The sequence below is a fragment of the Osmerus mordax genome, chromosome 18 (genome assembly GCF_038355195.1).
Source record: "Osmerus mordax isolate fOsmMor3 chromosome 18, fOsmMor3.pri, whole genome shotgun sequence".
Taxonomy (NCBI): domain Eukaryota; kingdom Metazoa; phylum Chordata; class Actinopteri; order Osmeriformes; family Osmeridae; genus Osmerus; species Osmerus mordax.
In genome coordinates this window covers 2,616,075-2,739,759 of record NC_090067.1, presented here as the reverse complement: position 1 = coordinate 2,739,759, position 123,685 = coordinate 2,616,075, and the positions used below count along the sequence as shown (strand labels likewise).

The 123,685-nt window shown below is 49.1% G+C and overlaps 13 protein-coding genes across 20 annotated transcripts; 7 read left to right on the top strand and 6 right to left on the bottom strand.

The window, feature by feature from the left end:
• Positions 1–2,317: 2,317 nt before the first annotated feature.
• Positions 2,318–9,220, bottom strand: vps45 (vacuolar protein sorting 45 homolog). The gene is given in 16 exon segments (XM_067255711.1): positions 2,318–3,205; positions 4,182–4,285; positions 4,287–4,314; positions 4,467–4,588; positions 4,928–5,035; positions 5,296–5,454; positions 5,727–5,894; positions 6,211–6,324; positions 6,900–7,034; positions 7,281–7,391; positions 7,575–7,712; positions 7,858–7,926; positions 8,246–8,325; positions 8,466–8,526; positions 8,659–8,793; positions 8,954–9,220. Coding segments are annotated over 16 exon segments (1,713 nt in total). The 5' UTR covers positions 9,047–9,220; the 3' UTR covers positions 2,318–3,117.
• A 455-nt stretch (positions 9,221–9,675) lies between these two features.
• zgc:153441 (retinol-DH_like_SDR_c domain-containing protein) lies at positions 9,676–13,720 on the bottom strand. Its single transcript, XM_067255373.1, has 7 exons — positions 13,614–13,720; positions 12,179–12,313; positions 11,670–11,861; positions 10,992–11,153; positions 10,639–10,758; positions 10,138–10,342; positions 9,676–9,983 (listed from the first exon to the last, which is right to left on the bottom strand). The coding sequence occupies exons 1-7, from the start codon at positions 13,678–13,680 to the stop codon at positions 9,878–9,880; spliced, it is 987 nt and encodes a 328-aa protein (XP_067111474.1). The 5' UTR covers positions 13,681–13,720; the 3' UTR covers positions 9,676–9,877.
• A 2,466-nt stretch (positions 13,721–16,186) lies between these two features.
• Positions 16,187–28,153, top strand: pogza (pogo transposable element derived with ZNF domain a). Of its 2 annotated transcripts, none has more exons than XM_067255732.1 (18): positions 16,187–16,331; positions 16,988–17,120; positions 17,302–17,570; positions 17,710–17,791; positions 17,964–18,176; positions 19,821–19,970; positions 20,433–20,518; positions 21,218–21,723; positions 21,991–22,145; positions 22,530–22,630; positions 22,768–22,914; positions 23,187–23,321; positions 23,591–23,769; positions 23,896–24,036; positions 24,253–24,312; positions 24,479–24,585; positions 25,099–25,141; positions 25,648–28,153. In XM_067255732.1, exons 1-18 carry the CDS (start codon positions 16,275–16,277, stop codon positions 27,401–27,403), a joined length of 4,320 nt encoding a protein of 1,439 aa, XP_067111833.1. In that variant the 5' UTR covers positions 16,187–16,274; the 3' UTR covers positions 27,404–28,153. The 2 variants fall into 2 exon arrangements, with proteins under 2 accessions (XP_067111833.1, XP_067111832.1); XM_067255731.1 differs by having other exon boundaries at positions 25,597–28,153.
• A 290-nt stretch (positions 28,154–28,443) lies between these two features.
• Positions 28,444–31,389, bottom strand: psmb4 (proteasome 20S subunit beta 4). The gene is made up of 7 exons (XM_067255733.1): positions 31,256–31,389; positions 30,451–30,657; positions 30,033–30,179; positions 29,705–29,786; positions 29,270–29,386; positions 28,920–29,008; positions 28,444–28,614 (listed from the first exon to the last, which is right to left on the bottom strand). Exons 1-7 carry the CDS (start codon positions 31,369–31,371, stop codon positions 28,602–28,604), a joined length of 771 nt encoding a protein of 256 aa, XP_067111834.1. The 5' UTR covers positions 31,372–31,389; the 3' UTR covers positions 28,444–28,601.
• Positions 31,390–31,912: 523 nt separating this feature from the next.
• rfx5 (regulatory factor X, 5) lies at positions 31,913–41,234 on the top strand. Of its 2 annotated transcripts, none has more exons than XM_067256023.1 (10): positions 31,913–31,935; positions 33,973–34,123; positions 34,449–34,482; positions 34,640–34,722; positions 34,805–34,954; positions 35,336–35,452; positions 35,695–35,773; positions 36,866–37,064; positions 38,732–38,826; positions 39,175–41,234. In XM_067256023.1, exons 2-10 carry the CDS (start codon positions 34,014–34,016, stop codon positions 40,141–40,143), a joined length of 1,836 nt encoding a protein of 611 aa, XP_067112124.1. In that variant the 5' UTR covers positions 31,913–31,935; positions 33,973–34,013; the 3' UTR covers positions 40,144–41,234. The 2 variants fall into 2 exon arrangements, with proteins under 2 accessions (XP_067112124.1, XP_067112125.1); XM_067256024.1 differs by lacking the exon at positions 31,913–31,935 and adding an exon at positions 33,684–33,746.
• Positions 41,235–44,462: 3,228 nt separating this feature from the next.
• On the top strand, positions 44,463–63,154 carry LOC136962054 (phosphatidylinositol 4-kinase beta-like). 3 transcript variants are annotated; one of them, XM_067255666.1, is made up of 12 exons: positions 44,463–44,590; positions 51,113–51,604; positions 51,659–52,723; positions 56,390–56,617; positions 57,168–57,523; positions 57,782–57,886; positions 58,025–58,148; positions 58,344–58,457; positions 58,743–58,894; positions 59,643–59,775; positions 60,241–60,361; positions 60,606–63,154. In XM_067255666.1, the coding sequence occupies exons 2-12, from the start codon at positions 51,125–51,127 to the stop codon at positions 60,785–60,787; spliced, it is 3,060 nt and encodes a 1,019-aa protein (XP_067111767.1). In that variant the 5' UTR covers positions 44,463–44,590; positions 51,113–51,124; the 3' UTR covers positions 60,788–63,154. The 3 variants fall into 3 exon arrangements, with proteins under 3 accessions (XP_067111767.1, XP_067111768.1, XP_067111766.1); XM_067255667.1 differs by having other exon boundaries at positions 51,113–52,246; positions 52,313–52,723; XM_067255665.1 differs by having other exon boundaries at positions 51,113–52,723.
• Positions 63,155–63,601: 447 nt separating this feature from the next.
• On the bottom strand, positions 63,602–69,206 carry mindy1 (MINDY lysine 48 deubiquitinase 1). Its single transcript, XM_067256067.1, has 9 exons — positions 67,967–69,206; positions 67,349–67,406; positions 66,978–67,042; positions 66,381–66,539; positions 66,132–66,234; positions 65,865–66,007; positions 65,593–65,787; positions 65,184–65,342; positions 63,602–65,068 (listed from the first exon to the last, which is right to left on the bottom strand). The coding sequence occupies exons 1-9, from the start codon at positions 68,735–68,737 to the stop codon at positions 64,994–64,996; spliced, it is 1,728 nt and encodes a 575-aa protein (XP_067112168.1). The 5' UTR covers positions 68,738–69,206; the 3' UTR covers positions 63,602–64,993.
• A 1,257-nt stretch (positions 69,207–70,463) lies between these two features.
• On the top strand, positions 70,464–80,921 carry LOC136962167 (exopolyphosphatase PRUNE1-like). The gene is made up of 8 exons (XM_067255843.1): positions 70,464–70,726; positions 75,339–75,446; positions 76,746–76,951; positions 77,249–77,433; positions 77,694–77,852; positions 78,246–78,340; positions 78,547–78,708; positions 78,938–80,921. Exons 1-8 carry the CDS (start codon positions 70,688–70,690, stop codon positions 79,394–79,396), a joined length of 1,413 nt encoding a protein of 470 aa, XP_067111944.1. The 5' UTR covers positions 70,464–70,687; the 3' UTR covers positions 79,397–80,921.
• A 1,315-nt stretch (positions 80,922–82,236) lies between these two features.
• On the top strand, positions 82,237–87,398 carry LOC136962612 (protein prune homolog 2-like). The gene is made up of 10 exons (XM_067256433.1): positions 82,237–82,390; positions 82,733–82,821; positions 83,004–83,083; positions 83,400–83,636; positions 83,890–84,102; positions 84,340–84,442; positions 85,416–85,547; positions 86,053–86,139; positions 86,370–86,468; positions 86,712–87,398. Exons 2-10 carry the CDS (start codon positions 82,778–82,780, stop codon positions 86,734–86,736), a joined length of 1,020 nt encoding a protein of 339 aa, XP_067112534.1. The 5' UTR covers positions 82,237–82,390; positions 82,733–82,777; the 3' UTR covers positions 86,737–87,398.
• A 1,479-nt stretch (positions 87,399–88,877) lies between these two features.
• LOC136962676 (CDC42 small effector protein 1-like) lies at positions 88,878–98,279 on the bottom strand. The gene is made up of 5 exons (XM_067256543.1): positions 98,164–98,279; positions 94,459–94,721; positions 92,271–92,375; positions 91,227–91,298; positions 88,878–90,730 (listed from the first exon to the last, which is right to left on the bottom strand). Exons 2-4 carry the CDS (start codon positions 94,600–94,602, stop codon positions 91,230–91,232), a joined length of 318 nt encoding a protein of 105 aa, XP_067112644.1. The 5' UTR covers positions 94,603–94,721; positions 98,164–98,279; the 3' UTR covers positions 88,878–90,730; positions 91,227–91,229.
• Positions 98,280–98,837: 558 nt separating this feature from the next.
• mllt11 (MLLT11 transcription factor 7 cofactor) lies at positions 98,838–102,815 on the top strand. The gene is made up of 2 exons (XM_067256485.1): positions 98,838–98,978; positions 101,317–102,815. The coding sequence occupies exon 2, from the start codon at positions 101,325–101,327 to the stop codon at positions 101,601–101,603; it is 279 nt and encodes a 92-aa protein (XP_067112586.1). The 5' UTR covers positions 98,838–98,978; positions 101,317–101,324; the 3' UTR covers positions 101,604–102,815.
• Positions 102,816–103,250: 435 nt separating this feature from the next.
• On the top strand, positions 103,251–110,547 carry gabpb2a (GA binding protein transcription factor subunit beta 2a). 4 transcript variants are annotated; one of them, XM_067256444.1, is made up of 8 exons: positions 104,944–105,022; positions 105,816–105,923; positions 106,862–107,029; positions 107,451–107,645; positions 107,736–107,865; positions 107,980–108,150; positions 108,488–108,606; positions 108,830–110,547. In XM_067256444.1, exons 1-8 carry the CDS (start codon positions 105,005–105,007, stop codon positions 109,193–109,195), a joined length of 1,275 nt encoding a protein of 424 aa, XP_067112545.1. In that variant the 5' UTR covers positions 104,944–105,004; the 3' UTR covers positions 109,196–110,547. The 4 variants fall into 4 exon arrangements, with proteins under 4 accessions (XP_067112543.1, XP_067112544.1, XP_067112545.1 ...); XM_067256442.1 differs by lacking the exon at positions 104,944–105,022 and adding an exon at positions 103,251–103,376 and having other exon boundaries at positions 107,736–108,150; XM_067256443.1 differs by lacking the exon at positions 104,944–105,022 and adding an exon at positions 103,653–103,746 and having other exon boundaries at positions 107,736–108,150.
• Positions 110,548–119,562: 9,015 nt separating this feature from the next.
• LOC136962615 (cortexin-3) lies at positions 119,563–119,835 on the bottom strand. Its single transcript, XM_067256437.1, has one exon. The coding sequence runs from the start codon at positions 119,833–119,835 to the stop codon at positions 119,563–119,565; it is 273 nt and encodes a 90-aa protein (XP_067112538.1).
• Between the last annotated feature and the right edge of the window lie 3,850 nt (positions 119,836–123,685).

Genomic DNA, 123,685 nt, shown 5'->3' with positions numbered 1-123,685 from the left:
GCCTACCGCTGGCTCCAGCCCGCAAAAGACGACTAGACTGGTGCCAAACGCGTTCGCTCGAAACCGAGCATAGACTGGTGCCAAACGCGTTCGCTCGAAACCGAGCATCAGGTTCGAATTGCCTTTCGAGATGTAGGCTGCTTTTAGAATAAACAAAACACACGATAAGCGAGATGCAAAAGTAACATTGATACCTTACCCGTTTGGCCAAAGTGCTCTTCTTCATTTTGCCTAAATCACTTTTGTAGATTATCGATTGTTGAGTTCCTTCAGTTGCAATTATATTTTCCGAAAGGGATAGACAGTTTTTGTGTAGCATGAACAGATTTCTTTTCCCGGTGCGTTTAATGGAGTAATTGTAACCACCTATCTGTATCGGTGAAATATTTATTAATTCAGCTGACACGCTCTATGTTTCCGCTTGTCCGTTAAGCCGTGGCATCCTCTCTCCTCCTCGCTTGAACTGAAAGCTCACGGTGGCGCGCGGAGAGGGTATTCCCGTTACGGGTGCTCGAGAGCTCCATCTACACGGCAGAAGCGGTGTGACCTCGAGATCCGAAGCGCTCAGATGACTGCTAAGACAGGGTCATCTAGGTCACTAAACTGAGAATAATAACGCACAAATCTTTCTGAAGGCGAAACAATCCACGTATCATTTACTATGATTATTTCCAACATGTATGACTATATCACCATGACCTATGGGGTAGCCTAGTTATTCAGCAGTGAGTAGGCAAAGTTTTTTAGCTTGATTAACCAGCAAAGGAACAATCCGCTGATGTCGGTCTAGTGTGCGGTTTTTGCTGTGTTTGATTGTGTGTTTGTTTTGTGCTGTTGTCTGGTCTAGTGTTGTGCTTTAGGCTGGTAGATCATGTTGTTGAGTATTTTGGGGGGCAAGAGGAGATGAGTCACCATGTTTGATGTGAGCTCCAGAGAAGACATGACTGTGGTCCAGGACCTCATCAAAGATTTAAACCTATGATCTCTACCTCTCCTCCTCTCCTTCCCTTTCCTCCATTCTCCTCTCCTCCTCTGCTATTCTCCCCTCTCCTCTCCCTACCTCCTCCTCCTCTCCTTACCTCTCATTCTCTCCATACCTCTCCTCCTCTCCCTACCTCCCCTTTCCTCTCTTCTCCACCCACCCCCTCCACCATTACAGAAACAAACTCAACTAGCGCCGGTCTGCTCTGCTCTGCTCTCATCACGCTCACCTTGGTCAGACAGTCACAAATTGGCCCAATTATCCTTCCTCTCCATGCCTCTCCATCCAGGGTTCACCTGGAGGTCAAGGGGCTTACAGCCTCTGGTCCCAAGGCCCCTCATGTTGCTCTGAGTGAAAACAGATCAAGACCTCTGGGGCCAGGGCCAAGGTAGGGCCAGGGCTGGACTAGAGAAGCATCTGGCCCAGGAGCAGAACCAGGAGCAGAGAAACGTCAGGCGTTGTGTAAGAGCTAAGCATCAACTATGCATCCAAGCTTCCTCCTCTTTGAGACAAGGTTCTGGCAACGCTGTCCTGTGTTAGTGTGTGTGTGACGGAGAGGGAGTGGGTAGGATTAAGTCTGCTGCTCTGACGTGGACAGTGGGGGAGGGGAGGGAGGGGGGCCAGCATATTTGTGGGCTTTCTGGCTGGCACCGCATGAAAGGGCGAAGGAGGTCCTGGCACTGGTACCAACCATGTCAAACATCAGCTGCCACAGCTTTGATGTATGTGTGTGTGTGTGGGGGGGGGCATCTACAGGAGACCATGTTGGGCCCTGACATTGTCAAACGCTGAGCCGTTTTGTGATACTGTTAATATCCCCAACGTATAGATCAACCATAATCTGCTAACCCAGAACGAGAGAGGTAGAGATGGATGCAGAGGTAGACAGATAGAGATGGAGAGATCGAGGTCGAATGGTTAAGGTGGAGAGGTCGAGAGGTGAGTAGAGATGGAGAGGAAGAGTAGGGGTATAGAGATAGAGGGGGAGATGGAAAAGTGGAGAGATAGAGAAGTAGAGGTGGAGAGATACGAAGGGAGAGGGGGAATTCGAGAGGTGGAGGTTGAGGTGGAGAGAGGGAGAGACAGGGGAACAATGCACCTTTCTGAAGGACGCTCGGACGAGCAGAGCGATGGCTTAGCATAATAAAACTGGTGGGATAGTAAGAGGATTAAGTTATCATTATTGATCTAAAAGAGCGGAGGGGAGGGAGGGAAGGAGGGATGGGGTGGATGGATAGAGGGGGGGGGGAGGGGGTACTGTGTAGAATGGGTAATATAATTACCGCATGAATGAATGACAGAAATGAATTCAATAAAGACAAGCCAACACGGCACTTAACATTTGCGGATGCTTTCTATCCCATTTAATATTCACAGTTGCAGGTGTTTTAAGTCAGTAGGTGTTGGAGAGACAATAACAAGGCAAGAACTGTACAGAAAAAAAAGATACATTATCCACACCAACATTGCTAAACTTTACAGCTCTGCTTACCCAGGCTGGAGGAATTCAATTACATCGCAATTAAAACAGAATGATCAACTCCCATAGTTAAAGTTGAGCACATTTATTTGAATGATGTTCTGTTAGATTGATATAAATACACTTGATAAGCTTCACAGTGTTCTTTCTGTATGACATTTGAATTGAAGCTAACTTCTTTAACTCAGTTAATTGACAGTGAACTGACGTCAACCAGGCTTCTAAGGAACAGGACTTATCCTTCCGGTCCAGAGAAGAACCCTAACAAGACAAACACACAAAGCACACAACACACACACACACACACACAGGCGGCAATGTCAACCTCTTAAAAACACAATCTGAGTAACCTTGTTGTTACCCTGGTCTCTTATGGGGGGGGGGGTAATTAGGTCACATGTTGTTTACGAGGGATGCAGGTCATGAGGGACCTGATTCCAACATGTTTCTGGGGTGGGGGGTTTGCAGTAGATGGAGACTGAAACAGAGAACTGGAATGTGTTGGGTACTGAAACAAATAATAATACGTGTATATGTGTATCGGAGTGTGAGGGTGTGTATTGGGTGTGTGTCTACGTGTGTGAGTGTGTTCACAAATGTGTGGGTGTATACGTGTGTGTGTGAGTGTATGTTAGCGTGTGTGTGTGTTGAAGGTTCAGCGTCTGCTGGGATGGCGCCCTGCCCCCTGCGCCCTCTCGCTGCCATGCCCCGCCCCCGCCGCTGATGTCACTTCCTCTAAAAAACTGTGGAAGAGAGAGGAGGGAGAAAACCATATTTATGTTAGCGGTGCATGTATGTATGCATGCATGCATGTATGTATGTGTGTGTGTGTTTGTGTGTGTGTGTATGTATGTAATACAGAGTGTAGTTCCAAAGGTACAAAAGACACAATGGGCATTGAACCTACAACCCTGAAGGGGAGTGAGGGCACCAAGGGTGGAGAGACTAGGGCTAGTGTTTGGACCAGGGCTGGGACTGCAACTTGAACACTAACAAGTCACCTGAAGAACAAGCTCCCATGTCGATGTGTTGTAGCCAGCAGACCCAACCACCAGCCCCATGAACACACAGCCCTTATCTATGTTCCATGACCAGCAGGGCGGCCCTGACGCCCTGATTATCTACCCCAAGATAACCCGGGTCCCCTCCTAACTCCCCGGGCCCCTCCTTGCTGGGCCCCTCCTGCCCCCCCACTCCCCCTCGTATTCACAGCCGTGCTCAGCGGTGTTACGTCAGGATGAGGGGTGGGGTGACACGCTGCACCACTGCGAGGCTGCCTGGAGGTGCAGTTCTGGGGATCCTGACGCTAAGTGCCTGGCAGCTGAGATGCGGTTACTCTGCACTGGGAAATCACATGATCTGCGAGAATTATTGCATACGGTAGTACTGTATAAATAGCAGATGCAGGTGGAGATGTGGATTTAGATGCTGAGGGTCGGTGAATAGAGAGGGAAACGGCGAGAGACAGAGAGGGAGGGAAAGAGATGGTGATGGGAGTAGGGCTAGACTGGGACTGGACTAGGTTTGGCTGGGACAGGTTGGACCGGCAGTAGGGGCTAGGGCTCACAATAGAGTGTGTGTCTACCATCAGGGAGCACTTAAACTGTCACAACAACAAGCTGCTGACTCTGATGTCACGGGTGAGGGGGGGGGGGAGGAGGTCATGACTACTATTACATAACTCACCCCCCCCCCCCCCCCCCCCTCCCCAGTACTGACCTCTTGGTGTTGTGTATGGTGGTGCCCCCCAGCACCACTCGGACCCCGGGCATGGTGCGGTTCAGGTTGTACACGGTCAGAGCCTCCTCGTACGTGGCTCCCCCCGATGACGAACACCAGGATGTCCTGGGGCCTGTGGGGGTGCGGGAGGACAGGGTCAGGTGTGTGTGTTTGTGTGTGTGTGTATACAGTGCATCCTGAAAGTATTCACAGCTCTTCACTTTTTCCACATGCTGGTATGTTACAGCTGTATTCCAAAATGGATTCAATATTTTTGGGTGTCACCTGTCCCGGAGGGAGCTGGGGCCCAGGTAGGGGAACTGACTGTCCTTCAGACGTCCTTTAATCAGCTGGTCCAGAGTGTCATGGAGGAGGGGCTGGTGCTGAGTGTACACGTTTTCTACTCCCTGGAGGGGGAAGAGAGAGAGCGAGGGAGAGAGAGACAGAGAGAGAGAGAGAGAGAGAGAGAGAGAGAGAGAGAGAGAGAGAGAGAGAGAGAGAGAGAGAGAGAGAGACAGAGAGGGACAGAAACAGAGAGAGAGAGGAACAGAGAGAGAGAGGAACAGAGAGACACAGACAGAGAGAGAGAGAGAGAGAGAGAGAGAGAGAGAGAGAGAGAGAGAGAGAGAGAGAGAGAGAGACAGAGTGACAGAGAGAGACAGAGAGAGAAACAGTGGTTTGGTCAGGACGTGGGAAGTCTCAGTGGACTCTTCGCGTTGCCATGGTGACATGAGGAAGTCATGTACCTTGAGCCCTTTGAAGAACTGTTTGGTGATGGCCACGGCGTCCGTGGGAGTGATGAGGTCACTTCCTCTGACCCGCTTCCCGCCATACTCCACCATGGACTGCACCATCTGACACACACACAGGTCACAGTTCATTGGTCACAGGTCACGACCCCAGAGGTTGTGACTTTGAAATGTATTTATTTTACATGTAAGGTACAATAATACACTAATACACAGACAATACAGAACGGTAATATACTGTACTGTACTATATAATACCATTCTCTACTGTGCCATGCTATGCTGTACTGTACTGTCTCGTGCTATATTATAATGTATTATACTATCCTAAACTGTAGTATACTAACCCCTCCCGCCCGGCCTACCCTGCGGTGTCTCTCCGACACACCCTTCCTGTTGAGCTCGTCCAGTAGCCCCGGCAGGACGCTGCTGCTGTGCTTCTCGTAGCGCAGCGCGTACAGCATCACCAAGCGCACCGCATCCAGCTCGCTGACTCGGGGGTTCTGCAGCAGCCGACGCACGTTCTGAGGACAGGAAGGAACAAGGGGAACCCAACGGCCCGTTAAGGATGTAGAAAGGGTTCTACAAAATACATCTTGGTGGTTCTGAAGTTGTCACGTATTAGAACAGAGAACGGACAGTTTATGATGGGTGTGTTTCCTGTAAAGGCAGAAGCACTGAGGGTTGTCCTGTTGCTTGCTGGGAGGGCTCTGGCAGGATTGGGGTCAGGGTTAGGGTTGGGCAGGGTCAGGGCTACAGTCTGGGTCGAGTTCAGGGGTCAGGGGTCGGGACTGACCTGCTGGGCGCTGGAGTGGTCGTTCTGGGTGGCCAGCTCCTGCTCCACCTCAGACACCTCCATCAGGTGTCTCTCACTGACCAGACGGGACAGCTCCCCCACCACGGTCACATGCTTGGACACCGTGCCCGACATCTTCTTAAACTGGGGGTAGTTGTCCACAAACGCCTGCACACACACACACACACACATCTATAAACAGCTGCCTTCAAACCGTGTGGGCCGTATTACAAGAAAGCTTGAGACTTGAAAGAGGAGATCTTCTTCAACTGGGGGAGTAGTTGTCCACAAAAGTCTATGTATGCACACACACACACACACACTCATAAACGTCGACAAGAAATCTTGAAACTTTTAAAGAAGACAGAGAAAGCTGGTTAAAAAGAGCAGGGAACATACAGAGTAACTGATACCAATGGGTCAACACGGGGGAGTCATGAACACGAACAGGCGGTGGTGGGAACGTCTTGTACAGGTGGGGTACCTTCATGTCAGAGATGGACTCCAGCCTCTGCTGGTCTTTAGGCTTCTTCTTCTGGAAGTCCTCCATCAGGTTCTTAATGTTGGTGCCGATCTCCCCAAAGTTCAGGTACAGGTTCTGACGAGGGAACGGAACGGGGGGGGGGGGGAGGGCGGGGGGGAGGTCACAAAGGAAAACAGGATCGGTTTATTCGGGGGACAGGGGAGGGTGAGGTGAGCTCATTCAGTTCCAGATAAGCAGCTTAAGCCACTGTTCGTAACCCCACACATCTGGACGGGTCATTACAGCTTCCCTCCACGCTGCACAGAGCCTGGAATCAAGACCGCGACCGCCACCAGACAGATGTCTATTTCTGTGCACGCCTGTGCGCATGTTGTACAATCACGCGCGCTCAACACTGTGTTCCCTACGATCATTCAATGACGCTGGCTTTACCCAGGAGCAGCTCTAAGTCATTTCCCTCTGGGTCCACACCCATGTCCTCAAACCCAGTGACCTGGTGACCCCTACGAACCAGCATCAAACTGGCTCCAACCCAGTGACCCCATGACCCACACAAGACTGCCTCCGACATGCTGGAACTGGAAGCTGGAAGAACCCTCACCCACTCCAGCCCCTTCCGAAACCAACCAGAGTCAACACGCTGTCAATAAAGTTGATTCGAATATCGCAACCCAGGCGTTGGGACTCACGTTGGCGTAGAACTCGTCGTTCTCAGCGGAGAGCACCACCTCCTTCAGGTCCTTGCTGATGCCGGGGACACGCGACAGGTCGATGCGGTTGTTGTTCAGGCCCAGGAGCTCGTGGACCATGGCCTGGTACGTCCACTAGAGGGAGACACAAACACACCAGTCCATTGTGGGATTCAAACTGTTCAGGAGAATGCCCGAACATCATGTTGTTGCGGCGTGGGTGCCAAGAAATAACACAATGTTAGAGTTGTAAGAGTTTGCTGCCCGTTATTGGTTCAGCAGAGGGGTGATAACCTGTCTATCTCACCTGGTTCAGCAGGGGGGTGATAACCTGTCTATCTCACCTGGTTCAGCAGGGGGGTGATAACCTGTCTATCTCACCTGGTTCAGCAGGGGGGTGATGGCGTCATCGTTGCGGTCCAGGATGAGCAGGAGGGGAGGGACCTCCGTCTTCCGGAAGTCAAACAGCTCGTATTCCTTAGTGATGATTTGCTGGGGAGAGGAAGAGGAGAGGAGGATGAGTAGGGAAGGTGATGGGAGGAAGAGGGCATGAGGAGATGAGCGGGCAGAGGAAGGGAGGACAGGAAGAGGGGATGAGTGTGAAGAAGTGTGTGATCTGTATGCATATTAACATCTGTGTGTGTGTGTGTGTGTGTGTGTGCGTGCTCCCCTCACCTTGACGCTCTCCCCCAGTCTCTTTGCCATGTCGGAGGACAGCTGGTAGCGGATCATGGGACACTTCTTCAGAGCCAGCAGCACTGAGGTCAGACCCTGGGTGGTCCGGGCCAGGAGAGAGGGCTCCCAGCTGCGGCCCTGCACCCCACACACACACACACAGGTACAAAAACAGAAGTAAAAAACAAAAATAAGATAATAATATCGGCAACATTCCATATGAAGTCTGGTTCTAACGGGCACCAGTGGTGGTCCTGGAAAGGCCAGGTACGTGCTCTCTTACCCTGGCCACACCACTCAGGTTGAGGGAGAACAGGTGAGGGTTCACTGCTATGAAGTCCCCATAGAACTCCTGCATTGACCCCCAAACATTGGGGGAGGGGGAGGAAATCACACGTCACCTCACAGACACTCTTCACTTCAACTTCTGAACATATCTACTAACTCATGACAACATGCTATCTCTCACATTAGTGGAACACATTGCTATTAAGTTTTCTGGGACTCAGTTTGTGTGTGTTTGGAGCATAGAGACACCTAAACGTATCTCCTTAACACCGTTCTCAGTTCCACTCTCAGTATCCATCTATGACCCTCTACCCACATCCCTCCATCCTCTCGGTCAGTCAGACTGTTATCTGTGGGTTCGATGTCAGAGTCTGCAGCCTCACCTGCACCTCCGCCACCACTTCCTGTTCGTCAGCCTCGGCCAGGGCCTTGATCTCACTCTTACTGATCACGTTGCTGAAGTCTGCAGGCGTGGAGGGAGGGCAGACAGGAGCAGCAGATAACCGAGAGACAGACCAAAGCAATGGATAAGTAGGAGCCAGGTCCACAATCTAGCCGTTGATATTAACTTTGCAGATAATATGAACTATAATGTGTCCTTACAGATGAAGTAGACGCTGTACTTGGGCCTGCGAAGCTCCTGGATCAGATTCTCTACATTCTCCTGTAGGAAAGAAGAGAAATGGTGCTCCAGCAATAAACATTTGTCTAAGAAACTTTGAAAGGGAGAAGGAGAGAAAGACAGATGGCGGTAAGAGAGAGATGATGGGAGACAGAGTGAAATAAAATACTGTACCTTTGTTGGCCGGAGGAAACAAATAGCCTTCAGGTGCTTCATGTTATCTCGGTTTTGAGAATCGATCCTTTCAAACAGGTAGACCTCCTTCTGTAGGATCTCTGACTGCGTGTACACCACACTGACGATACTGGTCTGAAACACATGTAGACATTATCGTAGGTCAAAGTAGAGCAGAATAGAATGTTTCTACAACGTCATCATTTATTAACACAGAAAGCTAGAGGGCTAGCTCGCTAGCTACATCATGCTAAATTTGCTTCTCTCATCTGTAAGCTAGCTTTCTTGAACCTACCGTCTCTTTATCCATCAGCAACACTTTCATCCCCGGCCCGCTGTTCTCTATCATCTTCGAGATGTACTGCTTCACTGCAAGAGTCACGTTCATCTTGGCGGCGATGTAATCAAACAACTATCTAAAGCGAATTGAATAACCAAAGACTCGATTGAAAACAATGTCTTAATGTCAGGGGTCTTGATGCCCCTTGGCGCAACGGTTCCAAAGCGTTTAATTCGTTTTCATGTCTGAATGTCTCTGTTGTTGACAAAACGTAAAGTGAGAATCAGCTGAAAGCCACGCAATGAACTCATTTCCGGGTGCTCCTCCGATCGAATAAAAGCTGACCTCCAGTCAGTAGATATGATCACACAGCTCACAATGTACGTTGAGTCGCTGGACATTGCTCGCATTTCCCTGATTCAGGATCAGCAAAGGACATCCGTCTGCACAACATCCCACAATGCACAGCCATCGACGGCACTAAGAAGACGCCATTTTGGTAAGGGCAAATTTCAGACAAAAGCACTCAACAACTTCACAAGTATCACATTTATTACACATCCACATACATCGTTAAATTATGTTCAAATCCAGAACAACACGTTGTAAGGTTATACAATAATACTTTAATCTCAAAGAATTCCAATGTACATGTACCTGTACTTGTTACAAATGGCAAATAAACTTGAAACTTGAACTGGATCTTTGTTATAAATTATAACAACCTGTGTCATAGGAAGAACAACCATTAAGTATCAGAAACTCCTCTCAATAATTCAAAACAATTACCATATAGGAAGAATAGTTCTCTAAGAAAATAAAGAATATTGTCTAAAATATGGCATTGTGAGATGAGCTGAGGAGTGTCTGATTGGTGTGTGTCTGATTGTGTGTGTGTGTGTGTTTGGGTGCTTGCATGTGGGTATTTATGTGTGTGTGTCAGACATCCTCCAGATAGCCCACCATCTTGGCGCTGACGTCCCACAGCCTCAGAGCAGTGAGGTCATCCCTCCCTTCAGGAGCTGGCTCTTTCACCCTGCAGTCACTGAAACAGAGACACACAAGTTTACTCTCTCTCTCTCTCTCTCTCTCTCTCTCTCTCTCTCTCTCTCTCTCTCTCTCTCTCTCTCTCTCTCTCTCTCTCTCTCTCTCTCTCTCTCTGTCTCTCACACACACACGCACACACATCCACAAGTCACCTGAAGTAGAAACCGGTCTTGTTCTCCAGGCCCTGCGTGACGGCACAGTAGATAGAGGTCTGGGCCCCCTGCCAGGGGGTCTTCATCAGCAGGAGGGCCGGGGCGGAGAGCAGGGCGCTCAGCAGGGGGAACCGGGTCTGGACATAGCGCCCTAGCTCCGTACGGATTACCCCTGGGTGGAGGGCGAAGGACGTCACTCCCCTGCCTGACGGGTAGAGAGGGAGGGAGGGAGGGAGGGGGAGAGAGAGAGAGAGAGAGAGAGAGAGAGAGAGAGAGAGAGAGAGAGATAGAGAGAGAGAGGAGGGAGGGATGTGAAGGAGAAATGAAGGGATGGAGGGATGAGGGGGAATGAATGTAAGTAGTCACTGTAATCATTTTGGCCAAAATATTAACATTGAAAACATACAGGTCAAAGAAACATGAAGCTATAACCAGATGCACACCGGCGGAGCATGGCTAGGAGGAAGAGGAGGACTAGGATGTGAAACGGTGACCCCTGACCTTGGTTTCTCCGTGCCAGCTCTCTTGAGAAGAGCAGGTTGGCTAGCTTGCTCTGTCTGTAGCTAATCAGAGAGTCGTACGGTGTCTTCTCAAAGTTGATGTCGTTCAAGTGAATCTTCCCTGTCAGTGGTTAGGGGAGGCAAAAGACAAAAAACAGATTGTCACTCAGGAACGTCACACACACTTTATTTTTCCCAATACCAATTTGGTTTCACAAGACTCTCTACACATAATTTAAGACTATTGCTTACAGCAGCAGTTCTGGATCTGTACGCAATTGACTGTACGTCATTGTTGAGTGTCAGTCAACACTATCTAATTGGATTGACCAATGGCTGATGAAAGCTAGTTACCTCCTTGATGCGCAATGCTGGATACGTTGACAACACGGCTGGGGGCGGAGCTTCTCAGCATATCCAGGAGCAGATTGGTCAGGAGGAAATGGCCCAGGTGATTGACAGCAAACTGGGTCTCGCAGCCATCCTCTGTCAAGCTTTTGGGACACATCATCACACCTGAGGAGACAGGAAACAAGAACTCTGGACGTTCTCACTGCGGCTCCATGCCTCAGCATCTCACCCCTGTGCATCTGTCTGATACAAAGATTGGGCTACTATTTAACCAATTTACCATGTTCATATTTCCCAAGGTCTAGGAGGTCTGAAACAACTTCACAAAGACACATACTCTATCAGTATGTGTCTTCAGAACGTGATTAGTAAAGACAGAGACACTCAAAACTGTGGGAGTCAGATGGCTGAGCGGTGAGGGAGTCGGGCTAGTAATCTGAAGGTTGCCAGTTCAATTCCCAGCCGTGCCAAATGACGTTGTGTCCTTGGGCAAGGCACTTCACCCTACTTGCTTCGGGGGGAATGTCCCTGTACTAACTGTAAGTCGCTCTGGATAAGAGCGTCTGCTAAATGTAAATGTAAAACATAAACAACTCGTCTTTACTACACAGAAATAACACTGTCTCTTTAATAACACTGGGGTGTTATTAAAGAGACAGCCCCAGTTTGTCTCTTTCCTACCAGCGTTATTAATGAGAATGTCCAGCCGCGTCTCTGTGGCGATGAACTCCCTGGCGAACCCCCGCACGGAGAGCAGGGAGGACAGGTCAAGATGGCGGACCACCACGTTGGTGTTTCCTGTCGACTGGCGGATCTCCACGGCCGCCATCTCTGCCCTGGTCAGGTCCCGGCACGCCAAGATGACCCGTGCACCTGAGGTCACGTGTCACAGCGCAGGTTAGCGCAAAGCAGCGTAGAGACAACATATCAAAACACCATGCGAGGTAAACATGACGCAACGCAACGTAAAACAACACCAAATAAGCATAAACCTGATCCCTGAAATACACGGTAATTGTGAATCCTTGCATCCAACCCTTTTTTCTCTCTTTCTCTCTTCTTTAAATCCTCCTATTCCTCTTCAACCCAAACCCTCAAACCAGCTCCACAAGCCTTCATCCCAGATCCCCCCACAGCCACCCTCATGTCCCATCTCTTCACACAGGTGCTCCTGTGACACCTAGCCGTACCTCTGCTTGCCATGTCTCTGGCCGTCTCCTTGCCGATGCCGGTGTTGGCGCCCGTGATGACCACGGTCCTGCCATGCAGCTTGACGCGACTGCGACAGACTCCGCCAGCAATCCACCTGCGCAGCAGCACCAAGCCTGGAGGGTAAACAACAACAACAACATTTAGACAGAGTAACACTTCCTCTTTGGGGTGACCTCTGACCGGTCACTTCCTGTTACAGAGGATGGGTCAGACTGTCTGCCAGCAGATTAGACAATGACACTGATCTAGCTCAAGCCTGATGCTTTGCTCTAAGGGTTCTCTGGGCATGAATACTTCCTGACACTTATTTACCTCGTCTTTGTTTTTGTAAACCAGGTTTACATGGCAAATGCAAACATTAAAAAAGAGAATGGAGAGAGAGAGAGGGAGAGAGAGAGAGGGAGGGAGAAAGAGAGAATATTTAAAAGAAGAGGGAGACTGCGAGACAGCAAATAGACAATGAAAGAGTAGAGAGTAGAGCACTAGTAGGCTGTAGAGTAGTAGATGAGTAGAGTAGAGTAGAGTACAGTAGAGTAGAGTAGTAATAAAAAAATAGTAGGGCTCAGGTCAAGTCAGCGTGTTTTAAACCAAGGCTGTTGGTCTGACACAATCCATGTCTTTGCAGACTGACTGCATCCATATGGGTGGAAGTTCACGAACAACCATCTAACCTGATTATCTCCACTAATCTCAACAAAATGTGAGATTTTAAATCCTGGATTAAGATTTTTCAAGTCTGTCAAATAGCCCCTAATACTCCCCCTTGGTATAGTTGATCGACCCAAAGTGAAAAATATATAAACATTTGCGCAGTTGATTCAGACTCTGACAATCCTAGAATCAAACATCACCACATGAGAGTACACAACAAAGAGAACACGAAACACCCAGAGAAGCATGAAAACACCCTGAAAACACTTGGTCTCAAGCAAGAGGATGAAGTACCTACATTTCTGGTTTTGAATCTACGTGAATAAATCTTACCATAAAACTTTAAACGGACCAAGGCTTCTTCTTTATGCATTTTAATAGAACCACTTGGGGACATCTGCAAATTCCAAGCTAAATTAACGTCAAATTTTATAATCATGAACAAACTACAGGGTGTGTTTTCCCCTCCTGACTTTGGCTCCCTACTGGCTCTGTCTCCTCCATCGCTTCTTCTTCTCACAAGGACAGCTCTCCTTAACTTTGTTCAAGTGTGCACCTGTAACTTTCCCCAGCTTAACTTTCTCTGACTCATTACCCACATACTGTGCCTACTGTCTCTGTTCTACTGCATCCACCCGCATTATTTACAGTCATTTGCACACTTTTTTATCATTGAACTTCCTTGAATAAATTTGTTTCTAACTGTCAATTCAATACAGCAAAGCACTACAATGTCCACATTCCCCTTCTTCGAGGACTCACTGATGGTGGTGACGGTTGTCACGGCGCCATACTTGACGATGGGATTGGTCTTCAGCTCCTGCCACATCCTGTCTGTTGGGGGCAAGGTATGTCCTGGGGGGGAGACACCTAACCACCAGACCAGACAACCTCAGATAATCAGGCTGTCTCCTCTGTGGCTACTCCCTCCAACTGTAGCTCTGCTATGTTAACATGGGTGGGAGAGCAGCACCGAGCCTAAGAATAGGACTTAGGATCTTAGCAAAAGGGGAGGTTTAAAGTCTTAAGGAGATTAAACCCGCCTTGCGCTTGCCTGACCAATCAATGGTGCCTTATTAGGCTACAACACCCTGGTTACAACTGAGGGGTCCAGAGTAGAGTAGAGTAGAGTAGTGTACAGGAGAGAGCAGTGCAATGAAGCATGAGAGGTAAAATATAGACAGAATGTTGCTTTTCACTTAGGGCTGCCAATGCTAAAGATTAGTGCCAAATTCCTCTTGTCCACTGGTAAAGATGTGCACCAATTACAGTTATGCTTCTGATGAATCTGCTGTATGGATTGAATCATTTTCATATCCTGATATAACATTTTGGTGTGCGGTTATTGCTTGCTTGTATGGATACAGTCGGGTTTTGGGAAATGTATGGTAAACTTGAATGAGCTCTCTGCTTGCTACTTCCTTCCACCCCACGTCACGTGTCTGTTACAATAAATTACCATTAAAGGCGGTATAATACCGTCTTTACGAACCTGCAGACGTGGAGTCGCTTTAATATCTTTCTCTTCTTGTTACTTTATTTATCACACAGGTATAGACTTTGGGAACGTCCATGGAGACTGCTTGCCATATAGGCTTAGTTTAATCATCACAACACTGGGTATAAAAATTCATTGTTGATGTGATGACTGGAGAACAAGTATAACTTCTTGAAACATATGGATATAGCAGCAAAAAATGTTCAGGCATTCGGGGAGGGAGTGTTGTGTTTAACATGATGGAGAGTGATCAACAAGCAAAAAAAAGATTTGAGACATGCTAACATTAGCTAGCTAACTAGCAACTTTCAGGGGACGCCCCGAACCAAACAGGAACTGCTTGGTTAGCTTGCACGCTAAGATTGTGGCAAAGCATGGTTTCTGTTCCGTGAGAATACAGAATCTAAAATTAATAAATCATTTGGTAAAATGTTTTACATAGGACATGTAGTTAACTGGCTAGCATTCTAGCAACTTGCTGCAGCAGTTTTTCTCCCATTCAATGAATAAGTTCACACTTGGGATTGTGGGCAAGGAGTTGATAGTGATTGGTTTGCTGGTAGCCAGCTAGATAACTGCTTGTTCAACTTCAGACTAGCTAGCCTGACGATCGTCTGTTTCATCCCAACAAAAACATTGTGAAGAGAACGAGGTATTTTTTCAAGGTTTGTTTTCCAGTCACCTTTCTATTTTGCATTGCTGATTAACCTTAGACTTCTTCATTCACATCTAGCTAGTTAGCTAGCTAGTTTTTGCATCGATTTATGCAAATTAGCGGAGGTAGTTCGGTGACATTGCGCGTCAGTGTTAGATCTCACTTTTTGATAGCTTGATAGCTCGTGTGTCTCGGAGGCAAGCACTGGTAATATTAGAAATGTCTTTGATCCCATTATGTGTGTCAGAAGTATCATCCAGGGCCCTAGGCTAGCTATAAAGAAAACCAGTCAAGTGATGTGTCAGATTAATGCACGCACAGTTTTAGCTTGTATTCTTGCAGTTTTCTGTCTGAGTGCAACAACGTTACTTGTACCATCTTACTCATTCAGCAGACGCTCTTATCCAAAAGAACTGACACATCATGGATAGAAAGTACAGCAGGAAATTAGACGTGCATAGTTCTAACATTTGGGAGTCAGGTGGCTGAGCGGTGAGGGAGTCTAGTAGGACTAGGAGTCTAGGGGGACTAGTAATCCGAAGGTTGCCAGTTCGATTCCCGGTCATGCCAACTGACGTTGTGTCCTTGGGCAAGGCACTTCACCCTACTTGCCTCAGGAGAATGTCCCTGTACTTACTGTAAGTCGCTCTGGATAAGAGCGTCTGCTAAATGTAAATGTAACAGTATTTTCTTGATTTGTCAAGGAAATGTCTGTTATGTAGCGCAAAAGCCACCAGGTTCCTAATGAGGTAGACTAGTAACTAACTAGCACAGCCAAGCCTACTGTTATCCGGCTCATGTTTTTCACTTTCTAGATTTGTATATCCCTTTTTATGGGTGAGCAGAGGCTTGGAAACAGACTATAGCTCGAGCTTTTGTTGCTAGGACTGTCCATCATCAGAAAAAGTGATTCGCTACTTTAAGTTTGTATCGTGCACGACTCTCACTAGACATGTGGTCTATGACCGAGAATGCTTGATGGATAGTAACGTGAAATAAGTGTTTTCGAGGCGTTATTTAAGAAATATAAATTACTGCTAGCTTCGCCTGTCAGGATAAAGATGGTTACTCCGCCCAGATTTAGAGATCGCGACCAACCAGAACGTGAGGATAGAGTGGAAGTGACGCTGGTATTTTCTTTTGCCCTGAGAGAGCGAGGCAAGCTAGAAAAGTGGAAAACGGTTGTGTTGCAGGCAACGTTAGCCAGCTAGCTTGTTGCCTCTCACAAATCACTGTTTATCAAAACATTGCAAACAACATTAACAAATGAATGCACATTCATTCGCATGTCTTTTATATCAATAACCTCAGCAAACGCGTAAGCAAGGTAAGCGAGTTCTTGATTTGTTTCCGCTGACATTGTTAGACTGAATTCTGCCAGTTGTGAAACTCACTGAGGTTCCTGGCTAGCTGGGCTAGCAAGTTAGCATTGTTAGCTAGCGAGCTAAATGCTAATCGCATGGTGTGCTGCGAGAATGGAGGCGGGCTCCGGCTCCAGGAAGCATGCATGCACAAGCCACAGTTAACAGCGTCAATTCTGTCCAGGATATTGTGGACTCTGGCAGCATTTTTTGCAGGAAAAGAGTTAGCCATGTAAGATTGAAAAATGATATTTACAGTTTTGCATTAACATTATATCCACCCGGAAAATCTATTACTTTACATTAACAAAGCTAACTCAGCCACCCACTGTATACACTCTCGCTCCTCCTACTCCCACACAGACGCACACAAATGGATTCAAAACAAACTAAAAAAGTCATATTTAACAGTTATTACGAATACAAAATAACACTTTGGAGGTTTACAACACACTTAATAACGTATACATTCAGATTTCAGATTTTCAGAAGTCAGCGGTGTAAGTGAGCCCCATTTGACTAGCAGCAGCAGTGATGATTGCTGTAACCCTGATGATGTCATCAAATTTACACTGTTCTCCACACTAACTTTATGTCTCCTGTCCCCTGTGACATTGACCAGTGGGCGCAGAGCAAGATGGCCGACTCCGAACTACACATGGAGTGTGAAGAGGGGGACCTGGCGCCATGGCAACACGCCACAGATGAGGAAGGGGAGGAGGTGGGGAAGAAGATGGGAGGAAGTGAAAGGCCAGGTGAGGGAGGGATTGATTGCTTTTGTTGATGTCTGATTGTTGTTGTGTGTCAACTGTCAGGGAACTGTTTTTTTTTAATTATTCTTTAGGGTAGTTTACAAATGCCAAGTTTTCTACAGGGTTAATTGGATGTGCAGTCTATGAATTAAATATCATGTCTTAACACACTGTAACCCCCCAGGCCAAGCCCTAAACCAGGAAGAGCAAACCATTATCCTGACCCTGGTCCCAGTCTCTCCATCAGCCCAGCCCCTGGTCCAGGCCTCGACCCACAGCTCACCAGGGTCCATGCTGACATCCAGACCCTCCCCGTTCCTGACCCAGACCTCCTTGACTCCCCTGGTCCTGACCCCTGTCTCCTCATCCACCCAGCTGACCCAACTGACCAATGTCCCCCTAATCAATAGCAACACCCCTCCCTCTGGCCAGCCAATCATCCTCAGCACCCAGGTAACTGTTGTCCCCGCATTGCCTCCAGCATGGCCTCTTCCTGCTGCTGTTGCATGCAGGCTCCCTACTGGGAATGGTGCGAGCATCATTGTCACACTAGGATTAACCTGCTTGTAAATGTGCGTGTGTGTCTTTACAGTCGCTCCAGGCAGCGTCCACGGGCCAGAACAACCAACTGGGAATGATCCTGAACGGCCAACCAATAACATTTCTTCCTGGTGGTAAGTTAGACACAACACTGCGATCCCATTGGCTCACACCTACTCTGTGGTGTTTGAACACCGTAAAATATCCTTCCTCCATTCCTATGAGAAATGCATGTCCTGTTTCCAAGTACTGGCGACAGTTTGAGCCCGTTTGAAGATTGCTCCTCCGCCACTTCCTCTCCTCCAGGGCAGGGGGCAAAGATGCTAGGCCAGCCCAGCAGCATTGTGAGGTCGGTGGGCAGCATCGGGGCCATGAAGGGGCTCAGCGCGGTTCAGATCCCCATCACCCTCACGTACCAGAGCTCCTCGGGGTACCAGACCCTCAGCAGGGTGGCATCGGGAGGCATCAGCCTGCCCTCCACCACCCCGGCCCTCCACAGCACCACCCCCATCATCACTGGTAACGCCTCTCTCTTACACCATCTAGAGGGAGACCAGAGAGGGGAAGGGGGAAAGAGAGGCTGAAGAGAGATGATGAAAGAGGGAGGGCAGGGATGCCATCTTGTCACCTTTCTGACAAAAATGGCCATTTTGAATCTAAAATAGGTCATTTGTGCAATTAGTATAGATCCAATGACTTTTCGAAATGAAGTTTGTGGGGATCTGGGTTTGCGAGGACAGAGTCAAAGTAACTGAAATGAGAACCTTCTGAGTTGTCAACAACACAAACAGCTTTCCAACCTTAACTGGCTCATACTAGTGCCCATTGATGGCGTTCTGCACTATCGCTTAGTGAAGCTCATAGCTGTTATATTGTTTTGATTTGGCAAACGCTAGCTATCACAATTTGGGGCTGTTTGTTTTTATACTAACATGACCATTTTCCTGAAAGCTTACAACATAATTTGAGTTTGTTAGCCAAAATACCAACTTAACGTTAACCATAACACTTGATGGTTCCTTTTTTTTGGCTAAGATAGACTTGTCATAACTACAACGTAATTAAACAATTTTATTTGGATTTGTTTTGGAACTTTTAAACTAATTCATGAGACAACTCTGTTAACGTTTAGCTTAAATGGACCTACTTTTACCTGTGATGTAGTTAAATGGAATGCCTTTTACAGTTGCCTAACTTGCCAATCTCACTGAAAACGGCAGAAGCTGAAATAAATTGACCTTGGGACAGTTGTTCTTTTAGTTGTAGTGATTGTGAAATACATTTCTAAATGTCATTTCTAAGCTCTGTCCTTTAAGTGATCAAACGGCAGTTGCAACAGCTGTAAAGAGCAAAAAACTATTATGGTTCATTAATGTTCACTAGCTCAATAGCTACACACACACGCACGCGCACACACACACACACACACATTCTGTTTATATAGCAATTTCATAATGACAAACTTGTGTGAGTAAATGAGAAAATACAATGAATAATGTAGAACTGTTACTAAGGTATGGGAATTGATTGTTCATGATAAGGTTCCATGTTAGAATGAGATCATTAGGGTAGAGCAAGGGAGTGCTGGTGAAGGCCAGCACATTAATAATGTGACACAACAGTAGTGTGCCTTGCTGGTAGTAAGCATACTCATTAACCTGGTTTCTTTAGATTATTCTCCAAGGAATACTAATAAAACTGTTATTCAAGCTTATTATTAAGTATATTGGCACTATTGCGATTATTATCAACATCAAAACAGCAAAAAAACATATAACTGACTAAATAACATATTCTGGGTCTTATTGCCCAGCCATAACCTGAACTGATGTCCCCCTGGCATTACTGTTGTTTAATCAATTATAGGTTGAGTTTTGTGAGTTTTCTTACCGTAGTCCTGAATATGAAATAGTTCAAATCCACATTTTAAAGCTTCAAAGAAAATATTCTTCCCAGGCATTCTCCCGGGCTTCCATCCATCCTATTTTAAAATATACTTCTGGGGGGGTTTGCATCCCTGGAGGGAGGGGTGTGTGTGTGTGTGGGGGGGGGGGGGATAGAGATCTGAAAAGAGCTCATTCAGTTCAAGTTCAATTCGTTTTTTTTGTTTCGTTGACACAAACGTCCCCCCCCCCTCTCCTGTGACTGCCCGTGTGCGAGCAGAGGTCGTCTCGGTCGGCGCCTCAGATCCAGCCGCTGCCAAGACGTCCTCCAGGCCAGCCCACAGCCCAGCACAGCTCCCACTGCAGGCCTCCTCCTCCAGGTCCCCCCAGGCCAGCACCAGACCCATCACCTCCCCCCGGCCCCTGAAAAGTCTGTACCCCCAGCAGCAGACACCCGGACATGCTGCATGTGTAGCTGGTGGAGATCGGTTAAACCCACCTGCGCCCACGTCTGTTACACATGCATGCTTGGGAAAGTGGGTTTTATATAGATGTGTGGGTGTGTGTGCCTGCGATTGTATGTGTTATTATGTAAGGGGTGAATGAATACACGTATTCGTATTGAACCACTTAATATGATTGACTTTTTGGCTGTATCAAAAACGTACCAAATCGTGACTCCACTGTATCTTACAAAACCGAACCATTCAGAACCGTCAGCCTTAGTTGTGTGAGTGAGAACCATCTGTTATCTGTACCCATAAGTGTGGTCAATTTAGAGACGCACAGGAATTCCTAATGAATATAATGAGTGGATTTGATTGAAGCATGTAAAACGTATCCGTGTGTGAGTGTGCATGCTCATGCTGTCACCATGGTTACCCCCTCCCAGGACTCATGGGGCCTGCCAAGCCCAAGCTGTGTCAGCACTGCGGCGTCCACTACAAGATCGTCAACGCGCTCAGGGGCTTCCTGTGTGTAAGTACTCGCAGCATAGTCTGGCCCACCCCAGCATAGGATAGCATAGCAAATTATAATAGCATGCCACGGCATAGCATAACTTTACATCAGGCTGGGATGAAACTGTTTACCGGTTTCACCATAATCCATGGTAAAAGCCCCAACGGTTAGTATTACCGTTTCAGTTTTGGATGATCATGCAAAGCGTGTTTGAAAAACTCTTGTTGAGTGCTATCCAGCATCAACCGAAATGAGCAGCAGTCACGCTCAGCATGCAACCTGGGTTTGATCCTGGTGGATCTTCAGTCTTCTCTTTTTATAGCTTTTGCTGGCAGCAGTGGCTCTTGTTTGCCCTGTCACCTCTCGCTAGCCACCTCGACTAGGCTAACAGCCGGCTAGCTGTGCGTGGTAGAGAGATGGATCATGGATGAGAAATCAACACGTACAAATGTGTGAACGAGGCTTAAAAGTTTTTGGGGGGTGTTACAGGAGTGCTGAGGGGTTTCAGAGTGTGGATCGGTACTGTCCAGCACAGGGTCCCAATCCCGCCAGAATACCGGCAACCATGATCATTTTGATTACCGTAATCCTGAAATGTACATACCATTTCATCTCTACCATCAAACGTATCCATGCGAAAGCAAGCAGAGATTTCTTTGCCAACTATTTATTCAACCCCCTCTGTATGTGTGTCTCTCTCTCATCATCTCTCTCCAGAGGTGCAGTGATGAGATCGCCCGGAGCCTCAAAAAACTCAATTCGCCCAAATCTTACAAGCCGGCCAAGTGTAAAAAATCTTCCTCCAAACGGCCCCGCACCTCCTCCAGGGACTCGTCCTCCTCCGACGCCTCCAGCACCTCCAGACCAAAGAAGAAGAAGAAGAAGAGCGGCCAGAGGGAGCCCGGCTCCAAACAGAAGAGGGTCCTCGTCCAGACGCTCCTCCTGCCCCTGGGGGGGCCGCCCAAGAAGAGGGGCAGGGGGAGGCCGAGGAAGGGGGAGAGCCTGGGATCCAAGGGGAAGGGGGAGGAGGGTGCCGTGCGGCCGGTGTACGCCCAGGCCGGCACGCCCATCCTGGAGGCGGGGGCTCTGGGAAAGCTCATCATCCTGGTGGAAGACTTCTACTACGGGACGGACCGGACCTGTCGGCTCACCGAGCAGCCGGAGAGGCAGCCCGGCTGGTTCAAGTGTATCCACTGTGACAAGAACTTCCTCAACAATATCAAGTGGGTGTGGTCTGTTCCTCACGGACAGTTCGATCTGTCATATATCATTTTCATGCAGCTGCTAGCTGTTTGTAAAATATTTGACGAACACAAAAATTCATACTTTTGGAACAATTCCACAATATTAAGTATAATTATTATCTCTTTCCATTCTCCTCCTCCACCTCTATCTCTCCTCTTCTCACTCGTCTCCCTTTTCACCTCTTCTCTCTCTTTTTTCTCCTTATCTTCCCCCCCTCCCCGCTCTCCTCCTCCCCTCTCTCCCAGGTTGATGAACCACATGAGGAGACATGTAGAGCTGAGTCAGCAGAACGATGATGTCGCCGCCAACACTTCCTGTCAGCACTGCTTCCGTCACTTCCCCACCCCGTACCGGCTCCAGGGACACCTGGAGTCTGTCCATGGACATTACCAGAGCACCAGTGCGTAGGATGATACACACATCAGCCCCAGTTGGAATGAGGAAAAATCCTTTATCCTAAAGTTCCTCTCTGTTCTCTCTCTCTTCTTCTTCCTCTCTCTTCCTCTCTTTCTTACTTCCTCTCTCTTGCTTCCTCTCCCTCTCTCTCTTCCTCTCTTTCTTACTTCCTCTCTCTTGCTTCCTCTCCCTCTCTCTCTTCCTCTCTTTCTTACTTCCTCTCTCTTGCTTCCTCTTCCTCTCTTTCTTACTTCCTCTCTCTTGCTTCCTCTCCCTCTCTTTCTTACTTCCTCTCTCTTGCTTCCTCTCCCTCTCTCTCTTCCTCTCTTTCTTACTTCCTCTCTCTTGCTTCCTCTCCCTCTCTCTTCCTCTCTCTGTGTGTGCGCAGGTAAGTGTAAGATCTGTGAGTGGGCGTTTGCGAGTGAGCCTGTCTTCCTTCAACACATGAAGAACTTCCACAGACCTGGAGAGATGCCCTACGTATGCCAGGTAAGCTCAAACTCACCATGGTAACACACGCCATGGCAACTTACACCATGGTAACACATACCACGGCAACTAACACCATGGTAACACACGTCATGGCAAAACACACCATGGCAACATCTCTCTCGCTCTCTCTCCAGGTGTGTAGGTTCCGCTCGTCCTTCTACTCAGAGGTGATGGATCACTTCCAGGAGGCCCACAGCGACACGTCCCACCTGCAGTGTCCATACTGCCTCCGAGTGTTCCGCAGCGCAGCCAACTACCAGCAGCACTACAGCAGGCACCAGGTAACACACCTCACCCCTACAGCAGGCACCAGGTAACACACCTCACCCCTACAGCAGGCACCAGGTAACACACCTCACCCCTACAGCAGGCACCAGGTAACACACCTCACCCCTACAGCAGGCACCAGGTAACACACCTCACCCCTACAGCAGGCACCAGGTAACACACCTCACCCCTACAGCAGGCACCAGGTAACACACCTCACCCCTACAGCAGGCACCAGGTAACACACCTCTCTTCTCTCTCCTCTCTTCACCTCTCCTCCCCGTAGAAGAAGACGGTGTTCAGCTGTGATAGCTGCCGCCTCCACTTCCTGTTTGCTAAGGAGCGGGCGGAACACAAGGCCCAGGACCATAGGACCCACCTCAAACCCAGACAGCTGGAGGGCCTCAAGCCTGGCACCAAGGTGACGAGAGGGCGCGTGTGTGTGTGTGTGTGTGTGTTAGGCTGTGTGTCTGACGTGCATCGTGTCTCTTTTCTTTCAAACCTATTGACCCCCTTGTCCTCTCCCCTTCTATCCTCTCTCCTTTATCCCTTTCTATTCTCTTTCTTTTATTTGGTGCCCCCCTCATCCTCCTCTCTCCTCTCTGCATCATTCCCCCCCGTCTCTTTCCTTGTCTCTTCTCTCTTTCTTTTCCTCTCTCCCTGTCACCCCCCCCCCCCCCTCCCCTCCAGGTGACCATCAGGACGTATGCAGCTGCAGACGCCACGCACGAGGTCCAGGGGTCCCTGGACCACCCCCCTGCCTCCCCCCAGGTGATCGAGGTGCCCCCCGGCCCCCAGACCTCCAAGTCCCCCCAGAGGAAGCCCCCAGAGAGCCAGGTGGAGCTCCTCGTGGGCTTCCAGAAGCGCAGGTAACCCCATCGCCTTCTTCAGAACGTGGTTGAAAATTCCAAAAAAAGAGAACGTGTTTTTGGAGGTATTTAAACTCCGACTCCTCCCTCTCTCTTTCTCTCCTTCTCTCCCCCCCTCCCCTCCAGTCCTGTCTCTGAGAGGCAGAACTGTGTGGAGTGTGCCTTCTCCATCCCCGACTTTGCCAACCACTTCCCCACCTACGTGTGCTGCTCCCTCTGTCGCTTCCGCACATGCTGCTCCCGCTCCTATGCCAATCACATGATCAGGTAAGCCCCGCCCCCATGACAAGCACCACCCCCTCCCCCTGTTCACATGAAGTGTGTCGCTGCTGCAGGGAGAAGATTGCTCAGATAGATCAGAGATAAAAGTACAAATAATAATTATATCATTTAAATAAAATTATTATAATGTAGAAGGATAATGGATCATAGTAAGTTGATGTTCCTGTCTTGTGAGATACTGATGCTGCTGTTTTTCTGCAGTAACCATGTGACCCGTAAGACCACCACCAAGTATGAGACCTTGTACACCTCCTACCCCAGGTAAACAGGCTCCTCCCACCCTACTCCCCTCTCACAACCTAGGCTCTGTGTCTCCCCCTGTCTCACCTGGACGTGTGTGTGCGCGCGTCGGTGTTTGTGTACGTGGGCATTCGCACGTGCGTCTCTGTGTAACTTTCTCTGTGTGTGTGTGCGGGCTGCGTTCCAGGGAGAGCAAGATGAGGTGCACGTCGTGTGGTTACTCCTCCACCATCGGAGACATGATGGCCAACCACCTGACTGACCACCCTGAACACCTGGCCTGCAGCTTCAGCGGTACACACACACACACCTGGATATATAACACCAGCCAACACACACACCTGGATATAACACCAGCCAACACACACACCTGGATATAACACCAGCCAACACACACACCTGGATATATAACACCAGCCAACACACACACCTGGATATAACGCCAGCTAATTCTCTAGAGAGAGGAAGATAGAAGCGGAGAGAGACAGCAAGAGAGAGACGACAGCAAGAGAGATGGAGAGATAAACAGCCAGACAGTAAGACAGAGAGACGAGAGAGGGAGAGACAGAAAGAGAGGGTGTGTGTCATTATTTTACATACCTGTCCCCTTAGTATCAGTTAGTATTAGTTCATTAGACTTTGCACCTTTTGTATGGTATAGTTAGACTTCTTTAAACTTACACCACTTATTTAAGATTTACTCCTATATGTTGAATGTATGCACCTTCCTGACAAAGTAAATTCCTTCTTTGTGCAAACTTTCATGGCGATTAAAACCCATTCTGCTGATGTTTCCTGTGATTTCAGATGGACCTGATTTGATAGACGACCCATACCCAGCCCCTTCAAGGTACAGAACACCTTCACTGTAGTATACACAATAACATACTTTTAATATAAAAACACAATTTTTATATTCTATTTAAATAACTTCAACTGAACAAGTTTGAACAAACTTCCAAGATCGGTTTAGTTAGGTATGAATTTGTTATATCCTATCTTTTGAGGCTTTTCACAAACCATAACTCCAAACAAAACATCGCTTTTTTGTGTGTGTAATATTACAATACTTATATTGATCCTTATTTGTAAAGCACTTTTCAAAACACATTTACAAAGTGCTTTACATGCCAAAATTGTACATACATTCAGGATAATAACATGTAAAATATAAAAAACATTAGACCTGATAAAACAGTACAAAAAAAAATACAATGAATAAAATGATATATATATATATGTACGATAAGATGATATATCCTGTTAAAATAAGTGAAACTAAAGTGCTGTGCCACCCTGTCCTAGTGTTCCCTCCTCCCTGGTGTCTGGCTCCTTCATCCCCCTCCACCTCTCCAGCAGCACTCAGGTCTCCATCAAGCCCCTGCTGTCCTCGTCCCGGCCGCCCACGCCCGCCCCCTCGCCCCCCGCCTTCACCATCAGGCTGCTGGGCTCGCTGGCCTCCATCCGGGACGGCGTGAGGGAGGGGCACCCGGAGCCGGGGAAGGAACTCCCTCCGCAGGGGAAGAAGGCTCTCCTGGAGGCGGTGGCCAGGTACCGGTCCTCCGCCGCCTCCTCCGTGTCCTCCTCCTCCTCCTTCTCGCCGCTCCACAAGCCCCTGACGGTGCGCCAGCTGAGCATCGTCCTGTACGCGCTGTGCAACGGCCTCCCCCAGGCCTCCCTGCGCTACGGGGCGCGGCCCTACGCCATCCGGGCCTGGGCCCAGCACCAGGACCGCCTGAGGCTGCTGAAGGAGTGGCGCTGGTGCTCGGACCGCATCGCCGAGTGGGTCCTGAGCCGCCGCGAGCAGCAGCTGCCCGTCAACGAGGACAACCTGCTGCAGACGGCCAGCGACGCGCTGGAGGAGGCCCGCGACATCGCCGACTTCTACGAGTGGGCGGTGGAGTTCATGCTGCGCCACAACCTGGGCCTGCAGGCGTCGCTGGCGTCGGCCGTCAAGCCGCCGCTGCCCCGGAACGTGTTCGAGAGCACGCGCATCTTCACGCGCTTCGTGGCCAAGCAGGTCCGCGCCCAGGGGCACAAGCCGGGCGACATGGCCGCGCTGGACGAGCTGGCGCTGTTCGTGGACGCGGGGCTGCTGGCCGAGGGCAGCCCTGCCGCCCTGCAGATGTTCGGGGAGGGCGAGGCGTCCCTGGACGTGCTCCTGGCCGCCTGCGCCGACGGCACCCTGCTGAGCCCCATGGTGTTCCTCCGGGGCGAGCTGCCCGCCTCCCATGAGCCCATCCCCGGGTCGGTGCTGGTGGAGGCGCGGGCGGAGGGCTTCAGCGACGCCCAGCGGCTGCAGCTGTGGCTGTCCAGGGTGTGGGGGCAGCAGGAGCGGACGAGCAAGCGGCTGCTGGTCATGGACACCCACCGGGGACACCTAGCCAACGACTTCCTGGCGGCCCTCAGCCAGACCGCCACCATCCCCGCCGTCATCCCCATTGGTTGCTCCTCCCGCCTGCAGCCCCTGGAGGTGTGCGTGGGGCCCGTGCTCCGCGAGTTCCTGCAGGCGCGCTGGCGCCACCTGGTGGCCGGGGGTGGGGGTGGCGTGGGGCTGGGGCTGGGGGGCCTGGCGGTGAAGGTGGCCGGCTGGCTGGGGGAGCTGGTCACCTGCCTGGGGGAGAGGCCCCGGATCCTGGCGCGCTCGTTCAACATCGTGTGCACGCCACCGCTGGAGGAGGTGGAGGACGAGGCGGCCGACATCACCCGGGTCCTCACGGAGGTTCTCATTGGCTCCCTGGAGGAGGAGCAATTGGGTGAAGAGGAGCAGGAGGGTGAGGAGGAGGAGGATGAGGAGGAGGATGAAGAAGATGAGGAGGGGGAGGAGAACAGCTCAGCCGGTGAACCAGTGCAAGTAAAAGCGGAGGAGAGGGGGAGGGACGAGTCGGCGCAGGAGAAACAGGAGGAGACGGCCGGTGAGGAGGGGGGGAGAAAGGCGGCGGCGTGGAGGGCCCAATGTGAGAGCCCCTCCCTCAAGGGAGACATGCAGGCGATCAGGCAGGTGTTTGAGAGAGACAGTGACCTGGAGTCCTTCCACGGCTTCGAGGAGAAGGAGGTCACTCCGTACATGAAGACACGCTCCTCTGCCTCTCTCCAGAAGAACAAACCCTAGTGGGGCCCCTGGGTCCAATACACACTAGTCTGTATGCAAAACTGACCATACAGTACCAATATACTGTAGTGGTACCAGAACACTGGTAAAAGAAAGAAAAACCCATCAACACTACTTCTGATACTAGACCCAGTGCTCTGAGACCATGTGACTACAGACTAAAGTCCTCATTGGTGGCCCCCCATCTCCATGACGACAACCCCAAACCCACCCAGCTCTCGTGAGAGCATGATGCTAGCACAGTCTCCTTGACGACAGTCCAAGTAACAATAACTTGATCATGTGTTTAGCTTTTCTTTTTGTACCTTTTTGTATGACGAACAGCTGTGTGAATGTTGTTTCCTGCACTCTGTTGGAATCCTGTAGGAATGTTAAATAAAGTATGTACATGTGACATTACTATGGAAACCTTCCTTTCTCTGTAACTGGTCAGTCCAGACAGCATCTGTCCTCTCCAGGAGAAACGTTTAACTGGCCTTACTGAATGTTAATCCCACCTGGGCCAAGACACACACCAGATTATGTTTACCATCATACCTTTTGCTGTGCCTGATGAGTCTGCATGTTCACTACCAAACCATGCTTAGAGTACAAATCACTGCTGTCCCAAGTTGAAAAGTTTTGTTTGATTCATCAGTATACATTGTGAACCCAATCATAGTCATTCTGATTTTGATGTATCCTTCCCTACTGCTTTGTATATACTGTAGTCTTTTGTATTCTTAGTGTAAATAAAGATTCTAGGATGCTCTCCTGCCTGTGTTCTTAGTTGTAGCAGCTGTGGGGATATCACTGTGCATGAAGGGCTTCCATGGTCATACAATATGTATGCTTACAATAAGCCCTGGGCCACAAACATGAATGAATATAAAACAGGTTGTTGGTTTCTTCATCAGGTGGATTAAATCAACTCCAGCAGTGTAGAGGTACTTCAGTCTCTCCCTCTCCCCAGCTTTTTCAGACCAGGATTTAACAAGTTAAATACGCAAAATCTAAACACACTGTATTTCCTTTTTTGGTAAGAATTGAATCAAAAACGATACGATTTAACATTTATTTGTCATTTTACAAAAGAGGGAAAGTGGAGAAAAATAACTAAATGGGACATATAGCGGTGTTTTCAAAGCGGTAACGTTTCAGAATGTCATCGAACAGACTAAATATGTGTGGCTGCTGGTATAGTACTGAAGCACTGTCTTCACTCAAAACCACTGCAAGAGAAGAGAAGATGGCGTTGGGTTAGAATATATCTGACAGTATTCAAAGACAAAGTGCTTTATTGCACATGCACAGAGTAGCATAGCGTCATCAGGACAGTGAAATTCGTGTGACCTGCCACGCAACATTACACAGCATAACAAAAAAAAAAGCTACAGAGCTTCAGTACAAACTGGAAATAGAAAATAATTTGGATTCTTGCTTCTGTACAGTATGAGTCACAGCCTGTGGTGGAGTCCTACGTATGCCTTAACGATGATATCTTTGTAACCGTGCGGCTGTGTGAGTCACGACCTACCTGACCATGTTGGCGATGTCCCAGTTTGTCTCTGAGGAGAGGGGACCTTCGATTGTCACTCCATCTTCTGTTACTATGGCGATCTCGTGCTGAAATAACATTACAAACACAACTGTTAATAACCACACCTGCTCAGGAACCTAGTGTGTGTGTGTGTGGGGGGGGGGGGATGGGGGGGGGTTAGGGCTAGGGAAGCCTTGGGAACCAGAAAATCTGTTGAGTCACTGTCTCCATGTGCAGCAGTTCAGGATAGCTGTGTCATCTGACAATTCATCCTCATATATTCTATTCCCTGAGGAGGAGGAAAAGGGTATAGAAGGAAGGCCTGGGGGCTGGTAGGAGAGCTGTACCCTGTTGTAGGAGCGGGCGTCACGGTAGTACAGCACTTTGAGGCAGCGCTCCACCAGGGCTCTGGCCTCCTGCTTCGTGATCTCCACCTTGTTCTCCACCACCTCCCTCATCAGGGGCTGCAGGGACACACACACACACACCCAGCTATGACGTCACATGCACTGTTGTATGAAGCCTTTCCAAGGAAAACCAGTTTTGCTGTACTGTACTGTTATTGTTACACTGCAGCTGAGATATCACTGTGCCCTGTAGCCGAGATGTACTTCTTGCACCTTTTATCCACTTCAAATCCATCATTTCATGCCGCCATGAAAGGATGTTATGTCGCTTTGGATAAAGGCGTCTGCTAAATGAATGTGATGGAAGTGTGAGTGACGTGTCGCTGCATCCGTCTCAGAGGGCAGCATCTCCTCCCTGTCCGCCAGCCTCCTCACCTGCGCTAGGTACGCCCCGAAGCCCGTCGCCACGGTGGGTGCCTCGTAGGCCACGCCCAATTTGTCCACGTAACCCAGGAAGCTGGAAGAAAACGTTGAGAAAAAAAAAACTGATTTTGATATAGCCAAACAGCATACTAGAAGCAAGCTAGCTCGGAGTTTGCTAGCTAACTGGCAAAATAGCTTCGAAAATGCACACACACACTCCATGGGTCAGGACCCAGGCCTGTTATCTATTATCCAGGTGAATTGCTTCACCTGGGAATAACCAGCACTAAAGCTGAGTAGGAAGCTAGTTATAAGTGACAAGAGATCCAGGATAGCCCACCTCTCTCCGTTGTAGAAACCACCAATGACCACAGTGTTCCAGAGGGGGTTCATCTTGCTGCGCCGGTTGTACATGACCCTCGTCAGCCAGGAGTGGACAGCCTTGGGGCTGTAGCTGTGGCCGTCTCCCAACAGCTCCTCATCGATCCTGGGACACAAACCACACATGACCGGGTCACTGGAGCTCCACAGGGCAGTGGGTGGAGCACGCTGATGGGACTGTACCAGTTATGTGTAGCTTTTTTTTTATACCATCTCCAGTCACTTTACTGAACCCTTTCATGTTGAATGGCTGCTCTTCACCTCTCGATTAATCTCACGCAGCTCTTTATCATCTCCCCTCCCTCTCACATCTTCCCCAAATAATGCTCCTCTCCTGTGCTATCCACACCCCGCCACCCCCCATCGCTAAGACTTACACCATCTGCTCGATGATCTGCTTCATGTACTGGTAGTCGGCGTAGTCCCCTGAAGCCCCTAAGATGGTGTTGTCGTTCACCTTCATCAGACGGGAAATGTTACGGAACCGCGCCAGAGAACCGTAGGATCCCAGCATGTCGGCCGCGATGATGACGCCACCTGTGAATTTGACGCCCAGTACTGACGTGCCCGTCACCATGGGGTTCCTGGTGTAAGATGGACCAAAGGGGGGAGTAGAGGTGTAAAGATGGATAATTTAGTTTATAGTGTTAAATGACTGATCTTGTTGCATAGGGACAGAATAGATAGTTAGATAGTTGTACATGCATTTAAAAATATAGATCCTAATAAAACAGGTATTAAATGTGTATGACATGAACCAGTTAACGAAACGACTGGATCCTGTATCCTTCAACGATTATAAACACAACGGAAGGAATCTTAGTTGACAATTCGTTTGAGCTAACTAGCTGGCTAGCGAAGCTAGTGGGCCGGTTGCTAACTATATATAGTGTGCAGACTAGTCATGTATTCAACTGATTTTATATTTTTACAAGCTTCGAGCAACATAAGTTGGTTTGAATGCTGAGCGATCAATTAAAGACCAACTACGATCAATAACTTAGCTATTCATCAAAGTAGCTGGCTTGTTAGCTAGCTAATAAGCTACTTTGGTGCTAGCGATCAACCACCATGATGATACAGCAATGCAGCGCATTGAGGAAACTGAAAGTGCGGATCAGTTTGTTAGGCAGAATCTGATTTTAAAAAAACGTATAAAAGTCAATAAAAGAGTTTACATACAGTGTGTGTTTTACAGGACCGCATCCTGGGATCTGACTGTTGCCAGGAAATGAATAAAATTGTCCGGGTTTTGGTCCATTCTCCCAGAAATTTAGCTTTACACCGTTGGGGTCCATGTTTGCTGTTGCCGAATGAGGCGGAACTGACGACACAACAGTTTGTGTATCTATGTTGCCAGGTTCACTTGTTTCTCTGCTCTGTCATGACTTTGTGGTTGGAGACATAATGGTTAAATAGAACATAATGTTGTGATAAAATACGTAAGAAAATATTTTTGCAGTGCATGAGGTGGAATTGTATCGTTGCCTTACAAAATTCCTATACAACAAACCCTAAATATGAAGTGAAAACTAAAATCGGGGATTCTAAACGCTGGCAACCTTAAAAGATATATTCCAACTGTGTTATCCAATCAGATGTTTGTCCCTAGGTAGATTTCATCAGACGATTCATAAGCTCAGTTACTGGGCAGACCGAGAAAACACATCCAATTACAAAATTCTTAAGCAAGAAAATAAAGCTTTTCAACCAATTGAATTTTAGTTGATCTTGGTATCCATGTAGAGATGGAACAATCATCCAATTGGAATAGACGTTTGCTTTGTAGTCAGGCAGACATGACATAGTTGTCCAATCACAAAAAAATCTGAAAGGGGATTTTTGCTGTATCTTTGGCTCAGGTACTTTCTTTTTCTTTCACAAAATAAATACTCGAATGTGTTTTAACATATATGTTGTATAATAATACATCCAGTTTAACTACTGCACATAGACTGTATTTTAAAGTTTGAATTCTGTCAAAAGTCATGTTTTTAAAGGTGTTTCATTGCTTGCTACCGTTAGCTTAGCAGTACAAGCTAGCTTGGACAGCAATTTGGATAGCTTGCTAGCTAGAGCGAATTACTATGCAAGCTAACGTAGCTACAACGCTAGACAGCTGTTTCTGTACACCTAAACTAAATGTATTGGTGGCTATCTACGTGTGTTATTTGCCTGTCGTATGCAGCTATATGAGTTGTAACTGTAATAGCTCACGCATGACTGCATGCTTATTCTTGAATAACTAGGTGGCTAGCTAGCTTTGTATGTGACACTGACAGCCAGCGTGAGGCTAGCTAGCGGACCATGTAGTGGTGGGCAAATCCATAAGAGCGGGAAGAGACCGCGCACGGCCACTGTATGAATGAGCAAATCGGTTTAAAGGCTAAACATTATGAAAATAAGCTTAAGTTAGCACGGAGAAATTAACTGTCATCGATATGCGAGCAAAGCCGATCGCTCTATGTATGGGCGATGTGACAGGTGCGGGTTGTGACCAACATCATGCCTCCCCTACTCGTAGTATTACGGCTGGCGCTAGTGACAGCCGCGTGAGAAGGCTTGACAGAGACAGTCATGGCTAAAAACAGTCAATGCGCCATTCCTAATTTCCATGTGTGCAAAAGCTTTTCAATCATAGTTCTATTAAGGGAAACGCTGAGTGCTCAGTCGCTTACCCCGTCCCCTACATTTGTAACCATGCAGACAAAGCATGCTGGTATTTCTCGTTTTACTCCCGTTTTTATTTTTGTCCGAACCTAGAGTGCGGCACCGTAGTGGGAGTGTCTCTGAAGCAGTTTGTTAGAGCATTATTTCACCTTGCTGGAGTGCACTTGGTTTATCTTTACTATTTAAAAATGCAGTAGATAATATATGTTATTGACATTATAAACATTATGAGATTTACGTTCACTATTTCCCTTCGAACAAATTAAATTGACCTGCTACTCCACCAACTCATGAAGTCTTTTTTTATATATAATGTGATCTCAATAATTATAACGCATTCGTAATGACTTGTAAAAAATAATAAAACAATAACTCTTCATTAAGACCGAGTATTCATTCAGCATCTGAGGATGTGACAACACAACCAAATAGTCTCACTGGAGATAAGGTGGTTGTCTAGTGAGAAAAGATCTGCTCCCTTTTGTCAAAGACTTATGTCTGAAAGCCTCGAGTTTTATAGATTGTTCATGAAACGGCAGTATGCAGTTCTCATTTATCCTGTCTCTACAGAGTAGTGTCACTGAGCAGGACTGATGTTGTGGCTTGAGAGTCTCTGTTTGTGGTCGAGAACAGCACCATCACCACTGGGGTGTCATAGAAACGAATGGCGATAGACTAACACAACTTAGACAGCAGAAGTGTGATTGTGCGGATGACGCGGCGAGGCATAGTCAAGATGAGAAAGCACCGGCTTCTGCTTTCACTCTGTGAAATGGAAAAACCACGAGCAGAAGGCTGTCTTTGGTGTTATTGACTCGGCGTAAGAATGTGGTAAGTTCTCTCTGAACACATACAGATGATGATGTTGTCGTGAGGTCGATTCAGGGGTGGTGGCTGGAGACGAGGCTGTAGAGGACTGCTCATTGGGATCACTAGTGTCCTTATCAAGACAGCCGTCCAGTTCCAGCCTCTCACAGACCAGAGTCGGAGGTTTGGTCACATGGTACGGATTAAAAAAAGAGCCATTGAGCTGCACCTTCGAGTTATCCTTTGGGATAGGCCATAGCTCTCTGCCTAAGCACTTACGTTGTGTTCGAGGACTCTTGGCTTAGGCTCACCTTTCTTGAGCTATACCTGGGTGGGGGGTGTCCTTTCCACCACAGGGATTTGACGGAATGAGGTCAAAGCAGGATATGATGTCACCCAGCTGTGCTGTTGGTATTTCCCAGAGGCCTCGGGGAGCGGTTTGCCACCGCTGCGTGAGCCAACCATGACGGAGGAGAGGCTGAAGGCGGACCCCTCCAGGAGGGAGGGGCTGGAGGCGGTGGATGGCGACACGGAGCCCAGCAGGATGGTGCAGAAGCTGGGGAGCAACGTGTCGTAAGTTCCACCTCTGTCACCGTGGCCGCGATCCTCCTCTTCGTCGCCATCGGCGATATGATCGGCATCTTTCGACACGCGGGGGTTTTGTTTTGTTTCTGCGTGTTGTGGAAGAACTCTTGCGTGTGATTGGTGTGTTGGGTCTAAGTCTCGTGTGTGATTGGTCGGTCATGTCGAACTCGTGTGTGTGATTGGTCTGTTATGTCTAACTCAAGAGTGATTGGTCTGTTGGTTCTAACTCCTGCCTGTGATTGGACTGTCGTGTCTACTGCGAGTGTGTGCCATTGGTCTGTGGTGCTTAACTCAAGTGTGATTGGTCTTCCAGGAAGAGCGTCCAGGGTAAAGTGGAAAGCATCCTGGTAAGCAGCCCACTACTCAGAGAAAGAGTTTGTATTTCAAAGTATTTCTTAGCATTCAGAAGAACTCATTAGTAGTTCAAAGTACTTATGTCAAGGCCCTTAACCTGATATAGTGATGGTTAAAGTCTCTGCTGTCTCGCTTCCTTGCCCCGCGCAGAAAGAGGTGCAGCATTTCTCAGACAGCGACAAGCTGTACCTTTACCTGCAGCTGCCCTCAGGACCCAGCGCTGGGGAGAAGAGGTGAGCTGGCCCGACACTGGAATATCTGTCTATGGGGAGACTGTGCTTTCTCTCTCGCCCTCTCATGTCTCTCTCTGTGCAGCAGTAGCAGTGGCGGAGGAGGAGGACCAGGAGGAGACTCCAGCTCCTTCAACACGGCCGACCAGCTGCACACCTGTAACTGGATCCGCAGTCACCTGGAGGAGCACGCGGACACCTGCCTGCCCAAGCAGGACGTCTACGAGACGTACAAGTAGGCTCCCCTCCTCCAGGGTCAGGGACTGGATCTGGGGTCAGGGACTGGGTCTGGGGTCAGGGACTGGGTCTGGGGTCAGGGACTAGGTCAGAGACTGGATCAGGGGTCAGGGGACTAGGTCTGGGGTCAAGAACTGGGACTGGGGTCAGGGACTGGGGTCAGATACTGGGTCAGGGACTGGGTCAGGAACTGGGTCTTGGGTCAGGGACTAGGTCTGGGGTCAGGGACTGGGTCTTGGGTCAGGGACTAGGTCTGGGGTCAGGGACTGGGTCTGGGGTCAGGAAGTAGGTCAGGGACTGGGTCATGGGTCAGGGACTAGGGGTCAGTAGTAAGGAAATATGACTGCACCTTTTTTCACACTCCTCTCTCCTCCCACAGAAGATACTGTGACAACCTGCAGCACAGGCCCCTGAGTGCTGCTAACTTTGGGAAGATCATCCGAGACATCTTCCCCAACATCAAGGCTCGCAGGCTGGGAGGGCGGGGCCAGTCCAAATATCCTGCTGCTGGACAGCGGTCTCCACCGCTGACCTCACACACGCACACACACACACGGAAACACTAGATGACTGTAAGGTTGGATTGAGGAGAGATGCATTTGGTATTCAGATAAATCTCTTAAAATGAGGTCTAGTGCATGTATACATTTTTGTTTTGTTAGTAGCTCAGTGTGTTTGTCAACGTGTTTGGAATTGTTGAAAAGTTGTGTGACTGACTCTTCCTTAACGGGTAGTTACGTATTGTTATAGTGGAATTCGCAGGAAGACTGTGCTGAACATGCCTCTACTGCCAAGCCTGGACCTCAAAAACGACCCGGTACGAGTTACACACTGCTACACTACACAAAGATACACTACACCTCAATATACTACACTACACTACTCTACACTACACTACAGAAAGATACACTACACCTCAATATACTACCCTACACTACTCTACACTACACTACACAAAGATACACTACACCTCAATATACTACACTACACTACTCTACACTACACTACAGAAAGATACACTACACCTCAATATACTACACTACACTACTCTACACTACACTACACAAAGATACACTACACCTCAATATACTACACTACACTACTCTACACTACACTACAGAAAGATACACTACACCTCAATATACTACACTACACTACTCTACACTACACTACACAAAGATACACTGCACCTCAATACACTACACTACTCTACACTACACTACACAACACTACACAAAGATACACTACACCTCAGTATACTACACTATACTACTCTACACTACACTACACAAAGATACACTGCACCTCAATATACTACACTACACTACTCTACACTACACTACACAAAGATACACTACACCTCAGTATACTACACTATACTACACAAAGATACACTACACCTCAATACACTACACTACTCTACACTACGATACACTACACCTCAGTATACTACACTACTCTACACTACACTACTCTACACTACACTACAATACACTACACCTCAGTATACTACACTACTCTACACTACGATACACTACACCTCAGTATAATACACTATACTACACTACACTATACTATACTACTCTACACTACACTACGATACACTACACCTCAGTATACTACACTACTCTACGCTACACAAAGATACACTACACCTCAGTATACTACACTATACTACACTACTCTACGCTACACAAAGATACACTACACCTCAGTATACTACACTATACTACACTACTCTACGCTACACTAAGATAAACTACACTACAATATACTACTCTACACTGGACTAAATAGATAGATACAGTAAGCTACACTGCGCTACCATGATTTCAGATAAACAAAGGTCACAATAAAATCCTCCCTTCCCCTCTGTCCTCTCTCCCCTCCCCTCTCTCTCCTCCTCCAGTCGGAGCTGACGGAGTTGGTGCAGACGTACAAACAGGAAGTGACGGAGGCGGCGTGTGAGCTGATCTGTGACTGGGCTCAGAAGATCCTGAAGCGCTCCTTCGACACGGTGGTGGAGATTGCCCGCTTCCTGGTGCAGGAGCACATTGTCAACCCTCGCTGCAGCCAGGCCGAGCTCGTCACCTCCGCCGCCCTGGCAGGTAGGCCCTGCCCTGCCCTGCCCCTCCTGCTCTGCCCCTCCTGCCCTTCACCTCCTGACCTGCCCCTCCTGCCCTGCCCCTCCTGCCCTGCACCTCCTGACCTGCCCCTCCTGCCCTTCACCTCCTGACCTGCCCCTCCTGCCCTGCCCCTCCTGCCCTGCCCCTCCTGACCTGCCCCTCCTGCCCTGCACCTCCTGACCTGCCCCTCCTGCCCTGCCCTGCCCCTCCTGACCTGCCCCTCCTGCCCTGCCCCTCCTGCCCTGCCCCTCCTGCCCTGCCCCTCCTGCCCTGCACCTCCTGACCTGCCCCTCCTGCCCTGCACCTCCTGACCTGCCCCTCCTGCCCTGCCCTGCCCCTCCTGACCTGCCCCTCCTGCCCTGCCCCTCCTGCCCTGCACCTCCTGACCTGCCCCTCCTGCCCTTCACCTCCTGACCTGCCCCTCCTGCCCTGCCCCTCCTGCCCTGCCCCTCCTGCCCTGCCCCTCCTGACCTGCCCCTCCTGCCCTGCACCTCCTGACCTGCCCCTCCTGCCCTGCCCTGCCCCTCCTGACCTGCCCCTCCTGCCCCGCCCCTCCTGCCCTGCCCCTCCTGCCCTGCACCTCCTGACCTGCCCCTGCTGCCCTGCACCTCCTGACCTGCCCCTCCTGCCCTGCACCTCCTGACCTGCCCCTCCTGCCCTGCCCCTCCTGCCCTGCCCCTCCTGCCCTGCACCTCCTGACCTGCCCCTCCTGCCCTTCACCTCCTGACCTGCCCCTCCTGCCCTGCCCCTCCTGCCCTGCACCTCCTGCCCTGCCCCTCCTGCCCTGCACCTCCTGACCTGCCCCTCCTGCCCTGCCCTGCCCCTCCTGACCTGCCCCTCCTGCCCTGCCCCTCCTGCCCTGCACCTCCTGACCTGCCCCTCCTGCCCTGCCCTGCCCCTCCTGCCCTGCACCTCCTGACCTGCCCCTCCTGCCCTGCACCTCCTGACCTGCCCCTCCTGCCCTGCCCTGCCCTGCCCCTCCTGCCCTGCCCCTCCTGCCCTGCCCCTCCTGCCCTGCCCCTCCTGCCCTGCCCCTCCTGCCCTGCACCTCCTGCCCTGCCCTGCCCCTCCTGCCCTGCCCCTCCTGCCCTGCACCTCCTGACCTGCCCCTCCTGCCCTGCACCTCCTGACCCGCCCCTCCTGCCCTGCCCTGCCCCTCCTGCCCTGCCCCTCCTGCCCTGCCCCTCCTGACCTGCCCCTCCTGCCCTGCCCCTCCTGACCTGCCCCTCCTGACCCTACCCCTTCTGCCCCAGCCCCTCCTGCCCTGCCCCTCCTACCCTCCCGACCTGCCCCTCCTGCCTTGTCCCTCCTGCCCCTGCCCCTCCTGACCTGCCCCTGGCCCCTCACAGACCGTTTTTACTAGGTTCTGCAACCTAGCCACTTAGCTCTCGGCCATGGCAAATCAGGCAGACAGGAAAACTAGCTGGCCTAGCAAACTAAACGTACGTAGCTGTCCCTGTAGTAGCTGTAGATGTAGCTGTGAAATTATTTAGATAGTTCCTGCTTCTGTGTTCTTATTTATGATGAAATAAGTGGTTATTGTCGTTGAAAGTGGTTGGGGTGCTGTAGTATGAGTTGCCTGGAAGCTGTAGGGAGAGAATGGCCAGGTTCATTAACGCCTCCCTAGTAACAGTATGCTGCCCTGACAGGAGGCCCAGCCAAGCCTGCCAAGGTGGTGAAGAAAAACTCCTCCCAGTCCAAGGGGGGAGGGGCCGACCTGGAGGGCAGTGCTTCTGAACTGAAGGTACAACCTGTGTGTGAGTGTGTGTGTGTGTGTGTGTGTGTACCTGTGTACTGTATACCTGTGTGCACTTGTGTTGTGTATTGTATTACATTTACATTTTTACATTTAGCAGACACTCTTATCCAGAGCGACTTACAGTAAGTACAGGGACATTCCCCCGAGGCTAGTAGGGTGAAGTGCCTTGCCCAAGGACACAACGTCATTTGGCACGGCCGGGAATCGAACTGGCAACCTTCAGATTACTAGCCCGATTCCAGAACCGCTCAGCCACCTGACTCCCACATTGTATACCTGTGTGTTTATAAGTTGCTGTGGTCCATTGATGCATGTATTCTGTCTCCTCCCCAGAGGGAGAAGGAAGGCGGAGAGCAGTCGTCGCCGGGGAAACCGCCGCCTAGCGACAAGCCGGCCTATAAGGGACAGGAGCTGGTTCGTCCCGGGGGTCGCGACCTCCAGGTGGAGGCTCTGATGAAGAGCTACCCCAAGCTCCTCCCCCGGAGCTCTGTCCCCGACAAGACCCAGCTCTCCGTGCGCTCCTCGCCCCCCTCGCTCGCGCCCAAGGACTCCGGGGTCAAGGTCATCGCCATGGCGACCCTGCCCCAGCAGCAAGGCGGGGCCCTCCCCCTCATGATCCTCCCCCAGAGCCTCAGTCTATCGTACGACAGAGAGTCGGCCAAAGCCCCGCCCCCTCCTGTCACCGTGGCGCCCGCCGCAGTGACCTCCGTGGTGCAGCGCGCGCGGGCGGCACCCAAACGAGCGGCGGAGACGCCCGCAGCTGCGTGCGGGACCTCGGGCCCCGGGGGGGCGCCGGCCCCTCCCAAACGCAAGAGAGGCCGTCCCAGGAAGACCCGACCAGAAGACGCCCTTCCCCCTCCTCCTCCTCTTCCCGCCGTCACCCAGACCTCCATCATCACAGGAGGCGTGATCCAGAAGGCCTGCTCCTCTTCCACCTCCTCCTGCGCCTCCTCCCAGCTGCTGGAGTTTGTGATCCAGGAGCAGCAGGGGCTGGTGGGGGAGGGGGCCGTCCAGGGGCCCCGGGGGGTGGTGGTGCAATGCCAGGCCGGCCAGGAGGGGGCGCCCAGGCCCGTTCTGCTCCTGCAGAGCCCGGTGGGACAGGCGGGTTGGGAGGTCGGGGGCAGGACCATGGTGGAGGTGATCCAGAGAAATCCGCGACTGCAGGTGCTGGAGGACCGGAGCGAGATGGAGATCACCCTGACCCCCGTCGACCCCCACTCTGACCTCCAGCTGACTGGACAGGCCCCGGGGGGGGCGGAGGAGCAGTCAGCCCAGGACAGCACACCGACTGGGGGGCCCTAGCCCTGACCCTGGTCCCCCTGCACACACTCTCCTCATCCTAATCCCATCCCTCACCCACAGACTGTTAGAGCCCCCCTCCTCCCGCCCCCTACTCAACTCATCACTCCACAGTCCTAACTCCTCCCCTCCCCCTCCCCCCGTTTGTTGTTTGGTGGAAATCCTAGACTGGCGCCGCAGAGAGCCAATCGGGATAGATGAAGCCAAACCGCCACTAACCTTCCATTGGCCGCCCTTGCACTTGACAATGGAAAAGGGCAGTTTGTTAACCCTTTTCTGTGACTCTTAAAATGCATGTTTGTCTGTGTAACTGTGAGTGACGCAAGAGAGGTGACTCTGAGCCCCTCAGATAAGCGTGCTGTTCCAAATCAACGCCTAAACCCTACATCCTAGGCACTAAACCCTGAATCCTAGGCACTAAACCCTGCATCCTAGGCACTAAACCCTGCATCCTAGTCATGGGATGCTAACCATCCTTGCTGTAGTGAGAGGTGGGGCCTTCATGACTCCAACCTTCCCGATTCAACCTTCCTATTGGCCACCAGTGCTGGAGAGGGCGGTCCGAGGGGTTTGGTTTGGAACAAGGCCTGCTCCTGTGGGTTCTGGAGGATCCAGGAGGAGTATTACGGGTTTGGAACCAGTCCGGGTTCCCAGTACTTCCCCCCCCTCCCCCCCCCCCCCTTCAACAGGAGGGATTTTCAATCTTTTTTCTACATCCCTGGTAGTTCTGTCGGTGTTGGTGCTTTGTGATGTCAGAGGGAGAGAGAGAAAAAGGAAAGTCATGTGACTTTCCACTGATGTGGCTGACTGCAATCTAGCGCATGCTCTTCAATCAGAGAAGCCAGCCAATCAGAACTGGGCCTGCCTGCCACAGTGTTCTTAATAGCGTGTGAATGGATTGTGAGATAACACCCTCTCCCTTTTGGTTGGGAATCCCCATCACCCGAACCTCAACCCCCCCGACTCCATCCCCAAACCTCACCCCTTACCCCACCCGTCAAATCTCACTCTTAACCCCTACCCCCCTCACCTGAACCCCAAACTCCATCCCCTAACCTCAACCCCCACTGCTCAGATCTCAATCTTAACCCCCAACTCCATCCTTAACCATAACTCCAACCCCTAAACATCACCCCATAACCCCCCCCCCCCCCCCCCCCGCCAAGCTTTCACACCAGAATACAGTGTAGTGAGACCCATGCCAGCACTTAAATGGACATGATGACATCAGCACTTCCTGCCCATGGCAGACTTGACAAAACAGATACACAAAATAGCAGAGTAGTAGTATACTAGAATTAATATACAGTATCTTAAGTATCGAAATGAACCTGCAAAAGGTACATCAGCTTGTTCAGAGAGGTCCCCCCTCTCAGGCCAAAGCGTCGAAGCACAAACCGCCATGCCTAGTGTGGAGCCTAGAGGGCAGCAGAGAGACAGGCAGCAGGTGCCCAATCACCCAGCCTGTCTCTGCTGGTGGATCAGCCGCTAAGAAAGATGACATTGGCCTGTTCGCCGACGAAGGCCGCCTCCTAACCAGGACAAAGAGCTGCTCCTCCGGTCGTCGCCGATGGCGTCTCCTCCCCCTCCTTCACACACCGTGTTGGTGGACCAGCTGTGCACAGCTGCCTTCTCACACCCTCAGCCCTTCTGCCGACCCCCCCTCAGCCCTTCTGAGCCAGGGCTCCGTGTCTGTGGTGCTAAAACTGAGTTACGGCGTTCTGGTGCCCCGGTGATGATCAACTTTGTGTGGTTGAGGGACAGGCACCCCCCCCCCCCCCCCCCCAAGGCACCCCCCCCCCCCAGTGCCCCTCGTTCATCGTAGTGACAGCATATCAGCCGATGAGTTGAAAGCCCCAAAAGATTGCTCTCTGTGTGGATTTATATTTTTTGTTTTTCTTCATTGCTTCCGTCCCTTTCGACAACAGATGTTGTGATTTCTACAGACAAAAAAACACGACCTCGAACCCCCCCCCCCCCCCTTTTTTTAAGAGAGAATACAGTTTGGACTGAAAATGACAAGAAATGTTGCACTGAAGGTAGATAATTGGGAGGTGTTGGAGCTGGATGTGACGTGACACTCGGTGGTTGGGCGAAATGGCGATGACTGACAGAATAGGACGCTTTAGTGACGTTTCAGACAATATTGGGAAGCCGTTTAGGGTGGCTTTAAACGTTTATTAAACTGAAGTCAAATTCTACTTAATTCTAACATTCAGAGTTTTAGCACTATTTAAAAAAGAAGAAGAGTTTATGAATAGATACGATGGTTGCTATATCCTATGAACTGTAAGCCAACACATACACAGGCCCTGTTCTAGTACACTATCTTCTGATAGAGGCTGCCTGTGTCTATCCATTGTTGATAAAACTAGTCTGTACACACACACACTCACACACAGCAGTGTGTATCTAGTCTAACCTGTATCTGTGGAGATATAATCCACTTTACCCTCACTGGACTATGAGCGCCTGGCGGTGATGTCATTGTGTGTGTGTGTACTTGTATGTGTGTGTGCACAGCTAAGTCAATAACCAGGGGGCTAAAATGGCAGGTACCAACACTAAACCCTCAGAACCGAGTTGGTAACCTCTGCTCTAGTGACATGTCATAGGACACATCTCAACACTATGAAGAGGTCTCCTCTCTGCTCTACTCCCTCCTTGTCTCTTATCTTTCACTCCTATCCTTCAACCAGCAACCTTGATTTAGGAAGCTTGAGATAAGTGATAGCGGTTTTCACCCGCGCGCCTGCATCTCATTGACGCGGATGGAGCAGCAGAGATGAGGAAACGACTTTAAACGATTGAGATCCGCCACTACTGTGGAGTTTGTAGTGTTACTGCTAGTGCCTGTGAGTGTGTGCGCGAGTGTTTGAGATGGGAACTTTCACTGTGGAGCCGCCGTGCTCAAAAAAAGAAACGGGTCGGAGAATCAAAGATAAGGATCAGGAACCGGGTAGTCGAGGCTTGGCCGTTACCTGCGGTCTAAACGCAGTCCACGGTCAAGTCCCTGCAGTAGCTCAACAGATGGGCACTCTGTGCTATGGCCTAGAAAGCCGTACAGAGTGAAGCAGTCCAATAGCTTTTGCTTTGCAATTGGTTTTTAGGTTTATACAGATAAGACGTTTTTTGTTGTTAATGTGTTTCTTTTTTTAAACATGAAAAAAGTATGTGTCAATTGTGTTTGCTTTTTTTGTCGAATGAGTCTTTGATCTCATGCGTTGTACAGGTCATTTTGAATGCAGTCTTGAGTGTCGGTTTCTTATTGAGATGTAGGCCTATTTGGGTTTGAATGACACATCTAGTTCCTGAGTTTGTTCATGCATGGGCTTGTGTGACTGTTCTATTGCTCTGAGGTCCTTTTTCACCAGGTGAAGAAAAAGCATAATATAAGCCACGACAAAAACGGATTTGACAATGTTTTCAGTTATTTCGCTTTGTTTTTATATGATTATAACCTCCCCTCGCTTGTGTTTTGCACTTTATATTTACTTTTTAAAAATCAAGCCTGTTAAGAATTGGTGTGAACAAGAAAAAGAAACCAAACCGAATATTTGATTTGATCATTAATTGGAGGACAGCACCTTATATGTTATTCATTTATACGTGTGACTTGTTTGACATTGTTTCTATGCGTGTTTTTGTATTTCATCCCCGAGTTTTGTGACTTTACATCTATGCTTCCTTTAAAAACAGATAAATTAAAAGATGCCAACCACTAATGTGAATATATTTTCCTATGCTGACTGTATTAAATGTTGCCGAAGGAAAATGAAAGCATAATAATAATTACTGTTTATTTAATAATTCAAAACGGCCTACTCCACTTAATCGCTTTCATTCATCCATTTCAGTGTGTTTTCATTACCACGGGATGGCGTAACACTGCATTTGGTCAAAGAACGTGCGTAGGGCCTACATTAGGACCTATCATAATTTTATATCAACACTAAAGCTTAGCAGAATTATCTAATTTAGGACCACGTGGCTTGCAGTTATTTTGATTTGAGTTTAATGTAGCCTATAGTTATAGCCTACAGCAGAATTTGACTAGTGTTCTTACAAATTTCGTATACATTGTGTTTACAACCAAGAAAGCGTTACAATCGACTGTATGGTTCTAATCCAATAGTCCATGTATGTAGCCTATCGTTTTTGGGGGGGCTTATGTGGGCACACGACAGCGGGGGATCAAGGAAGCGCATCATTCCTCGGCCCTGTGCCAAAGGATGGTGTAAACTCGCCCACACACATACTGCTGGCGTCACCCGTCCTTTAAAAATCTAATGAGGCGGAGCGTTCAGCAGAGGGGCATTCTGATTCAGATTTGCGCAGCAACATCAGGCTTGGGTTGATATTCGAGTCAGGGATCTACAGAGTTATCCCGTGTGGAAATAAAATCCCATGGATATATCGAGACCCTGAAATCGGACCCTTTATTAAAAAGGTAAGCCGTCTGTATACATTGGTAGAATGTTTCAAGGTAGAGTATTTTCTTTTGATGATACCGATTTGTCAACAGAAAGGATTTGTTTCCAGCCTGGAATGTTTCCTTTTCAGCGGGTGCGCCGCCGCATCCAGTGCTGGAGCAGCTGCGGATTTGCTGGGAATGTAGCTAGCTAGCTAGTTTTAGTAGCCAGCACAGTGTAATCCCCGTTTAGATACTAATGATCACGATATTAATTTGACAGGCGTAAATTGTATGTCATATCCATTGCCTTTTTAGGACGGAGCACTAGTTGTTTTTTATTTTGACGGATAAAAAGCAAACATCTACTTAGCTTAGCAAGCTAGCTGGGAGGTGGCCAGCTCGCATTCAGCTGTCTTTCAACAAAACCGATTTCAGCAAAACAAATAGCCGAGCCTACAAACAGAATTCACCTTTCCCCCAGAAAACTTCAAACAAATGTTTATAATCAACTAGAGATTGGGACCCTTATTGGATATATTTAGGTTGCCGATTTTATTCCCCCTGGTTTTAACTAGCTGGCTCTAAAGGGTTGTTTGTATTTTTTTACTGAGACGACTATAGCTAGGTAATGATAGATAACTGGGTAATGTAATGTAACCAGGTGCATCTAGCAACCAACCCACCTTCGCACTTGCAAACCGAAGCGTAGGAGTGCGGAAATGTCTGGGCAGTGGGGTATGAGTGTTGCCACAGAGACGCCCGGTAGCCCGCAGCTACGGAGAGCCGGTGATGACCGAGAGTTACCTTTCCAGCCCGCACAAGACATTGTTTTGGACTACACGTGTCGGTGTGTCAAATGCAAATGGGGCATACTTTAAAGACACGTCAATCGGTGGTTTGACCGTGGAAACTCTTCGGCCGCCTTTAACCTAATTACTTTTTCTATGGAATAAATTGAGAAGGATCGGCTGTAGCTGTACCATATTAAATTACCTGTATCAGACGAACAGTGATGCAGTTCACGGAACTTCGTACTTTCCATTGTCATCCTATCTGGTCGCTGTTAGGTTTCAGAGGACGGTCAACTTTGGCATCACCGACTCGTATTTCCCAGTGCCACTGGCACTGCAGGTCATACTGGAGGCCCGAGTAGGCTATAGCTATTTACCTTTTCACCAACCACCACCAAACCACTTATTTTATAATGGACACGGCAAGTTCACTTTTTAGCCACCATTTATTCAAAACGAGTAGATGACAGATTTAGCGAATTAGTTGTAAACTGACATCCGTCACTCCATCGCTCTCCTAACATAAGAACAGACGTTTTTTGCTCTGGATAAGAGCATCTGCTAAATGACAAAAAACTAATCCTTGACTTTCAGCCTCGGTAACTAGAACGTAAAAAACAGTACAATACTATCACAATCACAAAGTGTACAAACGCATAGGCTAGCACTACCAATATATTAAGTATAAGATTGTTGTTATAAATTGTTTTCATTGTTGTCATGGTTTTGTGGTTATTGCAAGCACGGTACACAATTTCAACACCTTTTCCCTCTGTCACAAAGAAAAGGGAAGTGTTACTCAGCGGTTATAGAACTGAACGGTTCTCTATTCACCCCACCGATACTAATCTCACCAGGGTTGTGATTACATAGCCTGATGAGATTAACGTGGAGAGGTGTGGAACAGAACAGGGGTCGGTGAGTGAGAATCGGTGTGCCCACTCAGGGCGGGTGTGTCTGTCAGTGTCGTCACATTTCACGTCTTTCATCACTGACATAAAACGTACACACGTTTCTCTCCGGTAACACCATATTAGTCATTCTGTGGACCTAATCTCCCTCTCCTCTCCTCCGGTGGGTGTCGAGCATAGAGGGGTGTCCCCGATGGTGATGTCATCATGTGTGAACCCTCATCAGATGAACAGCCAGATCATTTCAACTCCTCCACCTCTCTCGCTCTCGCTCTTCTTTGTCTCTAAACATCCAAATCAAAATGTATTTGTATAGCCCTGATCACACGCAAGCATGTCACAGAGGGCTTCACATATACGCCCATAGAACTGCCCCTCAACCAACCTAAACCCTCAAGGATCCCTCAAACATCAAACCTCACTGATTTAACGGAGCGTGCACGGCCGTGTGTGTGTGGCATTGGTGAGCCTCATCATACGTAAGAGTGAAACTGGTAACCGACAGTGCAAAGTTTCCATTTCCCCACATGGAACAACAAGCAGCAGCAGCATCGTTATTGACTGGGGAATCTTGGGGTTAGCTTCATTCATCTGTAAACGCCTCACAAAGGTCAAAGGTGACGTTCCACCCAGATAACGCAGACGTCAACAACTCCCTCTCGCTGTTTCGTTCTGTCGTGTTGGGTTCGGTTGTATATCGTGTCTGGCTGTCTGGAGTTATTCCTTTTATTATGTAGTTAGACAGACCACAGGGCAGTTTGTGACTGGAGCCAGACATCTTCTGACAGGCCCCATGTCCCAGAGCAGCTGTAAGACATCGCTAAGTGTGCCTGTGTTTGTGTAAGGGACACTTTATTTTCGGTCTCATCCCAGGTTCACACCAGCCATAATGTTCTTTCAAGTTTAACCGTTTCCACGGCAGCCAGGGGGTCACGGGGGTCGAGGGGCTGGAGAGCAGATGGCCTTCACTGCCAGGCCTCTGATTGGCCTGTATGGGTCAGATGGTGCTTTTTGTGATTGGAGTGTGAGATTTGTTACACTTGATCTAATTAGCTACGGGGCCGTGTCACACTTCTCCACGTCTGTGGCCAACCACAGCATTGATCACGTTCCGCGGGACTGCGATTGGTTCAGCTCATGGTCGGCCCCGGTCAATTGCGCGTGAGTGGATAGAATTCATGGTGCATAGATCATGTATTTGATATTTTTTATGCAAGGCAATGCCAACAAAAATGCAATCCTGGATAGACAATAAAGTTGGGTTCTATTCTGTGTCCTGGGTCCCTCGCTGTGGAGGTGTGTCGGATTCACCACCGTGTGTGTAGGATTCTGGAGCCGGCTGTGTGTGTGTAGGATTCTGGAGCCGGCTGTGTGTGTGTAGGATTCTGGAGCCGGCTGTGTGTGTGTAGGATTCTGGAGCCGGCTGTGCGTGTGTAGGATTCTGGAGCCGGCTGTGTGTGTGTAGGATTCTGGAGCCGGCTGTGTGTGTGTAGGATTCTGGAGCCGGCTGTATGTGTGTAGGTTTCTGGAGCCGGCTGTGCGTGTGTAGGATTCTGGACTCGGCACTGTGGAGGAATTTCCTGCCAACTGGAGCAGCTGTGAGGAGAGGAAAGAGGGATAGAAGGAGAGAGGAGAGGAAGGAGAGAGAAAAGGAGAGGAGATGTGAGAGAAAAGGAGTGAAGGGGAGGAAAGGAGTCAGGGAGAGGGAGGGAGGGGTGACAGGAGGGAGAAAGGGAGGACAGGAGAGAGAGAATGAGAGAGAGAGGGAGGGGAGGAAAGAGAGAGAGGGAGGGGAGGAGGATAGACAGCCTAGTAGACACCCACGCCTCTGGCCCCCAGACCTCACATCTGGAAGCCATCTCTCCTGCCCCCCCTTTACACACTCCTACCCACACACACACACTCCCACACTCCACCCTGGCCCTGACGGGGCACCCTAGGGGCCAGGAGGGGCGGCGTGGGACCCATGACCTCACCCTCACCTGTGTTTCATTATCAGGCTCTGAGGTCTTATCTGGGTGTAGCTGCAGATGGCTGGAGGGGGCTGGTGGAGCTGACGTGGCCCAGCATGAAGAGCTGATCTCTGGGTGCACACTCCGGTCCTGGTGGGACTGGGGCTGGGTGGTGCTATAGGCCCCACTCTGGTGGGACTGGGGCTCCGTTGGGTTTGGTGCCCAGCCTGGAGCTCTGATGTCTGGGTACAGACCAAGCTGATGGTCCTGGGAGATGGAGTCATGCTGGTCACTGTGAAGACTCACTCAGAGCTGTTGGCTGTTTCCTCGACTCCAGACAACACTCTATTGGCTGAATGTCTCATCAAGAAGGAGTCGTCTATAAGACTGATTCATCCAGAAGAAAAACTTGTTTGTGAGGATGATTCGTCTTGAGGAATGAGTCTCCTATAAATTGAATCTTCAGGAATAATGACTCTCTGTCCCATTGTTTTGTGTGAAGAATGGGTCTCCTCATGGGACCATTGTTGTGTATGACTCAGACAGAAGCGGCTTGATTCAAAAGCTTTGTCTTCTGGCCATACATCCAACATTAATAGGTATGGAGGTACGGTGACCATGGAAACCTGATAGGGGGGTGAGGCCAGGGAAGCGGGTGGGGTTACCTGATAGGCCTGTCAATGGACTGTCCTGTTCTCTGCTTTCTTCCCTTTTCAGTGTGATTTGATTGTGAAACGCTTCTTTGTGTGGAGATTAGGCTGGTTCCTATGGCAATGAAGTGGTGGTGAATACAATAGGTGTGTTTGTCTGGAACTAAAGATGAGACAGTATGTTGTGATGATGTCATATCAGAGTACTACTGCTGCATCTCTGCTCCCTTTCTCCCTGTCTCCATCTTTCTCCTATCCACCTCTGTCTCTCTCTCTCTCTCTCTCTCTCTCTCTCTCTCTCTCTCTCTCTCTCTCTCTCTCTCTCTCTCTCTCTCTCTCTCTCTCGTCTATCTGTCTCTCTCGTCTATCTGTCTCTCTCGTCTATCTGTCTCGCTCTCCTCTGACACTGACAGAGTGTGATAAGATATGAAATCCACACTCAGAGACACTGCTCTGCTGAAGTATTCATAAGGGACACACACACACACACACAGAGATACACAAGACACGACACACACACATTCTATCCCCGTAGCTAACAGCAAGTGTGGGGGGGAACCTGTTGAGCCACATGTATGCAAACCCAGACAAGACCCAGTGTTATCCACCTCCTCATGACAGACGGCCTGGCTGGACTCTCGCTCTGGAGCCCCGGAGCTCTGAGGCACATGTGCTGGAGTCAGGCTGCTCAGACATTGAGCACGTGTTCTAGATCATGTCATCATCATGATATTATGTACTGTTTAAATAATAATAGTTTTTTGATATTGTATTGATGTGGTACATCCCTTTATCCAGAGAAACTTTATAAAGTGCGTATAGTTGAAGAATAGGTTGAGGGTATTCTAGTTCATGTAATATCATAATAATAGAGTTTGTAACCTAGGTCAAACACAGGAGAAAGTTTAAGCAATGCGAGCAACTAATATTTGCATACTCTTCCAGTTCCTCTTCTCAATTTGGACAGAATCACCCGGAAGGCAACCGTGTCAAAGAAGGGAAAATTCTCTGAATTTGTGAAATATCGAAGCTCCATTACCTTTTTATTTTTATTTTCACTGAGGGATTCAGAAAGGGAGATTCTCTGTGTGTAATTTATTTATTTTTATCTTTGGTTTTGTTGCCCACCGGTTGTCATGGTGAGACTTGCCTAACTGCAGTGTTTTATTTTCTCCTCGATACCGATCTCTCTTGGATGCTTCTATGACCCGCTCTCTCCTTGAACATCTGGATAAGGCTACCGAGCAGGCACATGAAAGTCCTAACATTTGGGAGTACCAAGCCTGTGAACCTCAAGGTGTTTATGCTAGGCTGGGCCTGTGGTCTCACTGTCTGAGAGTTACATCCAGTCCTGAGGGATACCAAGTGTTCAAACAGACTCGAAACAAACTTAGATCAAATTCAGAGGATATGTCTCCACTTCCTGTTTAAAGGTCCACACAGGAAGTCCCTCTGAATCTTAAAGGCCATGTACTGAGTCGTGGACAGCGGACTATTGAACATTTCTCGATTCCTGTTTTGACGGGTGACTACAAATGAAAAGTAGCCTCTTAACTCTGGCACAGTTACAGCAATGTTTATTATTGTGCGCTGTCCCTGTTAAATAAACATTACATATATATTTTTAAACGTGTCCTGAATGTCTCTGGCCAAGACCGTGCCTCAGTCCGTTAAAATGCTGCCTCTCTTCATTCCTTTCCCTGATCCTGAAATGAAAAGATTGGTGACAGCCTAATGGAAGAGCATGTTCCTGTTGTCATGTTGTTAGATTAGAGATCACCTTCCTGTGGAAGGGTGGATAAGAGTAAGGGAAGGATGATAATGATTGTAAATGTAAACTGAAGTTATACTTGTGTAATGTTACATGTTTAATTAATGTGTGTGTGTGTGGGCTGTGAGTTATATAAATAAGAATGACTTCTGTAACTCCACTGTTGCTTTGGCAATATGAACATTTGTTCTTTCATGCCTCTAAAGCCCATTGTAATTGAATTGAGTTCATTCTCCTAAGTATTAAAGTGGCCCAGGGTCCCTGTCATCTCAGTGTTCATTCATCCTGCAGTGGTGTTGAGCCCAGGTTCATTTGAGTGGTTATGTAACACTCTTATTTCCCCAGCCTCTACCCTCTTGAGCCCCAGTACCAACCCCAGCCTCGCTCCCAGCCTCAGTCTGATTTTGAGAATGTAATTGCGTGTTTATTATACTACGTTGCTGTCTCTCTTTATCTATTTACTCACTGTCTCCCTCCCCCCAGGTGTGCAGAGTCATGGCTGACCTGGAGGTGTACCTGTCTCCCTCCCAGATGGAGGCCCTTCACCAGAGCCCCACCCTCTCCTCCACCTCCTCCACCACCTTCTCCTGCCCCTCCTCGCCCGGCTCCTCCTCCACCTCCTCCGCCTGCTCCGACTGCTCCTGCGACTGCCCCGGCCGGGGGAACCAGGACCTGCCCTCCCAGCTGCAGCACGGCCGGCCCTGCTCCTCCAGCCCCAGCGCCAGCCCTCGCTCCTCCAGTCCCAGCAGCAGCAGCAGCGGAGGGGGCAGCAGCATCAGCAGTGAGGGCCTGAGGGGCGGCAGCCCCCCGCTGGACGCCATCTCTGAAGACGCCCTGGAGCTCGACCTGGCCAGCGACCCCGGAGAGACGGACATCGAGGTCGGGGACACGGCGGCAAAGCTTGCCGGTACTGAGTTGAAGGTCATCGACCCGGAAGTGGCTCTGAAGGTCATAGATCCGGAAGTGACTCTGAAGGTCATAGACCCGGAAGTGGCTCTGAAGGTCATAGATCCGGAAGTGACTCTGAAGGTCATAGACCCAGAAGTGGCTCTGAAGGTCGTCGACCCGGAAGTGGCTCTGACGGTCATCGACCCGGAAGTGGCTCTGACGGTCATCGACCCGGAAGTGGCTCTGAAGGTCATCGACCCGGAAATGGCTCTGAAAGCGTGCCAGCAAGTGCTCCAGAAGGTGAAGCTCCTGAAGGGCGAGGTGGATGCGGGGTCAGAGGTCGTGGACAGGTGCAGCCCTCAGCGACGCCCGCTCAACGGGGGCGGGGCCTACCCGGAGCCCTGCGATACCTCCTCCATCAAGGAGGAAGACGAGGAAGAGGAGGAGGGGGAAGGGGGGCGGTACCCGACACCGCACTGCGTCGACGTGACCCCCCCACCCGCCCCGCCTCCGGGCCTCTCCCCCTCCTCCTCGTCCAAACAATCCTGGCTCCTCCGCCTGTTCGAGTCCAAGCTCTTCGACGTCTCCATGGCGATCTCCTACCTGTACAAGTCCAAGGAGCCCGGCGTGCAGGCCTACATCGGCAACCGCCTCTTCAGTTTCCCCGACGACCACGTGGACTTCCACCTGCCCCAGCTGCTCAACATGTACGTCCACATGGACGAGGAGGTGAGTGAGGCTATCCGGCCGTACGTGGTCCACCGCTGCCGGGCCAGCATCTCCTTCTCCCTGCAGACGGCCTGGCTCCTGGGGGCCTACTCCTCCGACATGCACATCTCCACCCAGCGCCACTCGCGAGGCACGCGCCTGCGCAAGCTCATCCTCTCCGACGAGCTCAAGCCCCAGGGAGGGGCGGCGCGGGGTGCCACGGGAGCCCAGCCAGGGGGTTCCAGTCCTGGGCTGAGGGACTGTGGTCGGCCCCACCACCACCATCATCATCACCACCTCCAGAGGCAGGGTGGGGACGCGTCGCCCCCTAGCCCGGCCTCCCCCGCCCTGGGCTGCCCCGGCCCGGCCGAGGCCTCTCTGTCGCCCTCCAGGAGGACCCACCAGAGGTCGAAGTCGGACGCCACGGCAACCGTCTCCCTCGGGGGCAGTCTGAGGAGAACTGGAAGCAACCCCAAGGTGGAGACAGGACACGATGAGGTGAGGAGTGTGTGTGTGTGTGTGCGTGTGTGTGCGTGCGCGCACGTAAGAAACAGTGACTTTGAGTATGAGAGCTTGTCCTTGTGAGAGAGACACTGTCTGACTGGATGATGGCGTACATGTAAAGTAATGCTGCTCTACACCCCTGTTGGCATGTTAGCATCGCTCCCCTGCTAGTTATCAGCCTGCTGGCTCTCTCGCCGCTGGGAACACATCAGACGGGCGTCTTTCCGCACCACGCGTCTGCAGTGAAGGGCGGACTCATAAAACGTTTATGACGCCTCTGGGTTATGCGTGTTCAGCTCGAAGGTTATCATTAACACGTGTGGCCCTCGCTAGCGACTTTTCAAGCGTCGTCTAGCGACTTCCCGGCCACGCAGTCTTCAGTGAGGACTTTCCACAACCATGTTGACAGTGGTGGAAAAAGAGGAATGTTCTGTATTAAGATCCGTTCTGGATCCCCCTCCCTACATGGTATAGACAATGAGGATTCAAGCATGGGTCTCTCTTTCTGTTTCTGTCTCTTTCTGTTTCTCTCTCTCTCCATCTCTCTTTCTCTCTCTCTCTTTCTGTCTCTCTCTGTATCTCTCTCTCTCTCTCCATTGTTTTCCTTTCTCCTCTCTAGTAGTTGTAACTAAAGATGGAGGAGTGGTGGGGCGTGGCAGCATCTGTTTCTCTCCTCCTCCTCCACTCTCCCTCTTTGTTGTGTTGTCCTCTGGCTGACGGACAGCCGGCCTCCCCCCCCCTTCTGTTCTGGCCAGACGACCCCGCCAGGGCTACAGCTGGCGGTGCAGGCAGGGGGGGGGGGGGGGGGGGGGGGGGCTTTGGAGGGAAGGGGAGGGGTCTTGTCCACCACAACAGACACGGCTGCAGGCTGACTGGGTGGAAAAAGGTGTGTGTGTGTGTGTTTGGAGGGTTTCAGGCTTCTGTGGTGAATCACATGAAAGCCCTGCTGCTAGTCTCTGGATCTGGGCCATGCCAGGAGTGTGGTTTCCCCATGATCGCCTTGTGAAAGAGTACTGAAGGAATGTGTGTGTGTGTGTGTGTGTGTGGGTCTGTCTGTGTGTTCCTCTCCCTCTTTGTCTGAGGGAACTCTTGCAGCTCTCTCATCCACCCAGAGGGAAGCGTTCCATCTCCTGGGAGTAGAGTAGTAACCAAACAAAGATGTAGCCTCTCTCCCCCCCTCTCTCCCTCTTGATCGCTCTCTCTCTCCCTCCCTCTCTCTCTTTCTCTCTCTGGCTGTGTGGCTCTTTTTTTTCCCCGTCTCTCTTCACGTCTATCCCACTGTGTATCTTTCTCTGCCTCTCCCTTTTTCTCACCTCCCTGGTCAGGTCCAGTTGGCTGAGCATTCTGCTGTGCTGGGTGTTTTCTCTCCTTTCTCTGTTTATATCTAACTCTCTCTCTCTCTCGATGTCTTGTTCTCTCGCTCTGCCTTGGTCTCTCTCTTACGCTCTCTTTGTCTCTCTCTCTCTGTGTCTTAAACTACAGTCTGATAATACTACCTGCCTCCTCTACTTCCCGCATCATAACTCTCTCCTCTTCCCCTCCCCTGTCTCTCTCTCCCTTTATCCCTCCCCCTAGCCTGCACCAAAACTCTCCCTTCTCCTCTCCCCTCTCCCGCTCCCCAGCCTGCACCAAAACTCCCCTCTACTCTGCTCTCCCCTCCCTCTCTGTCTTTGTATCCAGCCTGCACCAAATATCTCCTCTGCTGTAGTTACCACGGTGAAGGTTGGAGACCTGAGTGTGTGTGTGTGTGTGTGTGTTGGAGGCCTGTAAGTGTTTTGTAAACTTGAGTGTGTGTGGGGTAGTGCAGGAGGGCTGAGTGTGTGTTGCAAAACAGCTCTCTGTTAAGCTGTCAGTAGCCAACAAGTCTCTCTCTCCCCCCTCTCTCTCCCCCCACTCCCCTCTCCCTCCCTCCCTGAAGAGCAGGGAATTAAACAGGACTTGCGTGCTGGTGTGTGTCCAGCTGTGACTCAGTGACCAGATGGTAGTGTGTGAGCAGGGTTACAGTGTGCTTGGCTGGTCTCCTGGTTAGCTCCCCTGGTGTTCCGCCTGCCTGCCTGCCTTCCTGCGTCTTCTCCCAATGTCCATCGGCCAGTGTCGGTTACTGTCAGTGTTGGTACTCTGTCATTGTCTGCTGGTGTCTGTCAGTTACTCTATTAGTGCCTGTTGTCAATGCCAGTTACTCTGACAACAGTCGCCAAGTAACTGACTGAAAAGCGGTCCAGATGTTAGACTTTGACTATCAGTGCGGCTGGGAAATCAGCTGATAAATCCCTTCCTTATCGGGTGAACAGGACAGTCGACGTGTCACTGTTGCCATGGGAACCGCTCCCTCCTGCCCCGGGGAAAACTTCCGAAGGTGTGTCTCATGTACTGCTGGAGCTGAGGACACTGTGTGTATGTATGTTTGCGTTTGAGAATGTGAGCGTGAGTGTGTGTGTGTGTGTGTCTGTGTTCTTCTTGGTGCAGTCTAACCTGAACACAGGTATTTTGTAACATTCTCTCTGCCACGTAGCAGCCCACAGTAGAGATGCTAGTACCCCACACTGCCACAGGTAGGATAATGCACTTGAACATGAATTATTTGAAGAAGAAAATAGATGACATGGAGAACGAGGGAACCAAGCATTTTGGTGCAGAGAACTTCTGTCAATGCGCGTACGACGATGAACTTGAATATTAAAGACACGACAACGCCAGGTCGCTTGCAGTATGTTTGGTGTATATGTAGCTGTGCAAAGTCCCCTCAAGGATCCCAAAGTTCTGTCTTCAATCTCTCTCTGTGAATGTATTAAGTCTACTGTATCTATCTATCTTCTGCTCTTGGCTGGTTAATGGCTCCGTCTCCCTGCTGATGTTGGAGAAGGAGATGGTTTGCTTGTAAGCAGTTTATCCTTGGTTCAGGTGGCTTTGAATATGGAAACCAGATAAGAACTCGATCTGCACGGGTCACTTCCTGTTGGAGGTCAGTTATTTGACTGCAGAAGAAGAAGGCACAGTAAATGGTTTGGTCCGCTAGGAATACTAACAGGAAATGCAAATGGATCCCAACTAGAGGGAGGGGGTCGGATGTCCCTTTGTTTTGTGACGCAGCAGCCAAGAGCCACTGATCCTATTTAGGATGTATATTGTTTTGTAACTGCCAATTTGGAGCTTTGGAAAAGATTCGAAACTGGTGATCTTTTCCAAATATGTCCGCCTGACAGAGTTGCGAGCTGCCAATCGTTCGAGAAAGAGCGCCTCGCCTCAGCTGTTGTGTAACCTGCTGAACGCGCAGACTGTGAAGTTTGGAGATGAATATGCAGTCATCATCAACAACACCGGGAACGTTTCCCTCTTAAATCTCCAGTGGATCATAGAAGCCAGACTGAGGCTCTTCCTGATTTGCTGTCTGACCTACTTCCAGCCGCTTCTCTGGCTCCTGTGGAGGCTGGAGCAGTGACTAACCCTCTCCACAGACAGGGTCCAAGAGGGTCTTGTCTGATGCGCTGGGCTGTCGCTGCTGCAACACTGCCCCCTTGCCGACAGCACGCAGTACTGCAGGTGGAAAGCACCACTCGCATCTCCACTGTTGTGCGCTTGCTTGGTGTGTGTTTGGGTTTGGATGCGGCTTGACGCTGCGGTGCTTCTGTCCCCCCCCCCCCCCCCCCCGCCCCCCTCCAGCCGGACCGTCTCCGCCCCCAGAGGGAGTTCGTCAAGTCCCTGATGGGCATCGGGAAGCGGCTGGCCACGCTGCCCACCAAGGAGCAGAAGACGCAGCGTCTGATCTCGGAGCTGTCGCTGCTCAACCACAAGCTGCCCTCCCGCGTCTGGCTGCCCACCGCCGCCTTCGACCACCACGTGGTGCGCGTCCCACACACCCAGGCTGTGGTGCTCAACTCTAAAGACAAGGTGGGGGAGGACGCACGCACATACACACACACACACACATACACACACACACACACACACCATACACCATACACCATACACGCACACATACACGCACACCATACACCATACACGCACACATACACACGCACACCATACACACACACATACACACGCACACCATACACCATACACGCACACATACACACGCACACCATACACCATACACACACACACACACACACACGCACACCATACACCATACACACACACATACACACGCACACCATACACTATACACACACACACCATACACCATACATGCACACATACACACGCACACCATACACCATACACATACACACGCACACCATACACCATACACACACACATACACACGCACACCATACACACACATACACACACACACACACTATACACCATACACTTACACATACATACATACAGCTCATGGAGCTCAACTCTAAAGACAAGGTGGCGAGGACACACACACAAACACCCCCCGGAACAGAGATGGTTAGACAGTCATTAACAGAGCCACCTCCCCCAGGCTCCCTACATCATCTACGTGGAGGTGCTGGCGTGCGACAGCTTCGAGACCTCCTGCGTCCCCACCCGCATCCCAGAGGCCCGCATCCGTACGGCCCGCTCGGCCGAGAACCTCCCGGAATGCGCCGGGAGCGGCGGCGGGATCACGGCGGAGCAGCGCGCGTCCAGCTTCTCCACCGTGCCCAACTACGACAACGATGAGGAGGCGTGGGCGCTGGACGACATGGAGGAGCTGCAGGTGGGCCAGGAGGGCGGTGGGGCGGCCTGCGCCAGCGACAACGTCTCCCAGTTCTCCATGGACAGCATCACCAGCCTGGAGAGCAAGGAGCCCGTGTTCATCGCTGCTGGGGATATCAGGTGCGCGAGGGAAGCCTGGGTGGGCTCACGCACACACGCACGCAAGGATTGCTTTCTCTCTTTCTCGCTGTCTGTCTCTGTCATTCACTCCCTCGCTCACGCAGTCTCTTTCTCTCTCTCTCTCTCTCTCTCTCTCTCTCTCTCTCTCTCTCACTCACTCACTCACTCACTCACTCACTCACACACACACACGCACACACACACGGCTCAGCTCGTTCCAGTAGTGTGTGGAAGTCACATGACCGTCCTGTGTTCTAGGCGCCGTTTGTCGGAGAACCTGGCCCACACCCCCACCACGTTCCGCCGAGACCCGGAGGACCCCTCGGCCGTGGTACTGAAGGAACCCTGGCAGGAGAAAGTCAGGTAGGTCACGTGACCAGGCCCAGTCAGGTGACCAGGCCAGGTGATCAGGCCCCCCTCTCGTGTTTAAAGAGTAGTGTTGTCGCTGCTCATCCTCTAATCAAGCTTCCCCCCCCCCTTCCCCCCCCCCCCCCCCCCCAGTCGTATCAGGGAGGGCTCCCCCTATGGTCACCTCCCTGCGTGGCGGCTGCTGTCTGTCATAGTGAAGTGTGGAGACGACCTGAGACAGGAGCTGCTCGCCTTCCAGGTGCTCAGCCAGCTACAGGTAGGCCCCGCTGCTCTACCGTCACTCTACTGTCACTCTACTGTGCTCTCAGGCTGTCAGGCCCTGTTCTTGTTTTTATTCTACTGGCCCAAAACATTGTCAATTTTTTACTTCCTTCTCTGCTTTCTTCTTCTGTAATGATCTCCTCCCTCCCTCTTCCCCCTCTCTCCTCCCTCCCTCCCTCCCTCCCTCCAGTCTATCTGGCAGCAGGAGAGAGTGCCCCTGTGGATCAAGCCCTACAAGATCCTGGTGGTGTCATCAGACAGCGGCATGATCGAACCCGTGCTGAACGCTGTGTCCTTGCATCAGGTCAGCTGACTGAACACACACACACACACTGACTCACACAGCTGATCTCTACATAGTGAGGAGGGGCTGAATGGGGCTTTCATATATGGGATGGGTCGAGCTTAGTGGTTAGAGCATGTGACTATAGTCAAGAGGTTGCAGGTTCAAATCCCCTCCTGTATGTCGCTCCAGATAAAAGAGTCTGCTAAATGAACACATTGTTGGCATGACATTAATAGCGCGAGCGTTTTTCTCTAAATGAAGGCATTAACGACACGCTTGTTGCTGTGCGGCGCGTTCCCTCAGGTGAGGAAGCAGAGCCAGCTGTCCCTGCTGGACTACTTCCTGCAGGAGCACGGCAGCTACACCACCGAGAACTTCCTGTCCGCCCAGAGGAACTTCGTCCAGAGCTGCGCCGGCTACAGCCTCATCTGCTACCTGCTGCAGGTCAAAGACAGGTCAGCCCCTCATCCCCCCCCACTCATCCCTCGCGTTGGGCTCCGTCTCCTGCCTCTCTCTCTCTCCGCTCATCCCTCGCTCTTACCCTCCAAATGCGATCTCTCTTGTTCCTCTTCTGGGATCCCTGTGCTCCACCTCTCCTCTCTCGCTCGTCTCTGTCCTTCATCCCTCTCCTCCCTCGCTCCTCTCTGTCCTTCATCCCTCTCCTCCCTCGCTCGTCTCTGTCCTTCATCCCTCTCCTCCCTTGCTCGTCTCTGTCCTTCATCCCTCTCCTCCCTCGCTCGTCTCTGTCCTTCATCCCTCTCCTCCCTCGCTCGTCTCTGTCCTTCATCCCTCTCCTCCCTCGCTCGTCTCTGTCCTTCATCCCTCTCCTCCCTCGCTCGTCTCTGTCCTTCATCCCTTTCCTCGATCGTCTCTGTCCTTCATCCCTCTCCTCTCTCGCTCATCTCTGTCCTTCATCCCTCTCCTCTCTCGATCGTCTCTGTCCTTCATCCCTCTCCTCCCTCGCTCGTTTCTGTCCTTCATCCCTCTCCTCTCTCGCTCGTCTCTGTCCTTCATCCCTCTCCTCTCTCGCTCGTCTCTGTCCTTCATCCCTCTCCTCTCTCGCTCGTCTCTGTCCTTCATCCCTCTCCTCTCTCGCTCGTCTCTGTCCTTCATCCCTCTCCTTTCTCGCTCGTCTCTGTCCTTCATCCCTCTCCTCCCTCGCTCGTCTCTGTCCTTCCTTCATCCCTCTCCTCTCGTCCGCAGACATAACGGGAACATCTTGCTGGACTCGGAAGGCCACATCATCCACATCGACTTTGGCTTCATCCTCTCCAGCTCTCCTCGTAACCTGGGCTTCGAGACCTCCGCCTTCAAGCTCACCAGCGAGTTTGTGGACGTGAGTGTGATGTCAGGGACCTCCTGTCGAAACCAGGCTATCTGTACATGAACCAGGCTATCTGTACATGAACCAGGTTATCTGTACATGAACCTGGTTATCTGTACATAAACCAGGCTATCGATACATGAACCAGGCTATCTTTATGTGAACCAGGCTATCTTTATGTGAACCAGGCTATCTATACGTGAACCAGGCTATGTATACGTGAACCAGGCTATCTATACGTGAACCAGGCTATCTATGAGTGAACCAGGCTATCGATACATGAACCAGGCTATCTATGAGTGAACCAGTCTATCTATTAGTGAACCAGTCTATCTATTAGTGAACCAAGCTATCTTTCGTTACTCTCTGTCTCCCGCATCCCTGTGTCTAATTCTCTTGTTCATTCTCTGCCTCTCTGCACCCCTTCTCCATGTTATCCCCCTCCACCCCCCCTCTCCTCCTCCCCCCTGCCCCCAGGTGATGGGGGGTCTAGATGGAGACATGTTCCTCTACTACAAGATGCTGATGCTGCAGGGCCTCATCGCTGCCAGGAAGCACATGGAGAAGGTGCTCCAGATAGTGGAGATCATGCAGCAAGGTAAACCTCTCTCCTCCTGTCCTCCCTCCTCTCCTCCCCACTACTCTCTTCCTCCTCCTTTCCTCGCCTCTCCTCCCTTCCTCCTGCTCCTTCTCCTCAGCCATGGACTGACGTACACAACTTCCCTGTCCTTCTACGGAAGATGTTGTTGTTGTTGTGGTTGTTATTCAGTGTATTTATAGAATGTTTTTCTCTCTCTCTCTCTCTCTCTCTCTCTCACCCCCCCCCCCCCCCCCCCCCCCAGGTTCCCACCTGCCGTGTTTCCACGGCTCCAGCACCATCCGCCAGCTGAAGGAGCGTTTCCACATGTCCCTGACGGAGGAGCAGCTGCAGGTGCTGGTGGAGCAGATGGTGGACGGCTCCATGCGCTCCATCACCACCAAGCTGTACGACGGCTTCCAGTACTTCACCAACGGCATCATGTGAACACACACACACACAGGCGGAGGACAGAAACACACACACACACACACACACACACCCTTATGCTAGAAGGAATGGACGGCGCGCACGCACACACACGGAGAGGAAAAACATGTTTACACACACGCATGCACGCGTACCCGCGGGTGGAGATGCATGGCTTGCCTCAACAGCACACTTGAAGTCATGCATACACACCCTCACACTACACACCCTGTCTGGAAACTGTGTGTGAGCCCTCCTTCCAGAACCCTATCTTCTCTCCTCCTCAATACACCTAATGAGAAAGTTCCGGAAGGATAAGCAGGGAAACCTCTGGCTGTGAGTGGAGGTATGAAATTGAATATGGGGAGGGGCAACATGTGAATGGGAGGACTCAAGAGAATGTGGGAGGAGCCGAAAGGGGCGCAGCGAATGACCAATGACTGTCATTGGAACTCCTGTGCAACGGTAGCAAGATGGAGACTCCATGAGTTGCACATGCCTAACCAGCTGTACTTGTAAACTTTGTTCCTTGAGAACAGAGACGGGCTCTCAGGAGCCTGGGGAAAAGGCTACTGTGTAGAGTCTGTGGAAGCACAACGTTGAACCGTATCAAGGTTCTCAAAAAGAACGTTTTTCTTTCTTTGCTCTCAGAGAATGCGTTTGGCAAAGTCATTAACTATGAGCATCCTCGGAGAGAGAGGGAGAGAGAATGTAAGAAAAGAGACTGTAAACCATCTAATGCGTGATTGTTTATCTATCTTGGTGGCCTAATTCTGTTTCACTAAGGATCAGGTTTAGGCAGTCCAAGTTTTTTGAGTAAACTGGAAGTTTTATGTGAACTAAGACCAACTAACAGCCAAACGTTTGTGTTTTTGCTTTCTAATTTTCAAACCTTCAACGTTGAACCAAAATGACTACCTGTGGTAAAATGACAAACCCGTTGCAACAGATTTATGCAAAAACTCATATTGATGTTCCACTAACGTAAGTCTGTAACCCTTTACTAAGTGTGTATATTAATGCATTATTATAATTATGCTTATTAATGTTATTACAACAAGCATATGTTTCGTTGATGTGATTTTACATATTTAACGCTCGACAACAACACCCGCCAGCTGGGTGGCGAATGGATTGTAACTCCAGCGAACCGGTAGAGAAGGCTGTCTTGGAGCGGACGATTTGTACATAACGGGAGATGGGATTTTCTCTTACCGTGAGAAACTCTCGGTCTGAAATACCATTCTTCGTATTCAAAAACAGAATGAACTCAGCCCCTGGATATGTGAATGTTTTATATGATACTCTACTAAACCAGTTTTCTTTTGATGTACTTTTGTTATTTTTCGTCAGTCTCCGACACCATCGTGTATGTTCAGTATTGGCTGTTTCTAAAGCTGGCTGCCTGGGTTTTTACTGTTAATCAAGTAGCGGCAGATGCCAGAGTGGCAGATAAACCTACGGAGCTTGGAACCACTAATGACGGGCAGGAAGTGTGTGCTCGTTCCTGCGCTAGTTAGTTAGCTTAGTTATTTAGTGAAGTCGATAGGTGTTCCTGTGAGCAAACTGATGCCTTGAGTCGTACTGAAGGTACAACTGTTTATCAATGCAAATGTTACCGCGACAATGAGGGCGTGCCGGTCATGTTCCCAGGAAGTGCTTTATTAAGGAAGTTTGATCTCTCCTGACCTTTTTAAAAGACATGTCTGTAGTGGGATCTATGAAATGACCTTAACCTTTGACCCCAATTTCCCGAAACTGTCAAACGTCGCTGACCCCAATCCTGATTCTAAAGCCTAATCTAGCCCACCACACACACACAAAGTATGAGGCTCACATGTATGGGCACAGACCGGAAAGGAAGCCCTGACCTCTGACCCTAGTGGTCACTGGTCACCCACGCAAGTAAGGTCACATGGTCAGGCCATCTCAAGGGTCCCAACTTGATGACATCATGTTCACATCTTCCATGGCCTTTCATGTCATTCCAAAACTGAATTTAGAATCTATCCATGGTTCTGTAATTCACATTTTAAACTATTCCATGTTACTCCTGAAGTGCATTTATCTGTGTTACACCCCACCCTCTGATTCTCTGCCTCTCATTGGTGAGGGTGTTCTGGTAGAACCAACATCTTTGTCCATATATGGTCGTATCTTGGACACCAGATACAGGTCGAATGAGTATATGTCCCTTTTAAAAGGGGAAGATATATTGTTCACATTATTTTGTACCATTTAGACAACAATCCTTTCCACTTGTCATTGAGGAACTTGCCTGATGTTGTTTTTGGGATCATCCAAACCTTCAGGCCAGAGACACCCTGAACCAGACTAATGCATGACTCATTCAATAAACTTGACATTTGTTTGTTTTTTTATAAAGTTGTGGCTTTTTTTTTAAACCTCAGAATCAATTTTTTTTACTGTTGGTGGTTAATTGTAACTTCTAGGAACATGTTCTGAATGAGCCTTTATGGACTTTGAATGGAGAAGTTGTGGAGAGCAGACTAGTATCATGAAGACACAGACCTCCAGCTCAGGGCACAGCCTGTCATGTCATGAACCCACGACATCAAACAAAGTTGTACTTTGCGAAGACACACACACACACACACACACACACACACACACACACACACACACACACACACACACACACACACACACACACACACACACACACACACACACACACACACACACACACACACACACACACACACACACACACACACACACACACACACACACACACACACACACACACACACACACACACACACACTCCAAAAAGACTCCAGATCCCAGGATAGTTTTGATTTTCCTTTACTGACGTGGTGACATCATAACATTAAATACATACAAAGCAAAAATAGGTGGCGGCAATTAAGACTTGGCGATAAGTGGGTGTGGTCTAGTGTTGCAGTAAGCCCCTCCCCCTCCCATAAAGCCCCTCCCCTAAAGCTACTAATAAGGCCCAGCTGCCTTCCTCCTCAAGTGTGCACTTGTCCACTTTCTGTTGAAAAGTGCAGGATCGCGGTTTGCATCCTTCCTGTGCTGGTGTACACTTTACAGTGTACTAGATCTGCTATACACTTCATTTGACAGTAAAGGTCCACAATTGCATCTTTATAACTGCTACAATCCTTCAACAACGACAATAATCACAAACACCCACAACAGAGCCTAGTGACTGAGCTAGCTGTCCTCATAACACCTCCCAGATCTCCGCTCTCTCGCATATTTACTAGGTAACTGACCGCTGCGCTTCCTCTGCTCGTCACACGGGGGCGAAAGATCACCTTCCAGGACCCAACACCCCTTCAGCATGTACCCCCCTATGCATTATCAAAGTACTGTAGCATATTGATGTACTTTAGCATATTAAAATCCACTTGCAGATCATTTTTATGTGTTAAAATACTCTCCTCCCCCCCCCCCCCGGTAATTAAGATGTGTTAAAGCACTTTAGCAGGGCACTGGATGCATCCCTCAGGTGGTGGTGGAGGGGGGTGGTAGGGGTGAGGGTTGGAGGGGGGAGGCAGGAATGTTGACATAGTAGATCCCTCCTGGACAGGACGGCTCCTGTTCTTAAACCCTGACTGGACCTGGGCAGTCCTGACTGAAACGAGCCAGACAGAACTGATGGACTAGGACCTCGAGGGTGGAGCGGGATAGAGGGGGTGGGGAGGGATGGGGGTAGAGTGGGGGGAGGTAGAGAGAGGGTGAGATTTGTTGTGCTCCAATATTTAACCAAACAGGCGTTAGCGTCTCCACCTTCTTAGCACTCGTGTGAGCAGAGGCATCCAGGCCCCAGGAGAGGGTGACATCAGATCCAGGTTCCAGCACCGCCATCCTGGCTCACATCCCCCCGGTCTCTCCCTCACACCTCCAGCACTCAGTCTCCTGAAGCCTCACGTACACCCAGCTAGGCTGGTGACAGACTGACTGCCTGGTTACTGACTGCCTGGTTACCAACTGCCTGGTCATAGACTACCTGGTTACAGACTGACTGCATAGTGACAGACTGACTGCATAGTGACAGACTGACTGCCTGGTAACAGACTAACTGGTGGCAGACGGCCTGGTTACAGACTGGTTGCTGGGCAGGAAAGGACAGGACTGAGCATGCCTGGGCGGGGCTGGACAGGAGGGGGCCGTGGGGAACAGGGTGAGGCGGAGGGGTGAGGAGGGAGGGGTCAGGATGAGGGGTGAGGAGGTCTATAGTATGACACAGTCCGAGTCCTTCTCTCGTCTTCTCGATCCTCCCTGTTGACCCGAAGCTTGACCTCTGACCTGGAAGGAAAACAAACAAACCGTGTTGACACCAGTGACAGCATGGTGGCGGACTGGTGCTTGTCTAGTGTGCGTGTCAGGGAGGTGACTGTGCTGGGCAGAGACACGTCTCTACCTGCTGTGTGTGGGGCTGGGAGGGGCCCTGTTGTTGCTGCTGCTGCTGCTGCTGCTGTTGGTACTCCTCCTCCTGCAGCTGGCGAGCTAGCTCCAGGTCACTGAGGGGCCCCGGGGCCTCTCCCTGGGCCTGCTGGAGAGACATGGCTACCAGGTAGTCCTGGACACGCACACACACACACACACACAAACAGGGAGGCACACACACACGCACAAACCGACACGCAGACACACACAAGCATACAAACAGGCAAGGACACACACACAGACACACAAAGTGGCATGCACGCACGCACAGAAATGCACACACACACACAAAGAGAACCAAAGAACAAAGACTGGTGTTATTGTCCTTCTCCTTTTCACTGCTGTTCCATTAGCATTAGCATCACTGTAGCCTGTAGCCTGACCTGGTCTATCTGCCTCTGCTGCTGCTGCGGGCTGGGCAGGGAGACGGGCGGGGCCAGGGGCCGCTGGGGGGGGTGGCAGAGGCGGAAGTCTGAGTCGCAGAAGTTCCCGTCCCCCTCCACGTTGTGTAGGCTCTCCCACACCAGCCCCTCCTCCTGCAGGAAGCCCTGGTCCGTCACCAGCAGGTACAGGTGACCCTGGGGGGCAGGGGGGCAGGGGTCAGGGGGGCTGACGCACAAACACGCACACCAGGAACATACACCGCTACACACACCTTGTGCTTGATCATGGTGCTGAAGTGGTTGTTCCTGAAGAAGACGGAGATCTCTCCCTCGGAGGCGGTGGCGTTGAGCTCACACAGGCCGTGGTACGACAGCTGGGTGGCCGTGGACTCCAGGAACTGCTCCGACACCAGACCTGGGGACACAGGGTCACAGTGGCGGTCAGGGGTCACGGTGGGGTCAGGGTAGAGTCAGCGGTGGCGTCAGGATTAGGGTCAGAAGGATTTGGGTCAGGACAGGGTCCAAAGGTGAAAGGTCACCTTCACTGACGCGGCTACTGTCTGTTGAGTGTTTGTAGTCGATGATCTTCTCCACCAGCTGGTTATAGCTCAGCTTCCCCACAGCTGACACCATCTCTGGACTCTGAGGAGGGACAAGAAGAAACAATATTATCCCTCTAGACGACATTTACTGTGAAAAGACAAGAAAGGACTAAATGGGAAAATACTTTTAGTGGGACTTTTATTGTGGAAATCCCTCAGGAGGACTCTTATTGTGAAAGCTCATACCTGTGGGTCAACCAACCAGCCGTGGTACAGTGGGATGTTGAGCAAGTCAAACACAATGCATTCTGGGGTGTACTCGAAGTCAGTAACGCCTGTGAAACGCACGTTGACATCCAGACCTGTTGACAGTTTGGGAAGGACTGCCATGGCATCACTCATGTTCTGGAACACACACACCCCAGGTTAACACACACACACACCCCAGGGCACACACACACACAGACGTTATTAGAGCATGCACATACTTCATAAGGATAAGTGGATTTATGTTGGTAGTGCACAGGGAGTAGGTGGGTAACACTGCTAAGTTTGAAAATACCGGAAATACTGTTTGTCTCATCACCTTCACCCTCACAATTTCTACCTCTCTTTCTCTCCCGCTCCTCCATTTCTATATATATCCCTCTCTCCTCCCCTCTTCTCTTTCTCAACCTCTCCTTCTCTCGTGTCTCCTAACGTCTCTCTTCTCCCCTTCTCTTGCCACCCTTTCTGACCTTCTCTCTTTCTCTCACCCCCCTTCTCTCTCTCCCTCTGGTTGATTCCAGTCCTATTAACAGCCGAGTAAACAGCCGCTGGTCTGAGTGTTTATGTGTTAAATACCTGCTGGAAGTTCAGCTCCATGCCTTCTGCCTTCTCTCTGGGCTTGACAGATAACACACATTCTCCTGTCACACACACACAAACACAAATACAGAAATTAAGCATTAACCTCAAAAGGCACACTAACCCCAGTCAGGAATGTGGACTCTTTATCTCCCAGCTGTTGCTGGGAGATAAAGACGTTTAGTATCAAAAGTGTGTGTTTAATGCACACAAGGAATGTTTCCTTCGGCTGTGTCAACCATGACAGTACTGAGCATCCTGCAGCCTAACCCCAGAGTGAGTCAGAGCCAAGACAACACACTCCTTCTACTGTTACAGAGACCACATGGGGGTCAAGACAACCCAGGCCTCCATCTCTGCTCCCTCACCTAGGTGGGCCATCAGGTCTTCTGTGGTGATTACTTCTGTCTGGGCAGGCAGCTTTGCCTGGGAACAGAGCACAGAACACGTCAATCCGAGGATAGAGGGGTGTTGATTCAAGCTATGTTCCAAACCCAAACCACTAACCTCACAGCTTAAATAACTATCTGATAACACTTAGTTTGGGCCAGTCTAATATTATCATATTAGTATATTACTATAGTGATACTAGTGATGTTTACATATGCTAAGGATAAGGTGAAAATGTTAGTGAGAATACATAATAAAGCATGCATTAAAAAAGTGTGGTAATGCTAATGTTTGATTGTGCTAACAGTAATGCCTGATAAGTGCATGACGATGTGTGATAATGTATTCTACTGATAATGTGTCTGATAATGGTAGCATGCTAATGTTAACGATAATCTGTGATGTGTCTGATAATTGTAGCAAGTGTTAATGCCAACTATAATCTGTGATAATGTGTCTGATAATGGTAGCATGCTAATGTTAACGATAATCTGTGATGTGTCTGATAATTGTAGCAAGTGCTAATGCTAACTATAATCTGTGATAATGTGTCTGATAATTGTGGCGAGCACTAATGCTAACGCTAGTGAGCATACCTTCCACCTGAGGAACAGGGTATTCATGATGGCCAGCAGGGGGCAGGGCCCGTTCTCGCTCTGCGTGATGATGGGCGTCTTTTTCTCCTTCCACGTGATCCACTTCACAAAATAGTAGGCAGGCGCCACAGGCTCGGGCTCTGGAGCAGCTGTGGCACCCCCTGTGGCCAGTGGGGGAACTGCAGGGGTGGAGGTGAACCCAGGTCCAGCCCCCGTCAGGGCTTCTTCCTCCCCCAGGCAGGGAGCGTCTGCGGAGGGGGAGCGCCCCTCCACGCCCAGGGCTGAGTAGGAGGAGGACAGGGGTTCGTCCAGGGAGTTCCCAGGGGTGATGTCCGAGAGCTCCAGGCTAGGGATGGAGAAGGAGGCGGAGTCGGAGGACGGGCCCAGGTCCTGTGAGCCCCCAAGCGTGGTCTGGGACTGGGAGCGCTCCTCCACCCCCTTCCTCTCTTCCTCCTGGGGTGCACCGTTTTCAGACACGGGAGTTGTTGTTTCCTTGGCTGGAGTGGGAGTTGTAGTTTCCTGGGCTGGAGTTGTAGTTTCCCTAGGTTTACCCGGGCCCTCCGCCTCCACCAGAGGGGTTTTAGAGGCCGGGGGCAGTTTGACTGGGTTTTCGTAACCCGGGAGATCCACCAAGGAGGTGGAGTCTTCCGTCGCTGTGGAGACTGCTGGTGGAAGGCTTCCGTCTTTGGCCTTGGTGGATGCCAGGGGAAGGTCCTCTCTGCACACGCTCAGTAACTCCCCACCCACTCCATCACTGCTGGCGTCTGACATCCTGACCGTAGCACTTTGTTGTCCAGAGATTAAAAAGTAAGGCCAAGTCGGCTTCAAAGACTACCCTCTGAGAGCTAATAAAAAGCTGCAAAAACACACAAACTACACGTCTCTCTGAGCCCTTTACACGAGGGTAGTGGCGTTTGGGAGGTGACCTGGCAGTGTCGGACAGGGTTTTTACCTTGAGGGAGCGCTGTTTCTGTCACTGCTGCATTCCTGAGGAGCTCCCTTGTTTGGCAGAGCGAGGGCAGGGGGGAGCGACTTTACTTTCGCTACTTCTGGGAGTCACATTAGACAGAGGCTTGTACAAAGGACCTAATACAAAGGCCCATTTGATCTCAAGTCAAGTTTGGGATTCCAGGTGACAGAGCTCTCTTTTTGACAGAGAGACAATATTCACTGCAAATACAAAACCAGGTTTGTGACAGAAAAAAGTAGATATTCCAGAAATATTATCACAAAATATCAGCCTTCAACGAGACAAGGCAGCCTTTCCCTGTTCATGATACAGGAAGAAGGTAGGTAGGTTTGACTATGCTTAAAGCTCCCAGTCAAATAATATCGTTCAGTAACTTCAGGCAACAGAACAACCAAAGTGAACAACCACAAACATGGAATCGGACAAATGTTGTTTGACCTTAGTCTCTTGCCAACTACACAGTATCTTCTGTTCAGAATCAAATAACGCCTCAGATGAATGTTAGATAGTGTCTGAGTTTGTTTCGTCAACGCACAGGTCACCGTACAGTGGCAGTTAGTCAGACTCCTCCTCCCTTGGTTTCTACTTCGTGACAGTGATGACTATGTAGGATTTCAGCAGGTTGCTCAGTGTTGAATGGTTAGGCTGAATTCTGCTTTGTCCGAAGGTGAGAGCTAACTAACAAGAACGTACTTGTTGTGCGTGACCATATTCGGTGATAACAGACCTGCAATGAAAGGCACAACAAATTCAACAATGTAAAATTTACAAAAACGTGATTCTTACTGGTGATTACAGCTAGAGGTTACAATCCATGAACTAATTTCAATTATAAATTCAACGCCAGATCGTAGATATACATTTGCTTGACAAAACTACTGTAACAACAACATATAGCTAAAAATGAGTGCTACACAATGTTCATGTAAACCATCCCGATGAAGCCAAACCTTACTAAAGAAACATGATGTTCCAACATTACTGATTAAGCAACTGCTGGCAAGCTACCTCCCTGACTCAATAGTTTACACTAGCTGGTACTGATACTAGCTGGTAGTGCCTTACTCCGAGTAGCCTGATGCAGTTAGGCTAGGTAGAGCTAGCTAGCTCCAGCTTCTGGGCTAGCCCGCTAGCTTATCGCTGATGCTAGAGAGAAAACAACTCACCATAAAGCCACTTCCGACACCGCAAATTACCCACTTGTTTGAAAACTCGCCTTGCTGTTTGCTAGGTTCATCAAGAATAACATACGCTCAAAAAAAAGGATCGGACTAACTAGTCCACGTTTTCAAGCTTCGCTGACAGTCAGATGACCATGCTATTTACATTCCTCGTTCGTAACATCAAATGCGTGTACTCCACATCCGGAAACCACGGTGGGTAAACAATGATGTCACGACGTTTAACGGCCACTGCAAATGAGCGTGCACGTCAAGTCGTGATTACACTCATCCGATGGCTTTGAATCTACAACAGGGTTGGTTTTACGGACGCGACCGGTGCAGCTACGAGTAGATTGTTTTGGGGATCAGTGGTTGGGACAATCTTGGTGGAATATTCACCGGAGGGTGAACACGCCCACTTTTCACACATGATAGCTACAACAGCACCGCAAATGACTCCGTCCCCCTCACCCTCTTCTCTCTCCCATCTTTCACCCCGTTAGATATCTGTCAAGTTACTGCAGAGGACACTCGCAGACAATAAAACTGTTATTCTGAATATCCCAACCGTGTCCTGCTCAGGCGAAAATGGAGGAGTTTCTACAGAGTTGCAGTGCTGCGTTGAAGGTAAGGAGAGATGAAACATCAACACTTTGACAAGACTCGAATTGTACAGGAATCTTATATGACTTTAGCACTAGAAGGAGTACACTTAACACCGCGAGCGAGGGCTGTCTGTCACGCGCCAGCCTTGGTGGGTTGCAAACACAAACTGAGAAGCCACAGTGGACGTGCGCATGCATTGTGCAATCTTCGAAAATAATCCTATGTATCCTTTTTTGCAGAGTATATCTATGAAACTCATCTTACATATTAGTTTTCTTACTTGTGTGCACTTGAAAGGGAATACTTATAAAGCATGTTATAATGAATGTAGCATGGCTCTAGCTTAATGCTTATGGCAACATCGGACTTGGAGCGCGCAGAAGTGCACACTTAAGGGAGAAGTCAGCGCGAGGAACTGGGACACAGTAGTTGTCTTTTACCGCAGCTAATTGGGGGGGGGGGGGGGGGTTGGTAGGATGCAGAGAAATGCAGGGAGAATGTCTCTGTGTGTGTGTGTGTGTGTGTGTGTGAGAGAGAGAGAGAGAGAGAGAGAGAGCAAGAAAGTAAGTGTGTGTGCTTGTGTGAGTGTCTGCGTGTGTCTGTGTGTGCATTCAAGCATGCCCACCAACAATCCTTAGGAAATTGCACGCAGCCTTGTAACAGTTGCCTGGGCCTCTCATGCTGTCTATACATTTCACTGCACTCCCCTTTACATCAGGGTCATGTGACTCAACACAGGCCTTGGGTGTTAATTATGTCACGTGGTAGGACTGTTAGATCTGAGAGACAGAATGAGAGTGAGACAGAGAAGGAGAGAGAGCGGCATGCAGGGGCAAAAGCCTCTTCCAAAGCTCTTGACATTTCATGGCATTTATACACATCCAACTCATCGAATTCTATTCCACCATGATGCATCCTCCATCCTTCCTGTCTTGGCAAGGGTGCAAGGTGTCTCCTACAAGGATGCATCCTTCGGGAGTGAAGCTCTGCCAGCCTCCCTCTCTCTCCCAGGCAGGCGGGCGGGCAGGCGGGCAGGCAGGCAGGCAGACAGGCAGGCAGGCAGGCAGACAGGCAGGGATGCAGACCCAAGCCTTGGCTTCCAGGATCCTGTGGTCCTACAGCCTGATAGCCTGGTGGTCTGCTGGCTTGTTTGCCTGGATACTAGATTGATGTGGGTATGGGAATAGTGGGAGAGCATTTGTCTACATTTTCCTGCAAAGCAAGACTTCCAATGTTCCAATCCCCCCTTAATGTCTCATTGGATTAAAGCGTTTGTTAAGTTAACAAATTATTATTACATTGCATTATTATTTGTAGTACTGTGTCTATGGGACGACTTCAGAACAATACTATTGCGCTATAGTACCTGCTGTTTAGGTCACCTCTAGTAAAAAAACTGCTTTATGAAGCCTTAATGGAGCTCAATGAAGTCTTTAGCACAGCATTACAAAGGCCGCAGACTGGCCTTTATGGCAGCTCTGTGAAGTGTATAGGACAGCACCACACAGCTCTGTGAAGTGTATAGGACAGCACCACACAGCTCTGTGAAGTGTATAGGACAGCACCACACAGCTCTGTGAAGTGTATAGGACAGCACCACACAGCTCTGTGAAGGTCTATAAAGGTCAGGGTTCAAAAGCAGGTTTCTGGTTTCACCGTTTTTTTTTCCGGTCTACAGCCGTGGCCAAAAGTATTGGGAGCGACATACATTTTGTGTTTGCAAAGCCTGCTGGGCCTTGGCATAAAATGACTGCTAACATAATTTCAGTAAGTCATATCATCAGCACAGGGGAAAGTGTGAACTAGTTCTAGCCAGGTGAAATCACTCTATCATTCTGATTGGATTTTAAGAGCAGATTGACTGCTGTAAAAGAGGGGACTATTTGTATATATAGAACATTTTCGCCCCCAAAAAGTTTTTATTTTATTTTTTATGTGCCTTATTGTATTCCAGTGTTCTATAGAAACATGTGAAAACATTTTCCTCAAATACTGAACCAGCAAACTTTGCAAAACACAACATTTGTCATTGCCAAAACTTATGGCCACGACTGTAGTCACTCTGTATAACCTCCAACTGTGAATTGAAAACAGACCAAATTCAGTCACTCGTTCTCTAATGATATGTACCTACTGTATCTACCTAAATACTGTCTGTGCCAGACTGGTAAACACTACCAGTCTGGGCTGTTTTGAAAGCCCCTAACTTTCCTGAGTCATTCAGGATGATACAGCACTTTGTTGTTGTTGAGATGTGAAGTGCTGTTTGCCCACTGGGAAGGCTCTGTACCTCTCCCCCCGCTGAGAGCTTTTAGCACTTAGACCATGGGGGGACAGGTGGGCTAAGTGCTGGTCTCACAAGCATAGCACTCAACTGAACAAATTCTTGTTATCCCTCCCTCCTAAACTGGGATTTACTTTTTGATAGGTCTTAAATGAAATTCTGTATTACACTTCCTGTCATTGCTCATGCAGGTTTGCAGGCCCCGTTTCAATACTGTAGAAAATCCTTCTTTCCTTCTTTCCTTCCTTCCTTCTTTCCTTCCTTCCTTCCTTCCTTCCTTCCTTCCTTCCTTCCTTCCTTCCTTCCTTCCTTCCTTCCTTCCTTCCTTCTTTCCTTCCTTCCTTCCTTCCTTCCTTCCTTCCTTCCTTCCTTCCTTCCTTCCTTCTTTCCTTCCTTACTTCTTTACTTCCTTCCTTCCCTCCTGACTAGCTACTGTCTGTCTGTCTGTCTGTCTGGCTTTCATCAGATGTTTCTGTGTGTTCCCTTATAAACCACTTGCATGTGTCTGGGTCATCACACACAGACAGCGGGTCTCTGTGTCTTCCTGGCCAGTCTCAATTTAGCCGCTACTGTTCTGCGTTAAGAGCTTTCTTGCATGGACGACCACTGCTGATGTTTATCTGCAGGTTGCCCTTGACAACGGGAGCGCGCTAACTTGTTGTCTTATCGGCAGGGCGAGTCTCCAGCCCAGCGGGCGGAAGACCGTCGTTCATTCCCCCCCCCGACTATCTCCGGATCCAAATAAGGATATTAGGGACAGGAGAGATTTACTGTTGTCCTCCTCCTCTCCTCTCCTCCCCCCTCCTCCCCTTCTCCTCTCCTCCTTTACTCTAAATCCCCACCTCCCATCCTCTTTGGCTGTTCGAGCACCCTCACATCCGTCCATCTGTCCACTCATCCATGTATCTGTCCATCCATCCAGAGAGGGGTGAGACACAGAAAGGGCAGGGCTGAGTTTACATCGACCAGATAGAAGATGACTATAAGAGGCACTTAGAGAGAAAGAAGTATAGCGAGAGGGAGGAACAGATCGAGAAAAGGTTTGAGAGAGAGCAGAGAACAAAGGAGAGATAGAGAAAGAGAGAGAGAGAAAACCTAAGAGGAGAAGCGCGTCTTGTGTAAGTAGGATCATTGTTTCAGCGTGAGCGTTTCACCTGAGGGGTTGCAGAACCCAGAAGAGAGGTCTTCTAGATGTCTAGTACTCGAGCTTAACTCAAAGGTGCCATGGCTGTAACACGGACATGCCCTCTACACAGTCCCCTCCTGTACAAGAAGAGGTGAGGGAGATCCCTCCCTCCTCCTCTCCTCCATGTCCCATTTTCATATTCCCTCCTCAGCCATCCCTCCACTCTCCCACCAGCCCAGTTCACATGCAGCCAAGCTATTTCTGTATGTTTGTATGTTTGTCCTTGTCCCTTAAAATGGCCACAGTAGTATAGTACCGTAGAATATTCTAGCTGTGAGAATACTATACAATCCAACAGAAAGAGTACTACAATCATACTCCAGCTGAAATTGTACTACATTAGTATACACTTCAGCTGTGAGAGTACTACAATCATACTCCAGCTGTTAAGAACCACAGTGTAGTATATCCAACAGAGAGAGATCCGCCTGTCAGTTGAACTTACACTTCAGAGTTAATTATAGCCTAGCAAGCCCGCGACTCTCTCTCTCTCTCTCTCTCTCTCTCTCTCTCTCTCTCTCTCTCTCTCTCTCTCTCTCTCTCTCTCTCTCTCTCTCTGTCGTTCTCCCTCCTTCTCTCTATGTCCCTCATGATCTTTCTCTGTTGCTTGTTCTGTCCATTATTCCCCCCCCTGTCCCTCCATCCCTTTCCTCCCTCCCCTCATCTCTCCTTTTCCCTTCCTTATTATTCCCTCGCTCGTCTTATTGCTCTCGTCCTTCTCCCCTCCCTGGCTCCCCTTCCCTCCGTCATGCCTCACCAGGATCTGCTGGCTGCTAAGGCTGATGGGAGGTGACAGGGATGCTGGGACATGGGGGAGGAGAGAGTGGGAGGAGAAGAGAGGAGAGGAGAGCAGGGTGGAAATGAGAGGAGATGAGAAATAAATATAGAGGTTTATAGCCTTCCTGGTCAGCATTAACTAAGTAGTGTAGGTTAATCACAGTCGGGCTATGACCGGGTCTAGCCTGGTTTGGTTTATCATCTTTTCTTCTTGTGTTCCCTTTTACCTTCTCCCTTCCTTTTTACCACTCCCAACCCTGCTGTCTCTCCTCTAAACACCCTCCGTCCCTCCTCCCTATCTCATCTTCATCCTACCTCTCTCTTTCCTCCCTCCCCTCGTCTTCCTCCCTCCGTCCCTCCTCCTTCCCTCCCTCCTTCTCCTGCAGGGCAGTTCTCAGGACGGCTCTGCTGGGATCCACGTTGTCCTTGGCAGCGAGTCATGTGACCTGGACTCCATGGTGTCATCGCTGGCCTACGCCTACTTCCTGTTCCGTGTAAGACCGCTCCCTCCCTCGAACCTCAAGGTTCAGCCAATCACTGCTTCTCAACCCCCAGTTTCAGTCCATCGTCTCTTTTGGACAAAAAGTTCAAACTTTAAAATGGGCAACAAGCTGTGGTAAATTCTACACTCTGTCTGGGTGTGTCTTTAATTCCAAAGATTACATTAAATTAAATTGAGACTGTGTGCCACTGTGTGTGTGTGTGTGTGTGTGTGTATATCTGTCTGTGTGTCTGTCTCTGGTATGCTGTGGGATGTGATAATGTAGACCTATAAATAGTGGCTGTGGTTCACAGAAGGTCAGTGTTCGGAAATGCTGTGCTCCAAACCATCTAGTCAGCTCTCACAGAACAACACACTGGCCTGGTCCCAAACCCAACAGTCTAGCTGTCTACACTGTTCTGGCCTCAACCCAAACTCAACAGTCCAGCTATCTACACGGCCTGGTCCCAAACCCAACAGTCCAGCTATCTACACGGCCTGGTCCCAAACCCAACAGTCCAGCTATCTACACGGCCTGGTCCCAAACCCAACAGTCTAGCTATCTACACGGCCTGGTCCCAAACCCAACAGTCTACAACTTTCAACTTTATTTGTCCTTCAAAAGGAAATTAGTGTGCAGCAGGGGTCAGAAACACATACACAAACACAGAACAGCATCGCCAAATGCCAACAACATTACACACTACACAGTCTAGCCAACCTTTTGCTGCTTCCCTTGTCTAGATGGCAGGAGAGGGTACAAGGGACGTGTCATTGCGGTCATATACCACAGTGACAACAAAATCAACTTCATGCCCTTTCTCTCCCTCTCTCCCTCTTCATCTCACATTCCCCCTTTCTCTCTCCCTTTCTGTCCCTCACCCCTCTCCCCTTTCTCTCTTCTCTCTCTTCATCTCCCTTTCCACCCTTTCTCTCTCTCCTTCCTTCTCTTTCTAACCCCCTCGCTCTCCCTCTCTTTTTCTTCATCGCCTTATCGACCCAGTCGTCCTCCACCAGTCTTGGCTAGTCTGCTCTTCTTCTCTGCTCATGAAATATTCACACAGCGTCAGATACCCTAGACCCCCACAGGGGAGGGGGAACGACAGACAGGTCGACAGACAGAGAGACAGGTAGAGAGCAGACAGACAGAGAGAGAGACATAGATAGGCAGCGAGAGAGACAGGTAGACAGACAGTTGGCAGAGAGACAGTTGTCCTGTCTACAGCACCTTGATATCAAACCTTTCCTTCATCACCTTTCTTTTACACGTCAACAAACTTGACATCTTCTGTCGCCCCTGCCCCCCCCCCAGACCTCTCCCCGTCCCCATGGCACCCCCGTGGCCGTGATGAACATTCCGAGGGCGGAGTTTCCCCTGCGCTCGGACAGCATCCTCCTGCTCAGGGAGGTCGGAGTCTCACCGGACAGCTTGGTGTTCCGAGACCAGCTGGACCTGGCTCGTCTCCATGGAGACAAGCGCCTGACGCTCACGCTGGTGCACCACAACGTTCTCCCCAGGTCAGAGGTCACCAGTGGACCTAGTCTCTATCTCTCTCACTTCTATCCCTCTATGTCTCTCTCTTTCTATCTCTCACTCTCAGTATTCTTCCCTTCCTTTCGCTGTATCCCTCTCTCTTTCTCATCTGCATCTGTAGCACCTCAACTTCCTTTCTACCGTCTCTCCCCTGCCTCTCTCTCTCCTCTCTCTCCTCTCTCTTTCTCTCTCTTTCCTCTCTGTCTCTCTCTCTCTCTAACATACAGTATTTCCTCTTTCTCTCTCTTCCTTCTCTTTTCTCTCGCTCCCTCTCTCTCCAGGGCTGACAGGGATCTGGAGGCAGCCGTAGTCGAGGTTATCGACCACCACCACCTGGAGCGGACGCCCTCCACTTCCTGTCGGGTCGCCGTGGAGACGGTGGCTTCCTGCGCTACCTTGGTGACGGAGCGGATCCAGCTGCGAGCACCGGAGCTTCTGGAGCCCCCGCTGGCTCTGCTGCTGTACGGTGAGGACGGAACTCATCAGCTGTCCCTAACGAGCGTTCAGATGGCGGATGTTGCCTGGCAACCAAAGAGCTCCGGAGACCAATAGGCGCAATGCAGCAATGGAAGCCTCCATCAAGCTCCATGGAAACCAGCCGCTCATTGTTTTAATCAAATCCGCATCCTGGGGCTTCGGATGAAATTAGGGATGAATCTGTTCATCACCAATGACAAAAGTTGTGAACTGCATTTCCCATGATGCACTGGGACTGTGTGCTTCCAGGTGCCATCCTGCTGGACTGTGTGAACATGGCGCCCGCGGCCGGCCAGGTGACGGCCAGGGACAGCCAGGCGGCTTGTTACCTGGAGACGCGCTTCCTAGACTTGCCACCGAGGAGCGCTCTCTTCCAGTCCCTGCAGAGCGCCAGGGCTGACCTCTCAGGTGAAGACGACCAGAGTGCTGGTGCCTGGGATGCAGAGCCATGGAAAGAGACCCCTCTATGGGACTCTATGGCTCTGCTGGGATGTGGTTGTGGTTGTTATCACTAATAGGTCTCACACAAACTGTTGAGCTGAAACTCAACTCAAAACTCTATCCTCAAACTATAACTACTGTGTGTGTGTGTGTGTGTGTGTGTGTGTGTGTGTGTGTGTGTGTGTGTGTGTGTGTGTGTGTGTGTGTGTGTGTGTGTGTGTGTGTGTGTGTGTGTGTGTATGTGTGAGTATGTAGGTGTGTTTGGTCTGGCTAGCTCTGAGTGCGGATGTGTTGCCAGTCTTATGTATTCAGCCTGTAGCTGTATCACTGAGTATGTTTGTGTTTGTGTGTGTGTTGCAGGTCTGTCTACAGAGCAGATACTGATGAAGGATATGAAGAAGATCTCAGGGGAGGACCTGAATCTGGCCATCAGCACCGTCTACATGACCCTGGATGTATGTAACTTCCTGCTTCCTGTCTCTACAGGAAGTTAGACCCGGTCCATTCTCCCGTCCTAGATCCATCAGCATTTACCAGCCAGTATTCACATATATGTCCTACACATCTTACATTTATGTTGTTGTTTATTGTTATTCACTCTTCGTTATTGTTTACTCCTGTTTACTGATGTAAACTTCAATTTGTTGTTGTGTTACCTTAGATGTTCCTTCAGAGGAGGAGCCTACAGCAGGAGCTGTGTGAGTTTTGCCACAAGCATCGCCTGGGCGCACTGGTCGCCATGACAATCTCCTTCCGTGAGGGCAGCAGCGAGCCGTGTCGCCAGCTGGCCGTGTACAGCGCCAGCACCCTCTACAGGGAGGAGGTGGGTACTGCAGTCTGCCTGTTCTGCCTGTAGGTCTTTCCTGTGGGAGTCTTTCCTTTGGAAAAATGATGTCAAACCTAGACTTTGTTCTTAGTGTTTCTTGTAGACGAGGTTGTGAGAGTTTGCTGTTCTTGGTTGTGAGGGTTTGCTGTTCTAGGTTGTGAGGGTTTGCTGTTCTAGGTTTTGTGTATTTGTTGTTTTATGTTACTGCTGTGTCTGTGTTCCTCAGGTGAGCCAAGCCTTGGAGCACGCCCACTCCCTGTCGCTCAGCCTATCACCAGTTAGCAGCCCTTATAAGGATGTAAAAGCCTATCACCAGGGAAACACCTTGGCCTCCCGTAAGAAGCTCCTCCCCTTCCTCAGAAACTTCCTGCGTGAGTGGGACAGAAGGCAGGTGCATTATGGGGAGGTGGGGGAGGACCTCGACGACAACTTCGACCAATCGTTGTCCCCGGTCATGGACGGGGAGCCCCGCCCCCGGGTCTACTCCACCTCCCGACACCACCGGCGCCGGCTGCAGGGAGCAGAGGATTGTGGGACGGAGGAGGAGCTGGGGGTCCCGCCCACGCCCGTGAACAGCCTGGCGGAGGGGTGCCCCCTGGATGGGGGGCTGGGACGCCTGAACCACGACGCCATCTTGGAAAGGTTCAGTCAACTGGGGCGGGGGGACGAGGAGGAGCAATCTTGATCTAAAACGTGGCCGTTTGTATCTGACTATTGTCAGGTAACTGGGAGTCTGTGACTGGGATGCTGACTCTTGTGAACAGGAGCAGGAACTAGGCCTTGTCGAGGGATTTGAAGGTGTTCCTCTTTGCTACCTTAACAGAGATGTTCTCTGTTGGATCCATCCATGCAAGGGTTCATCTTCACTCTCCATCTCTCCATGAGACACACAGAAGTGCTGGGGCATGGGGGGTTCCTCTGGAGAGAACAAAAGATGGAGGGAGGTAGAGGAAGAGAGAGAAAGGGAGGGAAGGAGAAAGTTAGGAGATATTTTGCTGACTTATGCATAAAGTTTTTTGCTTTTTTGCAAGTTGAATCTGTTGATTCTGTTCATGTTTTTTATAGTAGTTTTTTTACTCCCAAAGTGTCAATCCAAACACATATGTTTTGTTGAAGTGTTTCATGGGAGACTATCTTGCCTTCATCAGTTATCTTTTACGGTCACATACACAAACATGCACAGACACACACGTACACACTTTCTCTCTCACACACACACAAACACACACAAACACACGTTCTTAAAAGTTTTACCTGGATTTTTCTTTACAACCAGTGTCCCTCTTGCAGATTTAGAATTAATGTCTTAAGCCCAGTGTTATTCCTTAGGAACACTTCCTTAGCAACCTCTTCCCTCATAAAAGCCGTTGTCTTCGAACAGGTGTAACCATGAGACATGTCCTGAGTAAATAATGGATTAATGTTGCCATGTCCTTTCAGGCTTTGGTCCTTCCCATAATGCACGGCTGTTTTCCTGTCCCCTGTAAGACAACGAGGCTCCGCCTCCCTAAATCAGACTCTTTATACCTGCATAAGGCCCCTCCCCCCTTCATCATGCCCCGCCTTCCTGTATTAGGCCCTGCCTCCCCTGCATCAGGTCCCCCCCTTCCTTGTACTATGCCCCACCTTTCTGCACCAGACCCCAACTCCTTGTATCAGGCCTTGATATTAGGCCCATCAATCCTGATATTAGGCTCCCCATCATTATATCAGGCCCCACCTACTGAAATCAGGCCCCACCTTCTTATATTTGGCCCCGCCTCTCTGTATCAAGCCCCATTTCCTCATATTAAGCCCTGCCTCCTTATATTAGGCCCCACCTCCCCGTGCTTGCACCCCTGCCATCTCATGTTCCGCCCCGTCTCATGTCCCGCCCCCTGTCTCATGTCCCGCCCCCTGTCTCAGGTCCCGCCCCCTGTCTCATGTCCCACCCCCTGTCTCAGGTCCCACCCCCTGTCTCATGTCCCGCCCCCTGTCTCATGTCCCGCCCCATGTCTCATGTCCCGCCCCCTGTCTCAGGTCCCACCCCCTGTCTCATGTCCCGCCCCCTGTCTCATGTCCCGCCCCCTGTCTCAGGTCCCGCCCCCTGTCTCATGTCCCGCCCCCTGTCTCATGTCCCGCCCCCTGTCTCATGTCCCGCCCCATGTCTCAGGTCCCGCCCCCTGTCTCATGTCCCGCCCCCTGTCTCATGTCCCGCCCCCTGTCTCATGTCCTGCCCCCTGTCTCATGTCCTGCCCCATGTCTCAGGTCCCGCCCCCTGTCTTATGTCCCGCCCCCTGTCTCGTGTCCCGCCCCCTGTAGTATGCAATATGAGCAGTGCCTACAGTCTGCACAGCCACCTGTATGAAGAGTCTACAAGAAAATATGCAGTTCTAATTAAAGAAGGGTTTATAAAGTGTCTCTTGGTCTCTGTCTTTCTGTCATCTCTTTCTGTGGCGGATTCTAACCAACAACCAAACAGCTGGTTGGACAGTAAGCACCGTGTTCTGTGACCAGATACATATGTTAACTACACACACACGTCTTGGTTTTATGTGGGGATTTCTGTCAAAAGCCTTGAAAGAAAGGAAATTGGAAACGCCACCATAACCTCCTTGGCTTGGTGAGAATGGAATGTTCCAGAGGGCTGGAGGCTGTAGAGCTGGATGTGTTCTGATGACTCTGTCAGCAGCCAACGCCCCTCCAGTCCTGACCGCTGTGTGTCATTTCACACAGGGCGTGGCTTACCACGGTTCCAACTGTACACCGTGAGTGTGTGTGTTCTGGGGTGTGTTTTGCGAGCACTTGTTTACGTGTGTGTATCTGTATGTGTTTGTGTCTTGAGTATTGCGTCATGTATTGCGATTTGCATGTTATGTGTTATGTGTATGAGTGTGTGTGTGTGTCTGTGTCTGCCCATCCCCAGTCATGCCCCTGCTTGCTCTGTGATTTCATCCCAGGCAGAGAGCGGAGCTGTCAGACTGGCTGAGTGAGTGCGCTCCAAAGGTCCTAGTCTTCCTGGAGCTGTTTATAGGAGCAACACAACACTCACGTGACCATCAAGTTCCGCTACCATACTAAGACATGGACTAGAATGTTGCTGAGGACAACAGGAAGAAAGGTTTTCCCCACTTCCTGTCCAGAACAGGACCCCTGTGACACTATCCTCTTTGTCTGTCTTATCTGTCCTGACTCAGACAACACGACTTCTCAGACACACCTACCTGGCTGATAATTGCCCTGTGTGTGTATTTAGTGTGTGCGGTGTTGACTATTATGGTCTGGTTTATTTCCCATCCATAGGCTCAACAAAGCGCAGATAGAAGCATGTTTATAAATCATGTTTCCAAAGCGTGTTCCCAGACTACGTTCCCGGAGCGTGTTCTTTGAACATGTGAACACATGCAGGCCTCTCGCCCCCACCGTCCACCCCCCACCCACCACCCCCACCCCCTGGCAGCGCTTGTCCGGGCCGGGCCACGTTGCCGTGGTTACAGGGATAGGCCGGCGTGTGTTGACTGCGCGCCACACCCCTGCCGTCAGGTGTGTCGCCCGTAACAGCTCAGCCGCCGTCCTCAGCCTTTCTGGATGGAAGCTTCTCTCTCACCTGAACACGTAGATCCAGGCGGCACGGTTTCCACGGAGACGAGACCTCCGTAGGGTAGGACCAGACAGACCCCACACGCCGAAGCCCAGAGAGGTAAAACCACCACAGGTTTCATGTTCTCTACCGGAAGTCACATGCCATGCATGGCTCCCAGCAGTCGGTTGTGTCACTGCAATGTTGTGGTTTTTAATGTCCGAAAATACAGTAAGTCATTTCCTTAAGCTGTTAGAAATTGTTGAACCTTTGTAGATGACAGGAATTTGATTCTGAAGACATATATGGCTGTGTTGTTGCTGTTGTTAAGCTTTGTGTACGGAAGGTTCAAGACCACAGGAGTGTCTGGAACCTGTGTCTTCTCAGGGGAGAACATTGACACCTGAAGGCCACAAGGGGGCAGCAGAGATAGCATCTGTGATTGTAAATAATGTTCTTCAGATCAGACAGGAAAAGTACAACAACAGCGACAACCAAAGCGTCCCCATGGAGACCGGCGGAAAGGCCGAGCACGAGGAGGACACTTCCAGGTTAGAGGTCAATCCCCATAGCAACGTACCAGATCGTAAAAGTTCCACTGACATCAGATCAACTGAAATAACTCAAAACAAAGACTGTATTATGATCAGCTCATAACACCATCTGTAGTCTTGTGACATACCCTCTGATGACCAATGATACTTTTTCTCTCTACCGATCCATACCTGCTCAGTACTGCTTCCAGTGCATCAGATGGAGACCTGTCAGATGAGCCCTCGGAGAGGAGCGGCAGGGCAGCAGGGGAGAAGCCAGGTAGCGACACACACTCTGGCCGCCTGACCTCCAGACCCCCTGACATCTGCTCATATTTGTCTATTGAAAACATATTTGTATCTCAATGAAAGATTTGATGGCATAACAAACCAATGAAATGTCAGCGTTACAAGGGAAAACGTAAACAGTCTGTATCGGTAAATAAACAAATTAGACAAACTGTCCGGTTTAATCCACGCTAGCCTTGATCTAAGGTCAAATAAATACAAATAAATATTAAATAATACAGAGGAAAGGTAAATATGGATGATGTCATGGTATGAAGCCCAGATGAACACTGATGATGTCATCTTAGCCCCTCCTAATAGCCTTGCACTGGGGTCAGAACCCAGGAAGCGTCGCTTGATGGCCCCGGCTCTCAGCCTATCACTGGGCAGGAGTGAGTCCGTCATCTCGGAGGAATTCCTGTCTGCTGCCATCTCACCTTCCATCGACGAGGAAGACCTAGGGTTGGACCTCGACCTGGACGCCATGGAAACGCCCTCGGACAGCGAGTCCCTCCACTTTCCCTCCCATGATCTGGACCTGGAGGGTAAGGAGGGGGGTGGGGAGGGGTCAGAGGTCAGTCTGGATAAATGCCAGACTCCGTCCCCAACCTCTTTTTCTCATGGACATTTGATCAAACATGTACCATCATCATCAACTCCTCTTCCTCTCCTTCTCCACCTCTTCTTCTTTCCTCCTCTTCTCCTCTCCTCTTCCTCTACTCCTCCTGTCCTCCTCTTCCTGCTCCTAATCTCCCGCTCCTTCACCTCTCCCCCTCAACCTCTCCTCCTCCCCTCCAGATGACTTCCACAGGCTGGGCGTGGCAACGGGTCGTCCCAGGGGGCGTTCGCCGGTGGCGGGGCCGGAGGCCTCTGAGGAGGGGTCCCTGGAGCAGGACCAGACTGACAGCCAGGGCACCAGGTGGCGCTGTTTCACCACGGGGGAGCCTCCTCAGAAGAACCGGGTCAACATGAGCGTTCTGGAGCCCTACCTGAGGGTGCTATCCCATGGAGGTCAGCACTGGGTCCTAGTGCCCTACAGTTTCACAGCAGGGCTGGGTCTGGCCTATACTGTTGGCCCTGGGGCGGCAGGGGTGATTAGTGTGTGTTTCTTTGTATTTGTCTTTCTAGCTGTGTATTTTTGTGTGTGTGTTGTGGCTGGTCTAGATCAGAATACACAACAAACCTTCACTCTCCAGAACCAGGAGTGTTCTGTCGACCTCTCAAATGTTCCTCTGGGTCTCCCTCCAGGTTACCATGAAGATGGGCCAGATGACATCATCGTCTTCTCCTCCTGCTATCTCCCTGACAACAGCACAGAGAACTACCAGTATGTCATGGATAACCTCTTCAGGTACGCCTCGCTCTCTTTCTCGCTCTCGGTTTCTCTCACTACTTCTATTTCTGTTTTGCTCTCTCTTTTACTACCTTTATCTCTCGTTATCTCACACACACACACAACCACTAATAGTATATTAATGGTTAACAGACTAGTTTACAGATATAAATGTACAGTCGTGGCCATAAGTTTTGGCAATGACAAATGTTGTGTTTTGCAAAGTTTGCTGGTTCAGTATTTGAGGAAAATGTTTTCACGTTTCTATAGAATACTGGAATACAATAAAGCACATTTCATAATTTTTTAAGCTTTTTGGGGGCGAAAATTTTCAATATATGCAAATAGCTTCTTTTACAGCTGTCAATCTGCTCTTAAAATCCAATCAGAATGATAGAGTGATTTCACCTGGCTAGAACTAGTTCACACTTTCCACTGTGCTGATGATATGACTTACTGAAATTATGCTAGCGGTCATTTTATGCCAAGGCCCAGCAGGCTTTGCAAACACAAAATGTATGTCGCTCCCAATACTTTTGGCCACGGCTGTAATCAAAATATCAGATTTTTATCCCAGTGTTCTGGGTATAGAGATGTACATGGTTCTAATCTCCGTGGGTCCAATTATGTGATAAAAATGGTTTGACAACACATTCAGCAATAACATATTAAATTAAAGTTACATTAACTACCATGTTACTACATAGCAGCACTTTATTTTTGCTATTTGGGGGATTTTGGGCTAAATTGGGCTTTCCAGGGGGAAGTGCATGTTAACACTGATCTTCTATTAACGTGGATCTTCAACTGCCTCTTTACAACATCCACTTACCCCTTACACCACTCCCAGAAACGCCTTCTTACACTTTTGTAATGATCTAAACCGCTAACACTGAAAACCATTTAATTACATTTCAATTCCTATGTAGCTACAATGTTGTTATTACATAGGTGTATTGTTGTGTGGTTACATGACATCTAACGGTTGCAGGTACGTGATTGGCACGTTGGAGCTCATGGTGTCTCAGGATTACGTCATCGTCTACCTGTGTGCTCTGACCCAGAGGAACAAGCTGCCCGCCATTGGCTGGCTCAGAGAATGCTACACCGCTATCGACCGCAGGTAGGATCTCATTGGACGGCTGAGGGACAAGGTAGGCTGTGATTGGTTGGCTGTATTCATTGAGAGGAGGCTTGATGTGACTGGCATTGGGTCAGAGACAAGGACATATGCTCTGATTGGCTGACGCAAGGTTTGCTTAGTTGTCTAAACAACTTCCTGTCTGTTGTCTGAGAGGCCCCTGGAGGATGGGGAGAGTGAACCCTTACTCAGCGTTTTGTATTGAGGTCACACAGGCGGTTAGGGAAGAAGAAGCTCCTTAAAAGGAGGATCCTCTGAAAGACTGACTGCCTGTGTGTGTGTGTGGAGCATGTGTGTATCTGTGGAGTGTAGGTATGTCTCTGTGTGGGTGTATGTGGTATCTGTGTGTGGGGTGTGTGAGTGTGGAGTGTATGTATGTAGTGTGTATATGTCGGTGTGTGTAGTGTGTCTGTAGTGTGTGCGCGTGTATATGTCAGTGTGTGTAGTGTGTTTGTGCTGCTACTCAGCATGTCTTGGATGTTCTTAGGCTCAGGAAGAACTTGAAAGCTCTCTATGTGGTACATCCCACCTGGTACATCAAGGCCCTCATCACCATCATCAAACCCTTCCTCAGGTCTGGACCACCACTATCACCATCCTCATCCTCATCATCATCATCATCACCATCATCATTATCATGCATCTGTGTTATTCTGTCAGTCGGCTCATACATCTCTTCTTCTCCTCAACCCTCGTCATCTCCTTCCCTCCTCTACTCCCCCCCCCCCCCCCTCCCCTCCTCTCTCATCTCCTCTCCTCCTCCCTCCCCTCCTCCCCTCTCATCTCCTCTCCTCCCCTCCTCAGCTCTAAGTTTAGCAGGAAGCTCCAGTTCATCTCCAGTCTGGAGGATCTCTCCCAGCACGTCCCCACAGAGGGGCTGCAGATCCCAGACGGTGTCCGACAGTGAGCATCCCTCCTTCCCTCCTCCTCCTCCTCCCTTCCTCTGTCTCTCTTTTTGTACCTAGATTAACCCTAACCGCTAAGACCCAACCCTAACCTAGACTAACCCTGTCCCCCAAATCCCAACCATAACCCCAAACCCTAAACCATGACCCTGACCCAAGACTCAACCACTAACCTGTGACCCTAAAATTAGTGTCTAACCTTAACCCCTGAACAGGCTGTGCTCTCTTGCTCTTCTCTCAGGTTTGATAAAAGCATGAGCAGGTGATGCTGGACACCCGTCCAATTAGGAGCAGTCACACAAAATGGTAGATGGAATCGCCCACCTCTGACAGCCAATCAGATGGCAGGACACATGGCCAACAACCAGTATCATAAGTCCAATGTCTACAGGGGCTGGCCCCTCCTACTTTCAGCTCGTACTGAGAAGACACCCTAACCCTTCAAACATTCATTATATAAGTTCCAATATGGCTGTTGTTACCATGGCAATAGGCTGGCAGACTAAACAGGTTCCTACCTGAGGGTCCTCTTGTTCCTACCCGGTAAGAGTCTTATAAGAGATGTGGAAACAGCCCATATAGTCTGTTTGGTTCAGGAGCACTTTTTCCTAGCAGTTCTGTCGTTGTTGCGTCATGTTCTATCTTTTACATCTTCTGATATCTGTTATCTTCAGACTGAATGTGATAGACAGTTCTTAGTTTGGGCAACCAACAACAACAATAAAAATATTTGGTACAGTCTCTTTTTTACGGTCTCTCCATCACAGTCTTTCTTTTAATCAGTCTGTCTTTTACGGTCTCTGTAATATTCACCTGAGGCGGGAGCGGCATTTCAGTTCCTTGTAAAGGCGTCTTGCAAACAGAGATTACTTATCTCAATGTGATTAAGCTGTATAAAAAATAAATGTTTAATAAACTGTCCACACTTTGTAGTCTAACACTGTTTTATGAAAGTCACCCTCTGGAAACATTACATAACTTACGAATCCAAGAGATATGTTGGTTTCTTACAAATGTATCTGGTTGTTCCAACTCCATATTTAGGGAAGGGTTGTGCAGGCGTACCACATTAGCGTACACTATTTTTGTTCTTCTTCAACAAATACGCTGTCGTTTGTATACTTTAGTATTGAAAGTGTGTGTCGTCTGAAGAGGGGGGAGGGCGGTGGGCATAAAGGAAAAGAACGAGTCTTATCTTCCTTCTCACGGCCGTCTTTATCGTCCTTGTGTTTATGTCTCGGACAACAAACAACTGGAAATAAAAGCCCTGCCTCTTAGATGAAGTGGCCTATGAATAGCGACCTGTTCCTTGGTAAGCGGTTACAGTTTATGAATAAATGCCTTTGTTTGGTCCTGTACTGTACGTCAAAGGCTGTAGCTGGTGCTTGGTTGCCACACACACACAGGTTGTTTTTCCAGAGTACGTTTGAAAATGGATTGTTGTTGTTGTGAGGTGCTCTGGTAGGAATGAGGAGCGGCTGTTTGGCTCCTCACCCTGCTCTTCATAAAGAGAGGGCAGCGAGGGGGGGGGGGGGAGAGAGGTATGGATGAAGGGGGAGTGGGTGAGAGGGGGATGGAGCGAGAGGGGGAGAAGACAGAGGCTAGAGGGAGAGAACGAGGGATAGAGGGATGGGGAGAGAGGAAAAGAGACAGAGAGGGAGAGAGCAAAGAGAGGAGAGAGAGAGAGAGAGAGGGAGGGGTTTCATGTGTGAACCTCCCAGGCGTACAGGAAATGGACCCTGACAGAGAAAGGAAGTGAGGTAGCAGTGAGGAAACTCAATAAACAGGAAGAGAGAACAGAGGCTGAAGTGTGAGGCTGGAACCTGCACTCTGTTGATCCAGGACCAACACACACAGTCCTTTACGGTTATTGGACTTGGCATGTAATGCAGTTCTGTGTTGAGTTTGGTCACTTAAAACTTTGTGTTGTGAGACTGCAGAGGTGAGGTAAGTGTTGCTGCTGTGGCCTGTACTCTGCCAGCCACCAGCCAGCCACCAGCCAGCCAGCCAACAAAGCAGTAAAGAAGCTAGCCAGTCAGTCAGGAGACCAGACTCAGGTTGTGCATGAAAGTATGAAGCTAGGTTTGGTTATAAATCAAGGTTGTGTATTAACCTGGAGAGGGCTGTATGGTTATGTATGAAGGTTGCGTATGAAGGTTGTGTTTTAACCTGCTTGGTGCTGGCGGAGGCTGACAGAACCTGTGATCTTGTTCCAGAGCTGATGTTATCTCCCAGCAGCCCTGGCTGTAATCAAGCAGCACAATGGGCCTCAGATTTCCTTCATGAAGCCCTCAGAGGTTTCACTGCCCTCTGCCAAGGACAGACCCTGGTTGTGTGTGTGTGTGGTGCTGGACCATGCCCAGTGGTTTATATAGGAACAGAGTCCATTGTTAAAGAGGAAGTGGAGTGTTTTGGAAGGTTTAATTTCCTCTTAAAGCAGAGAGAGATAGAGCACCTTTGTATTAGTAAAGATCTGAGAAAAACACCTTCAATATTTCTATGCACAGCATGCGTTTGTTTCAGTGATGAGCTTCAAGTAAACCACATCAAACCAGATGAAAAGAAGTCAGACAAACATACACATACATAAAACATGACTTGTATTTTCAGAAGCAGGTCAAAAGACTCAACGCAGTCTTTGACAGTTCAGACCCTCTCTCCTCAACTCTGGGAGCTGAGGAAACAGACTTCCTGGTTTCAGGACTGTGACATATAGTTGCCATAACAACACCAGCAAGATGGAGAGACAGATAGCCTAGTCCCAGTAGCGTGTCCGTTAAGATTAGGAACATCCCTGGACTAGACAAGGAATGTGGCAACACAACCGAGCCTCGTGTCTAGACTTGGAAAGAGCTGAAACCTAGGAAGTCTTCTGTCAAGGAAAAAATGTACACAAAATATAAACAACATCTAAAACAAAAATGATAATTCCTACTGTTCGGTCAAGTCAAATAACTGTTCACTGAAAGTGAAAAATAAAAACATAAAAACAAATACACTCAAAAAATACAAAGCCGGCATTTGTTGTGAACTTGCAGAAAAGCGTCTAAATCTAATACTAGAGAGGGATCAAGATCTAACAGATGGTCCAATCAGAGACCAGAAGGCCAGGGGCCATGAAACACAGTCACCCTCCCATGTACTACATCTGGCTGTCCCTCCCAACCCGACTGGTCCGCTGGGTTCACTAGAGGAATCACAACAACCCGGGTTCGAGCCCCAACCCCCTGCTGACGGACTCTCCGGAAGCTGTGTTTCTCAAACCCTGCTGTTTCTTACAGTAGGTTGTCATAGAGACGGCTGGTCTCTGTGACCTGTCCAAGGGGGGTCATGTCTCCAGGGTCATGTGACTCAGACAGGAAGAGCTCCAATGGCCTGTAGAGCTGTAGCTCAGGGAGGGGAGGGATATTACAGATGTTTGTTAAGAATGATCCTATGTGATCAAAACGGAAGGTTGATAATCGAGAACTGCTATCCAGGGCAGGCGTGTGTGCGTCTAATTGAGGCTCATCATGTTTACGCATGTATGATAGAGAGTGACAGAGAGACACACACGGCCAACTCACGTCTACCACCCAGGTCTCCTCTAAACCTACTGTTACTCAATGGATTCTAGGCGAAGCAGATCGTGATGCCATATCCTGTCCCTGCGTTGAGCAACACACACACGCACACCCGCCAACACACACACACACACGTCCAACAGCATCAGTCTATCAATCTGCCATGTAGCACAACACTGATGTGTCCCATGCTGCGAGAGAGAGGCAGTGTGAACAGTCTGGACGTCTTCTGGATGGTTCCGCTGGATAAGGTAGGACGGCACCATGTAGTCTGGAGGGAAGAACACAATCCTGTGATACAGAGTCCATGGGCAGAACAAGATGCTGGGATATAAGAGTCCATGGGCAGAACAGGATGCTGGGATATAGAGTCCAGGGGCTGAAGAGATGAGGCTGAAGGTTTGAGCCTGGGACTGGGAATGAGGCTAGGGCTGGAGCTTTGAGGCTAGGAGTGGGGATGAGGCTGGAACTGGGGGTGAGGCTAGTGCTGAGGATGAGGATGGGAAAGGGGATGAGACTGGTTCTAGAGGTTTGAGTGGGAATGAGGCTCGGACAGGAATGGTCCTAAGTGCTCTGTGCAGGAGGGGGGGAGGGGGGGGGGGACAGGCTTGCTTAATGCTTGACCAAGGGTCAAGGGTCAGGGGTCAGAGAAAAAGGGTCAGGGGTCATCAGGTGAGTCTCTGGTTGGGCTGTGCTCCTGAAACAACAGGAAATTATGTCAGACAGGAAAGTTACTGAACAAGATGTTTAACAAGAAAATCAGCCTTCTTCGTCAACCGAACGAGGAGGATGGAGGCGTGGAGAGACTGAGAAAGCGTCTCAGACTGCCTTGTCAACACTCAGAGGAAGTGAGAAAAGATCCAGAGACTGCAAAACCACGTATCTCCCCTGAACACCCAGCCGCCTTCAGAAACAAACAAAGTAACTTCCCAGTTGGAGTCAACTGACTCATCTGACTGGTCTCCATGGCGTTTGCGGCCAGACGCTGGTCAGAACCCAGGCCTCATCCTGACGCCAGGTAAACACTGGGAAGCACCCCTCACATGACAGGAAATGGGCTTCTACATTCTATATGAATCTGTTCTGAGTTCCTTTTGTTATGAATGCTGTGTGAGTGTGTGTGTTCTCACCAGCTATAAGAGCGTGTGTGTCCTACCAGCTACAAGGGTGTGTGTGTGTGTGTGTTTTCTCACCAGCTATAAGAGGCTGTTCCTGCCGTTGATGCTAGGTCCTTTAGACCTCATCTGTTCCTGGACTGGTCCTGACTGGAAAAACAGGAAACACACACGTTACATGACCACAACCTGCTCAAACTCCCTGGAAACTCTCTCTGGACTGAGTCAGACAGAACCAGGCCAGACCAGGAAAGGCCAGGCCTGGCCAGTGAAGCTACAGTGACAACATGCTATAACCAGGGTGATGGTCTGTGGACTATGTAGATCTAGCTAGCCCCGGTCCCTCCTCCAGGTCACCCCTCCTGTCTGTCTGGGGTGTGTGTCGCCAGGGCTCTGGGAGGGGGGGGGCTGGGGGGTGACAGGAAGCATGACCACAGTCACTTCCTGTGCTGGGTGACAGAGGGGATCCTCTGCCAGCATCAATGACACACACACACAGAGGGTCTTTCATGCATTTGTCAAGGCCAGCAGCCGGGTCTGTGTGTCGGCCTGCGTCCTCCTCTCAGAGAGCGAGACACAAAGAGGAGAGAGAGAGGACGTTCATGACAGTGCTTCCCTTCCTAAGTGACATGGCTCTGTCCTCCAGCATATGACCTGGTAGGAAGGTAGGAAAAGGTAGAAGACAATTTCCTGGAGTGAAGGATGTGTCCTTAACGGACAGATGTTATTGCTGGGAGGGGGTATGGAAGTGTGTGTGTGTGTATGTGTGCGCATGCGGGCTGGTACAGACTGGGCCTTGTTCCCCAGTGGGCCTGCAGGTGGCTGGATGGAGGGGGGGAGAGGGAGAGGGGGAAGGGGATACTGAATACTAATGATTACCCTGACTCACTGAGTTTAGGGAACAGTCAGGTTCTCATTACAGCACGTCGTCCTCAAATCTCCATCACTGACAGAGTGTGAGGGGGAGTGAGGGAGCGTGAAGAGAGCGTGTGTGAGGAGGAGTGAGGCAGTGTGCGAGGGGTGAGTGTGTGCGAGGATGTGTGTGGGGATGTGAGGGGGTGTGAGGATGTGGGGGTGTGTGTGTGTGGGGGGGGGTGTGAGGGAGAGTGTGAGGGTACATACAGGGGGCAGTCCTTCGGCCATCTCCCCAGAGCCAATGTGTGTGAGGTGCATGAAGTTGGTGGGCTCGCCGATCATGGTGCGGTCAATCTTCCTCCTCTTCCTCTTCTGGAAACACAGCAAACATTTAGGGTCAGAGGTCACGAGGTCAACTTGCTTTAACTGTGAAGGCACCTATTAAGACATACATGAGGAAAACACCTGGCATACCAGCTTGTTTAAGGTTGTTGTTTTTAGTAAGGTGTGACTGACATATCCTGTATGCTGCTGGAGGACAAGGAAGGGGTGGGGTTTTTGTGTGTGTGTGTGTGTGTGTGTGCACGCACGTGGGTGTGTGTGTGTGTGCATGTTCAAGCAAGAGAACATGGGCGTCTTTCTGCCATGAGGTCATGAGCTACTGAGGATGTGTTGATGCATGTCCACATACTCTCTGACTAACACACACACAGATTTCAACATAGTCATATATAAACCCATATCACTGCTGCATGACACATTGTTTCTCTACACTCTAAAGTTGATTTGTAGCTAAGACCAAAACACGGTTCTATCTGAGGAACTTCCAGACCGGGTCCTCAGAAACACATTAAGCTGAGCTGGAAGGAGAACCAGAGAAGTGTTCTGGAAGCGGGCCCGGAGTTCCAGCACATCTTGGCCACCATTGGAGAAAAACCATTCTGTTTCCAGAAGCTGCTGTACTTTCCCTACTCCAGTATGGGCCAGGGAGAACACAACATTAGAGATAACTTCTTAAAGAAACAAAATGCAGTCTTACTTCATCCTATGCCAGCTTGCCAAGAAAAAGATACTTTAAAACATGTTCTAAACTGTCTCCGGTGTTCGTCCAACATGCGTATAACCCAACTCTAGCCTACCTTTATATCAAACAGTAGAACATGCAAACCCGCATTTTGCTTTGATTTAAAACATTAGAATATGCTGACAACTATTCTGCTTTGATGTAAAACATGTTAACAACTATCAAGCCTTGATAAAACATTAGAACACGTGAACAACTCTAGCCTTCCCTGATAAAACAATTATATCCTGCCCAGCTAAAACGTACAACCCAAATGCTAACATGCTAACAATGGCATAACGTTTTGATATAAAACATACAAAGATGCTAGTAACTCTAGTCTTACTAATATAACGGGTATAAAGCATGCTAACATGCTGATAGCATCCTGCCCAACTGGGCGGCACCCACAGTGATGGTATGCCAGCAATGCATGACATCAGTCATGCATTAACAACTCAACACTGCCCAGAACCCAACACTAATCCCACCCAGAACCTACCCCTGCCCAGAACCTACCCCTGCCCAGAACCTACCCCTGCCCAGAAGCCAACCCTGCCCAAAACCTAACCCTGCCCAGAAGCCAACCCTGCCCAGAACCTAACCCTGCCCAGAACCTAACCCTGCCCAGAACCTAACCCTGCCCAGAACCTAACAGGGGGGGGGGGGGGGGGGGAAACCTCTCTCGGAGCAACTTCTTCTCATTAATGATGCCATTAATGAGAGTTGCCTTATGTTAAGGAATGACATGCAGACCCTCTGTACTAGTGTGTGTGTGTGTGTGTGTTTGAGTGTAGGGTGCTCATGAGAACGTTCTGGCAGGAACCCTGTACTGTTCTTTATTAGCTAGAACCTCGTTATGAAGTCTTTAGGAACACTCGTAAAAACGCTCCAGATGGAGAAGAAACTCTTCCAACTCACCCTGATCCAGCCCAGGACCACCAGTTCTTCCCTAGCTCTAGCCCTAGCCCCAACCCTAGCTTCAGTCATGTTCTACTCTCGCCTGCTTTTCTGTGTGTGTGTGTGTGTATGAATGTATGCATTAGAACATGTGTACGTTTATTAGAAGCGGCGTCTCTGTGTATTGTTGCTGCCCACAATATAACAAACACAGACCCTAAAAATAAAGGAGGGGAAGAAGGGAGGGAGGGGGTTCCTTGGGGCCTAGAGCCAGCACACTTCCTCCCTCCCTTGCTCCCTCTCCTGTGCTGTGAGGTTGTGTTGGGGTGGGGGTCTGTCATTGTTGACTAGAGGGGAACAGACACAGGCCCCAGTTACGCAACGCCTCGATCCCTGCCACACCATGACCCCTGAACCAGGAAGAGGCTTGGCTCAAGAAAAGAGAGAGCGAGAGAGAATGCGTGTTCATCTGTGTGTGTGTGTGTGTCTTACCGGAGGAGGCTTGGCCACCACACAGCAGCCCATCTTGTGCCAGAAGTGGCTCATCCCCGGCCCAGACCCGTCCAGCCCCCTGCTCTCTGTCACCGCCCTGCAGGACCCCCTCTGTCCCTGCACCCTGGGCTGGTCCTGGGGCATCCAGCTACGCCTGCCGTGCAGCCTTCGTGCTCCTTCCCCCGGGCCCTGTCCCTCACAGTCTGGTCCAGGGAGTTCTCAGTCCAGATCCAGTCTCAGGGAAGACGTTCTGATTGCAGTCTCTGGCACACACACACAAACCAGTTAGTCAGGTGATCCGAACAGCCATGGATGTCCCGACGGAAGAGTTTTGTTTGAGCGTTCTGCATGTTTGCATGTTTCTATCATATAAGCTGGACAACTGAGGCAGCGTTTGCCGAGATGATAATCCTTAATGAAACTAGCTGAACAAGGCTGTGTGTGTGTGTTCCTGCTATGGAGGACTTTGCTCTTGCAGGGTTTACTAAGGTATCTCTGCCTGCTTGGCTACACCACTGGGGGCTACTTAGGCAGAGATTACACAACTGTAAAGTATTCTAGAACCATTAGAAACCTTACCGAACTGTATGGAGTTCTACAACCGTTAGGAACCTTACAGAGCTGCGAAGGGTTCTAGAACCATTAAAACCCTTGCAGAACTGTGGAGACTGAGAAGCCAGTGAGGCTGGCCGAGGGATTCTCTGCTCACCAGACAGACCAGCCTCATGACCCATCTCCCCATGACTGCAACCACAGACAAGGAAACAAGGAGCGGGGGAGGAGGAGAAGAGGAGAGGGGAAGAGGGGGGAGGCGCGGGACACACAAGAGGGCAGCTTAAATGCTTGTCCCGTGAGGTAAGGATTAACGGAAACTCCCACTCTTAACGGGACGCTCATCATCCAGTATAAATAAACTAGGCTCCCTGGAGAAGCTGGCCAGACCGGGTCAGTCCACTTTAGGGGAGCCCCCTCCTGACCCTCCACCCACAACTGTGGACCAGGATGGTACGGTCCAACTGTCTGGGAAGGCCAGAGAGTTCGACTCTGTCCCTGCTGGCGTCACAAAATACAGGGGTAGAAAGAGTGAGTCAGTGTGCCGGCCACTCTGGATCAGGTCTGTGAGACAGAGGTTCTCCAGATGAACTTTGTATAACACACACAGACAGACCCTGTACTCTCTGAACTCATGATCAGCCAGTGATCAGCTGTTATCAGACTTCGGTGAGGGCAGGGGGGCAAGGTGAGAACAGACTACAATGGCAGCTCTGTCATCTCACAATCTTCTGCTTCAGCTCATGTGTGTGTCATATATGATGTTGCACACACACGCACACACACAGCCTTCCAGTGAGCAGGCTTTGAAAGCTAAATTACCTCAGTCTCGTATAGCTAACAGCTCCCGAGTCCCCTCACACATTAGCATGAGGCTATGTATCTAAACAAGACACTTTACCTGACCAAGACGAAGTTTGTCTTTTTGAGAGATGCACCATTTTAGCACAAACTTGAATGGTTTTGTAGTCCACACAAACTTAAAATGGTGCTAGTAGTCCACACCTGCAGGTTAGCACTATGATTCAAGCCCACAAGCTATACTCTGCAGCTAAGCTAATACAAGCACCAACACAAGTGTTAAACCCTGAATATTACATTGTGTTCTCCCTGTTGTTCATCCATATAAGGCATTGTTCAGAGCTTTTTGACATCCAAAACACCATGAGTCATGGTCAAGATCTGTGTTGCCCAGCCCTGTTCCTGGAGAGCTAGCAGGCATCCATGTAGACTTATCTTCAACCTTAATCTAGCACACCTTTCTCATAATGAGCTGGGCTGCGTTTCCCGATAACGATGGATCGTAGCAACGATCGAGCAAAAAACGAAAGCATCGATATTTCTTACGTGCGTTTCCCAAACATGCTCGTAAGGTGTAGGCTAATCTATGCACTTTCAAGAGTTACAGATTTTCAAGAGACACTTTAGCTACGATGTCTTTAGGAACGGCCCGTAAAACTAAGATTCGTCCTACGATGGATTCTACGATCAACTTAGGCTTACGACGCTTTCGGGAAAAGCACCCCTGGTTGATAAGCATGAATCATGTTAGATACAACTGGGGTTGGAGTGTAAACCTATAGGAGAGTATCTCTCCAGGAGCAGGGTTGGACTATAAACCTACAGGAGGGTATCTCTCCAGGAACAGGGTTGGAATGGGCTATTTGACTGGGGAGGAGGAGGGTTCACAATGGGCCCTTTAATGAAGGGCTCTAGGTGGGAATGCTCCTACTGGTTAACGGCACCTTTAAAATCATGGCGGGTGTTAGAGTAACACCAACCACTTGAAAAACAGGGGCAAGAGCAGGACAGGACACGGATCGGGCAATACTGCATGGGGAAAGTTTGGGATTCTCATAAATAATGAAAACAATGAATTGGTGTGTGTGTGATGGTGTGATGGTGATATGCAGGCCTTACAGCAGACCTCAGACCTGTAGGGCCTGTAGAAAGAGAGAGCCTAATGTGCATAGCTGTCTAAACATGAGTGGTTACAAAGGGGAAACACAGCATTGAGACATGCAGATTCACGTACAGACACCCCAATGCAATCATTATGACTCAATGCTGCTGACTTTTCCTTTTGGTCTATTGTGTGTATGTGTGCGTGTTTATAGACAGTAACCTAGGGACTTCCAGAAAAGCAGGAAGTAATATCCCTTCGCGTGACCCTCCTACGACCTGTTAAGAAGACCATGTCTTCATGAAGACTCCCCACATGTGTGGTGTACAGTATAGCAACCATAACTAGACCCGATGGTGGGAAAACCAACACTAGTTATAGCTCTCTCAGAACCAAATGGAGACACACACACACACACACACACACAACACAATTACTAACCCTAACTAAAAACGGATCTTCCTGACATAGACCAGACCACAATGATGACTATCCTGCTGGAGCCGCGGGGCTTCCTTTCAGAGGCTTTGAAACCCGCAATATGTAACTGTCGCGTCATACATGGACTATGTAATTTGGCACAGAACAGTTTGTGACAGTATCTGAAAACACAAATTGTTCTAGAATAGAGAGGTTCCACTATATATGCACACGTTTTCTTCTCTGAATGTAGCTCTGCCGTATAAGGCAACAACATTTGAAATGGGTTTAAAAGTGTGCAAATCAGAAGTAGGAGCCTATGTTGTATACATATATAGGCCTATTTTACAACTGTGTTTGCTATGTGGCCAGATAGCGGTAGCCTAGTGTTTTAGATCGGACCCCATCGGACACAATGGAGTCAAATACTTACCAATACCCCTCAAGGCAAATGAGAATAGTATCACTCATGACCGCATTGTATGGATCTCCTTAGAGAGCAAACTTGTAATGTCACTAGTAGGATCCTCAGACAATTCCTGAGTCATGAAACGTAGCCCACTTTCTAGGGTAGCTTAAATTAAGTGAGCAAACTGATGTTGGAAATACCGGAGAAATAATAATGAACTTCTGAGACTTGTTGTAGCATATGAAACTAAATCAGTAGTAGGGGTTTCCAGGGAATAAAACTGGTAATTAAAAGCGTTTTGACTCAACACTAACCATGCGCTTTGCCTGTCTGATAACTTCCGACCATCTCATTCAATTAATCTCATATTTGAAACTTTGTAGCAAACCTCGATGAAGAGAGGAATTGGCGGCTAACTCACCTCCGGTTTAGTAAAGAGTCCAAACTACTTTTATGGAACAGCAGTGAAAGTATCCGTTTGACATCTAAACTCCTCCAAAGTCCGCCGCACTAAAGCTGTTTAACGCCGTGTTTGAGGTGTGGTTCTATTTTCTGTCTTACAATGAGGAAATTGTTGGCTTTTACAGCGCTCAGACCTCGAGAAACGTTCTCACCCGTAAAAGTCAAACAGCACCCCTTATGGGCTAAGATGCACTCCGAGTCTTGCAATTACAATAATATAAGTATATGTTTCTACCGCCATCTCCTGGAGTTATATTATATATATTTGCTGCCTGTTGTTGGTGTTTCATAATAAACGGTTGTGCTGGATTGAAATGTTGAAACAAAACTACTTTAAATGGGTTTAAAAGCTTTAAATAGCAGTTGAATAACAGTTGGCATGAATGAATATGAATAACAGTTCGTATTTGTTTTTTTAGTTAGATGAGAGTAAAAAACAACAAACATATGTATTCATAATTAATTAATAATTGCTTAAAGGCCTATTCTGATAGAGATTTACGCTGTTGTGGTTTACTACAGAGTAACTGATTCACACCCATTATATAATCAAAGACCGGTCTGTGCGCTTGCTTGCGTGTGTATTTGTGTAAGCGTGTATGCGGGTGTGTGTGTGTGTGTGTGGGAGTGGCTGCCCCTCACTGAAAAAAGCCGGCTGAGCGAGCCAGTTCCCACCGTCTACAGCACGAGCACAACTAAAGACGTCTTTGTCACCCCAAGGCGATTGAAGAAAACGAGATTTTTTTAACAGTCTTTTAACCGCCTCCGATTAAGGTAAATCAATTTCTATATGTTTTAGATGCATGGCCACCATTTTCAGTGTGCGTGTATGTCAGATTTGCCCATGGTGATGATGCACAATGCACCTGCACCTCATCTGGCGATATGAAATGCAACAACGGTCGATTCGTTTTTAGTCTTGAAATCAATATTTTAGCCAGGTTTAACGTAAATGGCTGCATGTTCTTCTCTGTGTTGATCTAATTGTATTCAGGTTCTATCTCCAAACAAACACTAAAGGATAGGCTATAGCGTGTATTTGAAACAGGTTTTCAGCTTTGCCTGACGTAACACCAGTTACTACGGTAACCAATCATCAACAGCTCTGTATTAATGATAAAAGTGCGATAAAATAAGTGCGTTTCATGTCGTTGTCCGGTGACAATTCCTGTCACATTTTGTCAGATATATTTAGGGCCGTGTGACCCAGTTGCTCAAACGAGTCGCCATCGACTGCGCAGATGTCATGCTGCAGAAGCAGGTTAACAGGAATTGAATCTATATTTACGGGATTGAACGGAAGGGCATATGGGTCCTAATATAAAACTCATGGTCATCTCTGGAAGCCCAGGGGCGTCGACCTCACGCGCTCCATCCTCACAACCCGTTTTAATGCATACGTCATCCCGGTGGATTGTCTGTTTTGTGAGGGCGTGGTAGGGCCCGATGGATAAGGCTTCATGAGAATAATCAACCATTACAGATTTATGCTTAAACCTAGATGTTTTAAGATTCACTCTACCATGTCCGCAAATGTCACTGATAAAGTGTGGCTTTATATAGAATCATGATGCGGACACGATGGGAAACCATGAATCATGAGTGTTTCAAGTTATGTGCAGATAAAGCGATTGTATAACAGTAAGCTAGTAAACCCAATTTTGTGTGGGCTAATGTAGGCTAATACTCTTTGTGACATATAGCTTATAAAGGGCTGTACACGTCATTTGATTTGAAGCTGTCAATAAAAAGTATTTGATCCTTGTTGAGGTTCATTAGAAGAGCATGTGAAGAGATTTAGACAGGATTGAGATCAAACATGGTCGGAGCTTTCTCAGAATTTTCCTGATGTAAACAAGAACTCCTGTAAATAGAATGTCCAGGCCGCCGCCTATAAATAAGAAGAAAACAAGCCTTAAATATCTTGACTTGACAAGGTGCCTATTGCTGTCCCTAACTGTCACACTCCACTCAAAACATGGCCTTTCATATAACCCATTTCATAACAGGAGAATCAAACCCAGCTGAAATAAAGTTCCAGAACTCTGCCCAGTGTTTCATGATTCTGTTTGGAATGCTGGGTAGTTCTTTGTGAAAATGGCTCTATAGCCTAAGGAAGCTTGTTCCTGGTTTGTTCTACTTAACCCTGTGTAGAGCAAGGACTCATTCCTCCCTGCAGATGTTTTTTTTAATCAGTATCACTACTATGGAGATAAGATACGAGCCGACACTGCACGGCTTATCCACAGCTAAGGCTACGTTCACACTGCAAGCCTTCATGCTTAATTCCGATATATTTATCAGATTCGATTTTTTGGCGGTCTGTTTACATTGTCATTTTAAATGTGACCAATATCAGATCCGTGTGAACTGTTTGCGGTCCTGAACCGCCCCGCATGCGCAATAGAACAACAACAAATTCCTCATATGTAGGACGCTCTCACACCTGTTAAACATGGTGGTCAGTGAAGTTTTCAAGCATTCTTTTTCATAAAGTCATGTTCTGTGGAACCCAGCGAATGTGTGAGCAGGTAATACGGAGGACGAGAAGAACCACATTTTTAAGACTAAAAATCTAAGACTCACTGCATAGCCGCGGGAACATATTTTATCAGGCGGTTGCTGGGGGCGGGCTAATTTCATTATTAGTCATTGGAGACTATTACACATTAGTTATGTGTCCTATGTTTGGACTCTGTCATGTCCTTTTAGGACCAATGAATTTGAACTTAACATAGATTATCCCATAGACTGAGCAAAGCATAGAAAAGCATGGTCCTTGGGTGCCTATAACTGGTTCTTGTGCTTCTTGTGTGAACTCCCAGGTGGTAGACTGCCAGGGCAAAGTAATGGGCTGTGTCATTCAGATGGGTTCGTCCCAGCTGGAGCCCACTTTGGTAGTGCAGGCCGATAAAGAAAGGGATTTACAAGGACAAAGGGCTCCAGGTTGCATTAACATTAGCATACAATAAGCACTTTCTGTCTCTTTTGGAATGTGAATAAATAATTGTTGGGGAGCAATCGATACTCGATGACCAATCGATATCTTTAATGTTGTCATATCAATCAACGCTGATCCCATTCTAACTCAACGAAACTCTTTATCATTCAGATACCAACATGCTGCAGAAATCCAACAGCCAATACGATTCCTTCCTGTACTGGAGGCAGCCAATCCCAGCCCTCGACATGTCCGAGCTGGAGGACCTGGGCCTGAAGGACAGCAAGCCAGCCAATAGCAACCAAGCTGGGAAGAAGAAGAAGGAGAAAAAGTCCTCCAAGATGGCCAATCAGAGGAAACAGAAAGAGGAGGAGGAGCTCCCAGAGTACACCACCTTCAACTACTGGAGAGAGCCCATCGCTAGCATCGACACTCTGGACTTTAACCTACTACTGTGATGTTCTATCTCTCATCCCTAAATTTCCATCCTCTCTCCCTTTCTCCCTCCGTCCCATCACTGGCCTTGTCTACATAAACCATGCCTTCGGTCAAGTCCCTGGTCCACCTTTGATTCAGTACTGGCTCTGTATGTGTACTGTAGATGTAGAATAGCGCTAACGATAAGAGGGGTATGCTAAGCTGACTGGCTGACACTGTGATTGACAGCAGACTCTCCTCTATCTAGGTGTAGCTTGCAGTATGCATTCAGGACATCATTCTGCAGTCAAAGATATGACACATGATTCTGTGGTGTAAATTACCTCTGTTGAGTCCGGTCCGTAAACGCACACCTGTATCACTATAGAAACGCATATGTAACATTCTTCACGTGTGGAACACACAGTGCACTAGAAGCCTCTTCTGGTCCACTGGGCACATAGTGGGAACAGATACTAGTCCCTTGTAATGAGCTGTACAGATCACCTGGGCTCTATTGTGAAGAGAGAGACATACATGACACCTACTAGACATTTTACACATAGAAGACTAGCCCATTAGTAGTGTAGCTCTGTGATTAGAGCCTGCAGTCAAGGGGTCGCAAGTTCAAATCACCCCTTGTCGGTCGCCTTGGGGAAAAGTGTCTGCTAAATGAAAACACTACATTTGTTCATACATTGAGGCACCATACCTCAACTATGTTTTCTATTTCAACAGCCCTTGTTTAAACCTGCTTGTCAGGCCCCTGTGCCAAAAGTAGTCAGTAGTTTTAAGCTCTAGTCTAGAGTAAAACTAAGCATCTCCACAGAATGGGTTAAATATTTTGAAAGTCGTGTTTTATTGACATAGTTGCCTTTTCGCCCATGAACGTCTCTCGCACGTGTTTATTTAGGCCTACTTATTTAGGATGCTGCTTTCAGTCTGCGCTGAGCAGGACTCAACGGAGTGCAATGACTGATAGGAAATGTCGTGAAATCATTCATATGGCGTACTGGTCAGCCTTTTATATGTTGCCCTTGTCGTCTGCAGATGTCAGAGGTTAAGTTTGAATGTTGAGGAAAGGAATTATTTATGAAAGCCAAGGAAGTTTGGATGGTTCTACCTTGTGCTGTGTGCACATGGTTTGCTAAGTACAGCGGCGAATAAATCTTGAATAATTTCATGTTTAACATTTTGAGCATTCAACTCCCAGAAGTGATCTTCTATTGAAATAAAACATTAACAATACCAGATACATTTTCCCGTGTTGTTTCATTCGGCTCAAGTCCATGATTCACTCATTATAAACAGGGTTTGTACTTTGTAGAGTACTAGCTACATTAACCACCATATTTGCAGAAAATACTTCCAGAAACTGGAGCTAAATGCTGCATTTCATTTGAAAACTAAGTTCCCAGTCCGACAAATTCTTTAATACAGGCCAAATATAAAATTGACATTCCCTCGTTAACATGGTACACCCATTATGGAATGTGGATCTAGGGTCAGTTCGGTTCGAACCGCTTGTCAGAATATGAACACTGCCGTTACTGTCGCAGGCCGATCTCAGAACTGCGCATTGAATCCAGATTTTTTTCTATCGAACTTGTATGCTTGCAATGTGCCCGCCCACGAGGGAGGTTAAAAAGCTTTGGTTTCCACCTCCGGTGTCGAAGAGCTGCCATCTTTGTACCCGTTTATATACAAAAATAAGTAATATTTCCAACAAATTAGGAGGGAAAACTGATTTCAAACGTGAGACTAGTCAAGGGACATATGCTCGGTTCATAATAAGCACTTGACGCCGGATCAAGGTAAGGAATGAACGGCTTTTACAGCTACCAACCCATGAATGTAATCTGGCTCGCGTTAGCTTGCTAACTAGCAAGATCCCCGCATCTCAAGTAACATGCTATTATCAAATCAAGTCTTTATAGCACGGCAACACAGCCGCATGGTAGCAGCAGACACGGAGACGATGTGTAAATAAAATGCACATAGCATAACGTTTAGTATACAGGACATAGCTAGCTAATTTAACTATGCTGCATGGTCTCCCACTTGAAAGAGCGGACTAGCTAGCCATTTTAGCCTAACGTTAGACGCAGTTTTGTTTTGCCAGCAAGCGAATACAAACAGCGTTCGGGGCATCAAACGACGGGTGCCATCAGTTCACACAAGACGGTAAGCAACTTGTGCGCATACGTGTAACAACAACTTACAAAAAAAAACACGATTACTTGTGAAATGCGAATACAATGTTCCATAGCACTCGATGAGGCGTGCGTGAAAGAATGCTGTTAACCGGATGTGGAAGTAGTTTTTTCTCTCCGTGTAAAATAGGAATTTCTCTACTGACTTCCCCCGGAAAACCAACAACTTAATATCAAAGAGTTTCCTGTGTTGTATCTAATGTTGCCGAGGGGGTTTATTAAATGCTTGTGTTGGAAGTGTTGATCGGTAATGGACACATGGCCGACTCTATTGCGTTTTCACCACCGAGGCGCGTAAAATGGCTACTCGGGACCAGGCTCTGGCTTTCACCCCGAAAGAGAGCCGCATTTGAGTGTGCTTGTTTACTATGTTGCAATCATAAATCGTCGACTTTTCACCAAGCGGGCGATATATATGCCCCAATATAAAACGCATAACACTTAAGTGAATATCGTTTTCGTTGTCGATTGTTATATCATTTGAGTTCAATAATGTTGTCGGATAGACTTGCTTTATTACTTTTCCAAAGAGATAAAATTGTTTTGCGCCAATGGATTATCAGATGGTCGTGTGTAGAGATGGTTTCCCCGCCCTCGGCGGCAGTACTGCGTCAGTCCATCCATGTGTAATACACACCAGCGTTCCCTCCAGCGTCGTGACGCTCTCTTCCACGAGACACTCCTGTTGAAAGTTCTTTGTTTGTGTGTGTGTGTCAGTGGCGATTTTAGACCCTTTTGCACCCCTAAATTTCATCTCAGCAACCCTAAAAATAATAATGATAAAACAAAAAATATATATATTATTGTTTATTATAATTTGATGCTGGTAGTTCATGAAGAAAGGCACATCCTTAGCTTTTTCATTCATTCAATATTTTGCATAATGATACATAAATGTATTGTTAACCAGTGAAATTAGGGATTTATTACAGGCATGCAAACTCCTCACCTTTAGGTGAGCTCACCTTTTTGAAACCATAATGGGTAACCTACGTGATTCATGCAGATCCGATGAGGGGGGGCGGGTCGTGGCGGGTCATGGCCGTGGCCAACACAGCATTTTACCTGTGCTTCCCAACTTTACAGCTGGCTGTGGAACCAATTTTAACTCCTAATGCCTAAACCTCACAGCCAATCAGAGTCAGAGTGGGGAGAGGTTTACAGACCCATTTAACATCATCTAGTTATTGAAACAATTTAAATCCAAGATTAAAAAGGATGTCGATTGGATGTGTGTTAGCTTTACAGTAAGTGATGCTTTTGACTTTTGCATTTTAAAGTAGTTCAACACAGGTAATCCTGTTTGTTTAATTGTTTTTTATGATGTATGCTATACAAAAAATGTCTTTGTTTAAAAGAACATTACATTGTTTTCAAGAGCACATATTCTACATAGGTCTAGCCTCTTCATTTTGCTCTGAAAGTGCACCAGATTCATGCGTTTAACTTTAAAATGTAATCAATTTTCTTCCGGGGGACCATACCCCTGGACCCCCTAGAGGGTCAGGGGTTCGCTGTATCCTTCTAATCTTTGTTACCCCTGACCTGTTTGCATGCCTGTTATTACCAAAGGGGTTTAGCACTTTTGCAAAGCACTGTATTCATGTCACATTCTCATTGGGGGCTGAGCACCCCTAAAGGTCTGATCCTAGAATCGCCCCTGGTGTGTGTGTTTGATTAAGATGTTGGTCATCTTTCTGTAAAATTTAGTATTTTGACTGATTAGCTACAGGTTTACTCAACATCAATACCCTACGTTTTGTATTTTGAAATATTAGTATGTTAAGTAAGTGTTTACCCAATAATCCTGTTCATTCATTTTAACCCCGAATAAAGTGAACTATATGATGACAATGAACAAATTAAGATCTACATAAGTCAGATTTAGTACATGAAATAAAGACGGCATAGATTAACAACTACGAGGTGCCCTGGCTTTGGCCCTAGCCGAGTGCTTCAAACTTTGACCCGTTGTTTGCGGTGTGTCCTGATGTCCCCTCTCTTTCTCTCTGTCTCTGTGTGTGTGTGTGTGTGTGTCAGATGTCACTGGTGGACCTAGGTAAGCGTCTGCTGGAGGCGGCTCGTAAGGGCCAGGATGACGAGGTCCGAACCCTGATGGCCAACGGTGCGCCCTTCACCACAGACTGGGTAAGAGACTGTTAAATATCACCACAGACCGGTTAAGAGACTGTTTAATATCACCACAGACTGGGTAAGAGACTGTTTAATATCACCACAGACCGGTTAAGAGACTGTTTAATATCACCACAGACTGGGTAAGAGACTGTTTAATATCACCACAGACTGGGTAAGAGACTGTTTAATATCACCACAGACTGGGTAAGAGACTGTTTAATATCACCACAGACCGGTTAAGAGACTGTTTAATATCACCACAGACTGGGTAAGAGACTTTAATATCACAAGAGAATGGGTAAGTTCAGTTGACTGTAATTTCCTTCGGCACTGTGTGTAATCACAAGCAGCAATAACATTTCAGGATATTGAAGTGTTTTCCTATGCATACCAGTCTTACTTACACAAATTTTACAAAAAAATGTGTGCTGGTATGCAGGGTTGAAACGCGGTTAAACCCGCTAATATAGGTGATGCGTGTTCGAACTTGACCCATTCTAAACTTTTGAACAACGGTTTTTCCAGTTTCAAACGTCCGAGGCTGGTACCAGCATTTCAAACAGGACCCCTCTTTAGCCTCATGGCTGTTTAGAAGTGCTCCAACGAGTTGTATAGTGGAAATCGGTTATGTTTTTAAATATAAAAATGTGAAATAAGCGGTTTCGGCTGTGAGAAATCAAGTACCGGTAGTTTTGTTGGCAAAAAAAAAAAAAAGTGAAAATTACAGCAGAAAATCAAGGATCAGAAGTGCATCGATCTAACAGTATTTCGGTGGTCAACGTTCGGAATCTCCCTTTCTCATTCACAGCATTGTCTTTAGCCTGTCTCGACAGCATTTGAAGCATTCCAAGCGCCATTTTGTTCATTCTGTCTCCCTCCTCATCTCCCTTTGTCTTACTCCATAAACCCTCATCCCTGGTTCTGTCCCCCCCCCCCCCCCCCCCCTCCAGTTGGGAACGTCCCCCCTCCACCTGGCGGCCCAACATGGTCACTACTCCACGGCTGATGTGCTGCTCCGAGCAGGCGTCAGCAGGGACGCCCGCACCAAGGTGGACAGGACCCCTCTACACATGGCCGCCGCCGAGGGCCACACACTCATCGTAGAGCTGCTAGTCAGGGTGGGCAGTCTGGAGAGGAGGAGTGTGTGTGTGTGTGTGTGTGAGAGAGAGAGACACGGGGGGGGGGGATAAGCAGTAAGAGAACTATGTAGGACTTTGATTAGCATTTGATAAATGTTTACATTTATTTCTCCTTCTCTTTCTCTTCCCCTTTATCATCTCCTCCCTTACCACTCCCCCTCTCTCTCTTTTTCCTCTACTCTCCCTCGTCCCCCTACCCTTTTCCACACTTCATCCTCCTCCCCCCTCCTCCTCTCCCCCCTCTTCTCCCTACTCCTCTTCCACCCCCCACACACACACACCTATGCCCCCCTTTTTCCTCTCTTCTTTCCTTCCTCCTCCCCTCTGCTCTCTTCTCTCTCCCTCCCCTCCTTTCCCCTCTTCCTACCTCCCCTCTCCCTCCCCCCCTGCCCTCCTCCAGAGCGGGGCAGACATCAACGCCAGGGACATGCTGAAGATGACGGCGCTCCACTGGGCAGCGCAGCACGGCCACCAGGGCGTGGCGGAGATGCTGGTGAAGCACGGCGCCGACGTCCACGCCGTGTCCAAGTTTGACAAGACGCCGTTCGACATCGCCGCCGACAGCCAGAACGCCGACCTCATGCTGCTGCTGCAGGTCAGGAAGAGTGATGGGGGAGGAAGGGAAACGCTTCCTGGGTCAAAGTTCATGTCAAGATACTGATTGTGTGTGTGTGTGTGTGTGTAGGAGGGCATGCAGAACCAGGTGAACCTTAATGAGAGCAGCGCCACCTCCCCCCAGTATATCATCCAGGGCATCCCTGGACTGCAGGGAGGCGTGGTCAACCTGGCAGACCTCATCAACAGGGCCAACGCAGGTACACACTCGTATATGTATACACGCATACACACACACGCGCACAACAACCTCAAGCATTTATTTGTTTTTAAGCATCACTTCCCCCTCTCTCTTTGTGTGTGCGTGTGTGTAGTTGAGTCGGAGGACACCATCGCTGCCAGCTCCCTGGATCCCAGCATCCAGCGTGTGGTTACCGAGGGAGGTCAGAGGGTCATCACCATAGTAACAGACCAGCATGGCAACCTCCAGACTACAGGCGGGCTGGGTCAGCAGTTCTTCCTCACCATGCAGAACGGACAGCAGAGTAAGTACATAACACGTTTGAAGCACGCCCAGGACATGCCTAAAGCATGCCTAGAACATGCTACACAGTGATCTCATCACTATGCAGAAGGGACAGCAGAGGAAGAACACAAAACACGCCTAGAACACGCCCAGAACACGTCTAAAGCACGCCTAGAACATGATACACAGGGATCTGATCACCATGCAGAACGGACAGCAGGATAAAAACATGCAACATACTTGTCACACACTAGCTACATCCATCTTCTCTGTGCTGGTGTGCATGCTGTCATCCATCCTCCAGCTCCACTTCCCATGTTCTTGACATGCTTGCTCATTGGTCAACTGTTTTGCAGTGTTGGCGGTGCCGGCCAATCAGGTGACAGAGGAGGTGGTGGAAGACGAGATCCAGCCGCCGCCCGCACGCAAACGGAGGCTGGAGTCCTCGTCCAATCACACGGATTCTGGAGACACGGTAAGTGATGAGACAGACAGAGGCGGTGACTCCCTCCCTCCGCCTTTCCCTCCTCTCACTCTCTCTCCCCCTCCACGCTTCCTGTCTCCCCTCCTTCCTCTAACATTAATCCATCTCTACCCTTCACCTTCCTTCCCCTCCCTCTCTCTCCCTTTCCCCATCCCTTCCTCTTTTCTCTGACTCCCCCTCGACCGCTGTCCTTCTCTTAACTCCCCCCCTCCAGGAGATGTTACAGAAGCAGCTACAGGAGGCCAACAGGAAGGCACACGAGTACCGCCAGCAGCTCCACAGGAAGGAGCAGGAGGCCGAGGAGTACCGCGTCCGCCTGGAGGCCATGTCCCACGGCCACACCAACGGCAGGGCGTCCCCCGGCCCGGAGGAGGTGGTCCTGGAGGAGGAGGAGCTGGAGGAGGAGGAGGTGGTGGAGGAGGAGCTGGGCAGCGTCCAGGTGGAGTCGGCCGACGGCCAGGAGGAGATGGTGCTGCTGCACGAGGGGGCGCTCGTGTTGAAGAGCGGGCCGGGGCTGGACTGCGGCGGGGAGCAGGTGACGCTGGTGGAGACCACCTGCGGGGGCGAGGACGGCTCCTAACGCCTGGAGGCTCGGGGGAGGGAGGGATGGACTGGAGGAGGAGGAGGGAAATCATACACACGGACTCGGGCTATTCAAGGAAAGCCTATACCTTTTTGTCGCAGTTCTTAATCCTTTATTATCTCCTCCTTCTTGTTTCACTCCTTTTATGTACAATAGTTCTACTTCCTTCTCTGGTTACTCTGATTATTATTATTATTATTGTTGAGTTGGACGTCAAGAGGACTTTAAATAAAGGAAGTGACTGACCGGTCTTCCTGTGCGTCACACTAGTTGCCTGGGAAACGTCTGTGCTTCCTGGAGAAGGTGGGCCATTAAGCATAGAGATTTTTGCATGGAGCCAATCACCAGGGTGCCACACTGATGATATGTATAGTGAGGGGGCGGGACTTTGAGACTTACTGCAAGTGTCTTAATTGGCAACGGATGTGTTTATTGTGACCAGGTGTAGTAATTAATGGCCAGGTGTGTTGATTAATGCTCAAGTTTGTTATTAACAGGCTTTCTCACTGTCAGCTCCCTATCCTCCCTCCTTCCACTCCCTCTCTCTCCTCCTTTCCCCTGTTCTCCCTCTTTCTCCCCACCTCTTCTCTCTCCCCTGGCACAACTTTATCTCTCAGGCTGTCTCCCTCCATCCTCCCCTTCCCCTCTGCCCCCCATGCTTCCATCAATTCACCATGACCATGATGATAGTATTTTTATAAGCTCCGTAAGCCTTTTTTTTTATGTACATATAAAATTGTATTTTTGTATATGTATGATTTGGATGCGTTGGGATATATTCTGCCTGTGTGTGTGTGTAAATGATAAAGTGCCCATTTTAGCCATGCTCGTCTCACACGCACCAATGTCTTTCAGGGACGTGTCTGTCTCGTCGCCTTTCCTGTTTCTGCTCTGGTCTCTCTTTAACGAGCCGCCGAGACTAACTTGCTTTCTGCGAATGAACTCTGACCCCCAAAAGTCCTAACGCTTCGCCAGGCGTCCTGCTATCGGACGCCACGGCTGTTTTCACGCCGTTACATGTAGAGAGGGAGAGTGGGGGTTGCTTTTCGAGTGCGTTTCCTGTTTGGCCTGCTGTTCCTTGTGTTCTCCTGCAGGGGGCGCCACCCTCCTGGCAGAGCTCCGGTGTCGGGGCAGAGCTGAGGGGAGCTTCCTGACACCAGGAAGAGGAGTCAGTGCTGGTGGGAGGCGCTGTGTCGTTGCTGATCGCACACGTCGATGCTTTATTAAACACATTCCTTTTGTAACCTGCACCTGTTTGACCTCTTCCGTACACCAGCTTCTGTTACTGTTGTCTGACAAAATGAGAATTTTCTAATAAAAGGAACTTCACATCCCAAAACACAGGGAGACATCCCCTCCTGGAAACGTACTTTGAATCTTCCTTGTTAGAACATGAAATAATTCATTTCGATAAGGGTACCCTTGTACAGAATGTTAGCGTGCCGAGAAACTCGGGACAAGATGTTTGTTTTTGTCTTTACATGCATGGTTTTCTGATGGACATAAAACTAATCCTCCGTGAACGAGATCCTCTCATCCTGAACACCCCCTGGAGGAACCAGGAAACAGCAAAAGAGAGGGGGGGGGGGGGGGAGGAGAGGAGGGGGCAGGAGAGAGAGGAAAGGAAAGGAGGAAAGGCAAGAAAAATCGGGGAGGAAAAAGGTCAAGAGCGCAGGAAAGGGGGGAGGAGAGGAAGACGAGGGAACAACTAAAGCTGCTCTGGTATATTGTCTCATGTCAAGAGAGCGTTCCGTTGAAATTGATTCCGAATCCCTGAAGTGAATAGGAAGATGATTCATGAAAGGGTGTAATCGGATTGAATGTCATGCTTAATAGCACATTAAATCAAACTGGAATTTGATTTCTTCACGTAGGAAAGTGGAGCAGCATGCTGAATCTAAGCTCTGCAGACGACAGACAAAACCTGGTTAGATACACCTGGAACTGGACGGAAGGTTGCCGTTGTGACAAACACATTTCCACTTGGGGTTGATGAACTGATATCTAATCTTGTCTAATCTCGACCAGGGTGGCCTTAGTGGGCTTGTTTGCGGGCTTGTGAACGGGGTCGCTGGGATCACACAAGGTCAGACAAGGTCACGGCGTCTGTCGGGGGAGGGGACACGGGTAGGAGAGATGCAGGTATTTCACGAGAAGATGCTGTCAGAGGCCATCACTGTAAACTTGCTCCTCCCCTCACACCTGCAGAGAGAGGGAGGGAGAGGTGGAGAGAAGGAGAGGATAGAAAGAGGAAGGCGTACAGAAGAGGAGAGATAAACTTAGTTCATATCTGAGTGGTGTGTTTTCCACATCTTTCTATCCTGAGCTGATTTGTCCTTTGATGCCTTATTTTGTTACTAAAAAAACAAATGTCTTGGTCGACTCTGGAGAGAGAGGAGGAAAAAGCGAGACGATAGATGGATGGATGGATGGAAGGACGGATAGATGCAGAGTGGGAAAGAGAGAGATGGAGGGAATGAGCAGGAGAAAGAGAGGGAGGGATAGGGAGACAGAGATGGAGAGCCGCAGAGAGTGACATAGATGGTTGGTGGGTTTGAAAGGCAAGTGTCGGAAGTATGTGATGAACTATCTTTGTGTCCATCAGGGATTGATGAGGGTTATTGATCTTAGCTGAGGCCTCAAGAAGAGAAAGAGAGAAAGAGAGAGTGATGGTGACATAGAAAGATGGAAAGAGATGAAGAAAGAGAGGGCGAGAGGGGCTGGGAGACAAATAGAGGGAGAGGAGGGGAAGAGAGAGGGAGAGAAACGGAGGGCGAAAAAGAGGGGAGGTGGAGAGAGAGATGGAGATAGAGACCGAGGAAGAGACCAAATGGAACTGTCAGCTTGCCTCTATGGGGTGAAGGAGGGTTTTTCATCGCCACGGTGACAGGAGCTGAAATAGACGGATTAAAGAGATTCTTTAGATTCCATCCTGAAACCATGCACTTCTTTTCTGCTCTTCTCTACCTCCTTTGGCCATCCAGACAGAGAGAGAGAGAGATGCCCTATGCAATCCCAGTCTGTGATGGAGGGACCCTGCAGGTCGAGACAATAACACAGTCTTTCTGTTCTTCAATCTCTGGTTCCTCACCAGTATACTGAGCCACACTAGCTGAACTAATGGAAGAGAGAGGGACAGACGGAGGGAGGGAGAGAGAGAGGATGAAGAGGAGACCGACAAAGAGACAAAGAGAGAGAGAGGAATGCAGAGACAGAGAAAGTAAAATACCTGGAGTGAGAGTGCAAAATAGAGAGGTAGAGAAAAAGAGAGGTAGAGGATGGAGGGGTATAGTGAAAGAGAGGGGGGAGTTACTGAAATACCTGGAGCGAGAGAGAGATAAAGAGTTGTATAGAGAGTGGGATGGAGAGAGAAAGAGAAGGAGAGAGAGAGAGAAAGAGTTGTATAGAGAGAGGGATGGAGAGAGAAAGAGAGAGAGAGAAAGAGGGATAGAGAGAGAAACAGGAGTGTGATTTTTTTGGAGATGGGAACAAAGTAATTAGCCCTCAGCCTGCCCAGAGGGAACAGCTCCAGTGAGAGCAACGGTCCTGTCCGATAAGGACCCGTTCCCACGGCGAAGCTCCTCCACACAGCCCGGCTAGGGGGAGCCAATCAAAGCCAGGGGAAGTTTATTCTTAAGTAGCAGGAAGTGATGAACACAGATCAAGTAGCTCTCACAGGTCAGCACCAGCTGAAAAGCTCTTCTCTGGAAAAGGAAATAAAATGAATTTGTTTCCAGGAGAAGCGAGGTGGGGAGGAGGGGTGAGGAGAGGAGAAGAGGGGTGAGGATAGGAGGGGGAGCAGAGAGGAGGGGTGAGGAGAGGAGAGGGGAGGGTGAGCAGGTTAGCAATGCATCATCGTGACACGCTTACAGAAACGTGACTCCGGGGGCTGACAGCAGGATACGACCGGAGCAGAGGAAAAGGAGAATGACACCTGAGAGCCATGTATGACAGCTGGGTCAGGGGTCAGGGGTCAGGGCTGATGACATAGAGGAACAACACAGAACATCACACCCCTGAATGAGAACCTTCCAGATCAGAAGTTTGAATCCAATCAAATGAAATATTGAATTCATAGTTCTATGCCCCTTTTACGGTTCTTCTTATGGGTACGTGGGCAGAAATATGTTCCCCACATGTTTGGAAGATGGACTCTGCGTGTGTCAGCACCTGTGGGGGTCACTGAGGGTGTGTGTTTGTGTGTGGGGGGGGCAGTCTCATGGCAATGGGGGTTCAAGTAAACACAGTCACAGGAGCTCAAAACACTTGAGAGGGCAATGTCTTGCCATGTTTCGACACGTTGGAATCTGTTGTTCTGTCACATGATTCAGCCGGCATGACGTGTCTGGCAGCCGCTGGGGGGCGTCTCAGTGCTGGGGGGCGTCTCAGTGCTGGGGTGCGTCTCAGTGCTGGGGGGCGTCTGAGGGCTGGGGGGCGTCTCAGTGCTGGGGGCCGCTGAGTGCTGGGGGCGTCTCAGTGCTGGAGGGCGTCTCAGTGCTGGGGGGCGTCTCAGTGCTGGGGGGCGTCTCAGTGCTGGGGGGCGTCTGAGGGCTGGGGGCGTCTGAGGGCTGGGGGGCGTCTCAGTGCTGGGGGCTCAGTGCTGGGGGGCGTCTTGTGATCGTGTGGTTTTGGTTTTATCGTTGAGTTGGATAGTGTGGAGGTGTTTGCTGGTTCCGGTTGTTTGTTTCTCATGGACGTTGTTGTGTTGTTGTGGTGTTCTCGCCCATGTTCCTCCACGTCTCTCTGCTAAGAGAGAGAGGTAGAGAGAGAGCGGGTGGGATAGAGAGAGAGAGAGAAGAGAAGGAAAGAGTGAGAGACTGAATGCAAGAGGGATAGACAGAGAGAGAAAGAGAGGGAGAGAGACAGTCGGCATCGGCCGCCTATTTTAAGTGGAGGTTACCATGGGAACCGTTGGATTGGTGAAATGATAGACCGATCATGTGTTGGGCTGCTCTACGGGGTGGGGGGAGCTCGGGTGAAGGTGTGTGTGTTGTGGAGATGTGGGGTGGTGGGGTGTGTGTGGGTGTGTGTGTGTGTAAATGAACACACACACTGTTGCTCACCGGCTAGGACTGCTTTCTGGAAAGGAGAGAGAGTAAGACAGAAAGAGAGAGACAGAGAGACGATAGAAGGAGAGAGAAAGACAGAGTTCCACTGTTGCTTTGGCAATATGAACATTTGTCCTTTCATGCCAATAAAGTCCATTGAATTGAAATGGATTGACAGACAATATCTCAGGACTGCTCCATACAGCATGAAGTTCCTTGGTCTCTGACACCTTGTCTCTCCCTAAGCTGAAATACCTCCATCCGGTAATTACCTTGCCCCTTAACGACCTTAATGACCTTAAGGACCTTAACAACCTTAACGAGCCTTAACGAGCAGTAAGGTGAACAAGCCCAGTTAGCAGTGTGGGGCAGTGCTGTGTCAGGGTTATTACTGTCTAGTGCTCCTGATGGATGCTCTCTCGGTGGGGTTGTGTTTCTCTGGTACTCCTTGTCCCTCCTTTCCATACACACACACACACACACACAGGCCTCACCCCCCCCCCCCCCCTCCTCGTACAGGACCCACACACACGTCAGCATGGCCTTGCTGTGTTGCTGGCCTGGTGATTCTGCTGGGCTGGGCTCTGTTGCGTCCCACAGATGGTTTCCACCCGCTCCAACTGTAACAATGCCAGCCGTCTGCTAGGGTTTAATTAACATGGCCATGGTGGTGGCCTCGGAGATCCTGTATGTGTGTGTGTGTGTGTGTTGTCTGAGTTGAAGCATCTATCACCATATGCACAACACTCTACTATGAGTAGAATCATGTTTACAGTTTTTTCCGATTGCTTAAGCACAATTTTGAAAACAGAGCTCCCTTTGTCAAGACACAACCAACGATTCACACAACCAGACACACAAGTAGCAGAACACCTCCAATCTTTTGCAAAATGAAACACTTCGTTCAAAAGTATGGGTTACACTCATTTATAAAACCCAAGTCTGTCACTGTATGCCACACACATGGTTCATAAAATTGGACTCTGTTTGAACCAGTTACACACAGTTGTGCACAATTTAAAACACTTTTACAGTAACTATTCTTTTCTAATGATATAACCTGCTTGATTTTGTCAGAGATGTTTTTACCGTAGAGTACGTAAAGTACATGAATATGTTGACCAAACACAACACACAAGACAAGTACTGCACACTGATGAAAATATGTACAATACTCTCCACCTGTACCATTTATGTCTACGTAAAGGTTGCATTTTGTGCATAAGATCATAAAATATTTCAAATCAAATACTGTAGTAGGCTACATACTGTAAACACAGCAAATACATTTGTGGAGACAAAAGAAAGCATACAGCAAATGAAATACAGAACATTGTTTCAATCATGGACTGCAGTGAATGGGTAAAAACAAGATACTGATGTAGTGCATATGGTAGGCTACATTTTACTGTACTGTACTGGAGACAGTAGGTAAAAGTAGTTTTCACCTGTGCTCTTGTCAAAATGTCCAAATTACTGTTGCAACAGTATATCTGCTGAGGTTGGGCTAAACTCTCTGTCCAGCCTCTCTCAATGTTGCCCCATGGTTCACAACATGGTCAACCAATGTTGCTTGATTTTCATTAGATACTGTAAATTTGAGGTGGAGTCAGTTGGCTGAGCGGTGAGGGAATCGGGCTAGTAATCCGAAGGTTGCCGGTTCGATTCCCGGTCATGCAAACTGACGTTGTGTCCTTGGGCAAGGCACTTCACCCTACTTGCCTCGGGGGAATGTCCCTGTACTTACTGTAAGTCGCTCTGGATAAGAGCGTCTACTAAATGTAAATTTGGCTCTATTCTTCCATGGCCTCCAGGTCTACCTCTCCCTCTCCTTACCAGTCTTCCTCCACGGTCTCCCCCTCTCATCCTCACTGTCCCTCTCCCTCTACCTGCAACATTGCCTTCCATTTTTGATGAGGACCGGTACACTGACCTGTTGCCTTTTTATGGTGCTTACACCTGATTGGTATGTTTCCAATTAAGCACTTCAGTGCTTGTACACCTGATGCCCGTGTTTGATCCATTCATTCATGTGTGGCATTTTACAAGGCAGTGTCTTGAAAAGGCAATTAAGTAACATAATCTCCTATTTCTGTATGAAAGTGTGTTTGATTTGCAAAACACTGTGTGTAGTAGTTTGCAAATAGTGTGAGGATGAGAATGTGCTTATAGTTGTGCAGATCTGGGCTGCTGTTTGCTCCTTGAGTGTCAGATTTCACTAACTGTGTGTTGTTTGACATTTTTGTGTCTAATCAATCGGAAAAAACTGTAATGGATCTCTCTAACTTCTGTCTCTCTCTCCCTCTTACCCCCCCCCTCTCTATATCTCTCTGCGTCTCTCCCTCTCTCTGTCTCTCCCTCTCTCTGTGTCTCTGTCTCTATCTCTCTCCCTGTTTGAGCCAGCCTCCGTGTGGTTGAGGAACAGCAGGAAGGAACACCCAGCCACACTCAGGAACTTTATTTCTTTTGAAAACAGGAAAATGTACTTGAAAAGAGAGACCTGACAGAAAAGAGAGAGTAGGCAGGAGCGTGTGGGCACACAACAGACAGTAACACAGAGAGATGTTCTCCGACGTTCTCCATTACACCCTAACAGTACTTGAGTGTGGTAAATTGTGGATATGGAGTTAGACTCAGTGACGAGGCTAGAATAGTGAGAATGAACTGAGGTTGGGGAGGAGACAATACCACAAGTCCCATAAGCCACCTCTTCTATGCACCTGATCGCCATATCAATGACACACCTGATCCTCATCAGCGAAGCCAACGTATAACTCAGGCCGGTCAGAAGCCTGCTTTAAAAACAACCTCACCAACCCCTCTCTATCTCCTCCTCTACTCCCCTCTCCCCATCTCTTGTCTCTTCCTCTTCTCTTCTCTCCCTTCTCCTGTCTCCTCCTCTACTCTCCTTTCTCCATTCTCCTGTCTCCTCCTCTACTCTCCTCTCCCCTTCTCCTGTCTCCTCCTCTACTGTCCTCTCCCCTTCTCCTATCTGCCTAACTGCCTCCCGTCTCCTGTCTAACCTGTATCTGTCTCTGGAGGAAGGGTATGCCTGAGGTGGCTTTCATTTTTCTCTGTCTTCTGTGCCTTGCCTTCTCTGAGGGTTTAGGCTGGTTCTAGGTGCTGATGTGTGGGCTCGCGGGAAGCCCTCCGTGGCATCGCTCGCCATACGAATAACGTTTGATTGGCTCTGTCCGAAGCCCATGTAGTCACACTGAATGCATGTGTGACATGGAAACAACAAAGACAAAAATAGATGTGGTGTCCCACGTGATAGAAGTTCTCCAGAGTTGGGTGGAGAGGAAGTCCTTTAAAGGGGGTTCGGGCCTGACGTGTGTCTACAGTCATACCAGCTGTCACCTGGAAACACACTGGTTAGAGGACTGCGATAGGACGGGAGGGAGCGGGGAGGGAAGGAGAGAGGAGGAGAGGGGGGGGGAGTGCTGGGAGAGGAGAGAAACGAGGGAGGGACGAGAGAAGGGAGGGGAGAGCAGAAAAGAGGCGGACAGGAGAAGATAGAAGAGAAGGGAGAGAGGAGGGGGGGGGGAGAGGAGAACAGAGGAGAGGAGGAGGGCAGAGGAAGACAGATATAGAGGCAGGTCTCAGTTAAAGGGATCAGAAGAGTGATATTCCTGCCGACACGGCAAAGCCAGTTGCTCTGAGATACAGAGCCCCTTCCCCTGAAGAAGGCCCCCCGCATCACATCTCTACACCAGAGCATTCTACCACACATATTGTACATTGCTTCAGACTGCTTGCTGTTCATACTACACAACACTTTATACCATCATAAAACATACACAAAAGGATAAATATACACTAGAATATATACATTATCTACACATACAATAGCACACTCTACATAAACTACATATATATGAATACATATACTACATTAGTGGTGACCAAGAAAAATTGGGGAGGACAGGTGGAAAACCAACCCATGGCATCATGCTATTTTACATTAGTTGGCTACCTATCTCTATTCTCTACTAGTCTTGATCCTCACATTTGCTGCTTAATTCAAACTGTGGAATGACCGTGACAACAAATAATCCACAAGATGTTGTCTTCCGTCCGTCCTCCCGTCTGTCTGCGTGCACGCCTCCCTGTGGTCCCCCTCACTCACGCGGCTGGTGCTGAACTTGTTGGCAGCAGCACCATTCTCCTCCAGTTCCAATTTTGCCGTGAGCGTAACAGGCCTTCGGGGCTGCCACACCAGGCTAACTGTTGGGTTGGCAGGCCAAGTAGCTAGCTACTAAACTAGCCTACCCCTTAAAAAAGGAAAACGTAAATCTGCAAAAAAGTCACATTGGACAACCGCCTCTGCCTCTATTGAACCAACCTTTTTTCAAAAGAAGAGAGAACATTTGTATACATTATACAGAGATTTGGTAATTATTAGTTAAAACCTATTTCTCTTTTTTATATCTTTCTTGCTTCTCAAAAATAGAGGAGGAGCAACCTTGCCTGGCTCTATGGACCATTCTCATCTGTCATAGATACAGTATATGTATACACATCTAATAGCTTTGGGGCACCTTAGGACGTAATGATGACTAAGCATATCATCGCTGAGGGTGTAGAATGCTCACTCCTCAGAAATACAGGAAAATAACAAACTAATTGAACAGATAAACCCCCACCCCACCCCACACCACCCACACCCAGTCAACTCTCCCCAAGCAATCACCCATGCCTGGGAGTCAGTCAGAAGTGTGTGTGTGTGTGTGTGTGGTGTGAGAACTTAACACAGAAAAAAGCTGATGACAGCAGCATTAAAAACCCATCTTCACCTCTGACAGCATTTCAGACCTCACAACAGGAAGTACTGTCCCTTTCAGGATGACCACTCAGGTTTGTGATTGGCTGTGGCTTTGTCAGGGTCGGCCAGTCGACCAGTCATATCTCAGGCTGCAGGAGAGGGCTGGCCCTGATGAAAACTGCTCTGTTCCAGTTACCTTTTCACTCAGGCAAAGCTGCGGCCACCCGTGGGGCCAGGGAAAAGGACCCCTGCTGCCAGACAGTCTCTTTGAACCATGTCGAAACTCCCCAGGGGGGCGGAGAGTGAAAAGTAGCTGACATACTAAATACAGCATCATCTCAAGGCTGTGTGGAACTGGAGGCCAGCCTATCAGGCAATGTATTAGTGGACAGCAGCCTATCAAATGATTTCTTAGTAGAGTATCAGGCCTATCAGGACACGACTTAATGAAAGGTAGCCTATAATGATATGTATTGGTTGAGGGCAGCTTATCAGGATATGTATTAGTGGAGGGCAGCCTATCAGGTGATGCGGTTCTAAAGGGCAGCCTATCAGGCGATGCGGTAGTCCAAGGTGTCCTTCTCCATGTAGTCTGTCCAGGTGGAGGAGGGCATGCTGCGGTAGGGGTCCAGCAGGATACGGAAGCATCGCACCACCAACAGGCCCAGGAGGATGAGGAGGATGAGGAGGAAGATGAAGGCCGCCCTCTGCTCCAGGCTCAGGAAGGAGGAAGAGGAGGTGGAGGAGGAAGGGTCGAACTCGGACAGAGGCAGGGTGCTGGTCAGGAAGAGCTCTGCCATCTTGGGTGCTGGACTGGTTGGCATGGCGACGGGCAACCTTCGTTCTGGGGAAGTTTCGCTGTTTTGAGACGGGGGACGGGGGGGAAGGAGGGTGGAGTCTCACTGACGCACCCTGTAGGAACACAAGAGAACATAAGGAACCATGCTGGGTCATCATGATTCTACGGCATCCCTGGTGGTCTAGCTCTCTCTACATCTCCACTCCCCAGCTCTCTTGCCCCCTTCCTCAGCTCCCTCCCTCTCTTTTTCTCCTTCAACTCAGCATGAACTTCTCCCCTTGGACTGAAAGACAGGATTGCTCCCTCCCTCCCTCCCTCGCACCCTGCCAGGGCCCCCCACCCATCGATGTTCTTTTTCAATCACCGAATGATCTTGTTCTCTTTCATCCATTTCCTTCTCCTCTCTCTCTCTCTCTCTCTCTCTCTCTCTCTCTCTCTCTCTCTCTCTCTCTCTTCTCAGTCACGGGCTTCTCCTCTGTTTCTCCTCTCATTTCTTTTCCTTTTTCTTCTCTTTTTTCCATTACTTTTGCTCTCTCTTCCTCTCTCTCTCCCTCCCTATATCTAGCTCTGTGTTAGGTACCTCTCAATATCTCCACTTCTCCTTTTCTCCCCTCTTTCTCCCTTTACTCTGTGTATCTGCAGCGCATTCGCTGTGCAAGTGGTGAACAGTGGAGGGAGGGAGGTTTAGGGAACAGCAGGTGTGTCTAGTTCTGGTGAACAGTGGAGGGAGTAACAACGTCTCGGGAACAGCAGTGGGTGTAGTTCTGGTGAACAGTGGAGGGAGGGAGGAGGTCTAGGGAACAGCAGGGGGTCTAGTTATGGTGAACAGTGGAGGGAGGGAGGAGGTCTAGGGAACAGCAGGGGTCTAGTTATGGTGAACAGTGGAGGGAGGGAGGAGGTCTAGGGAACAGCAGGGGTCTAGTTATGGTGAACAGTGGAGGGAGGGAGGAGGTTGTGGGAACAACAGGGGTCTAGTTATGGTGAACAGTGGAGGGAGTAACAAGATCTTGGGAACAGCGGTGGGTCTAGTTATGGTGAACAGTGGAGGGAGGGAGGAGGTCTAGGGAACAGCGGTGGGTCTAGTTATGGTGAACAGTGGAGGGAGGGAGGTCTAGGGAACAGCAGGGGTCTAGTTCTGGTGAACAGTGGAGGGAGTAACAAGGTCTTGGGAACAGTGGTTGGTCTAGTTCTGTTGAACAGTGGAGGGAGGGAGGAGGTCTAGGAAACAGCAAGGGGTCTAGTTCTGGTGAACAGTGGAGGGAGTAACAAGGTTTTGGGAACAGCGGTGGGTCTAGTTATGGTGAACAGTGGAGGGAGGGAGGAGGTCTTGGGAACAGCGGTGGGTGTAGTTATGGTGCAGCTTCGTGTGGAGCACAGAGACGTGATGAAGCTGCTGGACACACACTCACACCACACTGTTGCTCAACTCAACTAATCTAATACACGCACGCACACGAAAGGCACACACATAGGCAGACTCACACAACCTGTAGCTCATCAGCCTCTCTCCCCCTGTGTGAGGAGAGATCCCCCCCCCCTGTTATCTCCCCCCCCCCCCACCCTGGTGAGTGTGTGTGAGGATGAGGAGATGCCATGCAGGTCTGGACCACCTGTAGAGAGACACTCCAGCAGGTAGCAGCAGGTCCTCTGCAGGGTGCTGTCACACTGCCCAGACCTGTGTGTGTGTGTGTGTGTGCATTCTGACAACTCCAACATTGAGGAGCGGAGGGTTTCAGAGTGTGTTTATGTGTGTGTATGTCTTCAATGAACTGGGTGTGTGTGTCTTCCATGTGTGTGAGTGTGTGTGTGGGATGAGATTGACCACTGGGCAGCAATTGTTATCTCCATGGTTACGTAATCATAGGGGTGTTGAGCCAAGGCTGATTATGTAAGCATCTGCTATCATCATGGAGATGATGCTCATCTGGTTACTAACCACAAATGTACCGACAAAACTGTAAACGCGGACACGGTGTTAAAGTAAGGTTAGCATGTGAGCTTACAGTTTTTCTCGATTGGTTACACACATTTTCTGAATGCATACCTCATACTCTCAGAACTCTACACACAAATTAAAAAAACACACACACAATGGGCAAAACCCCTCACTTCTCCTGCAAAATTAAACTTAACATTCAAAACAATGTTATTTAATCTCAAAATGGTATTTTGTTTTCAAATGACAAACACAAACCATCATATGAATAGACATTTATAAGAACCATTTGAACACTGATGTGCTCAATGTAAAACACTATGATGAATGGAAAACACTTCTTCATTCATCATAGTGAGTTAGGCCTTTTTTTGTTCAGTGTTACACTTACTACAGACAGTACAGACATAAGTGTGTTGTAAAATATTTGAAAATATTGTTTTTATACTCAGAACACAGAAATACACGGTAACAAATATATTTTACGTATTTTTCCCAGAAAAACAATGTACACAGTGTACATCCCAACCAACACAAAGTTGCACATACAGCGGTCTACATACAAAACAACAGAATAATTTACTATATAGTGTATACAGTTACATTATTACTGTATTATTTTTCTTTGAATTTGCCGTAATGTTATGGCGTTATTTTCTAGGACCATGTTCATGATTTCAGTTTCCTGTTCAGGAGACAGAAGACGTTCCCGACCACCTTGTGTTGGTAATCTTTCAGTTCTGCCAAACAAATAGTAAAATACTGTAAATACTGTGTAGGAATACAAAGTAGGAATACATTTTCCAAATACTTGAAACATACTTTATTTTTACAGTCATACAGAACAGTCCACAGGCAATACTGTACTACTGTACTCATTGAGTACTGTATTGACAATTTTGTAGTGAGAGTAGATTTCTTACCTATTCTCATTTTGGAAAGTCCGGATGATGGATGCTACAGTGTACCTGCTCAAATTTGGCTGTACTCTTTGCCCAGCCTCCCTCATTGTTAGACCATGGTTGACTACATGGTCAACCAAAGCGGCTCGGATCTCATCAGAGATTATGGTCCTTGGCCTTCCTCATCCTCGTCCTCCCTGTCCTCCTCCTCTTACTTTCACTCCTCTGCCTCTGCCTCTGTTTCCAATGTTGGCATCCATTGCTCAAAAACAGAAGAGGTCACCTGTTGCCCTTTTATGCTAAAGCTCTGATTGCTAATTGTAAAACTGTGTGACAGATGTTTGTCCATGCGATGAGTCAGTGTGCGTATTTGAATGGCAGTGTGTTCCTTGTGAAAACAAAAGATTTTCTTCATGAAAATTGTGCCAAATGCAGAGAATTGTGTGTAGTGTTTTGAAAAAAGTGTGTTTTAGAACTGCAATTTGAGTGTAAAGCAGGAATTGTGCTTGTAGTTTAGCAGAATGGGTTCATGGGGTTGGTGCATGAGTTACATGTTGTGGTCATTGTGTCTCAAGTACCAGTATTTGTGTGTAAACAATTGAGAAAAACTGTAACACCTACCGTAATACTGTAACAGTTGTTCCCACAGCACTGTGTGTGTTAGTGTGTGTGTGTGAGCTTACAGCTCCAGGGTGGTAGAGGGGAGGTGTTGTGTGTCAGGGGTTAACACCAGTAGTGTGATGACATGTTTACAATTTTTCTCAATTGCTAAAACAGTAAAACCCATTGGCTGAACAAAGTTCTCAGTTGCCTGAACTCATGTAGCTAATTGTGCCTGTCTGTTGTCAATACCTTAAACCATTTCACATGGTAAAGCACAATTTGCAGATCTCACTTAGACTGTTCAGCAAAACTCTAAACACATTCTCATTTTTAAAACACATTCTGCACTCTAATGCACATGTCATCCATACTGGTAAACACAAATGGCAATAATCAAATACAAATAGAGAAAACATGTCATTGACTAAACACAA

Excerpts from the sequence above, each read along its gene's own strand:
- zgc:153441 (XM_067255373.1), bottom strand. The coding sequence starts at position 13,680 with ATGTGGCAGGAGCTGAAGACCAATCCCATCGTCAAGTATGGCGCCGTG. Across the intron at positions 12,314-13,613 it reads GACAACCGTCACCACCATCA|GCTTGGTGCTGCTGCGCAGG; the intron begins GTGAGTCCTCGA and ends TTTACCCTCCAG. Across the intron at positions 10,759-10,991 it reads CAGCATTGCGCATCAAGGAG|GGAAGATTCACTTGAACGAC; the intron begins GTAACTAGCTTT and ends AACCACTGACAG.
- pogza (XM_067255731.1), top strand. The coding sequence starts at position 16,275 with ATGCACATTCATTCGCATGTCTTTTATATCAATAACCTCAGCAAACGC. Across the intron at positions 17,121-17,301 it reads GGGAGGAAGTGAAAGGCCAG|GCCAAGCCCTAAACCAGGAA; the intron begins GTGAGGGAGGGA and ends GTAACCCCCCAG. Across the intron at positions 25,142-25,596 it reads CCATACCCAGCCCCTTCAAG|TGTTCCCTCCTCCCTGGTGT; the intron begins GTACAGAACACC and ends ACCCTGTCCTAG.
- psmb4 (XM_067255733.1), bottom strand. The coding sequence starts at position 31,371 with ATGGACCCCAACGGTGTAAAGCTAAATTTCTGGGAGAATGGACCAAAA. Across the intron at positions 30,658-31,255 it reads GGTCCTGTAAAACACACACT|GAACCCCATGGTGACGGGCA; the intron begins GTATGTAAACTC and ends ATCTTACACCAG. Across the intron at positions 29,009-29,269 it reads ACGCCCGCTCCTACAACAGG|CACGAGATCGCCATAGTAAC; the intron begins GTACAGCTCTCC and ends ATGTTATTTCAG.
- rfx5 (XM_067256023.1), top strand. The coding sequence starts at position 34,014 with ATGACGGAGGAGAGGCTGAAGGCGGACCCCTCCAGGAGGGAGGGGCTG. Across the intron at positions 35,774-36,865 it reads TGGACCTCAAAAACGACCCG|TCGGAGCTGACGGAGTTGGT; the intron begins GTACGAGTTACA and ends CTCCTCCTCCAG. Across the intron at positions 38,827-39,174 it reads GCAGTGCTTCTGAACTGAAG|AGGGAGAAGGAAGGCGGAGA; the intron begins GTACAACCTGTG and ends TCTCCTCCCCAG.
- LOC136962054 (XM_067255665.1), top strand. The coding sequence starts at position 51,125 with ATGGCTGACCTGGAGGTGTACCTGTCTCCCTCCCAGATGGAGGCCCTT. Across the intron at positions 52,724-56,389 it reads TGGAGACAGGACACGATGAG|CCGGACCGTCTCCGCCCCCA; the intron begins GTGAGGAGTGTG and ends GCCCCCCTCCAG. Across the intron at positions 59,776-60,240 it reads TCACCAGCGAGTTTGTGGAC|GTGATGGGGGGTCTAGATGG; the intron begins GTGAGTGTGATG and ends CCCTGCCCCCAG.
- mindy1 (XM_067256067.1), bottom strand. The coding sequence starts at position 68,737 with ATGTCAGACGCCAGCAGTGATGGAGTGGGTGGGGAGTTACTGAGCGTG. Across the intron at positions 67,043-67,348 it reads AGACCTGATGGCCCACCTAG|GAGAATGTGTGTTATCTGTC; the intron begins GTGAGGGAGCAG and ends TGTGTGTGACAG. Across the intron at positions 65,343-65,592 it reads AGCAGAGGCAGATAGACCAG|GACTACCTGGTAGCCATGTC; the intron begins GTCAGGCTACAG and ends GTGCGTGTCCAG.
- LOC136962167 (XM_067255843.1), top strand. The coding sequence starts at position 70,688 with ATGGAGGAGTTTCTACAGAGTTGCAGTGCTGCGTTGAAG. Across the intron at positions 77,434-77,693 it reads GCTGGCTCTGCTGCTGTACG|GTGCCATCCTGCTGGACTGT; the intron begins GTGAGGACGGAA and ends GTGTGCTTCCAG. Across the intron at positions 78,341-78,546 it reads CCGTCTACATGACCCTGGAT|ATGTTCCTTCAGAGGAGGAG; the intron begins GTATGTAACTTC and ends GTGTTACCTTAG.
- LOC136962612 (XM_067256433.1), top strand. The coding sequence starts at position 82,778 with ATGGAGACCGGCGGAAAGGCCGAGCACGAGGAGGACACTTCCAG. Across the intron at positions 84,443-85,415 it reads GTCATGGATAACCTCTTCAG|GTACGTGATTGGCACGTTGG; the intron begins GTACGCCTCGCT and ends TAACGGTTGCAG. Across the intron at positions 85,548-86,052 it reads TACACCGCTATCGACCGCAG|GCTCAGGAAGAACTTGAAAG; the intron begins GTAGGATCTCAT and ends GGATGTTCTTAG.
- LOC136962676 (XM_067256543.1), bottom strand. The coding sequence starts at position 94,602 with ATGCCCCAGGACCAGCCCAGGGTGCAGGGACAGAGGGGGTCCTGCAGG. Across the intron at positions 92,376-94,458 it reads TGGTGGCCAAGCCTCCTCCG|AAGAGGAAGAGGAGGAAGAT; the intron begins GTAAGACACACA and ends CTGTGTTTCCAG. Across the intron at positions 91,299-92,270 it reads TGGCCGAAGGACTGCCCCCT|TCAGGACCAGTCCAGGAACA; the intron begins GTATGTACCCTC and ends CTGTTTTTCCAG.
- mllt11 (XM_067256485.1), top strand. The coding sequence starts at position 101,325 with ATGCTGCAGAAATCCAACAGCCAATACGATTCCTTCCTGTACTGGAGG.
- gabpb2a (XM_067256440.1), top strand. Across the intron at positions 107,030-107,450 it reads TCGTAGAGCTGCTAGTCAGG|AGCGGGGCAGACATCAACGC; the intron begins GTGGGCAGTCTG and ends GCCCTCCTCCAG. Across the intron at positions 107,646-107,735 it reads ACCTCATGCTGCTGCTGCAG|GAGGGCATGCAGAACCAGGT; the intron begins GTCAGGAAGAGT and ends GTGTGTGTGTAG.
- LOC136962615 (XM_067256437.1), bottom strand. The coding sequence starts at position 119,835 with ATGCCAACCAGTCCAGCACCCAAGATGGCAGAGCTCTTCCTGACCAGC.